Source organism: Talpa europaea (assembly GCF_964194135.1).
Source record: "Talpa europaea genome assembly, chromosome: 11".
NCBI classification, from domain to species: domain Eukaryota; kingdom Metazoa; phylum Chordata; class Mammalia; order Eulipotyphla; family Talpidae; genus Talpa; species Talpa europaea.
In genome coordinates, this window is record NC_140078.1 from 29,903,031 (window position 1) to 30,047,209 (window position 144,179).

The 144,179-nt window shown below is 41.2% G+C and overlaps 1 protein-coding gene across 1 annotated transcript; it reads left to right on the forward strand.

Moving 5' to 3' along the window:
* Positions 1-18,932: 18,932 nt before the first annotated feature.
* Positions 18,933-96,740, forward strand: ISM1 (isthmin 1; the record flags this gene model as incomplete). The annotated part of the gene is made up of 6 exons (XM_084247335.1): positions 18,933-19,229; positions 69,170-69,409; positions 79,798-80,062; positions 88,977-89,120; positions 93,055-93,144; positions 96,223-96,740. The coding sequence occupies exons 1-6, from the start codon at positions 19,092-19,094 to the stop codon at positions 96,738-96,740; spliced, it is 1,395 nt and encodes a 464-aa protein (XP_084103461.1). The 5' UTR covers positions 18,933-19,091.
* Positions 96,741-144,179: the final 47,439 nt, after the last annotated feature.

Sequence of the window (144,179 nt, forward strand, 5' to 3'; positions counted from 1 at the left end):
CTAAGGTTACCAAGTATACATGACAGTGTGCTAGGCTTTGGATATCCTCTGATGAAGCAACAAAGACATGGCCCCAGAGCACATGCCACTTACAGTCTAGTTGGAGAACCAGACAAAAGCTATAAATAAACAAATAATACATATTTGCAAATAATAAGAAATGCAATAAATGAAAAAGATAGATCTTTAGTGATGACAAATCTAAGATAAGGGACCTGTGTTCCATAACATGATTAAAGAAGACCTCTCTGAAGAGATGACATTTCAGTTAAAATCTAAGGGATGGGCAGCAGATAAGCTTTGGGGACAGAAAGGCAGGGAGATGACCTAGATAGCAGACCTGTTATAGAAAAATTGTGAGCCACAGGAGAATGAATATGTTCCAGAAACTGTCAGATTACCAGTGAGCCTGGTCTTTAGGAAGCCAGAGGGATGGCCTGAGGGGAGGTAGGGCAAACAGGCAAAGACTAGATCCTGCAGGATCTTATAGGCCGTGGCAAGGAACTTGCTTTTATTCTAAATGCAACACTGAATAGGTTTTAAAATGATAATGAGGGATGTTCAAAAAGTTGTGTTATATATACAAAATGGAATACTATTCAGTAATCAAAAAAGATAAACTTAAGCAATTCACAGCAACATGGATGGAGCTAGAAGGAATTATGCTCAGTGAAATAAGTCAGAAAGAAAAAGAAAAACATAAGATGGTTTCACTTATAGCAGGAATATAGGGGAACCAAATAAGACATTTGAAGGGGGGGAAATAATAACAAAACAAAACAAAACAAAAACAGACAGACAATTATAAACCAGAGACATCCTGCAGGGGAGGAGGCAGGAGAGGGATCAGAGGGAGGGAGGGAGGCACACAGGGGACTGTGGTGATGGTGCACGGGTGCATTGGTGAAGGAAACTCTATGGGGACTACACCTGAGGGGGTGGGGGGAAGCAAACATTGTTTAAAAATGAACAATGACATAAGAAATATGTATAAATAAAACATTAAAAAAATAAAATGGTAATGACATGACCTAATGTGCAAGCTTTAAAGATCATTCTAATAGATAAATCCTAGATATCTACTACACAGCATATTACCTATAGTTAAGAGTAATATATCGTAAATATTAAAGTTTGCTGAGTGGTTAAATATTGTGTGTTTTTTTTTTTTTTTTAAAGGAGGAGGTAGGAGAGGGAGAAAGAGGAGAAGGATATTAGGAAAAAACTTTGGAGATGGTGGATATGTTTCTGCCATAGGTTGCAGTGATGGTTTCACAAATGTATTCTTATGTTCAAACTCATCAAGGTATGTGCAATAAATAGATACAGTTATTTATGTTAATCATGACTTAATAAGGTGGTTCTTTAAAAGAATGTAAAGTGGGGCCTCCCTGGTGGCGCAAGGGGTTGGGGACAGCATTGTGGAGCAATCCACAGCCTCTGCAGCACGAGTTTGATCCCCAGCCGGCCAGGGGCAGCCCACATGGCGCAGCAGACCTCTTCTGACTCTCCTGCTGCTCCCCTCAGCAGTGTACTTGGGTCAATCTGCCTGTTCTGTTCCCCACTCTGTCTCTGGTGAATCCTCTCACCCCCCCCCCCCACAACTCTGGCCTATCCCCAGCTCTTGTATGCATAAATAAATAAATCTTTAAAAAAAAAAAAGAATGTAAAGAAAGTTAGTGTATTATGAAAATACATTCCCACTACTATGTGGGGAAAGAGTTTGGAGAGGGACAAAAGTGAAAATAAGGAGCAGACAATTACAGGAGTCTTGTTGAGTAAGGATGGAGGTGTGGCTGAGAGCTGGCACTGGGAATGAGAAATTGGTCAATTCAAATGTACTCTGAGGTAGAGACCCAGCAGGGCTCACTGATGGGTAGACTCTGGAGCACAGGGGAAAGAGAAAATGTGAGAATCCAGGTGGATAGTGATACTTTCTTTATGCCATTCTGTATTTTACCTGTGTTAGTAAACACCTTTAGACACTATCAACCAATTAAAATAGAAATAAATGTAACATCCAAGCCTCATAAGAATTCCTGACTTGCTACTCAAATGTTACCAAAAGTTAGTTCTCAAAATGCCCAGATGTACAGAAAGAAAATGAGAAGAGGATATATGGTGTCAGGTTTCCCTGATGTAATAACCTATGAAAGCTTCAAAATGAATAATGTAGGATGAACAGGTAAAAAATTATATGAACTCTCTTAGATGATTAATTTTTGAAGCTGCCCCTCCCTCCCTCACCACACAACTCCAGACTTAGCGCAGTCAGTAGTGGGCTGATAAATATTTACCAAACTACCTAGCTATGTGGTGAAAATAGTACATAAAAGCCTGCTTTTGCACAATAGTATATTTTGTATATCTGTTTCCAATTCTGTTTTCAGTGGTGTTATTTATGTTGGTAGATTGAAATAGCCATGGAGGGAATATGTATACCATAGACATTAGCAAATGTTAATTTGGTCCCCTCCTCCAACTATATCCACCAATATGCTACCACAGATATGAGTAAATTCAAGAGTACAGGTAATCATAAAATGGAAGATAATGAGGAATGATAAAACTTGAGTATTGCCTTTGCTTTTAAAATAATTTCTTTACTGTATATTTACATAATTTAATTCTTTTTTAAACTTACTGATTTGTTATTTTTAACTGAAGTAATATTTGGATACCCCCATCAGGTAATAACACCACAGTGCACTCACCGAAAGATCAGCCATAGTCCACCACCATAGTCTATTGTAATTTAATTCTTAATAATGATCACTTTTATTTTGTGTGTGTTTTTATTAAGGTAACACTGGTTTACATCATTGGTTGTAATTTAGAGGTACAGAGTCCCCCCCTTCAGGTGTTGTTATTGTACCAACCCAACACCACGACGCCAATCTACTCAATCATGGCCATTTTTAAAAGCAGCTCACAAAATTCCTACAACTGTAACATATACCACTCATAGGTCAGTATTTCATTTTCCAGCACACATATGATAGCACACAACAGGTATCACTGAATTTGTGCTGAATGAGCTTCACTGGCTTTCCCGAGCTAATGAAAATATCTGTCATCATTCATATACTAAAAAAGAGCTACTTTACCAGAATAGTCATAAATAAGCAATTAGTAAGCATTAGCTACATGTTCTACAACTGGGGGAATATAAGTGACATGTATTGAATGTTACTAAGTGCCATTCACTGTTCTAGATTCTTTATTAACTCAAGTAATCCATGCAACACCCCTATAAGTCGCTACCATTAACCCCCTTTTATGAGGAAAATTAGAGCACAGAAAGTGTTGGCAGATTGATAACATGATTTGAACCCTTTCTCTAAAGTTAAGATAAATAAATAAAAATAAACTAAAATCTCTCCTTCAGCAATTTCATGCAGACACATGGGCAGATGTATGTTTCCTGTGCAAACAGTCATCTTACAGATCAAATTTTCTTACCCTGTTCAAATACTGGAAGGATTTTACCTTTTACATCTCAATACACTTGAAAGAATGGTTTACTTAATAAAATGTGCATATAGGTTAGACAGATAAAAGAATTAAATTAAATGATTATATGAGAAGCAATTATTTGATTCAGTTAACATGATTACTACTTGCATTTTTAATTAGCAGTGATGTATTATACATTTTTATGGCCGTTAACTATTCTTCATGTCACAACTTGTAGAGATTTAGGTTATATAAATAGTTATATGCCTATAAAAATCAAAGCTCAATTAAATGGAAAACAAAAAAGTTAATTTGTACTGTCAAACCATATATTTTTTTAAAGATTTACTTATTTATGCATACAAGAACTGGGGTATAGGCCAGAGGTGCAGGGGTAGGGGTGTGAGAGGATTCACCAGAGACAGTAGGGAGCAGAACAGGTAGAGTGACTGAAATACACTGCTGAGGGGAGCAGCGGACCGGCCGGGAATCGAATTTGTGCTACAGAGGTTGTAGATAGCTTCACAGTGCTGTGCTTAACCCCTTGAGCCACCAAGGAGACCCCTCAAACCATCTTTTCAAACTTCAGTGTAGGGATGTTAGTGGGTGGGAAGCTAGGGCTGCAGACTATGAAATGTAAAACCTAAAAGAATAAGCTCACCTTTTGAAATTATTTCTAACCCAACTCTTCAAATCCATTTCAAAACCACCATAAATGTACCTCTCAGAGGAAAAAAAAATTGTTTTTATCCAAGTGCTTGTCACACTGGCTCACACCAATAACAACTTTGCAAATTAATTTCACATAAAGCTTAATCACCCCATAAGACTTTTCAGAATCTTCCTGAATATAATAACTCAAATAATATTACTCAAGCATCTATATGTTTAAAGACAGACTTCATTAGTCTTTTGATTACTGATTGGTTTTGGATTTCCATAGTTTTATTTTAACTGGAACTTAGTTCCAAGTCTCAAAAAACCTAATTGCTTTCACAACAGAATTCTCCACCTTTGAAGGGGAAGGAGTGACAGAGACTCTCCTCAGAGAACTGAATTGTTCTGCCTTGTCTGGGCCACTTTTACTCAATTATTTTATATCCACAGCTCACAATTATCCCCCACCATTTCCAGGATCCCTTGTTGGAGTTTTCAAGGGCCTATTCTGTCCACCTTCGTAATAGAATTCTTCCCCTGGGCATGGAAATATTCCTGGAGACTCCTTTAATAATTTTAATGGGGTGTTGTGCAAAAAGATATTTATTTCTTGTGGAGCAAAATGTGTAGGCAATGCCTTTCCAATGGTGGCTCATATTTTCTTCCCCATGAATTAACCTACTTTGGATTTGGTATGAAATAACTGGCAGCTGAAGGGTTTTGAGACAGAACAGGGCCCAAGGTATCAGTTTAGAAAGCAGTTGATGGGTAACTTCACCCATCCAGGGCCACCCCCACCAGTCCATTCTGACCAGGAGAAGCAGAAGATGGTGACAATGGAAGGATGAAGGCAAAGGAGCAGTCGCCATACATGGAGACACAGGACCTCACAGTGTTGGACACCCCCCACCAAGAGGAAGCCTCCAGGTGGGCCTTGCATCTATCAGCAGGGCCAAGACACTATGGCCTGTGCTGCATCTTTCCAAAGTGGACCAGTGTCTTGATTCCTGAATTTTCTTAAAAGTCTGTTAGTGAACTCTGGAAGCAGAAGTCAGATTAAAGGGCTCTTCTCAGTGAAATAAGCCAAAAGGAAAAAGAAAAATAATGGGTGGTTTCCCTTATAGGAGGACTATAGGGGAACCAAATAAGGGATCAGGGGAAAAAATAACAATAACAACAACAACAACAACAATAATAATAATAATAAACCAAAAATAGCAGGCAACTATAAATCAGAGACATTCTGCAAGGAAGAGGGAGATAGAGGGATCAAAATAGGGGGGAGAAGAGCATTCTCTTCTTTGAATTCAATTCTGTGAATTGGTAATGGGAACTTTACAGGGAATACACCTGAAAGGAGAAAGGATACAAGCACACACTGTACAAAAATGAACAATGATGTAATTGTATACATACATATACATATATATATATAATACAAATAAATGGCTCTTTTGCTTAAGCCCTTGGCTAGCTTTAATTGTTCTCGGGATACATTTAAATCTCTCCATAGGGACCAGGTAAGGGCCACCTCTTTAAGCCCTTTCCCTTGCTGCAGCCATGCAGACCTTATTTCTCTACTTTGGATGTCCAAGTCCTTTCCCACACCTCCAAGATTATTTTAGGTGGGAAATCTTTTGCCTGGAACTCTCTTCTAGTATGTTCCTCCTCAAATTCAGATCTCTGTTCAAAAGTCACCTCCTCAGACACTCCTTCCCTTAAGTTTTCTACCAGGGAGGACAGTGAGAAAGGAAGAGCCAAGCTAGGGAGTGTTAATGGGCAGGTACTACCATGGGCAACAGAAATTCAGTCACTCAGATCTTCTAAAAGACAATGTAGAAAAGACCAAGCAAGGAAATAGGGTGTTTGTCCTCCTATTCCAGTCTGTGCCTGGGCAGAGGGCAGCTCCCAGGGCACCTATAATGCTTCACCATCAGGACACACTCCTGTGGCCAGAGGACACCCTCACCCAGAGTCACAGGTAATCTAAGTGGCATCTATCTGCGGGACCAAGGCACTATGAGCCATTGGCGTTACCAATGTTTTCATGATCCCGAGAAAGGGCTACACACCTGGACAGCACTCCTGGAATATTGCCAATCTGAGACTTGGGCATCTCAGATTTGAGGATAAGCTCACTGTGTGTGCTCACTTGCATTGCACCTTCCCCCTCAGTTTCTTGGACTGTAAAATGGGAATTTGCACCACAGCAGTTTCCAAAGTGTGGCATGTGGACCACAAGTAGTACAGAAGATCAGTTTAGATAATAACTGATGGATGTGTTCCAATTTAAAGGTATGCAATTTTATTAGACAGGGTAACTTTAACCGCTAAAACAAATACCACTCAAAGTCTGAGTACTTTAACAAATTAAGAGCTGATTTCTCACTCATGGACAATCCAGTGCAGATTGGTGAACTCTCATCTTAAAATGAAGTTTCCTTCCCTCTACTGAGTTCTACCATTTTCAAAGACCCTGAAGTCTTAACCCATTTCTTTGCAGACAGCCTGCAGACAGGAAGAGAGAGAGGAGGTATGGGAGGTAGTGCACATTTCAGTGACCAAGTCTAAAAATGAGTCCATCTGATCTTACCTTTCTTGATCTAACCATTCTTGGCCAGAATTCAGTCATTGTGGCCCTACCTAGTTGGGAAATGTAATCTTTCTGTGTACCCAGGAAAATAAGAAGCAGAGTTTGAGAAATGGATTCATAGAGTGTTCACTGCCATAGTACGCATGTACATATAGGTACTGGTGCTGGTACAGATGCAGACATAGATATAAAAAATCGAACAACAACACATCCAACTTTTGAGTTCATACATACCATGTGGAGGAATGAGAACTCCTGGGGAGCAAAAAATTGGGGAATTGAGAATAAAACATATGCTCTATTTACACAATTTTATCTATTACCAAAATTATTCTAATATTAATTTCTCTGGTCACGCAGTTTCTTACTACAGTTAATTAAGTGAGGGATACTGACAATATGAAGACAAATTAACAAAGAATGACATGCTCCCTTCTACTGCTATCACAAGGCACTAATAAACTACTTTTGAATTCAGATTTAATTTATTCACTGTTGGCTTAATTGAAACTTATATGAAGTCCAAAAAGGAATATAAGATTTCCAGTCTTAACTCTCCAAAGGGTATTTATCTTTTGACAAATTTGAACACTACTGAAATAAAAAATTGTCTTTTATCTAGCTTATAGGAGTACTATGCCAGAAAAAAGGAGATAATAGAATTTTAGAAAAAAGTTATTCAGTTTGAATTTGCATTTTTAAACTAGTAAGACAGTTCTTCTTCGGAACATATAAAAATGTATTGAAATCTATCCTCAAAGATGTATCAAGAATATTTTTATTCTTCTGTTTACTAAGATACAACTTACATACAGTGAAAAGCAAAATTCTGAAGCGCACAGCTGAATTAATTTTTCTTATCTATATACAAGCATCCATATCAAAATATAGACACTACTAGTTCTTTGAACTACTATTCACCTTCATGCCCCAAGCCAGTGTATACCCCTTGTAGGGCATAATTCTGATCTCTCAACATGTTGAGTTAGTTGTGCCTATTCTTGAATTCCATATAATACAGAATGTTGTCTTTTGTATACATAATTTTGCATTAAGCATTGTATCTGTCAGAATCATGCATATTGTTACATGTAGCAGCCAGCCATTACTTCTTTTTCATTGATGATTAGTATTCCACTATGTGATATATCAACAATTATTTATTCATTCTAAAGTTGATACATATTTGGATTGCTTCCAGCTGTTTACTAACTACTAGGAATATAACACTGAATATTCTTACACATCTCATTTTTGTCAATGTAAATGTAACCATTCATTTTGTTGATTATATATCCCCTTAAAGGTATTATAATTAAGTAAATTTTGTATAATATGTGTCCAAAAATAGAGGTTAAGCTATGTAAATTATGATATATTTATACAAGATACATTCAAACATTCATTCATTTAATTGCTACAGCAATTATAAGTTTTCTTTTAGAAGATTTTTAATGACCATATGCAATATGGTTTCAATTATGTTTCTGAACTATGTAAAAATATCTTAAAAGGTATGCAGACTATGTACTTTTGTGTATGCAAATATATATATGCATTTGGGGTGTATATGTATGTATGTATATATAATCATGAAAGAATTATACCAGAAGGTTAGCAGGATAATCTTTAAGTAATAGAAATAAATATCATTTGAATTTCCCTTTTTTATAATTTTCCATATTTTAATGCTGAATATATTACTTTATAATTACAAAATTACTTAGTAAAAAAAATTAAAAGTAACAACAGAACTATGGTGATGGTTCACGGGTGATTTGGTATTGGAAATTTTATGGGGATTACACCTGAGGGGAGAAATCGAACATGATACAAAAATGAACAGTGATGTAAATAAATAAAATTAAAATAAAGTAACAATGGAAATTTTCATTCATAAGAACATAGTACAAACTACATGTTTGTAATGTTTTCTTTTATTAATTATATTTATTTAATCTAAAATCTCATCCCTTCCCATACCAGCTAATGAGCCAATATTAACACTGCCAGACCAAGCAGACATCCTCCTAGCAGCTCTGCCTGGACTATTCTAAGTACAGTTTCTCATCAGCAGTGTTATCTAACTCTATAAGAACCAGACAAAATAACCATTGCAAAACAAGAAGAGAAGGAAGAGCAAGAGAAAAGGAAGCTTCTGAGAGCTTAATTGAGATCGTGGACGTTCTAGATGGAGATCATAAATGGAATAATTACACATAAAGTGTCCAGAAAATGTCCGCACATTTATAATTGTGCATTGTGTTGCAAAATTGAGCCCTTCTATACTGAAATACAAGTCTACTATATTTTAAAATATGACCTAGCATTTCCTTTGTATTATTCAGCTTATATAGTCAACATTTTTATTTTAAATGTTGTATTTTTATTTTAAATGTTATCTTTAAGATTCTAACTGCTGTTTTATTCCATGTAATCTTCATAACCTCAAGTCTATATTCTCACATAAATTTGCCACTATCATCTGAAAGAATCTCAACCAAAGTCAAAATCAACGAAAGAAGGAATCAAAGAAACAGAAAATTCTGTCACACACTTATTTTCCTCTTAGAAAGTCTCTAAGGAGAGACTTCATCCAGGGAGCCGCAAACTAAGGCACACAGGCCACATCTGCCCCATTGTCTCTTTTTGTCTCGACCCTGGTTTTTACGTCATTAAATGGTTTTTACATCATTAAAAAGTGACACTTTAAATGGTTATAAAAGTACATGATGTACTTGATTTTTCTTATCCCACAAAGCTGAACATGAAAACTATCCTGTCCTAAGTAGAAAAACTTGTTGACCCCTGCTCCATCTAGTCCATCCATGATACTACAAACTTTTATCTACATACTGGAAAAGATAGGTCTTGTTTGTTTGCTTGCTTCATCTTCTTATATCATTTTTCTCCCCTTAGGTGTAGTCCCCCTAGTTCTCCCACCAAAATAGCACCTGTGAACCATCACTATATTCCCTTGTGTTCTTCCTTCCCCCTCCTTTGCTGTTTGCCTTGAATCTATGGTCAGCTTGCAAGTGTTGTTATTTTGCTGACTATTTGTTCAGTCATAAGTGAAACCATCTGATAGTTTTCTTTTTCCTTCTGACTTATTTCACTGAGCACAATCCCTTCCATTTCCATCCATGTTGCTGCAAATGGCATGAATTAATCCATTTTGATTGCTGAGTAGTATTCCTTTGCGTCTATGTACCACATCTTCTTGATGCATTCATCTATTTGGGAGCATTTAGGTTGTTTTCATATCTTAGTTATTGTGAGTAGCACCACAATAAACTTAAAAGTTCAGGTTTCCTTTCAAATTAGTGTTTTTGTGTCCTTTGAGTAGATTCCTTGAAGTGGAATTGCTGGATCACAGTTTCCTAAGCAGTTCTTGGGTATTTTCTTTCTCTTTCCTCATTTGCTAGATAAAGGTGAGAAAATAGGCTAGAACATTCACAGCCACTAAATAGTCCAGGCCCGGTAATCAAGGGAAGCTGCCCTTTGAATACTAAAGTATTGTGACAGAGCAAGAAATAAATTTTTAATGTCTTAAGATATTAAACCTTGGGGGGTCGGTTGTTATGGCAGCAAATGTTACTTTCCCTGACTAAAATATAATAAATATGTAATTTGTAATATTTCTTAAAATTTTTAATAATGTTATGCTTGATAGCATGATCATACCTTGTTTACACACACACACACACACACAAGTGTGAGAACAGCTTATCCTTCTATCTTGATGAGTAACCAAACATTCCTTTAAAGAATTATTTGTATTTTTCGTATCCCCAACAAATAAAATCTTTATTTCCAAACATTACTTTTTGTTTGTTGCATAAGGATAAAACTGAGCTACAGTTTCAGAAGCAAGTTGGACACCAGGTAAATAAAGGAAAATCCCAAACTTGGTAAATAACAACCACCACAAATTTGAGCTCCAAAAATGTGTAAACCATTCTTTCATGCTTATTCCTCCACAAGGCTACTTCTCATCTAACTTTCATCATCCTGTTTTGATGATGTTTAGATTCTCACCAACTGAGAATCTTCAGATTTCAGTTTAGACACATCTGGCTCACAAATGAGACACTACACCCTCAACCATTGTGAAATCCTCGCCACAAACATTGGTGATGAGATCTTGTGTTTATTAGTAAAGGTATAAGAACCAGTCAGTCCAAATCTATTTGGAGTGGAGACATCTCTGATGTGGCATCTTAGAGGTGTCAGTTTGGTCTCTCTCTGTGAGAGACTGTGGTCATTAAATTTGCTTCTAGATGCAAATTTGCTAGTTTTTGCTCTCTCAGATATAACCTCACCTGGAACTGTTGAAAATATTATTTCAACTTCTCTTTAGCAGTTTAAAAAAAAGAGCTAACATTTCCAACTTTTCTTCATTTGCTGAGCAAATTTTTTACCTCCCTAGGTATATCTGGGCTTTTATTTTTTAAAACAGTCATAAACTAAGACATTTATTATTTTTTAAATCACTAAAGGTGATTTTAACATCTTTAAATTTCCCTTTGTCTTATAACAAATCTAGCTGAGGGGGTGGAGTGAGGAGGAGAGAGAGAAAGCAAGAGAGAGAGAGAGAGAGATTGAAGCTGAACTGTAAAGAATGAATGGATAATGACTTTTGATTAGAGCAAACAGAAAAAAGTAACTAATTTATAAAGGAAAGTCAGTCTCTAACATGGTCACAGACCACTTTCCTGAGAGGACTGGACTGGGTAATGTTTACAAACAACTTTGAACCAAATTGAGTAAGTTTCCAGAAAATAGATAAATTCCTATTTTCTCTTTCCAACATATACAAAAAATATCAATATATCCAGCACAGCAACATGTTCTGAGTCAAGAACTTTTTCCATTACCTGACAAAAATGGCTCAAGATCTCTGCCTTTAGAAGAGCTTCTCCAAAAACTGGTAAATTGGCATTGTGGACCCCATGATGTGATGGACACTATCCAGCTAGTACCTTGCCAAGAGTGCATAATCTGAAATTAATCCAAAAGAAACAATCATGCAAGTATAAACTGATGGCTATTCTGCTAAATCAACTGGCCAAGACTTTTAAAAACTGCTAATGAAACAAAAGATCAAAACAAAAAAGGGTGGAGGAGAGATAGTGGCTGTTCAGACATAAAGGGACAGGATAATGAATACAATATGTAATAAATGATTCTCACCTCAATCTTGGATGGCTTCCATACTGTAGGACAATCAATATAATTTTAATATGGATTAGAAATTAGATATTATTGTTTTAATATTAAATAGCCAAAGCATAATAATGTTGTGATAATGAGCTCATTATTATAATTAGACCCGGCTCTCTTGGGTGGTTCTTGTGCTCTCCACTGGGTTTCCATATGTGTCTGTGATCAATGGCAGGTCAGCTGGGTGACTCTGATTCTGGGATAGGCTGATTGATGACTGTGGTGCCCTGGGCCTTGTCTCTCGTCTTCTACTTGGCTAGTTCTGCCTTACTCACATGGCAGTAGTAAAGTTGCAAGACAGACACAGAAAGAAAGGAACATGTAAGACTTCTCGAGGCCTAACCTAAAAACCAAGAAGACATCACTTCTGCTGCATTTTGTTTGTCAATGCCAACCACAAGGCCAACGAAGAGTCAAGGGGTGATGTCCTTGTGATGGAAGCTGCTAAGTCACATTACAAAGATCCTGAAAAAACTTGGACATTTGTACCACTGACCACAAGAATGTTGGCATTTAACCATATTTGCCACTTTTATATAGGTTTGAATTATTGGGGAGAGGGGTAGAAAGTGGGGAGAGAAGAAGGTAGCATAAGAAGCCAGATACCAGAGAATATACTACTAAAATACAGTTAAGGGGCTCCCTGGTGGCGCAAGGGGTTAAGACACAACACTATGAACCTATCCTCAGCCACTGCAGAATGAGTTCCATCCCTTGCCAGGGAGGTGACCCACATGGCGCAGCAGACCTCTTCTGACTCACCCTCTGCTCCCCTCAACTGCATATTTCAGTCAATCGCCTATTCTGTTCCCCACTCTGACTCTGGTGAATCCTCAGGTTCTTTGTATGTTTAGAGGCTCATAGGATGAACTGGAGAGAGTCACAAGCATTCTTCAGCCTTCACACATTTTGTGTGTGTTGCAGCATCGGGAAGAGGAATATGGCTGGAGGTTTGAGTGCCCCATGGGCAGGGCTGTTGCTTTAAGGGTGGAAAACCTGGGAGAGCCTCTGAGCTTCTAAGGGTGGTGTTTTTCTCACTTCAGAGCACTGTGATCCCTTTACAGTTCAAAGGACTCTAATGAAGGAGCACATTGGGCTTTTTGTTTGTTTGTGCTTCTTCAAGGGCTTAGAGTTTCCCTCTAAGGCTCCTTTCAGGTACACTATTCAACAGTTTTCTAAACGTCATATTCATTGAACAAATATTTATGGAGCATCTTCCTATGTGAATTCAGAAGTGAATGGCACAGACCAGTCTACCACCCTCTTAGACACAACATGGAGTCATTCACCTGCTAGACAGAGACCTGGACCTCACCTGTCCTACTTATGGGACTGACAGTTGAACTTCACAACAGCCCCAGAGTAGGCATTCTTTGCTCCAGTTTACAAATAAGGAATCTGAGACACTGAGGGGTAATGTAACTAATCCAAGAGCATACATGGCTAGTAGGTAGAATCTATTTGACTCTGCTTTGCTCTAAGTCCTTCATATATGGTACCTAAGAAAAGGTTTGCCAACCTCAGAACAGGGGCTGGCAAACTAAGCCAAGTGGTTCAGCTACCAGTTTTCACAGTTTTATTAAAATACATCCACACCTATTCATTCATGTGTTTTCTTTGATTGCTTTCCCACTGCAACAGCATAGCTGAGTAGTTTTCACAGAGAGCTATAGAACACAAAGACAAAAAAAAAATTGCTATAGAGTACTCTAAAGAAAAGATTTGCCACTCCTTCTTCTTGGAATATTATTCCCTATAATAGGGTACTGTAAGTTCCTGTACAAAAATTTTAGTGGCTTAACAGGTTTTAAAAAATAAAGTATAATTCTTAAGCATACAAGAGTTCCGTCAGGGTTCTGGGCAGAGGTAGAAGTGGAGTAAGTTCTCTGCTCCAGGGATTCAAACTAATCATCTCTCTAAGGTCATCTTGGATAGAGACATTCAGACATTCAGAAAAGGTGTCCCAAGCACAGATTTTTAAGGACTAGTTATGGAAGTGGCACACATTACTTCCATCTAATCCTACTGGCAAGGACACAATCACAAGGCTGTAGATACATAAGGATACTGGGAAATGTAGTTTACTGGTATGTCCAGGAAGGAAACAGGTTTTTGTGAACATTATAACAGACTCCACCATAATGTCTAAATGCTAATAATTTTTACACCCAGAAAAACATTCTGGTTTTGATTTCTCAAGTCTGTTTTAAAGCTCATGTAAAAGTATGTGTGTGTTACATGGCGCAGCAGACCTCTCTTGTCTCACTCACTGCTCCCCTCAGCAGTGTATTTCAGTCAATCCGCCAGTTCTACTCCCCACTCTGTCTCTAGTGAACCCTCTCATCCCCCTCACCTTGTGCCTGTACCCCAGTTCTTGTATGCATAAATAAATAAATCTTTTTAAAAAATGTGTGTTACAATGTTTTTAATTGTAACATACATTTACCTTTTGAGACACATAAGGGAATATGAATATGTCCAAGTGAAATGATAAGATGCCATGAATTTGCCTCAAAATCATTTGAGAGGAAGGAAGTGTATGAGAATATAGATGAGACAAGACTGACCATAAGCTTTGTTAGAAGCTGGGTTGACAAAATGAAGATTCGTTATTTTATATATATATATATATATATATATATATATATATATAAATCTCTCCTTTCTATTCTCCCCTCTCAAACAAAAGTATAGACAAGGAAAATATATGTACTCCATGAACAGCTGCCATTTTTTTTAATGAGATGTTAGGCCTAATTAGAATTTAAAGATGCTCAAGGCATCTTTAGAGCAGTAACTAACCCTTCCTTCCCTTAACAAGAACAAATATATATAATAATATATGACACATAAAATATATTAAATATTATGAAATATCATATACATTTGTATATAATATACATTCAATATATGTGTCATATATATAATATATAGTATAGGTTATATATATTATATTGTAAATCTCCCCATATGCAATATAAATCTCTTTATAATGTGCATATGCGATATATACTATGTATTATATAATAAATATCATATATAATTCAATAAATGTATAGTTATATAAATACATGTATTTTAAAATTTCCATAAATCTTTAAAAATACATGTATTTATATAACTATACATTTATTGAATTATATATGATATTTATAAATAAATAAATATTTTTTTAAAAAATTAAGTAAAAACAATAAAATTCTGACCATAATAAATCACAGAGTTCTCTTCATTTTTATTTACTTTACATGTTCTACCTTGTTACTAATTTCTCTTACTTTCTCCATACATTGCAGTCAAATAAGTTTGCCTGTAAAATAAGTGAACAGAACAAAAAAGAATCTAGGAGAGAAATGAGAGCATAGTGTAACCAAGAGACAGAAGAATTTACACTCATTGTAGTAATTAATATTCATTATAGGTAATTCTTTTACAGTAGGAAACTTTCTAAGGAAAGTTAAATTATTGGGTAGGGTCTAAATAAAAACCTCATCTGTTATATTCATTAATATAACAATTGAGCAACTTCTCTATGTAAGGCATCATAACCAGATTTAGAAATAAAATGACGGGGTAGGTGTCCCTGCCTGGAAGGTTGTACTTGTCAGGATATGTAATACTAGCTGCTATAACAAACATCCCAGACTCACAGTATCACTGTGTAAGGTTAAAAGCAGATATTTCTGGTTTAGTAATTCTCCTTGGAGTAGTAACTCACAAATTTGGGCTCTCTCCACCTTGGAATCCTTTTTATGGAGAAAGTAGAGAATAAGTATAAATGATCACTCGTGGCATTTTATTGGCAGACCTAGAAGTAACAGAGATCTTTGTAGCCCCACTTAGACCTGCTGCTGTGAACCCAGAAGAAAAGAACTGAACTCTGGGGAGGGAGAGGGACTGTGGTGTGGGTGAAATATATACTGTGGAATGTTCTATCACAAAGGTGATCTATGTCTGGGATACAGACATGCAAAGAGACACATTCTACTAGGAGATAGTAAGATTGATAACAAAGATATGAATAGGTGCTATGGGAACTCTGATGAAGGAAGTTAGAGTTTCTAAAACTTTCATCAGCTGTTGGTATGATTTCATAAATACACTTGAAAATTAATTTGTTTAGGCTGTTAAATTTGTGATTCTTTTTCCACAAACATTGTAAGTCTTGCTTATGACTTTAGTCACAGAGTATGGACATATATCAATACTAGTTGATACACGTGTGCTTACCAGAGTCATGTGCGCTCACTAGAACATAAACTCACCTGGAATTTGTATCTCACAGCGTGAAAGGATTTTAATAGGATTCATTCATACATTTGTTCAGCATTTTATAAAGACTTCTCTCCCTCAAATTCAATTTAAAAATTTTACAACATTTTACAAAGACTTTGATCTCCAAATCTCCCTTTACAAATTTACAAGAGTTTACACTCACTGCAAGGATTTCTTTCCAGCGTCTTTAGAAGTTATTTTTCCTTAGGATTCAAAAATGTTAATTTTAGACAAGAGGAAAGGCAGTTGAGGTTCACATGTGGGGACTATATGTGATGAAAATACAGGACACAGCAAGCCCCTGGATTCTAATTTAGACCAGGCTGCCTGAGGCAATTGGAAAGTCATTTGTCCCTGTGCACCCACATCATATTCCAGCGCTGCTGGATGGACAGCCTTAAACTTTCTCTGGTGCTAGGATTCTAGTTAGCCTTCATAATATATGTATTTCATCCAAGTGTTGATGCTCCCTCTCTCTCCCACTTTCTGAGTAATTTTAATTAGAAAACACACAGGAGGATCCTGGTGGGATCTCAAAGCTCCTAGGATGCCCTCTTTGATCTCCCATCTGAACCAGCCATGGTCTATTGTTTCAAATTCTTCCCCAGTGCTCCAGTTAACCATTATTGGCATTTTAGAGTGTGGATATTGCAGTAAGATGTCTGACAGCACCTAAAAATTCAAAGTAAGCACTCCTCTGAAACAGATCCTCTTTTTACACCCCCCCCCATTACTAAAAAGAAAAATACACTGTGTGCTCTATAAACAACGGCAAATTCATTAAGTTTGCTAGTTCTGGTTAAAAATAAAGACACCCAAAGAATCTTTAGAGAAGCAACTAGCCTTTCCTTCCCCTCACACAAATAAACCCAACCAGCTCACCAAACCTTAACCACTTCTAATTTAAATTGTACCAAATGCCACGGTGATCTGCGGAACTTTCGAATGATGAAAATGTTTCTTGTCTGATTAAGTCTCGGCTGCTGTGTCTTGCATGAAGGTATGAACTTGGAAGGTAGCTAATTTAAGTATCTTCAGTCTGTAGCAAGGAAGGAGCAGGAGCGCAGAACAGAACAGAAGAGGAGAGAACAGAGAGGGGAGCGAGGAGAGGGGCGTAGGCAAGAAAGGTTTATTTCATTTCAGTAACCAAGGGAGACCCCGGAGGACTGGAGTCTGGGAATCGGGATGAGCACGGCAATTAGTGACAGGGACGTGTGCGAACGCCTAGACCGAGTGCACCACTCACGGGAAGGGAAGGGCTGGGCCAGCGCGGGGGTGGAGGGAGGGAGGGAGCTGGGTGGGAGGCGGGGGAATCGCAGTATAAAAGGTCCCAGCCAAACAGCGCGTCCGCCACTCAGAGCCACTTTGGGAAGGCGGGAGTCGGAACAAGAACGCGAGGGGGAAACGAGAGATGCCACTGCAGTGATCTGAGCTCACCGCCCGCGCTCAGTCCGCTCTTGCGTCCGAAGTGAAGACCAGGAGCCCTCAGCTCGACCCACCAAGGCTTCCACTCGCCAGCTGCTCCTTTGCACGGCATGAGCGGCGCGCGGGAGCCGGAGGCTGCAGCGCGGTCATGAGGCGATGGCCCAGGAGCGGCGGCTGCGCGACGGCAGCCCCCAGGTGCCCTCCCGGCGCGGCGCCCCCGGGATGAGCCCCCGGACCCGCGACTGCTTAAGCTGAGATTCACGCTTAGTTACCCACCTACGCTCCGCGCGCCCGAGCGGAGGGCACTCGTCCGAGCGTGACACCTGCGAGCTCGACCCGACCCAAGCCCAGCGAAGCGGACTCGCCTTGCGCCGCAGGTCCCACCGGGAGTCTCCGCACGTGAGCGTATTTTGCGCTGGGAGCGGGCGATCCACAGCCCAGGACAAGTGTCAAGACTCTTCTGGAACGACACGTTATCGTCTCCCTCCATTCACACACTCACGCCTGCTCCAGACCAGGGCGCACAGTCCTAGACACCTGGCTTATCCGGAGCCCCCTCGGTTCTCCATGACAACTCCAACTCCACTTTGTCAATAAAGCTTCCCTAATTCGCCCGGGAACCCACACCCACCCACAGCCCCGAGCCTCAGTGCACACCCCGCTCTGCCCTCACCGACCACAGCGACCTCAGCAGCAGCGGCTCGTACTCGGCACACTCCGGCAAGCCGGCGCGGACTCCCGAGGGGCGCCCAGGTCACCTCCAAACAGTGACAACCCCCGTGTGCCCGGGAACCCCATCTGGAGCCGGTTCACCCCAGGATTCCACCGCGGGGCGGCGCGGCCCACGGCCCGGAGGAACTCGGGGGAGGCGGGGAGGTGGCTCGTCGGGTGAGTGGCTCCGGGCGGCAAGGGCGGGGGAGCCGAGCGTGGAGGTAACTCCGGGCTGCCACTGAAGCCCTCCTCCGCCCTCTCCTCCTCCTCCTTCTCTCCTCCTCCTGCTCCCCGCGCTCCTCTGGCGGCCGCTCCCGCTCCAGCTGCGGCGCCGCGGCCACATCTGGGGCGCCCATGTGCGCTCGGGGGCTTGGCTGCGCCCGCCCCGCCGCCGCCCCCGCAACCCCCTTCCCGCAGGGAGGTCCCCGGCCCGGTCCGGGTCCCGGGCAGCCCCCCGACCCCGACCCCGCCGCCGCCGCCGGGGAGCGCCGGGGTGTGCTCCGCAGCCGGCTTGGACGCCCCCGGCCCCGCGGTGGCTCCGCCGTGGTGCGGCGACGGCGGCGGCTCCTGCTCCCCAGGCCCGGCGCGCCCGGCCGCACCCAGCGCCAGCCCCGCGGGCTCCGGCAGCGGGGCCCCGGCGGGGGCAGAGGCGGGAGCCGCGCCGCCGGGCTCCCGGGCTCCGACTCCTCCTCCCCCGGCGCCACCGCCGCCGCCCGCCGCGCCGGGTCCTAAAGCCGCGCGTCTCAAGAGGATGGTGCGCCTGGCGGCCGAGCTGCTGCTGCTGCTGGGGCTGCTGCTGCTCACGCTCCACATCACCGTGCTGCGCGGCTCCGGAGCGGCGGACGAGGCGGACGCAGCCGCCGGCAAAGCCAACCGGACCCTGCTGCAGGTGAGTGCGCTGCGCTGCCGGAGAGGGGCGCGCGCGGCGGCCGGCCCCGGGCGGCGGGGTGTGGAGCGGGCGCGCCAGATGCTAGCGAGGAGGCGGGTCCCCGCCTCCCCGCCGTGGAGCAACTGTTTTGGCAGCAGTTTTGCTGGGGCAGCCCTTCAAAGGTAGAGACGAAGCCGGGGTCTGTGCCTGGAGGCTGAGCCCGGCTCCAGGATCTGGCAGACGTGCTCCTCCGGGGCGCTCAGAAATCAGGTATCTGAGGGTGCGAGGCTAGAGGTGGGAGAAGGAAGTGTGGCGTGTGTGTGTGTTTTCTTTGGGGTGCTGCCAGTCTTCGGTTGCCTTTTAGAGGCTGAGTAACATTGAGGGAGAAGGGGGTGGAAGGCGACTTTACAATAGGATGTGGTCCCCAAAGTTTAGAAGACAGACCATCCTGGACCCTTCGGAAGCAAGGTCAAGCGTCAGAAAATAACTTCCCAAGGAGGATGGGTAGACATCTCTTCCCACGTGTTTCCGGAGCCCCGGTGTCCCTCTGGGGTCTCTCCAGTCACCCCGGAGCTCGTTCACCGCGGAGGCTTTGAGTCCAGGCACCTGCCTTGTTTGGCGCAGGGTTATCTGTATTTTTAAAACTTATAGCAAAGTTCTGTGACCTTCACCAGAGGGATAGGATTCTGTTGATCTATCTCAGCTCCGAGGCAGAGGAAGAAATGCTAGTCGCGAGGGTATAGTGGGCGACAGACTCACGGTAGAGATTGACTGCGGCTGCCTTGGAAAGCGCCCTTCCTTGCGTTTAGAGGTGTGGCTGTAGGCTTGGAGCCTGGGTAGATGTCAGCAGGGATTTTCCCAGTAAGCAGCGGGGTTCTGTGATTCCTAAAACGCCTCCTTAAATTAGCCCCTCAAAATCTGTAACCTGCAATGTGGAGAGAAGCGTTGTTCATCTTCCCAAAGGACTTTACGATCTTTGACCCTGCTGATTCATGTTTCACATCTTTAGGTATGTTGTGGGAAAACTACTATTAAAAAGAGAAGAATTTACATTTAAATAGTTCCATAGTGCTTACTATGTGAGGCAATTTTATGTGCTTTGCAGAATTTAACTGATTTAATGAGATACTATACTGTTAATATGCCCCCTTTCAAACACAAAAACTGAGGTGCAGAGAGGTTAGGAAACTTGCGAAGGGTCACACATTGCAAACTATTGATTCATAATACCAAGTTTTCTCTCTGCCAAGGTGTCATAGATTCAAACACAAATTAAAAATCTTGTACACGAATACAAAACTCGGAATTGGAAAGAATACCCCTAGACCCCAAAGTCCTTTTAAATTTGGGACATTTATGAAAATGGCCTATCTTTTGGGGGTCCTCTCAATTTCTCCTGTGAGCAGACAGGTAGAGTGACAGAAGTTTTGTGTTTCCGAATTGAAGGTACCACCTTCTGTAGACTGTGGTGCATCTGCCAGTCTAACACTGTGGGAATAATTCTTAATATCTTCAAGATTTCTGGAAGTCATATTTTTTCATGATGCTTTCTTTCCTCGTGGACTCATGAAAAGCCATAAAAATGATGTTCTATGGAAAAGCAAATTTGGCAGATTTCTTTATGAGGTGTTTGCTATCATTAGAATAACCTGGGGTTGGCCTTTTTGGCCTGAACAGTAAGGTAATGAGAGAAGCAGCTGGTGGAAGTGGAAACTGCAAAGAGGAAGTGGATTAAATTCTCACAAGGGCCTTTGGATGAAGAGCTGCCCCAAGAGGGCAAAAGAAATGAGGATTCAAAAAGAGTAATGCTCCTAGGGGTATCTTGGATCCCAAGTAGTTACTAATCCACTAGCTTCAGTTTACCTTGTGATAATGTTGCCTTGTTCTGTCCATGCAGTATACTGATCCAGGCAGAATAATGAGTTTAACAGTTTAGTTTATATTTTGACTTTTTTTGGTAATTTGTTATTATAAAAGTTTTATATTCTGCTTGACTGAAGTTATCCTTTGGCCCTCTAACTCTATGAAGGCATTGCGTTTGAAATGAACAAGTTTGTACTGCCAAGGGAGGAGGTCTGAAAAGACATGTATTTGCCTCTTGTTTCCAGCCCCAGAAACTGGATTCACTAGTATCAGGCATTCTTGAAAACAAAACCAGGACCCTGTATTCTTTCTCTTTACTGGATGGTTTTTCACCCATCTTAAATTCTCTCTCAATCTGCTGACTCTATGATTACTTAAGCTGCTAAAATCATTCTTTGCAACTAGGAACCTAATCAATCCTTATATACATTATTTTCTTAGTATCTCTGCTTAAAACATTCTAGAATATGAAATTGACCGAAGAAGTACACCACAACTTAAAGTTGTAGTATATTTGGGGGGTCATTTAAAAAGTGATGCACCCTTATTTAAGATCTGCTGATTTTAACATGTCAAGGACATCCAATAAAATAATAGTAAGAATAAAGATAATTACTGTAGCTGAGATTTGTCAAGTGCCTTTTATATGTCAGGCAGTCTTCATAGCACTTCATATATATTAACATTTTAAATCTCCTTGAAAGTGCCCTGAATTATACACAGTCATTATCCCTGCAAAAAACAAAAAAACTGAATTAGTTAACTTGCAACTTCCAAGGGTCCGCAGGTAGAAGCTGCTTAATACTTTTTGTTAATTTATGGTGTTAAAAAAAATCTTTGAAGAAAATTTATATTCCAGTTCTTGGTAAAGTCATCATATCATGCTGGCTACAAGAGAGAAAAAGTCTAACAATTATAGTTTCAAGCACATATTCATGTCCTATTGTGTCAAATATGAATATATGTGTATATACATATACATATATACATTATACACACATATATATATATGAACATGATCTAACATATTTTTTATCAGTTTCAGCATACAGGAGGATATATCTTTTTTATTCCCCTTGCATTCAGTAAATAGCTTAACTTTTACTCAGTTCTTCAAGCAACGCTAACTTGTACTCAATACAAATGTGTTAATCTTTGTACTCTTAGGCTTTGTACTAAGGAATGTGAGATTCCTAACAAAGACCTATGGGATAGAAAGAATTTATATACCCATTTTACAGATGAGGAAATTGAAGCCCAGAATGAATTGACTAACTTGCCCAAGACCACACAGCTGTGGTGAGAGGGCCAGTATTCAGATCCAGGCAGGTTGATTGTGTAGTCCAAGCTCTTGTTCCAGTTCATCATCAAGTCTCTTCCAGCTTTGATTCAAGTCAGTAACTTTGACTCAACAACATTTTTTTTTTTGCTTGTTTCATGACTTATCTGACCGTTTTGAGGTACTATCTGCTGTTTTTACTGGACTTCTTCATAAATTATGGACAACTGTCCCACTTAGTTAATAGTACATAACAAACCATCCTAAAGCTTAGTGACTTAAAACAATCATCATTTCATTTTTTATTGAGATTCTATGTTAACAACATGCCCTGGGATCAGCTGGGTGATTCTTGTTCTGATCTTGTTCTTGTTCTGATCTTAGGGTTACTCATGTGGTTACAACCTGTTGGCTTGACGTGGGTTAATTGGTTCATGATGACCTCACTTGGTGTCTGATGGTTGCTGCTCTTTGTCACTTAGGCTCTCTCCACAGAGTCTTTCATCCTTGAGGGTCTGCACACAGGTCTATAAGGTGGACTCAAAGCAGCAAGAGAGTAAAGCAGAAATTGTAAGGCCTCTTGACCATTTTGCACAAAGTCACTTCCACCACATTCTATTGGACAAAGGAATTGCTTGGGCAGCTCAGATTCCTCCTTTATAGGAGAACCAGTAAAATAACATTGCAAAAGCTCATGTATACAGGATTGGGAGCAATTACTCCAGTCCTATCTTTGTAAAATATCCACCATGTTGACCTTTTATTTCATGTACTTTGTAAAAGTTTGACCAATCTTGTACTTGTCTTTTAACATTATTTTGGTCATGCAGAAACTTTGTATTTTAAATGTAATCAACTTTGGGTCTTTTCCCTTATGATTTGGTTTTCTTATTTAAGAAAGATTTCCTCAAGCAAAGATGGTCAAAACCATATTTTGTTCTAACACTTTCATTGACCATTTTTTGCTTAGAATTGCAGACTACTTTGCTTTCTATTACTATTATTATTATTTCCTACATCTTTGTTAATTTTTTGGACAGTATTTGATTTCTCCCCTTAGGTATAGTCCCTGTAGTTCTCCCTTCACCACAGCCCCTATGATCCATCACCATAGTTCCTTGTGTCCTTCCTTTCCCTTTTTTTGGCCCCTGACCCCTCAATTCTGTTGAAAATGATTATATATTTCATGCTTTCAATAGCTATATAATACTCCGTGGTATGTATATACCATATCTTGATACACTCATCCATCAATGGACAGTGAGGCTCCTTCCATATCATAACTATTGCAAATAATGCTTCTGTTAGCATTGTAGAATAGATAAGGGGGAGTTTATTAATACTTTCATCAAAAGTGGGGTTGCTGGATTGTACAGTATTTCTATGTTTATTGTTTAAGGTAAATCCAGATTACTTCCACAATGATGGACCATTTTACAATCCCACCAGTGGTGTAATAGGATTCTTTTTCTCCTCATCCTCTCTAACACATGTTGTTTGAAGTCTTTTAATACATGCCATTCTCACAGGTGTGAGATACTATCTCATTGTAGTTTTGAATCTGTATCTCTCTTATTAGAAGTGATGATGAGCATGCCTTTTGACCTTCTGGATATCCTCTTTGATAAATTATTCATATCTGCTTCCCATTTATTAATTTAATTATTTGTTCTTTAATGTTGAATTATATAATATGTTTATATATCTTAGCTATTAATTCCTTACCAGTTACCTTCTGTAAACATTTTTTTTTGTTCAATAAAGTGTCTCATTGTCTTGAATTTTCTTTCACTGCGTAGATTTTTAACTTAAGGCAATCTCAATTACTTATCTTTGTTTTTAATTTCCTTGCCACAGATGGGTTGAGTCCCCAAAAATATATTTATTGTTGGTATATTGGAACATATGGCCAATGTTTTCTTTCTTGTATTTTATTGTTGCAGTTCTTATATCTAAATCTTTAATCCATTAGAGTTTATTTGTGTGCATGGTGTTAGCAGGTAATCCAGCTTCATTTTTTTATGTGTGATTTTCCAATTTTTCCAACACTATATATTAAAGAGATTATCTTTTCCCCATTGTATGGTGATACCTGCTTTCATCATAGATTAGGTGATGGTATGTACATGAATTTACTTCTGGGTTTTTAATCCTGTCCCATTAATCAATGTTACCATTCTTAGGCCAATGCTATGTTTTCTTTTAAAGATTTATTTTTTATTTATTTAGGCATACAAGAACTGGGGTGTAGGCCAGAGGTGCAGGGGGTGAGAGGATTCATCAGAGACAGAGTGGGGAGCAAAACAGGTGGATCCACTGAAATTTACTGCTGAAGGGAGCAGGGAGCAAGACAGGAGAGTTCAGCTGGGTTAATCCCTGGCTGGGGATCTAACTCCTGTTGCAGTGGCTGGTGATAGCTTGATAGTGCTGAGACTTTAACCCCTGCACCTATACTGTTATAAATACTGTTGCTTTATAGTAGGATCATAGGAAATGTGATGCTTCCTTTTCCTTTTTTCTCATTGCTGCTTTTGCAATGTTTTATTCCCTTTTTTCTTGAATACATTTTTTGTTTAATATTAATATTGCTGCTCTTCCCTTATTTTTTCTTTTGATATTTGTGGTGATTTTTCCCCCAAGTTTTATTTTCAAATGTTTCTCTTCCTGTTTTGATTAAAATCTCTCTCTTTAATAACTAGTGGCTAATTTTTTTCCATGCAATACATAAATGAATTTAACTCATTTATATTTATTGTAATTACTGATAGAGTTCAAGGTTTTTTTCTTTTTGCTTTGTATTCTCAGTTTTCTGCTTTTTTTTCCCATTTTACCCACCCATCTCTGACCCTACAGCTATCTGTGTGACTTTGACATGAGTTAGCCTCTCTTGTCTAAATGTCCTCACCTGTAAAATAAATATATAATATCTACCTCCTAATGTTGCATTATAACACTGAATGCAAAGTGCTTTATTAAATGTTTTATGAGTATTTTATTTTGTTTGAGCTCCCTTACATTTTGAAAGTTTACATGTTCAGTTTCTGTTACTGTTAAACTTTTAACATATTTGAACTTAAATTTTTCTGTTATTCTACAAATACTATATAAATCAGTATTTATAACCTAGCCCACCATTGGAGTCTAACATGCCTTATCTTCCTCTTTTATAGTGCTCAAATTTTTATAACATCATCCAAATATTTAGCATTTGATTATCCCTCTTCCTTTATTACTTTCTCCCTTCTTTTTATTCTTTTTTTATTATATCCATATAAAGAGTCATTTATTAGCAGTTTTATTATGTTCTCAGTAGTTATTTTGACTTAACTATAAGGTTTGCTTATATACCTGCTGCTACTGATGCTGCTGTTACTCATGTCATATTTTTAGCCTTTATTTTACTGGAATATATATTTTTTATGTTATCTCAAAAAGGTATTATCAAAGGGAAAGGCTGAGATCCCAAGGTTTCAGCACATCTTTATTTGGTTTTTACACTTAAATGCTAATTTGGCTGTTGGCTATGTTCTATTTGTTTCCCCTCAGAATTCTGAAGATATAGTCTAATATTGTTATATCATTGCACATTTCAGTGAAAACTCTGATGCTATTTCTTTGGAGGTGATTTTTTTTAGAATGGAAGATTTTGGAATTTTTCTCTTTATCATAATATTTTGAAATTAAATCAGGTTGTATTCAGATTTAGGGTTTTAGTTGTTAGTGAACCCTTTCAATCTGAAGCCTCAAGTTTGTCTTTAGCTTGAGAAAATTTATTGGCAATTCCTTTGTTTGTTTCCAATATCCCTGTACTATCCTAGAACTCCTGTTAGAGTTCTAAACTAAATTGGAATTTAAACATATATCTTTCACATCTTTTAGTTTTTTTTCCTCTCATGTTTTCATCTTTTTGTGTTTTTTTCTAACATGTTTGTATCTTGGCACTCTCTTTCAGCTTTTGTAACCCCAGGGCTATCTTTTCTACTTTTTAATCAGTCTCTAGTCCTTACTTTCTTTTCTTAGATTCTATTGCCTCTTCTCTCTATTCTTTCTTGTCTTCATTTTTTAAAAGATTTTTTAATGAGTAATTAGCTTATAATAAATGAATGAATATTAAGTGTTCACTTCCAGTTTTGCCAACTATATATGCCTATGTAGCCACCATCAAAATTAGGAGATATAACATCCCCATCATCTCATTTGCACATTTATAAGCAATTCACTCCACATAGAGACAATCAATGTTTTCCTTCTATCTAAACAGATTAGTTATGCCTGTTTCACTTCTTCATGTAGATGGACTCGTACTATATGCAGTTTGGTGTGTGACAGCTTCTTTTGTTCAATGTAATGTTTTTGAGATTCATTTATGTCAGTGTGCATATTAGTAGATTTTTCTTTTTTATTGCTGAGTGGTAGTCCTTTGTAAGACTATCCTATGATTTATCCTTTTTCCTATCAATGGACATTTGGGTAATTTCCAGTGTTTTGTATATTATGAATACACCATGTTAACATTCTTTTATAAGCCTTTCTGAGGACATATGTTTTCATTTCTTGTGAGTAATTACCTAGTAGTGAAACTGACACAGCCTCTGTTCTTGATATTATTATGGGAATTCCCCTAGGGAAACCCTCTTTAGAGATCTTTATTTCACTTTCTCTATTATGTAATGCTTTTTACCTTCAGTTACCATTTGTTTTATCTCTACCAGAAATTATTTCTTCTTCTGTACGTAACTCCCTCTCAACTTTGCACTTCTGTTGTGAATTTATTTTTATATTTTGTCTGCCTTTTCAGTACAATTTTGACAAGGAAAAGAAGTAAATGAAAATACTTGGCCCATCACCTTTATCTGAAACACTAAAATTTTATTTCCTGTATACAAACCATAAAAAGTTTGATTATTTGTGCAACATCCACCTCCCACCCCCATTCAGTCTACTCGTCTTGTTCGAAAAGACATTGAGGCTTTGTCACCTTCAGAATTCATGAGCACTCTTAACTGAGTAAAGAAGAATCTATTTACATTTTTTAATGATTTATTTATTTATACAAGAACCAGGGTACAGGTCAGAAGTGTGGGAGGGTGAGAGAATTCACCAGAGCCAGAATGGGGAGCAGAACAGGCAGATAGACTGAAGACATTGCTGAGGGGAGCAGCGGGGCAGGCGCCATGTGGGGTTCTCCCTGGCCGGCGGGGAATCAAACCAGCACTGCAGAGGCTGTGGACAGCTTCACAGTTTGGGGCTCAACCGCTGTGCCACCTCTATTTACATTTTAAAGTCTACAAAGGAACAAATCCCACAACCATCTTCTATATTTCATACAAGTATCTTTTGAACATCCTTAATGTCAGAATATTCCTCCTCTGATAAGTCCTTTAAATCTTTTACACTACATCCTATTTCATGTTTACTTTTTCTTCCCAGTAATCATGAGCAGGTGACTGCCATGTTTTCATGAAGCATCTCATGCAGGATTTGAAAAATATTGTTTAATACTTCCTCTCTCTTCTCCAAGTCAATTATTTCAGTTTCTTTGATGTGTCATCATTGCTCTTACTATACAATGTTTTAGTGATTTCTGTGGCTCTTTTGTTTCTCTCTAATATTCTGAAAACATTTTCTGCAATCCTTGCCTTAGGATTTTATGTGTCATGAAGAAAAGGATGATGATGAATTCACTTTCTCCAGTAACAGCTAAGAGTAGATCTCTGTCTGTACTTATTGTCCAGAAGGTAGAATATTTAGGGTATGGGATAGGGGTGTCAGTTTAATGCACAGGATGATATACTTTGAGTTTAAAGAAATAGTGAGAGAGTATGTTACTAGGGAAAAAAACAAGTCTTATTTTGCATTTTATTTAAGCCTTAGCTGTACTTCCATAAGAACTTCATAACAAACTAGATACATAAAAGATAGCAAACTCATATATTTCTTTCTGTGGCCTAAGAGTCTAGAGGTTAGATGTATGCAATGCTAATAAAGCCAATATGCTAGTGCCCAGATTCCTCTTGGGACCAAACACTCTCTGCCCATTGTGTTTACTGGATTGAAACATAATCTTTCCCATTTCTGCCTTTTTTTTTCTCTCCCTTTACCAGAGCTTCCTAAGCTCATCTCTCAAATATACCATTGGCTCTTTGTCTCAGGGTTTACTTTTGGGGAAATGAAAATAAAACAAAGCACTGGTGATAGTGACCACTTCATTGGGTGGCAACCAGGTAGGAAGATACAGGTAGGTAGAGCTTATATGAACCATCAGTTACTTCTTGTAGTTAACAACAACAACAACAACAACAACAACAGAACCCTATTAGCTCCAGAAAGGAATGGACAACAAAAGAATCGAGCTATACTATGCCTTCCCAAAGCAGTTGGGGAGAAAGGAATCCCAAAATTATGAGAACTGGAAAGATCAGACCTAGGTACAGCCTACAAATTCCTGATGTTTATAGAGTTAAACGGTATTTTTTCCTGAGAGCCTGATCCAAGGGTTGTTTCCTATTTTATTTTAGGTAGGAGGATGAGAAACAATGGGAAGTCCTGAAAGGTGTGTGGGATTGTCATCTAATGCCTAAAAAGGCAGAGGCCAAGGTGCTTGGATAAATATAGTTTAGTATCAATTCCCCAAGTACAGACCAGCATGTGTCACTGTAAAGTTGTTTCTGTAAATTGAGTAGAAGTAAAAACAGTAGGTTAACTATCCCTTCTTCCTGTTGGTCTGACCCATGCACATTTTAATAAACTGAGTCACCTCACATAGAACACTGCTTCTGGGTCCATAGAAAAGAAGAGTGATCTTCAAGGTTGGCAATCTGGCCTGCTAGATTGGCAGTTTTGGACACACACCCCCAAGCCCCAGATGTTCAATCGCAGTGACCTGGAAAAAGGCGAATAGGATGTGAATGCAATAGTTCGCTTCCTGTTAAACACAACATCTCTCTTTTCAAAAATAACAAGAAGTAGATTCTACATGAAGGATGCAGTAATGCCACAATGGTGGAAATGGTGTCATAGCCCACCCAGGTGTTAACTTAATCCCACAGGTATCCAGATTCAATATTCATGTCAATACCAATGAAACAAAGAGAAAACATTCCCTGGCACCCATTCAATCCTTGGAGATAGTGATGGAGAGAGAGTAAGGGGAAATTGGCAGTCTATATGTATGTTTTTTTTAATATTGAGGCATAATTTACACAATGAACTGTACACATTTAAGTGAACAATCTTTGACACCCATAAAATCATTCACACCATTAAGATGTTGAATAAACTTATTTTCTCCAACAGTTTCCTAGAGCTCTTTTATGATTGCTCCCACATTCTACCGCAATCTCCAGGCCACTGCTGATCTGCTTTGTGTCACAATAGATTAGTTATTGCTTCTCCTTGATTTTTATATAAGTAGAACTACAACATGAAGACTAATATAAGACTTCTAGGTCACTTCTTTGCTCACCATAATAATTTGAAAATCACTCATGTTGTTTTGTGCATAAAGAGTTTGTTCCTTTTAGTGTCAATCAGTATTCTGTTGTATTATTTACTATGGTATATTATCCATTCATCTGCTGTAAGACATTTAGGTTGTTTTCAATATAAAAATATTGGAATAAAGGTGCTTTGAACATTCAGAACATGTGCTTTCTTTTCTCTTCTGTGAGTACTTTGGCTGGGTCATATAGTAGGTATATGTTTAGCTTATAAGGAAATTGTGACAGTCTTTTTAACATACTCACATAATGTGTTTAGAATTGTAATAACCTAGGGACACCACTGGAAAACATCAAATTTGAGTCCCACAATGATAGTTTCTAACAGTTAAAACAGGTGTGTGGTAAACAATATATTACAAAAAGCTAAAAGAAGGAGAGCAGATACTATTTGAAAGGAACTGTCTTATCTTTTCAAGATGCCCAAAGTACAAGTCTCATGAGGCTTATTTCCGCAGATGATGGTGGTGATTGTGGTCTTGATAATTTAGGAAAATTAGGTCTTGTACAAGAAAACAGGTTAGAGTCTCTGCTTCCTCTCCAAACTGCTGTCCAATGCCCCCTTCATTTTTGTCCCCATGTCCTACATAGTAGAAATTAAGAAAACCAGAAATAGATTTTGTATCTCCTGTGTAGGAACTCAGTCACATTGTGATTTAGAAATCTAGTACTGGTTTTGAGCCCAAAATTAATTAGAAGCCAGGAAATAGGAAGGGCAAAAATTAAAAAGGGAAAATTTCATTATTAAATGTTTTCAATTATTAGCCCTGGAAATGGCCTGACCTTGTGGCCACGCAAGACATTAGGAAAGTGCAGATCATGAGAAATCCATGCAGCATTTTCATGCAGGTCAAGGACTGTCTTTCCCTTACATCTAAGGTGGCACATCCACCACCTTGGTGCTCAACAGGTACAGTCATGGCCCAGAAATAATGAGGAGAAATTTGGGCTGACTTCTTGTCCTTGCACCCAGACTATGAGAGCTCATTATAAAATTAAAATTTCAGGCCCCACCCATAACTACTGAATGAACATCTACATTTTAACAAGGTCCCCAGGTTAATCATATGCACATTATAGTTTGAGGGAAGCTCTAGCCTTGATGTATGCTTTTCTTGCAATTTGCAGTCCCAAAAAGCACTCAGTATAGGTCAAGTTTAACTTAGCCATTGTCCAATATTGCTGTACCACAATAAGCATGGACTCTCATGCTCATGGGTTTGTTGGTCACATGGGTTCAGTAGATCTAGGCCAAGTTGACTCCAAGTTGCAGGGTGGTTCCATGTATCTGCCATTATCTGCAACCTACAGATTACCTGCCATGCATTTCTCTTGTCACAATGAAAAAACAAAAGGCAAAGTCAAGTCCAAATGGACAAATACTCTTTAACCTTTGCTTGGGTCATACCTTTTAACATCCCATCAATGAAAAGAAGGCACAAGACCCAACTGAGTGGCCAGAAGAATAGGCTTTGGATTAATTACACCTCCACTTCTGCTTCTCACTTACATACATACCGTTAGGCAAAAGTCTCACAGTTTTCTGCCTTCTGTGTCTTTTCAATAAAATGGGATAAAAGTTTAAGTGTGGGTGATGGTATTATAGAGTAGTATGTCCCTTCAATGAGACTTATCCCTTCAATGAGACTTATCTATCCTTATCTATGAATAGATACCCTAGTAAAATAATTCTACTAATTTTTGAAATTTGCCTTCATAATATCATGATGAGGAGGATGAGGATACAAAAACTAAATAAGCATTAGCATTTATTCTGTGCTGGCCACTGCTGTATGGACTTAGGATTTACTCCTTTAGCTCTCATAGTAGCCCATGGAAATTAACTCCACTTTGCAGAGAACTGAAGCAGAACAATGTCATGAAATTGAGGTTTAACATTTGATTGTGCTGAGCACCTCATATGGAGGGAAACATCACAGAACTGATGCAGTCCAGTTTGACTCCATGAGGCTGACACACGTTCTGCCTCATGTCCATCAGGGATGCTTCTAAAAAGGCTATTCGTGGCTTCTTTGAGAAGGCAAGGAAAAGGCAAGTGTGGCCATAGCAAAGAGAGGGCAACAGGCCATAGCAAAGAGAGGGCAACTGGCCTCCTTGTTAAACGGAGACTTCCTCACCACCCACACCCTATGCGAACACGTCCCAGGAAGGAGAAGCCTAGTGGTTGTGCCGCATGTTTCCAGGGGGACCCAACCATCACCTGGGGCTATGCTGTGGAGCTGCTGCCAGTATGGCTCCAGGTCAGAGTTGGGCCAAAGGAACCTGCCTCTGAGAATTGAGAGCTGAATAAAAGCTGGGGTTTGCTCCATCAGCATGGGGCTCCACCCACCGAAGTTGTTTCTGAGTCAAGATACACACGTCCCTCTCTTCTTCTTTCTCAATAGTCTCCCTTGTGTAGTTTCAATGCTTAAAAACCGTGTGCTCCATGGTGGGGATGGAACTGTGCCCACAAATATGTTATTCATCACTCCTAGAGTTTTAACAATTCAAGCCTGCAACCACTTTCGCCGAAGAAGGGGCACCCTTTCCTACCTTTCTTCCCAGACATAACAAGAAAAATACAACCTGCCTGGGGACAGGAGTTCCCTAAGTTCTAGGAACTGTATAATCTGCTTTTTAATTATTGTCACTGGCCAGAAGAATTTCTCCTTTCTGCCTAATCAGATTTTTCCTTTTCTCATTGTGACACCAACCCCATTTCTTCAAGGTCTTCTGAGCTTTTAAAATGTGCCACATAGTTGAGAATAATAATGTGACATTATTTTTTCAGTTATGGCATTACATTGATAAAGTCTAATCAGCTTGTGGCCCAGTCTCATTCCAGATCTTTTTCTGTTAATCTTCCCAAGTCCTTGGCTATTCTGTATCCCCAATGAACTTTGTCCTGTGTCTTGTTTTTGATAAGTTGTGCCTCATAATTCAGGTGTGTTCTACAGAACCCTCTTTCTCCTTTTCCCTTTGCACCCCAAATGTTGAATTGGGATCAGTTTCTTATTTTTTTAATTTAAAAATAATTTCACATTTGCTTATTTTTATTTTATGTCATTGTTCATTTTTGTAAGATATTTGATTTCTCCCCTTAGGTATAGTCCCCATAAATCTCCCAGCACCACATCACCCATGAACCATCACCATAATCCCGTGTGCTCTTCCCCCCACTGTTTTGACCCCATACCTCCCCCCTCCCCTGCTGTATGTCTCAGATCTATAATCTGCCTGCTAGTTGTGTCTTTTTTTCACTAAGCCTTTGTTCAATTTCCCTATATTCCTCCTATTAGTGAAATAATCCAATATTTTTCTTTTTCTTTCTGACTTATTTCATAACAGCATAATCCCTTCCAGCGCCATCCATGTTGCTATAAAATGGCATCAGTTTATCTTTTTTGATTCCTGAATAGTACTCCATTGTGTATATATACCACTTCTTGATCCATTCATCTGTTTGGGGGCATTTAGGTTGTCTCCATATCTTAGCAATTGTAATTAGTGCTGCAATAAACTTAAAAGTTCAGGTTTCCTTTTGAATTAGTGTTTTTGTGTCCTTTGGGTATATTCCTTGAAGTGGAATTGCTGCATCATAAGGTAGATACATTTTTATTGTTTTGAGGATCCTCCATACAACTTTCCATAGTGGCTGGACAAGTTTGCATTCCCACCGGCAGGAAGAGAAGGTTCCTTTTTTCTCCACACCCCACCAGCATTTGTTGTTGTTGCCAGTTTTGTTTTGTTTTGTTTTGTTTTGTTTTGTTTTGTTTTGTTTTGTTTTTAATATAGGACATTCTCACCAGTGTGAGGTGAGACCTCATTGTGGTTTTGATTTGTATTTCCCTGACTATAAGTGATGCTGAACATTTTCTCATATACCTCTTGGCCATTTGCATTGGGACCAGTTTCATTTCAATTTTCTTAATAGTTTATTGGCTTGATGATTGTCAAGAATTGAGCACTGACTGACTGACTGGATAGATAACTAAAATAGAAAGGGAAATTAACTTTTAAAAAAGCTAAGGCCACTAAAAATGTGAAATCATAATATGATCCCAGCAGAATGGCAAAATGAGTAGGTAAGTAACTAAAAATGCCAAGTGTTTGGTGAGAATGTAGAGTACCTAGGAAGATAAACTGATATAAACACATTGGAAAGTTGTTTTTCCAAAATAACTATTAAAACAGAATATATATTCACACCCTCTCAAACAGCATCCCATTCTGGGTATAAATACCAAGGAAATATATTCATCTATACACTCAAAGACCTGAGAATCTTCCTAGTGAAACATATCCCCAAGATTGGAGGGTAAGGAGTGAAAAAAACAGAACAAGCCACCCCTACTCCAAGTCTCCATGGAGAAACTGCATGGTCAGTGCTAGGAGGAGGGGAAGTGATTGATGGCCTGGTATTGGATCTGAAATGGATATTTTAAACCTGGCTGGCCTTTAAAAAATATAAACAACTGAGTGAGAACTTAGGGAACTCTGTGAGTGCAGGATAGAATTTTCTTAAAAATATGAATAAATATTTGCAAGCTTAAAATTGGAAGGAGAGCCTTGCAGCAGCAAGGGATGTAGCCTTGAGGTCAGGGACCCAATGATAAACTCAAATAATCTGGGAAGTGGCCCCTCCCAGGATTTAAATCCAGGATGATCTTTCCTTGGACTTTAGGAAAAGTAAAATTAAGCAGCTAGGTTTAAACTATTTCTCTCATTGTTTCCTTAATTCTTTAATAAATCTTGCTACAAGCTTGAAATAAGAGGGCCTGTGCCATAAGAAATAGAGGCGAGTAGATTGTCTCCACTTGTTTTGGAACATTGCATCAGAATATGACCTAGTCCCCAGGCCCCCACCAGCAGGGCCTTAGCTCAGAAAAGCCTGGTTAGTATATGTGCTGCCAAAGCGAGCACAGAAAAGCCTGGTCAGGACAAAGCAGCATGAAGAATAAGCAGTCGAGAGGACCCACCAAGAGTAGATGTAAAAAAAATTCTCCACTCTGCTCCCCACTCCTGTAAATACACTAGCACAGCAACTTTCAAATCCCTGTTCCAAGACCCACTGTTAAAATCACATTTTGCATCATGGCCTTATACACATGTACACACATAACTGATTAAGATTTCATGAATGAAGTCAAATGAAGTCTACTATGAAGTCAAATGAAGTCTACTGTGAACAGTAGAATGAGTAAGACACTAAGTGTACACACTAGGAATGAACAGCAACTACCCACAGTGTGCACAACTGCACAAATGTAATGTTAAATGAAAGAAGTCAGACATGAAAGAGAAGGTGCTGGATAATTACGTTTAAGTGAAGTTAGGTGAAGAAACTAAGCTATACTGTTAAACAGAGTAGGAGAAGAGGACACTAGCTACCCTCAACAAGGAAGTGACTAGGAAGGAGCAGCAGGGGCCATCTGGGAACTGGTAGTATCCTACCATCTGAGTTTTACTTATGCAGACATATTTGGCTATGAAATTCTACTATATAGTTATCAAAATACATTTTTCTGCATGCATATCATTCTTCAATTAAAAATAAAATGAAGACCACAGCAAGCAGTACAGTAGTGTAGACGAGATGGCCATTTTTTGCTGGGAAAGGAAAGGAGCAGTCCTGAAGCCTGCTGTCTACACTTCCTGATGTGCGCTACCCTGCAGACTAGTCTCCAAAATTTAATGAATGTGGACTAGCTTCAGTGTTATGAGGATCCTCCTCTGCCTCCATGGCCCAGTGCTATTGTTACAACATCAAAGACCAACTGCTGGCTAAGATACCATCCATATGAAAAGAGTGACCAGCAAATTTACTGCTTGACTTCATTCCCTTTAAATGGAACTGGCCTCATGGTCCTCTTTCAAAGTTCAATTGTGGACATATATCTTCTTTATAGGACATCACGTATAATAAAGAGAAGCAATAACTTAAAATAAAAAAGGAATACCTTTGACAGAGCTGTGAGATGAACATTCCATCACTGTGGTTACATGTGCCCAAACACCAGAAGTCCAGCCATTGATCTGAGTACCTTCTATTAGACATGATGACTTTTTCGGACTAATTGAGTTATGTTTTTATGCTCTCACCCTTTCCCTGGGTTCTGCAAGGTCTTGGGAAAGTCATTAATGAGAAGCCATCTACTTCACACTAGAGGACCACCTGGCTGAAATCAAGCAAGATGGCAAAGTTCATATCCCATTACTCATTAACATATGTGGAGCTGCCTGCCCTTCCATAGAGCGAACATTTATTAAGGACTGCATCTTAACTAAATGCCTGGATCAATTACATGCAGTCCCCCAATATCCACATTGCCACACTCCTTCACATACCCCTCGCATGCAAATCTTAATATATATAAAGATAGTCGAACTGGGTAAGGAAAGAATGGAGTTGTTTTATGTCTACCAGAAAATTAAGAGCATTAGTATGTCTTTAAGAGAAAAAACAGTTCTACAACATGCAAGTCAAATTACTTACAACATAAAGAATGGCTTTAACTTAATTTGGAGGCTGACCAGGTGTTGGAGAAAGAGGTACCTACAATCAAAAGTACCAGTGTTCTAAAAACTGAACAATACATAATGACCTGTTTGATATTCAAACACTTATTATAACTGTGAATCAGTTCACAAGGGATAAAATATTTTAAAGTGTGGCCAAGTCACCTGGCTTGTAGCTTCTACTTCTGTTTCATCCATTACTCTTGAAAGGTTCAGCACTTCACACTTGACTGGAAAAAGGCCACTATTGAATAGATTATTTCCTTTCTGCTCCCTTCACTACCTTTTGGAGACAGCTGTGATTTTCCTGCTAAGATTTTGATGGAGGTAAAACACGCAAGTCGAAAGACATTATGAAATGAGATAAATCTGGGGAATTAGCACTGACTGGATGAAACTGGAAATGTTTGGAGAGACTGAAATACCACGGAGAGTGACTCTAAGTATGGACAGCACGTGGAATTCACAAGAGCCAGACTCTTCAAAGGTACCTGTGGCAGACAGCTTTTCTGTTCCAAGTTCTCCATGCTGGCCTTGTTCCCTTGAAGTACAGTCCAGTGCAGCTCCCATGCTTACAGTGGTTCTTTACAGCTTATTCTCCAAGCCCAGGCCCAGTGCTAAGCTCTGGGGTAACCCAAAAATGAACATTGATGTCCTCGACCTTACATTTGCTCAGAAATGGAGAGAAGGGGGGATAAATGGAGAGTGGGTCCATGCAGACCCAGGAAACTCAATTACAGAATGGCCTGGCCCCAAACAAGGGAAAAGTTGTGTGCCTTGGGGCCTAGAAGAGCAGGATTCCCACCTTCCTAATGTGAACAAAGGATTCAGATGTGAGCAAAGAGGGAAACAAACTTCAAAGAGCTGGCCACTAATTAAGGAGGCTGCGTCTTTTCTCTGGATCTCTGAATGGTTGCTCCAAGTTGTTCAAACCATTAACTCAATTTACTTTACTTGAAGGGCTTCTGTATGTGTCTGTTGTTCCCTTGGGTTGGAGTTTGTCATGCTGCTTAAGATGCGATGTAAGCAGAAGTGCTGTGGAAACCTGCCAGTGAGATGCAGCCTTCCTGGATGGCAGCAGCTGTCTTTAACACAGACACCCTTGAAGAGAAAAACTGGGCACCCGCAAAACCCAAGTGTTCAGCCTGGAGCAACATCAGGAGGCCATCTGCAGTCTCCCACTTGAGATTTGAGAAAGGTTTTTACTTGGCTATATTTTATCTTAAGCCAGATGCTGGCAGAAGGATGGCTTTAACCATGCCCTTGCATGGTTCTGTGTCTTGGTCTTAGCAATCTAAATGGGGCGCCTTTTGTGTTACCAGGATATATTCCCATGGGACAGGTAGGGGTCAATGTCTGTGTACAGAGCTGAACCAGGGCTTGATCTAAGCCCTGTAACCTCCCCTCAACTTCAAAATATCACTCTGCTTAGACGGCAGGTTGCAAATACTCAAGTCTGAGAATTGTGTTACTGGCAAGAAACTAGAACATGAAGTCCCAACACTTCATTTCACAGATGAGGAACCCCAAATCCAGAGAAAGGAAAGGATTTGCCCAAAGCCATTATATTATTCAGGTTAGTTGGCATGCAGGCCAGTCCTCTCTCACAAAGTCACACAGCCCCTCCTTCCGAACAATTTGAAGAATGTTCATGGTTCTGCTTTTCCACAGACAATTAGAACAAATGTGAATCTAAAGTGTCTAGACTCTGTGATGTTGCAGTTGCTATTAGGTTATTAGAGAAGTTAAAAAGAAACTGAGTGAATTAAATTCTCTTTTATTTCAGAAACAGTCACCTTGCAGTCAGATAAATGAAATAATGTTCATATAAGTATGAAGTATGGCCTGACCACAGATTAATCATTCCATGAGTCCCTTCTTTCACTTACTCACTAGTTGCATAGTGAAAGTCTGTTTTCATAGGTTCTGCTAGATTTCAATATGTATCAATATGGAATAACCTTATGTTCTAGAAGGGGAGATTGAAAATAAGGCATGAATAATTACCTTGATTTGTAGTAGGTGGTAGCATAATCAAACGGGGTGCAAAGAGAGGGAATACCTGGAAATACCAACTAAAAAAAGTATGACCAAGGAAGGACCTGGTTGAAAAGCTACCCTTAAATTCCCAGTTGGGGAATAAGAATGGGTCAAATTGTGAACAACGAGGAGAGTGTATCAGGCAGAAGGAATCAAAAAATCAAAGCCTTGAGTTAGGAAGGTAATTGACTTGACTAAGGAACATGAAAGAAACTGGAGAACAGCATATAAGGGCAAAAGTAATACATGAGGGCCTCCCCTGGTGGTGCAGTGGTTGAGCACTGGGCTGCAAACCTGCCCACAGCCTCTGCAGCACCGGTTCGACACCCAGCCACTGGCGAGGGTCCCACCTGGCATGACAGATCTCTCCTGCCATACCCGCTGCTCCCCTCAGCAGTGTACTTAGTCAGTTTGCCTGTTCTGCTCCCCTCTCTGGCTCTGGTGAATTCTCTCACCCTCGCGCGCTTCTGACTGTACGCAGTGCTTGTATAAATAAAAAAATAAATCTTTTAAAAAAAAAGTAATACATGAACTTATAGAATAGGTCATAATAAAGAACCTCCCTTTTCTGTGATCAGAGTCTTTAAAGAGATTTTAAATGACGACACTGTCGGTTTTGTGGAGAATGAGAGTTAAGGGAACAGACATTATCATAATAAAATAATCCAGGCAATAGGTGAAGGAACTCCAGCCAGGGAGCAGAGGAATGGACAGATGTAAAGCAAAGTTCTAAGACAGAGTAGACAGGATGTGCTATGGCTCAAGTTTAAGAACCGGGAAGTTAGAAATTAAATGTAACTTCCAGTTTTATGAAGTGGGGCCATAGAAATGCATGGATGTATATCGATCATATGGAATTTGAAGTGCAGATGATGAGCAGGTAAATATCCAAATGGACTGGGAACTCAGAGTAAGAACATGTCCATGTCCATGTCCATGACCGTGGCCAAAGCAGTAGGAGGAAACCAAGGATTGTGGTGTCAACGGAAACCCAGAAAGAGAGTTTCCTTAAGGAAAAAAAATCTTAGGAAAGAAGCATTAAGGCAATTGAGGGACAGTAAAGAAAAAAGGCTGGTGCCAGTGAGGAGATAAGCAGCTAGGAAGGTCATTTGCATAGTTTTTGAAGTCACCCAAAAGGATAAGGAGGTAGATGGTGAAGAAAACTGAGCTAGAAGTTTAAATGTTCAATGATGAGTGAGAATAACTAGAAACTCCATATAGCAGTTGGAACATACTTCATCCTGAAAGGATCAGGTTATTTTTGTTTGGGGTGTGTGTGTGTGTGTGTGTGTGTGTGTGTGTGTGTGTGTCTTTTAGGAGGCCAAAAGGATATTCTGAAAAGAGGTTGAAAATTAAAGGAGATTGCTTATCATGGAGTGAAAGTCCAGAAGGTCTAATAGAGGGGTTCAGAAGGGTGGACACAGACAAAATGAGTCCAGTTAAGAGATGGTCAGAGTGGTGTGGGGTTGGGCTGCAGAAGGTTTCTCTGTGGCAGCTGGAGAAGCCATGATGGGAATAGTCTTGAGCTTCTCTTGAATGGAAGCAATACCATTTGTTCAAAGTCATGGGGGCCTCTGGGCTCTCGTTTCAGTGATTATCTAGGTTGGTATAAAGGTATCAGATGAAGGGTAGGGGTTACTTAGGTCTCACCCGGTGCCTGTGGTCATAGCTTGAGGCTTCTGCTGCCTTGGTGTTCATGTATGGATTGATAAAGCTGGTAGTCAGACAGTCTTCACCTGATTTTATTTACTTTTGTCAAGCATTTGCATAGAGCTTACAGTGAGCCAAGCACTTCTCTAAGTATTTGGCTAATGTTAACATAGTCAATCATTAAAACAATGCACTGGGAGGTAGTACTACTATTATCCTCTTTTTACACAATAAGGTTAAGTAACTTGTCTGAGTCACACATTTACTAGAGTTAGGGACAGGATTGGAACTTTGGCTGTCTAGATTCCAGAGTACAGGTTTTCAATCCCTAGGACCACAGTGATTTAGGGTAGAAGTTCCTATTCCATTGTCCAAAAGAGCTCTTGCCTTGAGAATCAGAAGACAAATTTGAGTCATGACTCTGCCACTTTCTGGCTGTGAACTTGTGTACACCACTTAACTTCTGTCACCCTCAGATTTCTTTTTTTTTTTTTTGATAATAAATTTTATTGTTATATTCCCCATACAATTGCAGCCCCCCCATTCTGACCCCAATCCCTCCCCTCCCGCCCCCGCCCCCCTAAAAGTGTCTCTGGTTCATAGTTTTTTGTTGATTTTGATTTTCACTTTCTTATAGTTATTCATTTTCCTGGTCCCTTATTTAAGTTTTCTAGATTCCTGCTATGAGTGAGACCATCCGGTATTTTTCTTTTTCTTTTTTGGCTTATTTCGCTGAGCATGATCCCTTCCAGCACCATCCATGTTGCTGCAAATTGCATGTGTTTATCTTTTTTGAATGCTGAGTAATATTCCATGGTATATATGTACCACATCTTCTTGATCCAGTCATCTATTTTTGGGCATTTGGGTGGTTTCCAAAGCTTAGCTATTGTAAACAGTGCTGCTATAAACATAGGGGTGCAGGTGTTGTTTGGAATTGATGTTTCTGTGTCCTTTGGGTAAATACCTAGGAGTGGAATTGCTGGATCATATGGAAGCTCTATGTTTAGTAGGTCCAGAAATCTCCACACAGCTTTCCACAGTGGTTGGACCAGTTTGCACTCCCACCAACAGTGCAGAAGAGTTCCTTTTTCTCCACACCCTCGCCAACATTTGTTGTTGCTAGTTTTTTTAATATGTGCCATTCTCACTGGTGTAAGATGGTATCTCATGGTAGTTTTGATTTGCATTTCCCTGATGACAAGTGATGTTGAACATTTTTTCATATGCCTGTTGGCCATTTGCATTTCCTCTTCAGAGAAGTTTCTTTTTAGCTCTTCTGCCCATTTTTTGACTGGATTATTTTCTTTGTTGTTGTTGAGTCTCATCAGCTCTTTGCAGATTTTTGTGATCAGTCCTTTATCATTAGTGTTGTGTGCAAAAATGTTCTCCCAGTTGGTGGGGTTTCTCTTTGTTTTTGTTATTGTCTCTTTTGCTGTGCAGAAGCTCTTTAATTTGATGTAGTCCCAGCTGTTTATCTTTGCCTTCACTATCACTGCTTTGGGTGATGTGTCTGTAAAGGTGTCTTTGATGTGCAAATCACGTAGTGTTTAGCCTATATTTCCTTCTATATATTTTATGGTTTCAGGTCTTATGTCTAGTTCTTTAATCCATTTTGAGTTGATTTTGTGTATGGTGTGAGGTAGTGGTCAAGCTTCATTCTTTTGCATGTAGCGACCCAGTTTTCCCAGCACCATTTATTGAACAAACTTTCTTTGCTCCAATGCATATTCTTTGCTCCTTTGTCAAAGATTAGTTGACCATAAATCTGTGGGTTTATTTCTGGATTTTCTATTCGATTCCATTGGTCTGTATGTCTGTTCTTGTTCCAATACCATGCAGTTTTGATGATTATGGCTTTGTAGTATAGTTTGAAGTCTGGGAGTGTGATGCCTCCATTCCCTTCTTTTTTTTTCAGGAGAGCTTTGGCTATTCGGGGTTTTTTGTGATTCCATATGAATTTCATCAATAATTGTTCTATTTCTTTGAAGAATGACATTGAAGTTTTGATTGGAATAGCATTGAATCTGTATATTGCTTTTGGAAGGATGGCCATTTTAATAATGTTTATTTTTCCAATCCATGAGCAGGGGATGTCTCTCCATTTCTTTGTGTCTTCTTCTATTTCTTTTAACAGTGTTTTATAGTTTTCTTTGTATAGGTCCTTTACCTCTTTTGTTAGATTTATTCCCAAATATTTGATTTTTTTTGTTTCAATAACAAAAGGGATGGTTTTTTTGATTTCTTCTTCTTCAGATTTATTGTTTGTGTATAGGAAGGCTACTGACTTTTGCGTGTTGATTTTGTATCCTGCCACTTTACTGAACTGATTGATGAGTTGAATTAGCTTTTCTGTGGAGTTTTGGGGTTCTCTATGTATAATATCATATCATCTGCAAATAGTGATAGTTTGACTTCTTCTTTTCCTATTTGGATTCCTTGGATGTCTTTCTCTTGTCTTATTGCCCTGGCTAGGACTTCCAGTATTATATTGAAAAGCAGTGGTGAGAGTGGACATCCTTGTCTTGTTCCAGATCTTAATGGAATTGCTTTCAGCTTTTCACCATTGAGAATGATACTGGCTGTTGGCTTGTCATAGATGGCCTTTATGATATTGAGGTATGTTCCTTGTATCCCAAGAATTTCAAGGGCTTTTATCATGAATGGGTGTTGCACTTTGTCGAAAGCTTTCTCAGCATCTATTGATATTATCATATGGTTTTTATATTTCTTTTTGTTGATGTGTTGGATAACGTTGATTGATTTTCGGATGTTAAACCATCCTTGTGTCCCTGGAATGAATCCTACTTGGTCGTTCACCCTCAGATTTCTTAGTGGTCAGTTCGATGCAGTCATTCAGGGACCCAGGCTGATGGGGTTTCTGATATTTTAACGTTTCCAGGTCAGAAGGGACACATAACTTCTGCTTGCATTGATCATGCCTTGATAGTCTATCACTGGGAAATAGATTCCTTTGCTGGGAGTTACCTCTACTCTTGAGCAGGGGCACATACTCTCAGTGGACAGTCAGCCTTCTGTCTTACTACCCAATGTGACTTTCTGTTTTCAAAACTCTGTGTACACTTCTGTGTACCACCATTGGATCTTTGTTGGCTTTCTGTCTCATCGCTAGGTATTTTATTGCATGACCAATAACTGACCCTGATGCCATGTAACCCATCACTTCTCAGAATATAAGACATGAGTCAAGAAAAGATGTAATCTTTCCCCAGTACCAAAACACAAGGAAGAAATTAAGCATGCCCAGAATTTCAAGCCATAGTCATCAATGTAAGCATCTATTTGTACTGTGAATATTTATCCAATATGAATCAGCAAAACATAGTTTGGTTAGTATTCATAGTATTTGGTATGAAATACTAATTTGGTAGATTCATAGTATTTCTGTCGTTAGAGGAGCAGGTACAGATTCCCTGAGATAGATATTTGAAGGAAAGATGAACTGAATTTCTCACTTACCTAGTTGATGTTTGCATGAATGAAAGTGCAATAAGCCTCAAATCTCATGGTAATTGCAGAAGAGAATGAGTGTCCCTCTGTTACCACAGCTGCCATGGAGGAGGTGCTGATCCACCTGCAAGGGGAGAGCAGTTTCAAAGGTAACACTTACAGACAAACCCAAACAATACGCTTTTATCTTCTTCACTCACAGACAAGCAAGGTAAACTCAAGCAGAGAGAAAATTTTGCCTCAGCCTTGAACTAAATGCAGCGGTCTGCTTGTACTTTCAAAGACCTTATGAAAAGGCCACAAGAGCTGGAGACTAGATTCAGAGCAGTGCATCTCTGAGTGGCTGGCAGGGGATCAGTTACCTGCCACCATGACTACAAACCTTACCTTGGATTGACTTAAGCCTTCCCTTGACTCCTAGGAGGAGTCAAGTTCACATACTGAAGCTCTCTTTTCCACTACTCTGGAAGGTGTTTTCTGGAAAACCCAGCCTTAGCTAGTAAACATAGAGTGGGGTTAGTTATCGGGACATTACATGCTCCTCAGTCCTACAAGTTTTGTGGAAAGGCAGTTTTATAAATTGTTTTTCTCACAGCAAGAAGACTGGTGAAAAGAATTTAATTATAAGTAATCACGTTTCACATAAAACATGCTAAAAAGGTTCAGAGACACTTTTAAGGGGGCGGGGGCGGGAGGGGAGAGATTGGGGTCAGAATGGGGGGCTGCAATTGTATGCGGAATATAACAATAAAATTTATAAAAAAAAAAAAACCCAAGGAGCACAAGACACACCCAGAAAAGGGGACTTCCCCAAACCAGCAGCTGGTTTCTGGATGTTAAGACAGTTTACCTAAATAGGACAAGCAATACCCCAAAGACCCCCAAATGCTCTCCCTTACCACTCCTTGTGGCCTGGGCCCATTAGAAGTGGGAGTGACTTAGAGTCTGCTGCCTGGACCAGTAAACCAACACCCCAGGAGCACCTGGGCAGTATACCCCAGGATGGGATGGAGTGAAGAGGTCCTGCACCCCATTTAAGACTAGAGCCTCCACAAATCCCTCACAGTTGTTCTTACAGGAACTCTGTTTGCCCAGGCACCTATCCTTGGGGGTCCTTTTATTCTGTCTCCAAATAAACTTTGTGTTTACTTCTTCTAAAAAAAAAAAAAAAAAACATGCTAAAAAGGTTTAGCATGGAGGTTTATGCCGCAGTTCACGGCATGGTATTAGCTTTGCTAAATCCCTCCATAATTCAAACATAAATAGAGAGATAATGTGGTTTCTTAAAATTCCCTTCACCAAGTTTCTTGTTAATTATCATTGGAGTATTTGGGTGGCGCTAATGCATTTGCTGAATGGCTCATTTCATATTGAGAGGCCACTTCCCCTTCCTAGGCTTCTGAAAACCAATGAAAAATCAGAAGAGAGCAAGATATACAGAAAGGAAAGGTGTGTTTCACCTACGTGTCAAATTCAGAGGCATCTGCCTTGCCTGCTGTGTATGGCTTTCATTTCCTGTCGGTTTTCTATTGGAATGCCCCCCTGAGTGGCTTGAAATTGAAAATCAAGTCATGTTTCTTTAATCAGCTCAAGGAAACAGTGAAAGAAAGGGGTGGCAAAGAGGTTTCTTTTTATGAAAAGTTTCTAAAATCAACAAAGCATAGGGAAAAAGAGTCCTGGGTCATGAGTCTGGGATTTTAATCTCAGAAAACATTTGTGCCCCGCCATCTCCATGTTAGTTAAGTATCATCCTCCTTGTAGAAGTTTCTTGTTTCAAAATTTAGCTACTTAAGAAACAGATATGTATTATCTTAGAATTTCTTTGGGTCAGGAATTCAAGTGCAACTTAACTAGGCACCTCCAGTCCTGGGTCTTTCACAAGGTGCAATTAAGTTTATCCAACTCAACCAAATGTCTTCTCGAGGTGTGGCTGAACCAGGGCTGGCTCCCAGGCTCACTGGCTTGATTATTGACTAGACTGACAGCCAGAGGGCACCCTCTGCGCCTCCCCAGGTCGGGGGTCTCTCCTGGGGGCAATTTAAATAGGGCAGCTGCTTCATCAGAGCAAAGTGAATAAAGCCAGAAAGAGTGTGAATAAGACAAAACAGTCTTTTGTAAACTAATCATAGTGACATCCCACTTATGTCATGTCTTCTTTGTTAGAAGCAAATTATTTATTGTGTCTCAAACACAAACAGGGGATTGCACAAAAAAATGAATTTCAGGAGATTTCAGGGACCCTGGAAAGTCATTTCAGAAACTGCCTACTATAGTCCCCTCCACACCCACACAGGCTCTTGCCCATTCTTGTTGGTCCTGATGCTGACAATTACATTCCCTCTCTGGTGTGGTCACTTCATCCTTACTTTCTCAGGTCCCCTAGCCTCAATTCTGCTTTTTCTCTTCTCCACTCATTCAGATAATATTGCTCAGAGCAATCATTTTAAAAATTGTTGCATCCCCTGCTTAAGCCCTTCCAATGGTCCTTCCATTCCTGGCCTTAGAACAGGTATCAAGGAACTGCATATCTGGAATTAATCAACTTTCCTTGCCCTTTGCTTTGTAGACTGCATTTGCAGCCAAATTGGACTCTTGCTAGTCCTTACGGGTGCCCTCCCCATGCTCTTTTGCTTCTCTGCTCATCATCATAATGCTTTCTTCCCTCTTTTCAGTTTCAAACATTCTGGACAAACCATAAAAGTTTTCCTGTCAACTGTCAAGGTGGAATGGAATCAGTTCTGAATCCTCATAGTACTGTACATCCGTTAAGTGAACCATCATAATACTTTACATTCATTAAGTGATTACATTCTTCCTTATATGTAATTGTCTGGGGGTATGAAATGTCCCTGATCCCCACTCTGCTCACGACACTATAGTAAGGGTCTGGATAGCAGGAATTGTGGCTTATTTCTTTGTTACACCCCACACCCCAGAGTGTAGTCCCTTGTATTTCACACTTGTTTAGTAAAGTCTGGCATGTCATTTGGGAAAGTATTGTGATTTCCCAAAAGTCTTCACTGCACTTGGGAGATAAGGTGGTTATTTTATTTATTTTTATTTTATTTTATTTTGTAGTTGAGGAAACTGAGACCCAGAAAGTTAGCCTGCTTGCTGCCAGTGGAAAATGGCAGAGCCTAGTTAAATCCCAAGTTCAAGATGGGGTCCTGTCTCCCAACACCTTGGCCTACAAGAAGGAAGTAACTAGTTTGGGCTTCTCTATTCCGAACTGTTTTTCATTTAAATATAAAACTACCTAACTTGACCTGATTTTTAATGGAGTAATTTGTAGAAATAAATCGTAATAGATATCCTACTCTTTAATTTTATTTTTAACCATTGTCCAGGGCAAAAAGAGAGCAGGACAGAGATTTTTAAAAATAAATAAAAGCGCATCTGGGGCACAGTACCTCAGTCTGCAATTTCTTGTTCCTTTTATGAATTAACCTTCTCAACCTACCCCCCCCAAAAAAAAACCACCAGTATCAGGAAATAACTGTGTTTTTAAACATCACCTTGTCCCTGATCTGTATCTGACCACATCATGAAGCTATCATGGAGCTTGTAGCCTGCTAGGCCAAGAGGCTTCTAGTGACCTGGATAACTCTTCTGGATCCTTAGCTAGAACCACAGACATTTATATTTGGAAAGTGGAGTGTGGGTGTGTGTGTGTGTGTGTGTGTGTGTGTGTGTGTGTGTGTGTGTAGGAGGAGGAGGAGACGAGAAAGATAAATAGAAAGAGAAAGAGAAGGTACGTCTTAAAAGGGAGACTTAGGTGTAAGGGATAATAACTATGTCTCAAAACTAACTGTCCAGACCCCTGTCAGCAATATTCTGAATTCATAATGACTTTTGGCCAAGTCATGTTTGCACCTGGGAACTGTGAGAAGTATTGAAAGCTTTATAAAGGAGATGAAACTTGACCACGACAGGAAGTAACTTACATCCCCAGAGGCTCAGATGTATTGACATAACGTTGGGGTAGGAAAGAATTATGGTTTTCAAAAAGAAGCTGGATCTTGGTTTCTCTTTTATCTCAGTTTGCTGTGTGTGCCCTGGAATAAAATCTTCTAACCACAGTGCACAAGTGACATTCATGCAACAGGCGTGGTCTAAATCCTTTGCTTTTGTGGGTCTAATGCTAAGGGAAGTCAGAATTTCCTCTGTGACTTGTTCATCATGTGTCAGTATTGTGGTTTCCAAATACTGTATGAACCTGATTTTCCAAGTTCCAGGTGGGCTGTGGATGATGGCAATAACCAAAAGAGCTGAGGGAATTAGAAACACTGGGTTGCTGAGACCATGGCTGCATGGTTTTAGTACATTTCTTTGTGTATAAACTATCAGAAACCTTTATTCCATAGTATTTCTTTAATCAGTCCTCCTTAAAAATGTTTTTCACTGCTTCACTTAAATTAGGGGACCAGCAGCCAGTGATTATCCAGAATTAGAGTATGAATGGTATAGCTGGTGTATAAACTGATTTAGAGGGGCCATGATCTACTGGAAAATTTGATGTAATTTTGACAAGGTGGCAGACCATTCAACTCAGCAGTGAGATGTCTGCACTCCATTGAAAGCTCTTTTTATGCAACATTTTGCCTAACATACTGCCTCCGGGTTAATCTCAGGAGGATCTCCGGGTGAGTGAAAGCACACTTCATCATTTCCCTGCAGGTGACTTCGTAATAAATGAAACAATTAAACTTCACCTCTTGAGCCGGGCCCCACAACATTCATTTCTACCAGTGTTTTTCTGTTTCCTGAGGAGCTGCAGTCATTTTCTTTCCCCTTTCAGCCTCCTTCTCCCTGCTTCTTCACCCCAATTTCAGTTGGAATGATAACTTCAGAGATGTCCTATGGTGGCTTCTGATCCCTCGTTTTCTTATTTTGCAGTCCCAGCCATTGGGAGGAGGGGGAGCAAAAACAATGCAATGAGTATATTTTTGTCTACAAAACACATCACTGGCTTTGAATTGAACATGGAGATGCAAACGGAAGACAGGGTAAAAGTATATGATATAAGGAAGACAGTTGATGAACGTGAACACGGTAGAAGGGGCTGTTATTTCTTATGCTGCTTGTATAGGAGAGAAAACTTTATATTTGGGTGAGAGTGGCTAAATACCATGGGCCAAATTTTGGTCTCCGGTAGCGTGTGGTCAGCCCATAAGCCCTGGAAAGAATCTGGCTTTTGCCTTTATCCAAATATTAGTCATTGCTGGGTAGATTTCTCTAGGATGCTTTTTGAAAAGATAAATAAAATAAGGACACAAAGATCTGGATGAAAGGCCAAGTCTCATAGGGAATAGGCCTTCTAAAACTCTTCCCCACACTGAGAGGTGACAAAACAGGCGAGAATGGTGAACCTGCCCATTTCACAGATGCACCAGGCAGTGCTTGAGTCGGTGTGGCCAATCCAGCCCAAGCACTTCCCACCTCCAGTCTCTGGTTCTGCCCACTGCTGCCACCACCAGATGTAAAGCAAGAGCAGGCCAGCTTGACCATCTCTGTGTCCTGAGTGAATGGACGGAGCAGGACCACACGGAGTTCATTCTTCTCTAGCAAAGCAGTGATGTGTTCCAGGCAAAAACTCAATCTGGGATGTTTTGGCCCAAAGGAAACATTTACAACCAAATTATACACCTCGGAAAATAAATGAGCTTTCATTTTGGAAGAAAACCCTGCCAGGCTCTTTATTATTTGCACCACAATCATAAAGTTGGTTTTAATCTCTGTAGTGGAATGCCGCTGGGTTGGCCAACTGGCAGCCTCTGGTGGTTTGAGTGGGGACCACTTCACCCTTAAGAATGCACAATGGGAAGCAGGGGGAAGTACTTCTCTCTCCTGAAACTTTTTTCTCAGGATCCATCATTTTTTGGATTTTGGTTGTTTCTTGGTTTTTTGTTGTTGTTGTTGTTGTTTTTTGCTTGTTCCTTGCAATTTCAAAGCAGATGCTTTTTTTCTTTCTCTTTTCTTTTATTCTCATTTTTGAAAATTCCTGGGACCTTCCAGAAAAAAAGAAAGACTTAATGTAATGTTTCCTTTCTAAATTGATGAAAATCCAGGAGTAGGTCCAAGAGTCTATAATGAATTTCCATTGATCACTTGAAGGGGAATTTGATATAAAAGCTCAGAGAGAAAAGCGAGAAAGGATTTACCAAGCAAGTTCTCTTTTTCTACCTTAACAAAGAAATTGGGTGATTTAAACCTGCTGGGAATCTACTCCCAGGACTCACGCCATGAAATGACCTGGTGGCTATGGTAGCCAAGAGGCTTAGGGTTTCTGGAGTGGCCTGGGTTTTGAATATTTTATACCATTATCAGATTAGATGCTGGGTAATGTGTCCTAAATTAGTGGCCAGAATAAAGAGGGAATAAAGAGGTAGCTAGAAATCTTCCCTGGAAAGAGTCAGAGAGAAAAAGCTTACAGAGAATTTTGCACTTATTTTGAAGATGTTGGAATGAAATCCTTGTGAGCACCTGGAGTTTCTGAAAGCAGAGCAGGAGCCCCTAAAGGTTGAGCGATGGGCAATTCTTAAGTAAACACAGTAAAGAACCCTAAGTGGTTGCCAAAATTTGCTACATGTGATTAAGATCCCTAGGGGCCTTTTAAATATTGTACAGATGCCTATGACCTAGGCTGCAGGAGATGAGCATGATTTGGGAACCCCTGTTGGAAACTATATGCCTCATGAAGGCAAGGCCTGTATCTGTCTCCTTACCACTATTTTCCCAAAGCTTGGAACTGAGCAACTGGCTCTCAATGATTATATGTGGAATGAGCAAATGACTAAGGTTCCTGAAACCCCAAAACAAAATCCAGCTACTGGGATTTTGAAATCAGCACTTACATATTTTGGGTGGTTTAGGGGGGAGTGTGGCTTAAGTTTTAGATCTTTCTTGCCCCATCTGTTAGAGCCTATGTGTCTCCCTACTTAAAACTTACTGGGAATGATTTTATAAGCTTTTCACAAATCAATTTTAATATTTATAACGTGGTGACCTCATAACTTGGATTACTGATTGCTTTGTGTTTTCTGAAAGTCAGGCATTTATATGTGAGCTATTCTGCAAGTTGCATTTCCCTGTACCCCCCAATAATATCTTAATTATTCATATGGGTCAGTCCTTTGCCAGCAATGTGGGGGGCAGTCTTTCTCCCACGGATGAAGGGACAGCACTTGTTCTCTTGTTGTGACACTGGACGTATCTACTTCCCACTCCTTGCCTCCATCCCACCTCACCCCCTCCCACAGACACCAAATTCTGGCAGTGGATAAGTCAGCTTTGATTGTAAAAATGTTTATGGAGACTGTCAGTTCTTAACCTTAAAACTGAACCATGCTGTTTGTATTTTTTCCAAGTGATGGAGAGTGTGAAGGACTAATGAAAATGGAGCGTGAAGAGATCAAACATGCGTCATGAAATCTTTGTTCAAAACCTGGAAAGGCAGAAATTCCACTTGCGGTGGGAGGCAGGAATTCCAGGGAACAGAAGCTCCCATTAGTTGGGCTGAAGACCTGAGATCATGATCTGGCATGAGAAAAAGTGGGGTGCGAGAGAGTGAGGGAACCAGCAGTGGCATGCAGGAGGGAGGGATCACAGGATGCTTGCTTTCTCTTTTGAAAAGCTCGAAACTATTTCCCTTGGTCAGAGAGACAGCAGATCCACTTACAACAAAGTCTATCTTCTGATCTTCTTGAGCCTGCTCTCGAAAGTCAGGATTTTGAAAGAAACCATTCATGAATTTGGATAACATGCCATTTTGGAGAACTTGCTGCTTACTGTGTGCCTTTTCTGTAGATCACCGGGGAGGGTGAACCTTTGGAACTCTTAGTGATTGAATACCAGGGCTTTAGTGTAAAATATGTTTGGCTCTATTTAAAAACCAGACTTTTCTGTCTGCAGAGGTGAAGGAGACAGTCAAGCTGGAACAAACAAATGGCATTCTCATAGGGTGAGGTATAAATTTTCTGAGGAAAGCAAACCTCTGGTTGTACATGAGTCTTTCCAACCAGGGTTTATGCGGCTTATTTCAAGAAAGCCTTTTCTTGGGTTGGATTCTGAACAGCAGTAAATCCCATCTCCAGAGCCTTCAGACACACAAGTGTGAATGTGTCCATCAGGCTTCTGTTTTCTCGCAGATCTTCCTGGAGCAATAAGGAACAAGTGGGAAGAAGAGTTAGTGAATAAGTGCATTTTCGGTTTTTTCATCCTTTGCTGTAAGGCAATTGGGTTGTAGTGGGGACTGCTGGGATTATGCTGGGAATAGATTTTGCTTCATCTATTTTATACACGAGTCATTGTTTGTGTCTCCTAAAAAACTGTGAGTCTGATGTTGAACAGTCTGAGATTTATCCTTGCTGATGGGTTGACTGGAGATGAGGGTTAGGGGTGCAGGGGGTGTACCAGGAAGCTCTTAGGTTTAAAGAGCAGCTTTCTTCAAACTATGGGAATAGTCACTTGGCACTTGGGGCACCTTAAACAAACTTTCTCCAGCTTTCTCTTCTGTCTTCCTCTTTCTTCCCACTTCCCTCATCTATGATTTCTCTTGTCTTTTAGGCCTGCCCAAGGGCCATCTCTCAGATCTTGTTTAATTTTCAGCAGGTCTTCTAAGCTAGAAATGTTTATCCTAGCCATAGCCAGTCAAGATGCACACCCCACCCTGCCCCCCCCCCCGGGGTTCTGTGGGGCTTATTTAGAGAGAAGCACACAATAAGGAGGAATCAGCAGGAAACACTTTGCTGCCCCATTTGGACCACTTGTTACCTAATCAAGAGTTTTGAGGCCAGGATATATTCATGCCTTGTGGTGGGGGTGGGGGGAAGCAGGAAGAGAGTCAAATCCTATAGTTCACCCTCCACCTTCAGGGTTTTATGTTTCATTCCAGGTGTTAGTCTATAATGTCACCTGACTCAGCAGCAGCTTCCTTCACTCAAGGAGGTGAGGTGAGTTTCCCTGTCCATCCTGCGATACCTTAATTATTCAGAGATGGGTCTACCCTGTTCCTGGCCAGCAGTGCCAGGAGGGTGAGGAGCTTGTCCTTCCTCACAGTGTCTTCTCCGTGGGGGATCCCTGAGGAGCAGGTGAGCTCAGAGGACCCTCCCAGACCAGACTGGACATCTTGGACTCTTTTACTCTTTGCTTGATTACATTCCCTGAGGTCAAAGTACAACAATAGTCTTAGAGCACTTCATTTCCAGGCGGTCTTTCCCTTTCTTTAAGGGACCCTCAGAGTCATGGACCTCTCAGCCACTATTCTGCATCTTCTCTGGCTTAGCCAAGATTGAGCCAAGATTGAGCTTACAGAGAATTTTGCACTGATGCTGAGAAACAGCATCAGAATCACTGGGAGGGTGCGTTAAAACACCAGCTGCTGGGCCTCCCCAGGATAGATTCTGCAGGTAGAGATGGGACCTGAGAATTAGAAAATGTAATGCATTTCAAAATAATACTGATGCTACTAATCTGGGGACCCCACTAGGAAAACTAGGTTAAAGTGATGGCTCAGCACAATTAACAGCTTTATTTGAGTTTGTTTAGGAAGAATGGGATCCATAGGATACCTTAACATAAATGAAAAATTAAAACAGAACTTAAAATTAAAACACACCTATATAGTCATCTAAATATGTGTATATATTATGTAATGATAAACACATTTTGTAAACAAATATACACAACTTTATATTATCTATGTATACATGAGTATATGTATATATATGTATATTATATGTTTATTTAGATAGATGTAAAATCATTTCATTTGTATTTGACATTGAAAAGAAGCAAGCAGATTCAGAAAATACTCAGAATCACAGTTGCAGTCAAGAGAACAAAGTACCTGGCCACCCCCCTATGCCTCATCTCCTTCTGAGTCTCCTTCCTGCCCCTACTTCCTGAATTCCTACTGACCCTTGTTGCTGTACCAGGACTGATCCCTGGAGCACTTTCTGGATGTGGAATCGGTCACGACAGGTACCTTCAGTGCAGCCTCTGCATTTTCTCTCTGTGCAAAGGGAAGAGCCAGGCACTGGTCATAGCTTTGCTCAGTAGATAAATGTGCCCTGGCATGTTTTGCCAGGATGTGGGGCTACTACACAAGTGGAGACCAAACCAGGAAACTGGGTCAGAGAGAACTTTGTCCACCCAACTTCTCATCCCCCAACATCTCAGGCCCCAAATATGGATTCGAAGATATGGGTGAGTCAACTGTGCCCGTGGCTCCTGGCCTTTGAATTCTTCTTTTCTCTTTCATTACATCTAGTCTTTCATCCATTCATTTATGCAGGGAGAATTTAGTGCAATTCTGCTATTTGTCAGGCTCTGGACTAAGCTCCAGTGATAGAGGTAGCAGAATAGACACAATTCCTGCTTCAAGCAGCTGACTCCTTAGTGGGGGTAGCAACAAAGAAGAAAATCCATAAATGCAGTCATTTCGGTCTGTGCTAACCACTGGAGAGGAAATAAGCAGAGTGGTGGAGGTGAACTGTTGGTCGGGAGAGACTACTTATATATAAGATGAGCTTTGTGGAGGTGATATATAAGCTGAGATTTGAAAGCAGAGAGGGTGATGATGGTAGCCTTCACTAGGCTGTTAGCAGAGGAATTTCAGAAATGGACAAAGCATTGTATTATTTATTTAACAATACTGTTTTTATCAGATAAGAATGAACTTGAGCAAATTAACATGACTAATTTAATTTATCCTTTGTGTGGTTGAATATTCAGTATGTGCCTTTATTAGCCATAAATTGAACAAAAAATAATAAAGCCTAATAATGAAATGAACATAATAAAATGTGTATACAGATATAATAAAAAGGAGTGTATAAGAAGTGATGCAAATAAGGAGAGATTAATGCCACTGAAGACCAAGGAAGATGTCAGAGAAAGCATTTTAAAGGACACATAGAAAAAAAAATAAAATAAAGACACGAAGGAGTTTTCTGTGTTCACAGAGAAGTAAAGGTTTTTCAGGTAAAGAAAACAGAAAGAGGTATGATACTCCAGGTCCAACAGCACCACTCCTCTGTATTGAGTTACTTGGTCCTCCTTTGGACAGACAGCATCCTTTCCTGCAGTCTGAATTTCACCCCATACTTGTCCCTCAACAGACTCATTTGTACCATGTACAGATTTCTCAATGCATATAGCAGCCCTGAATGAAACCACGGGGAGTCAATTATGTCTGTTCATTCATCCATTCAGTGAGGGCAACACAGCAGTGTCTCCAAAGCAGGCTGTTCAAGAGGAGAGTCCCAGACAGTGTCAGGGACCCTGTATTCTGGATTGGAGCCAGCTACCTCTCATGTGCCACCCCCTCTGCAGTGATCCCCTGGACCATGTTCTGTAAAAATAGGGAGTTGAATCCTAAGTCCCCCCTTCCAAGCAGGTGTGGTATGATCAGTCTCAGATCTAGCTGACGCAGATCTGTATTTTAATAGGAGATTGAGCATATGAAAATAGTTTTAAAACTTCAAAGACTAAAGAACAGTCTATTCCCTACCCCTCCCTAAAATGGATCTTTTTGAGCGGACTGCTAAGCAGTCATCTAAGTCTTCTTTCTGCACCCTGCCCGCTCTCTGTGCACTGGGGCGATTGGAACATGTATTAATATTCCTCCCTGTGGCTTAAGCCAACCCAAGCTGCCTTGTCCTGTCTCCACTGATGACATCAACACCTGTAGCCCCTGTCAGTCGACAGGGATCACAGTGATGCCATGCCCTATATGTACCCTTTATGAACTGGGAGGCTTTGGTAATACTGTCAACTTCAGTTTTCTCATCTATTCAGCGGAGGTGATGATAATTGCAACCACCTGCTGGGGAGCTTTGGGAGGCGTTAAGATGATGTGTGAAGAGCACTTGGACAGGGCTAATGCAGAGGAGACACAAAAGATGGTGGAGATGGAGGTGTGGCTATGATTCAGGAAGATAGGAGCTAAGTCTGAGGGAAAATATTAAAGAGAAAGGATAACAATGTAAGAGAGTACTTGGAAAGGCTTAAGAGAGATGGCAAGAGCAAAGAGAAGAAAAAATGAGTTTTTAAACCACAATGATGCTCCCATTTTACAGATGAGAAGACCAAACCCAGGGAAGTATTTCTCCAGGGTGGAGTCCCTCTTTTCTCAAATACCATATTTTCCCACACCCTTTATTATTCTGAAAATAAGTCTTTAGGAATTATCTATGACCTTATCAGTTGCCACTTCCCTCTTTTCCATTTTCTCTTGTGTTTTGGTCTTTTGATGTAAGTTCCATGTATAAGTAACATGCACACAAAAGGAGCAAAGTTCATGTGTGCACAACTCAATGCATTTTCACAAAGTGAGCATTCAACTCCCAGACCAAAAAAGAGAACATGGAGCCCTACTATGGGCTCCCTTCCATACTTTGGCCCTGTGGTCATCACCAGCCTTGCTCTTAACCTCGTGGGTTAGTTTTACCTACTTTTGAACTTTACAAAAATACAATAACGAGTTTTACATGCTTTTGGATCTGGCTTCTGTTGTTCAGCATTACATCTGTGAAATTCACCCCTGTTGTTGGGTGTGGTTTCCTCATTTTCCTTGCTGTATTGTGTTTCATTCTGTGACTGCTGACCATTTGCATTTTGTTTCCACATTTTACTGCTGATGGTCATCAGGACCCCAGACACTTTCAGAGTCACCCCAAATGTTTAGCAGGTCTGAGGAAAAATACAAGATCTCCAGGGCCTCCCTGGTGGCACAGGCGGTTGAGCACCGCACTGTGAAGCTGTCTGGAGCCTCTGCAGTGAGGGTTCGATCCTGGCTGGCGCACAGACCTCTCCTGCCACCTGCTGCTCCCCTCAGCATTGTATTTCATCAGTCTGCCTGTTCTGCTCCCCACTCTGTCTCTGGTGAAACCTCTCACTCTCCCATGCATCTGGCCTGTACCCCAGTTCTTTTCTAAATAAAATAAAATCTAAATAAAATAAAATCTTTAAAAAAAAAAAGAATACAAGATCTCCAAATGTTAATATCCAGAGCAATATGACTTTAGGGTCTGGCTCTTTGTGACCTGTTTCCTCTGGCCCCTGCCTCATCTGTCCCACTGAATGACCCCACAGTGTTTGCCTGCAGCACTAAGTATCATTTTTTTCCTGCCCAGACACCATCCACTTTATTTCCTCCTCCATATAGCAACTGTTTTGGTTGACCAGACGTACCTCACTGAGTGAAGCCACCAGATTATACAGCTGAACAGTAGTAGGCTGAGCTGGTATCTAGATGTGAGCTTTCCTTAGAAAGTGAGGCTAGGACTCCCCCAACAAAACAAAGTGGTAGAGCAGAGTTGAGGAATAAATGAATAGCATGTGGCAGACTAGAGTCCTGGAGTGAGTTCTTCTGATCCAGTAATCCTGGATGGAGCCTGCCATTGGGGAAGGACAGGGACTCTAAGGTGGCTATAGACTCTCTAACTCTAGACAACTCCAGGGAATAAATTCACACTACCCAGCACAATGGGAGGAAATAGTGCTGTGACATTTATTAGCCAAGGGCCCTAAGCTGTTCTCTTAGATTTAGCATCGTGATTGCATGGTTTCTCCCACACCTGTTCTGTGCAGCTGATATCTTCTAGATCTATTTTTCATGGTTCTCCATTCTAAGTTATGGCTTGAATGCTACATCTACATGCATTACATCAGTGCACTCCCTTGCTCTGGGGCTTCTGTTTGGATTTGGTCTGTAAACATGGCAGGAGATCTGAGAAAGAAGAGAAGGAAGTTGCAGTATTTAGTAAACCCTGTTTCCTCCCTCCATGCATGGGTGCATGCCCGCACATACACACACTTCCCTCCCTTTGGGTAACAGTAACCTCTCCCTTTCCATGCCTTTTCAGGCCTGGGGTGGAATATCTCCCCAGGTTTACTGGCGATGGATCCTGATGCTTCTTTGGTGGTTTCCGGCCTCATTGCTAAGACATTTGTAAACTTCTTTTATTAATCTCTCCTCTCTCACTGAGTACCTCAGTGCCATTCATTTCCTGCCCATATTCAGTCTGATACACCCTAGGAACATGTGTATACTGGAGAGAGTAGTAAACATGTAAGAATGAATGCTCTTGTACCCTCTTTCACGGCCAACCCCAAAAGAAAGCCTCTGGAAACTTGTTCTCTTTCTTGAACTGCTGCTAATTGAATGAATTCTAGTGGGAGAATTATTTTTGTGAGAAGAAAGTCAAGAGGTACTTTGTTTCTCTATGGTCATAGTAGGAAATTGTATAAAGACAGAGAGCAATAAAATGGTTGAAGGCCGGGTGGGTGCCCTCTGCCACCTGGCACTTAACCTTCTGGCCTCTCCCTCAGGACCTCTCATAAAAGGAAATCCTAGAGATGTCCTGCTCACCAACCACAGGTTTCTGGAGTTGGTTCAGATTGCTAGTGCCTTGGGCCACTGTCCAGTCAGGGCATCAAGAAAAAATTAAAGAACATAATATGATCATGACACAGATATAAGAGATACTGAGCTAAAGAATCACAATTAGGAGTCCTGATAATTTTTGCATTGAAAAGTTCTATTCCTAGAGGGCTTCTTTTGTTCTACCTTGCATTTTATATGTGTGCTGGTCTCTGAAGTCTGGGATGCCAAACCCTATTTAAACACAATTTTCACAATGTTAGTTACATGATTTTTATACAAATATTAAATAAATATATGGTAAGTATTTATTTAACTATTTAATGAGGGATCTAAGAAGATGTTAATGCTAGTTCAGTGTAATGAATATTTATAAAATTAGTTGGGAAATCATGAGAAAATAAATTTGTAAGTTAGAAACAAAAACTGGTTAATGTCCATTAGGGCAATAAAACAGAGTAAACTTTGTGGGGTTTTTTTTTGTTTGTTTATTAAAGATTTATTTATTTATACATACAAGAACTGGGGTATAAGCCAAAGGTGCGGGAAGTGAGAGGATTCACCAGAGAGAGTGGTGAACAGAACAGGCAGATCTACTGAAATACACTGCTGAGGGGAGCAGCAAGCGAGGCAGGAGAGGTCTGCTGTACCATGTGGGTTTGACTCTGGCTGGCCAGGGATCGAACTCATGCTGCAGTGGCTGGGATAGCTTGATAGCGTTGTCTTTAAGCTCTGTGCCACCAGGGAGGCCCCAGAACAGAGTAAACTTTGAGTTAATGTTTCTATTGAGCAAAAAAAAAAAAAAAATACTGTATTTCGGCAGGATGAAAATCTACAAGTTAGCTTGTAGTTTTTAGTCTGGGCCCTAATCAACAGTAAATAATAGGTGGAACAAAGGCACAGTCTCCTAGAGAATTAAATAATTCTGATAGGCCTGTCATATCACACTCCAGTGCGTGTTCAAGATTCTGTTCTAGGTAAAAGGGGTATAGCACTGAACAAGATGAACAAGGAAACTGCTCTTCTGGAATTTATAGGGTAGGAGGGGAAAATAAGTACATAAGTATACAAACACATGCTTGCTGTTCTATAAATTCAAATAAAATAGGCTATGGGCTAGTGACCTGGGGTTATGTGGGTTCATCGGGGTGATCAGAGAAAACCCCTCCGGGAAGGTGGCTTGAGCTTAAGCCCTAACTAATGAGGGGAAGCCAGCTTAAAGAGTGATCTGTATATCAGCGAGAGAAAAGAAAACTGCCAAGACTTTGAGGTAAGACATCTGTTTGATATATTTGAAGAACAGAAAAACTGCAGTGGTGGGCCATAGGGCAGTGGTAGAGGATAAGGGACAGATGCAGGCAGGAACCAATAAACTTGCAATTATCCTTTTTGCTTTATTTCCAAGTTTGGCATCATTTGTTTTAACAAGCCATGTATATTAAAGTGTCTCACTCCTACAGCACTGGCACAAAATAGATGCCCAGTAAGTGTTTGTTGAGTGAATCCATGAATAAAACAAACACCCCAGCCATTTATAGAGAAAGGTTAGCCAAACTAAGTCAAGGGCCCACAGTCATATCAGCTGCCAGTTTTCCAAGCAGGAATCTAACTGTTTCCCTGGAGGAGAACAGAACAACTGTCCAAATAAGAACAATCTGTACAGGCAGGTGGCAAAAGGAACCAGCCTGATGGTGTACAGCTTTCTCTTCACCCCAGGCCATAGTTGTTGGTCTATGATAGCTCTATAATTGTTTTATAGTGTCAGTAGGGGTTCCCTAATAAATGAGAATTACAAGTTTCTGGCAGCCCACAGAGCTGTACAGGTGCATCATGAAAGTGTAAAGGAGAACTGTTAAGTCTCAGTACCAAATCTTTGAAAATCTGGCCATGGCGCTGTTAACAAAGTAGCACATGTAAATCACAGAAAGAGTAGGCAGGGGTTACTTTTCAACAGATTTTATCCAGCTTTCAGTAAGTAGGTAAAAGTATGGGAGAAAGAGGATGTTCTAATCACTGAAGAGAGTATTTGCATTTTATGCATTTAGTACCATCAGACCTTTTTATTGAATCTTTCCAACTCTCAATTTGATTTTTTTTTTTCATGGTTGGAATATATTTTCTCCAATACAAGCGTCTCTTGAGATTCCATTCCTAGGCTATCAGAACTCAATGGACTTCACCTTTTTACACAATAAATAACAGGTTCTGCTATTATTTTGCTTTTGCTGTGTAACAGACCACTCTGGATATATTCACCTAAGAAATCCATCTTAATTAAAATAATAAATTTATTTGATTCAGTCACTCAAAACCACAAGCATTTATTCTTTCTCATGATTCTGTGGCTCAACATTTATTTTTTTTCATGAATCTGGGACTGCATGGTCTAGGATGGTCTCCTTTTGAGTGACTAGTTACTGGCTGGCTGATTTGTCTGGGATAAATTGTTTCTTTTCCAAGCATCTCTCGCCATCCCACAGGCTAGCTCAGTCCTTTTCACACAGCAGTCTCAGAATTCCAGACAGCAGCAAAAACAGCCAGGCCCCAATGCCCAAACACTTTGCTTACAGTTGTCCCATTGGCCCAAATAAGTGACACTGTCAAGTTCAAAGACAGTGTACAGTAAACTACCCAAGACATGGATATTTAGAGCAAGAATTTGTGGACAGTTTTATGAACCAATCTAACCTTATAGAACCTGGCAGTACTGGGACCTAAACCTAGACCTTCCACCTCTCTTTCAAGGCCCCTTCTATAACACCAAGAGCCTTTTTCCAGGATTCTGAGGTTGAAGGCCCATTCCCCATCAAACCTGTTTTAGAGGTACTTCAAACACCTCCAAGTACTAGGAGATACTTGTATTAGGTTTCAATGAGGGGTTTTGACTTTGGCTGTTGAAAGAAATCCATCTTAATTAAAATAATAAATTGAGCAAGGGTTCTCAGGCCATGCCACCTCCAGCCAGATTTTGAAATCTGCTGTCTCGTGCTCTTCAACTTGTCTTCCTGATTCTTCCTTCAGACAACAGGATACTAGCTCCGACCTGGTGTTTGTGTCCCCCTTTTTATGTGGGGAGACACAGAATCACTACATGGGATGTTCACCTCCTGGGTCTTCTTGTCCTGCTCCACACCTTCCCTGCCTGATTAAAGATGGAATTTACAGAGTAGGGTTACTTAGGCATGACAATAATTCGGTGACCTTTCAAATAGGGTCCTGGAAAATGGACCCTTGGATAATTAGTTGCCACTCTGTTTTATTTGCCAACAATGGAGAAAGCACAAATTGAAAAATCCCCAATAATCCATACACATTAAATATTTGCTCAAAGTTTGACTTAAGCTGAGTCACACATGGCTGAAGAGCAGGGATCGTTGCCCCCTGGTGGCCACACTTGGCCTGTTCTTTATAGCCCTGAGCAATTTAGTCTTGCCTCAAATTCAGTTATCTCCTCAGCAGACACAGCCTTCCCTAACCTTAGTCCAAAGGAGGGTTGTCTCACACCCAAAGAGATTCCTAGTGTCCCTTGCAGACAAAACTACCATTCTCTTGGAGAAAGGCTCCAGAAAAATATAACTTCTCCATTTCCTACATTTGCAGAGTTGTTTTAGATGATGAGTGGAGGTTTCTTTGGCTGAGTCGGGCTTTCAGTTCTTATACTTGTCTTCTTACATATTTTCTTAGACTCAAAAGAATAATTAGCGCTTCATTTCTGTTCATTCTTGAACCTAACAGGACATAAAGGAAATGGGTCCTAGATAGTTCCCACTGTTTTCTTTGCCAGCAGTGGAGAAAGCACAAGTTGAAAATTCATGAATAATCCATGTTTTCAAAATCAAAGTTGTTTATTGAAAGATCAAAGATGAGTCAGTAAGGTGTTAACTTTCAAGAAACTTCAATTAAGAAAGAAACATGGGTGGGTGGCCTCTCTCTACCCAAGTGCAATGAGTTGACCACACTTCATTTCTTCTAAAGCTTCACCTGAGATCTTAAGTGAGATCCCAACCCTCAAGTAAACATCCTCATGATACATTCGGCCGCCATAATGCAAGATTCCTCAGCTATTAGTCAGACTTTCAGTAGAAGGCTCCATTCCCAAGCATGAGCCAAAACTCTTAAATTCTTGAAACATGTGTGACTGTGTGACTAGCTGCCAGGGTTGTCTTCAGAGCCCTTCCTACAATGAAGCACATTTCTGGCCATATTCCCATCTGCCAGGAGTGGTTCCTACAGGGACTTGGCATTTTTATGCTCACTACAAAAAGAGCCATAGCTTTTCACTCCGTTCCTGCTGCCTGAAGGGGATGACTACCATCACCCACAGGGGAGGGAGAGCAGGAGGTGGGCAACCTTTTAATCTGTGTATTCGCCGGTTCTCCCTGGTGCTTTCCTGTTGCTTCCTTGGAAACTTCTGAGAACATGCCTCCACTCCCCCCTTCCTGCCACTCCCATGATGAAGGTCTTCTTGCTCTTGCTGTCTTCTTGAGCTCTGAGAACAAGAGCGCCTCCTTGAGAAAGCCTATTTTGCAATCTGAAACTCATTTCGTTCAATCTCCTGGCTCTCTCTTCCAAGGAGCACTCTCTCCGCAATCATGTGTAAAGATAATCAGTATGCCCTTTTATTTTTTTTTTATCTCCCCAAAGAGGGAAACTTTTGCTCTTCCCTTTGAAATACCACCAGTGGCATTCTTGAACTTATTTTTAGATGTGTGGAAGTGTTCCAGACAAAAATCGATGCCCAGCACAGATAAAGCCTTGAGTGTGTTTACCGTGGGTAGAAGAAAACGGAGCATTTTAATGTGAAGGAGCATGGCCATATGCCTGGGTGCAGTATGGCTTTCTTTAATCTGGAAAAAGGAAATAAGCATTGTTGATAATAATATGCAGATGTCCAGCCCCAAATGAGGACATATTGCTAATTAGCTATATTGTTAGTATGTTTTAAGGAGAGAGGCTGCAGTGACGTTAATTATAATCTCTGTTGTTTGTTGTTCAAAGTCTATGAGACCAAAAGCATTGCTAATAATATCTTCTTTAATATCTTCAGTAGAAGATTCCTGGATTTTTTTTTCCCCTTAGAATCCCACATAAAAGTCACTTTAGGGGTAATGAGGCCTGTAGCCTGAGCCTAATTAAAACAAAATCTAAGTAGGCCCATAGCCATCATTATCATCAACTAGTACTTATTGGGTGCCCCCTGAGCTTGTAGAATTGGAGGGTGTGGGGTTGAAAGATTGCAGATATGGCCTGTCCTTTGCCCTCCAGAAATTTGCCATCCCGTCTGCCTCCAAGAAGTCTGCCTGGTTGTGTTAATCTGGGAGTAGTTACCATAGCCTTTTTTTTTTTGAAAGAAAGGCACCCAAACTGTCCTAGTCAGCCACAATTTGTTATTCATTTGGGCCTCTTCTGGGGGCCTGGTAGGAATCCTGATTTTCATTTATCATCCTTTGGTGAATGTTTGTGGAATAGGGCAGGTGGCTATATGCAGAGGTCAACCCATTGCCCATTTCCATACACTGGTCATCCCCTTCAAGCCGATCACTCTATGTTGCCCTGTCACTTGTTTCTCCAAAAGAACCCACCCTTTGCTTGCCAAACCTGCTGGGGAACATTGACCATTGTGACCACTTTGAATCTGATGTGCTATGGCAATCCATCCTGGTCATAAGGAGGCCCAAAATTTTGATAGAATCTCCAGGCATGCATGACTGGAGGCAGTGAGTGAGCATCCTGGGTCTCGGGCCGGTGATATACCAGGAGAAAGGACACAAGTGATGAAGGGCTTGTCGTCCTAGCTATTGTACCCAGTGTGCAGATGAGAAATTTTTTTCTTCTCAGTTCATCCTGGAAAGCTAGGCAGCAGAGTGACCCCAGTCCCAAGACTCTATCCATCCTTGGTGTCCAGGCCCTGTCAGGCCATTTTCTTCCCCAGGACAGCAGTGTCCCCTAGCCCACTTCCCTTCTGCTGTTCTCATCACCTATTTTACCTGCTTAACTTTCATCTGCTTTTTTGATCTCAGCTTAAACATTGTTTCCTCAGGAAAACTTTTCTGTCCTCCTACCACCAATGCTCAAAGGAAGGAGTCCTAGAGGTGTACCTCAAAGGATAACGGTAGTTTCTCTGGCTTTCTCTCTTTTGTTGAGAGAAAGACAAATTTTGTCTTTGATTTTTAATTGAAGTAGCTTTGTTTTATGACCTTATGTAGGTTTCAGGTATACAACATTATCATTCAACATATGTATACTACATTATGATTATTAAAAAAGTTTACATAGTTTCCACCTGCCACCATACAATAGATTGCCTTAACCCAGTTTATATAACCCCTTCCTCATACCCCCAGTAACCATTTTATTCTTAAAATTTAAGAGTTTGTTTTGTCTACTTCTGCATATGAATAAAGTTATGTGATATTTGTCCTCTGCCTGATTTATTTCACTTAGCAACAATTTCTTTTTTGTGCTCAACATTTCTCATCTTCATGCAATGGGGGGCTCTACAAGCTGACTCCTGTGTTCTTTTAAGAGGACACTGTTAATCACTGAAAACTTCCTTGCTTTCTGGTGCAGTAAAATATCCCAAATTCACCTGCCCTGCCTACCCTCGGGAATCAGCGATTTGTTCAGGAAGCTCTGGTTCCTTTCAGTGAAGGAAAATCCCTTCAAATTTAATAATAGCATTTTAGGACAAATTAAAGGAACTATTACATTGCACAGTGGCTATGAGATTAAAGAAATGTAATACCTAGGTGCTAACACAATGAGAAGATTCTGTAAATATATGAAGAATATAGATGGCAGATCCAGGAAAAGGGATTATGAGAGTGAGCAGCGGAGCTGAACATCTGTAGCCTGCCATTGAGAAGTTCACTGTGATGATTCTTCAAATGCCCTGTCGGTACCTCCATCAGCTGGGGATTATGTTCAGTTGCAGAGAGCAGAAAAACCACTTTGAGTCACTTAGCTAGAGGGAAACCTCTTTATGGGCAGGCGCAGCTCTAACATTAGGGAACGATATTGATGCTGCAGCATTGTCAGTGTTAAATTAATGTTCACGATCATGGTAAAAGAAGTTCAAAGGTCACCATTCCACATCTCATGAGGGATATACAAAGCAAAAAGGGACCCAGACCCTTGCACCTTTCCAGTCTGCCTACTCTAGAATATAGTTGTTATCCTTTTGCTTGCCAGCTGCCTCAGTTCACTACAAGAAACAGTTTCCACATTACAGGCAGACAGTGGAAGACAGAAAGGCAAAAAGTAAACCGAATCTGTCCCTACTCAGCAATTCCATCCAGCACCTTCCACTTTCATCCATTGTGCAGAACTGAGTCACATAGCTAAGTCTCAGCGTTATCACTGTTCCAGCCTGAGTTTTATCCCCAGCAAGGGAGCTAACCCACATGGCACAGCAGACCTCTCCTGTCTCCCCACAGATTCCCTTAGCAGTATTTTTCAGTAGATCTGCCTGTTCTATTCCCCACTCTGTCTCAGTGAATCATCTCATCCCCTGCACATCTGGCCTACACCCCAGTTCTTCTATGCAAAAATAAAAAAGAAATTTAAAAAAAAAGAAATAATTTCCCAAACATAAGCAGGCCCCCTTATGTCACATGACTTTAGGTAAAATAAATCCTGCTGCCCCTCGGAAAGAGTGGTGACTTTCCTTTTCTTCAATTCCTGGACCATTCCAAGCTGATGGCTTCAGGGAAAATTTTTGCCTTTCTGAAGAAAACGCAAATTATTTATTTTTTTAAAGATTTATTTATTTATGCATACAAGAACTGGGGTGGAGGCCAGACATGCGGGGGGTGAGAGGATTCACCAGAGACAGTGACAGAGTGTAGAGAAGAACAGTTGGATGTACTGAAATACACTGCTGAGGGGAGCTGCGGGCGAGGCAGGAGAAGTCTGCTGTGCCATGTGGGTTTGATCCTGGCCAGCCAGGGATCGAACTTGTGCTGCAGTGACTGGTGATAGCTTGATAGTGCTGTGTTTAACCCTGCACCACCAAGGAGGCAAAAAACACAAACTATTTTAATCTTCATTTTGAAATGCAAAGTGAGACTTCCTGAGATGCTTCACTCCACTAGAATAATTGAAATCAGGACACTCAACAGTGAGCTTGGTGATAGATGAAGTGATGCCCATCCACCAAGACACCAACAGGGCCTCAGCAGAGAGAGCAGGAGATGTGCTGTATCCACTTGAGAAAGGATGGAGACAAGACTTTTCCTGCATCATTAGAAGATCGCTACCTCCTACCCCCTGCCCTGGTCTTAGAATCTATATTACAACATATAGGCTACTGCCAGATATTATTATAGATGAATAAACTGGAGCATCATTTTCTGTGAGTCATTCTAAGCCACCCATCCTTGATCCTAGAACTTCCTGATTTTGAACAGTTTGGGGACATACAATTGCTGAGACCCTGATTACCAGATAAATGCATTGGATCAAGATGCAAGAGTAATTCAGATATTCACAGGTCATGATCAGCATTCTTTATTACTGCCCAACTGCTAAATATTTTTAAAACACTGAGTTTATAAGGGGTGGCCGGGGGTGGAGTGGGGAAGATTGGAGAAAGACAAAGAAATGCCACAATTGTGTGCATAACTCAAGCCAAAGTATACTTTAGCCCCAGTCTATTCCCGGCAGAGGCACTTGTGGTCTGAACTGTCCAGCCAATTACCCTGACTCTACTCCTGTCTTTTCATGTGCACACACAAGCCAACCTGAGTTCCCTTGACCATCCTGCCTGGAGGGTATAGGCTCTTCTTATTAATTGCTCTGTTTGACATGGAGGATCATTGTACCACAGGCAGTTTGAGGGGTTTCATGGTTGTGGCTAAGCCAGGGTCACCCTGTGGTGGTGTATTTCCTACCAGGAAACATTCCAGAGTCAGACCAACAAACCAGTCAGGTTCGGTCCTTGTTTTTTTAGTCATCTAAGCAAAATGCCAAACAGCAACAAAAAATGCATTTCCACCTCTTCTTCTAAAATAGAAGTTTTAGGAGTAGAAAGAGCTCCATTTGCTACAGTGAAGTTAGGACTTGATTTGCAGGGGGTTTGTCAAGCAATTGGCAAGCAAATCCTAAACCCCTTCTGAAACTTACACTGTTTTAGGTTTGGGGATCTAGGGAGAAAAGTTACAAAACAATTGCATTCAATTACCCTCCCTAGGGCTGTTATAGTCTTATGTTGAGAAAAGTCTGTCTCCGTCTCTCTCCTCTCCTCTTCCCTCTCTTTCTCTCTCTACTTGACTCAATCTCAGCATAATACATTGGCCTACATTGCATTGAGCAATGCCTGGGAATGCCAGGGCAACTCCCACCCCAATGATGTGCCAGGACAGAAAATCTATGGCAGAGAGGTGAGCAGAAAGGTGAACAAAAACACTGCCCCTGGCCACCACTCCTGAGCAGAGAGGGAGGGCAAGCAAAAAATGATGAAGAGCATCCTGCCCGCCCTTCTGTAACTGTAGATATGCTGTCCAATCCCAGTCTTGCTCTGAACCCCTGGAGCATTCACGAAGGTAGTCTCTGTGTCAGTGAGTTTATTCCTAACCCCATTTCTGTTGAGGTATAAAAAATACAGAATCTGGGCCTCCCTGGTGGTGCAGTGGGTTGAGCGCAGCTCTGTGAATCTGTCCGCAGCCTCTGCAGCGCTGGTTTAATTCCCAGCCGGCCATGGAGATACCCACATGGTGCGGCAGACCTCTCCTGTCTCGCCTGCTGCTCCCCTCAGCAGTGCTTTGGGTCCATCTGCCTGTTCTGCTCCCTGCTCTGTCTCTGGTGAATCCTCTCACCCTCCCATGACTCTGTCCTGTACCCCAGCTCTTGTATAAATAAAAAAAAAAAACTTAAAAAAAAGAAAATACAGAACCCATTGGCTCAGGTCAGCTCTTTATTGGCTGCATGAGTTTCATCCTCAGGCCATTCTTGACCTTAGGCTATCAAAGTCAGGAGATGTAACCCTCTGGCTGGGTCAAAGGCACTGTGGTGGGGGGTGAGGAGTGTGTGTGGAGACAGTGTTCTGGAATATACACTCCAAAACTCCCTAAACATGCCCAGGAAAACAAGAACATTAACCACCGACCCAAACACTGGTGAGATTCCATCTCCACATCCCCCTCCACCAGTAAACATGAATTGGCATTCCTGGCAGGATGGCGGAAACCTCCAATGAGGGGTCCAGGGAGATAAAGGAGAAGAAGTCCAACTACTATAGTCTTCAATCACTAGAAAAAGTTTCCCCAAATGCCAACTAAATAGACATTTTACAGTAACTGTGGAAAACAACAGACTTGCACTTTTCTTTTCAGAATAAAACATTAAATTTAGAATGCCTTTGTGCCTCTTTTTCTTTGGCTAGCCCCATGTCTTCATCCTTACCCCAGCTGCTCTTTCTGCCTTCATTCCATACCAGCTTCACTGGCTGCCTTTCTGTTTGCAAATGAATGAAGTTCATCTTCATTTCAGGACTGCTTCATTTGCTAGTCTCACTGCTCGAATACCCTTCCCCAGGTTTCTGTAGGCTTCCTCCTCCTCCTCTTCAGGGGCCTCATATCAAATGTCCCCTCCTCAGGGAAGCTCTCCCTAGCTACCTATGTAATGTCATCCCCAGTCACGTGCCATCATTTTCCTCTTTCTATTCTTCTTAGTGGTCAGCACTTTGATCTCAAAGAATAGGGCACATGCCTGTTTTGTTCATGAGTGTATCTCTTATGTCTAGAATGCAATTGGCATTTGTTGGATGGATGGATGGATGGATGGATGGATGGATGGATGGATGGATGGCTAAATGACTAACATAACTGATTTGAGTCAAGAATTTTATCTATTTTGGTCAGATCTTTTGATACATGTCCCACACCAAAGAAACAAACTCTGGACACAAGGGCTATAACTAAAGCCATAGTGGTTACTCAGTTGAAGCTATGAGAAGGAAATCATAATTTGATTTCAGTTCTAAATGAGCACCTATTCACCTTTTCACTTTTCTGTTGATGTGCTTTGGTATCTAACGAATAGTCCATAGAATTCTAGGGAGTGTTCTGATGATTTGGTTGTTCAAGATGAGGAACTGAACCATGAGAAATGAAAATGAGTTGGCAATACTGTCTTGGCCTAATTCCAGCTGCTGCAATTATACTTCCTTCTGAATTTAATGATTGTTAAGAATGGCATTTTTAAATCACATATCTCCTATTTATTTGTTTGGTTGCTTATTTGTTTGTTTGTTTAGAATAATCTCAACGTGGAAAGTGATTCAGCATCAGAAACCAGCTTTCCTCTCTCCAAAGAAGCACCAGGGGAGCATCTGGACCACCAGGCCGCACACCAGCCCTTCCCCGGACAACGATTTCGGCAAGAAGCTGGACACCCTTCATTGCAAAGAGATGGCCCCAGATCCTTTCTCCTAGACCTACCAAACTTTCCAGATCTTTCCAAAGCTGATATCAATGGCCAGAATCCAAATATCCAGGTAATGCTTAGAAGTTGAAAGATAGAAAAAAGTGAAATTGTTCATCTCTTTCTTTGCTGATCTGATCCAAGGCAACTGTGCCTTACCTCATTTTTCTTCTTAACTCCTGAATGAATCCTGTCTATGGTCATGTGTTTTGTCTAAGGATACTGTTGTATTTCATCTCTGTAACACCCTGTTGCTTATTGTAAGATGTATCGTGATTCTGTGAGCCACTAATAAAGGAAAACAATTAAAATATGATACACTAATGAGGAGCTATATATCTGGTTTCAGAGATGCTGAAATGTAAGAACAAACAAGAAGTGAAATAATATACCATGAAACTGATGATATATGGCAGCTATAGGAAGCAGCCAGTCCAAGATGGAGTAGACGAGGCAAATCATGGTATGAATTCAAAGGTACTTAGGAAGGCGCTTGCTCTCAAAGCCTCTCTAGCTTGCCGTGGACACCAGAAATTCCTTCAGGAGGTGACAACTGTTGTAGAGCAACCCCGATACAAAACGGGGTGCATGACTGTGGGTCCTCACCTGCGCGCTTAAAAGGACTTATCAATGCTCTACTGCAGGCACACGCGAAAGGTTAATAAAGGCTTATTTACAAGGGAAGGGGAAATGAGGAAATATACAGCTCAGGGAGAAAAGTGGGAGACAAAGTTTTAAATGAGTCCTACCCGATCCGCCGATCGGGAATCCCAAAATGGCACACTGAGAGCTGGCCACGAGCCAGGAGGCGAGCGAAAGCGAGCCAGCCCAAGGCCCATGTGTTTGGTTTTTATATCCAACCTGGCTGCCCAACTCCACCCTCGGGTCCCAGCCACCCTCCCTTTGGTGGTGATGGGATTTGTCTTTCCCAATGTCCTGATGGCTTTAGTCTGGAGTGGGGGTGGGGTCCACTAAGCCTGTATGGGATTAGCTCAGGACATCCTTTCCCCCTAACAACAACACTTCATTTGCTCTAAATGGTTAATAGAAAAAAATGTGATCAGAGGAAGGAAGGGGAGAACTGAAACTCTTAGGGAAAAGATGAATCCTGAGAGATGAACACTGAGATGGGAGGGGGTGTAGCTGATGGAAACAGGGGTTAAGGGAAAGGGAGCTTGAGATGACAATAACACACTTATCTACACTGAAATAGCACAGTATTTTTCAAAGCAAATGTAGTGAGATTGGACTTTCTTACACCCTCCTGAAGGAGATGAAGCACAATTCCCCAGTACTATCAATAATGCAACAGGTACTCAGGAAGAGTTTGCCCAGTTCACATGGCTAGTGAACAGTAGTTGTGAGGCTCAAATTCAGGCTCTCAGGTTTCTATGAATATTTACCCTCCCAATCCACATTTCAGAAACAAATTCCTAATTTTGATTTCTGTATTCATTCCCTGCCCACCCTGTTTCTTCCAGAGGTTGTCTGGATGATGACAGAGGGATGTTCACCCTTCAGGGGCAGCCTAGCCCCTTTGTAGTCATTTGCCTGCTTCCACACTCTTTAAGCTTTGTTGTCAATTCTTTTCATTTGCAGAGGGGCAGCTGTTCCTTATTCTTCCTCTCTATATCAAATTCCAATTAGTTTACATGACAGAAAGTTCCTGAATGTAATCTCAGAACAACTGATCCTTCATTAACATTCTCTCTCTCTCTCCCCCTGCTACTGATCCTTCATTCTCTCTCTCTCTTTCCCTCTCTATACACACACACACACACAAACACACACACTGCATGGCGCCATCTTAGATCAGATTTCCACAACCACAGTTGTTCTGCTTCTAACACTAGTGTCATGGTGGCTGGTGAATGTCACTGAGAACACAATTCAATTAGAATACATTGACTAGCCCTGATCTTGTGTAAAATGTATGTTTGATTCTGGGAGATTAAGAAAGGTAAGACTTTTTCTCTCAGGGATGTGACATAGATGTGAAGACCCCAGCTACCAAAGACAATATCAGAGATTCATGAAGTCAGAGGAAGAAAAAACATTGTGTTTCACAGTGGTTTTATATGAATAGATGGAAGATCTAGGGCAGAGCAGGGTGGATGGTACAGAAGTGAAACATATTTTGGGTCACTCTGAGAACTCGTGTCCAGCAGTCACTGCATATACCCCAGTTCATATTTCTGATGAATCTTGTATTATCCTAAGTGGTTAATTAGAAAACAGACCCTTTACTCCTCTACCCTCAGCCCAGGAACTCATCACATGGCTTTCCCAAAAAAAGAACAAAGGACCCACTGAGGGGAGGGGCAGATTGGCAAAAATTCACAGACATATTCTTACAGTTGCTCAACAGTGTTGCCATCATGCCTTCATCTGCAGAAGTGATTTTTCCTTGTCATAGATTTTATAATTTTTTTATAGAGGCATGTTTTATTTATTTATTTGTTTGTCTGTTTTGTTTATACATGCACTGGGTACAGTCAGAAGCACAGGAGGGTGAGAGAATTCACCAGAGCCAGAGCAGGGAGCAGAGCAGGCAGAAGGACCGAAGTACACTGCTGAGGGGAGCAGCGGGCGGCAGGAGAGGTCTGCGCGCCATGTGGGACCCTCCTCCTGTGGCCAGGAAGCAGCCGGGGATCGAACCGGCGCCGCAGAGGCTGCGGGCAGCTTCGCAACCCAGCGCTCAACCGCTGTGCCACCGGGGAGGCCCGATTTTATAATTTCAGGATGAAACTGCCCTTATCCAATGGCGCTTAAACTATGCCCAAGAAAAGTTTAAGTTCTGTAAGTCTCACACACTTATTTTGAGATAAAAAGAGGGTGAGAAATGTCACTGCAAGACTTTATGTTGAGGATCAAGCTTAGTGTACAGCATTTGAGAATCACTCATATAAAGTTATCAAACTTGCCTCAGTGCAGGGGAATGGAAGGATACAGGGGAGAATGAAAACATACTGAGTACTTGGGACTCCACCTATAAACCAAATTTTGAGAATTTTGAGAATTTCTCAGGATCCTCCTCCTTTCTTCTAAATGACACCATTCATCAGAAAATCCCCAGGCCAATCCTGCCCCTCTTGGGACTTTTTATTTTTTAATTTAAATATTTTATTTTATATAATTCTTACATCTTTTCATAATGTATGCATTTTCATTTTGGTTATATTCCCCACACAATTGCACCTCCCCCCTTATTTTGACTCTAGTCCTTCCTTTCCCCTCTTCTCCCTCCTCCCCTGCCTACATAGTGTGTCTCTGGTTTATAGTTGCTTGTTGATTTTGATTTTTACTTTGTATTGATTAGTCTTTTTCCTGGTCTCTTATTTAGGTTTTCTAAATTCCTGCTATGAGTGAGACCAGCCGGTATTTTTCTTTTTCTTTCTGACTTATTTCGCTGAGCATGATCCCTTCTTATTTCCTAAATATCAGGGAAGAACAGTGGTACAAAGGCAGCTAGGATCCTCAGAATTGGAAACCCCAGATTCGTTTTCCAAAAAGAACAGGGCAGCTGCAAAGTGCTGCACTCACACAATGGGTTTGTGCATAAGGAGCTCAGCAGAGCAGCCAAGGCTGTGATATGTTTTTCATCATAAGAAGCTGTGTTGTGTAGCCAGATTGGAAGTAAAGAATGCTTCAGAACCATTTTGTCTGGCTTCCTGAGGGTGAGGGAGCTGTTGGAGTTTGAAGTTGTGAAAAAGATATGAGGGAGCAGAGAATAAGTGGAAGGGGAGTTGTAAGAAGGCCCCAGCTGAGATTCTCTCTGGTAAAGTCTCTGAGACATTTTTAAAATGCAGCTTCCCCAAGTGAGGTCACAAGGTCTGCTACAGAGATGGCACAAGTGCAAAATGATCTGCCCTTGTCCCCGCTGAAGCCCTGAGCCACATATTTACATAGACTATTACAGTGAAGAGTAACACTCTGTGTTTTCACTTTGTCTTACCCTTGTCCCAGTGCAGGAACATGTTCATCTCCAGTGCTGCGTCCAAAAGGAAGTCTTTGAGCCCGGGGTGGGAGGAAGGACGAGGTCACTCCTGCAAAATGCCCACATTTTATTGAGTTACTCTTTGTACAACAAAGATCACCATCATTCCAAAAAGTGTAGCCTTTACCTATCAGAGGTATTAGAAAAATGGGTTGACACTATGGAAAGTTGTGTGGAGATTCCTCAACCTGCTAAAGATGGAGCTTCCACATGATCCAGCAATTCCACTCCTAGGTATTTACCCAAAGGACACAGAAACATTAATTCCAAAGGGCACCTGCCACCCTGTGTTTATAGCAGCACTGTTTACAATAGCTAAGCTTTGGAAACAACCCAAATGCCCAAAAATAGATGACTGGATCAAGAAGATGTGGTACATATACACCATGGAATATTACTCAGCATTCAAAAAAAGATAAACACATGCCATTTGCAGCAACATGAATGGAGCTGAAAGGGATCATGCTCAGCAAAATAAGTCAGAAAGAAAAAGAAAAATACCAGATGGTCTCACTCATAGCAGGAATCTAGAAAACCTAAATAATGGACCAGTAAAAAGAATAACTATAAGAAAGAAAAAAGCAAAATCAACAAACAACTATGAACCAGAGACACACTGGGGGTGGCAGGGAAAGGAGGGGTTGGGGTTGGGGTCAAAATAAGGGGGTTGCAATTGTATGGGGAATATAAAAATAAAAATAAATAAATAAATAAAAAGAAAAGAAAAATGGGTTGAAACTATTGACGCGCCAATCCGATACCATTAAAGTTAAAAACCAAGTAAGACTCTAGCAACACCTATTTTTGCCCACTCCCTCTTTGGGTCATTCCATTTCTGCTTTGTCCAATCCTTGCGTTGAATGTCCATCCTCCAGGCAGTACGGAGGAGTTGGACAACTTATGTTCTATTGATCTGATGACTTGCTGTCCACAGAGAAAAGAAAATTGAGCTGTATTTTAACCTTCTCTTTCTGAAAGACCACAAAAGGATAGTGTTAGTCACTCAGAATGATGTTCAAAAAAAGAAGTAAGCAGCTGCTATCCCTGGAAACCCCAGCCCTCGGTCTACATGTCTGTTAGTGTACACACCCATTGCACACACACATCATGCATACACACATACACATATGTGCACACACAGTGCTAGTCACTGCAGCCCCACTCACCACTGCACTTGGATAAACTGGCTCCCCAGTGACCCTTTAAACGATAAGGTTCTTTCCAAAGATGGGGGGGAGCTTCCATGTGGCAGTTCTCACCCCTTCTTAGAATGCTGCTTTTTTGTTGATTTCCATTGGTTTGACATGGGCCTATTCAGCCAAGCAGTCAGCCCTGCTGGTCTCCCTGGCCATGTCTAGCATCTTCTCTCCCTGGGGAGCAGTGAGGACAGATGAAGTGTGCCTCAATGGGATGGATTCTGCTGCCTGGGTCCCTGTCCTTGTCTCCCCACTCCCTTGACTATCTACCCCTTGTCTCCATCTAGTTACTCTAACTAAAACTGGAGAACTGAACAGATACCCCTCCCTCTAGACCCTCCTCTTCAACCCCTGCAGTGTCTGGAAGTGTTTCACACTCCAGGGTTGGGTCGTTTTGTCAAACAGCCCACACCTTTCCAAAGTGGCAATGCTGAGGCTTCGCATGGGTCCACATCCTTCTTGGACCTCCTGAATTTTCAGAAGGAAAATCCTTCAAAAAGCCCTGCGGTTTTAAGCGTTTTTTAACCCCCTCCCCCCAAGCCAGGTGGCCCCTGTCCCAAGTGCATCAGGCTCTCCTTTGTAAGAGTGGCTCCAGGCTGTGGAAGTGAGTGGGAAAAAAACAGCAATGTGCAAAATAGAAAGAAATAGCCTCAAACTCTTGAACCAAATCTCCATATTAAATTTAAAACAATACTAGAAGTTGGGTTTTGTTTTTCAAAAAATCATTCAGGAAAGAAAGTAAATCCCCCAGGACAAGTTAAACTTGAACTTTAGTATCTATCCTTGGCTGGGTTTTTGGTCTGCAGCTGATGGCCAGATAGCAAAGACAAAAATTTCTAAAATAAACTCATTATTAGGCTTACTGCATCAATTCATTACCACAGTAGCTATTCACAACCAAATATTTCTCTTTTCTGGATCAAGCTGAGATTAGTATTCATTTCAACCAATATACTTATTTCTTTTCTTCCATTGAGGGAGACTTAAAAATAGTCATCTAAAGACCTTTTTTCCCTGCATAGACTTATTTGCATGGCCATAGGCCTCTTGAGTACCACAAGATACAATCAGATGAGTTGGCCAGGGCTACAAATGCTGTGTGTGCTTCTACTTATGATTTTCACTCCTTTTTCTGTAAATCTTCTGGAATGGCAGGTCTTTCTGAATAAGAACTAAGAAATGTCTATGTCCAAGATATGAACCCCACACCCATGGGCCTGTATTGGTCAGCTTTTCATGGGACCCTGCTATCCAGAACCTGAGATGCAACTGTACCGACTTATTTTTGGGATCTAGAGCCACCATTCAGTCAACCAGGCTTGGCCTCTGTGGCTTCATGCAGGTTACTTGACCTTCCTATGCTTCTGTTTCCTTGTCTATAAGTACCTATGACTATTGTATTGCTACACCAATGTAGGATTGTTAAGAGGATCCAATGAGATCATCCAAGTAAAGTGCTTAGAACTGATATATGGTAAGCTTTCCTAAACTGGTAGATGTTGGTTGACAATGGGGATGAAGAGGGCTGAGAATAGGTGTATAAAATAATTCGGAATCAGAAGACCCAGTTCTGAAACAAGCTCTACATCTTCCTTGGTATTTACCTAGGGAACCTGAATTCTCCAATACAGTTTCTGTGCTTGAAGTTTGGGTATAGCTGGTGTAGAGTAAGCAATAATATTTGGATAAGCACACTACACGAGTCTCAAAGCATTTAACACAACTAACTCAACTGGGGTTGCTAGAGTTGTTTTTAGGGCATTGGTCTGAGAGGAGGGAATTATATGTCATCCTAGACCATTTTATGTTCTTTCTGTGGTAATTGTGAAGGAGTCTGGGGCCTAATCTTTCACTGGAGACTGTTTTCCTATCCCCGGATGGTCAGTGTTCCTAAAGAAATCACCTCTCAAGGCTCACTTTCCACTCTGGGAAATACAAATCTATGCCTGCCTAGTCCCCACAGCTCACAAAACATAGAAGGCCAATACACTAGAAAATTCTAGCAGATTCTTTTGAATTTCGAGTGTCAAGACTTCTGGGTACTCAGTGTCCTTACTCTTTTATCAGTTAGATTAAGAATTGTGTTAGTTTTCCTATAGAAAGTGCTTTTTAGAACAAGAGTAAAGATTTTGTTTCTAATAAATGTTTTATTGTCAAGAGGAGGGGAAAAAGCTGATAATATTGCATAGGATCCCCATTTCCTGCCTTGGACAGAATTTCCAAAATTGGTGTCTATTATGTATTCTCTTTCTTGGGAACTGGTGATAGATATTTTGCCAGAAGTTGGACTTGGGTTATTTGAAAGCAATCTCTTTCTTTTATTGTCATGATTATGGTATGGAAGAGTCCAGAAGAAACAAATGTTGAAGATACATAATTTATGTTTATTAAGGAAAAGAAAGCATGATAAGATCTAGGATCTTTATCAGCTCGGAAATCTGCTGGGCTCACTCCCACACCTTCAACTCATCACATTGTTTATTATTCAAGACATCTTTATAAACAGATTCTCTGAGGGTAGGGAACATGTAAATAGAATGAAAGCAACAGGAAATATAAAACTAATCCCCGCCATTCAAGAAGTCATTGCTCATTAAGTCTTTTTAATTGAATGACTATGAAATTTCAGGTTCCAGATTAGATTTCTCCTTTTGATATTAAAAGAAGTATGAGGTTTCCATTATTAACTGTAGGGAAGGGCGGATCCTAAGGATTGTGTGTTTTTTGCGTTTTTGTTTTTAATTCAGTTGGGGCAATGGCTAGAAATTAAAGGAGAAAAAGAAACCTCTAAGCTGTTGAGATTTAGTCATTGATAGAGTTTTTGGAGTAAATTCGCATTTCGTTACTCATTGCCTGGCCAGGCAATAAATCTATTTTGTTTGGATCAGAGTATAAGTTTGAAAAAAAATCGTATTGACGGTAATAGCTTAAAACATAAAATTGTTTTTATTCCCAGCTTGAAGAAATTGCAGGGCATGTTTTGTTTAGGCAATCCCTTGACTCCAGCCTGAATACAAATGGAATACCAAAACTGTTGGGCATGTTCCCCCTTATCTCCTACCCAGAGACTGATTTCATTACCATAATTGCAGGCTTGCCTGGCTCTTGGCAGCTTCTCTCCTCCAAGACCCTTAATAGCCTTGCAGAGATTGTTGCGGCTCAGTTGTTCTGTCTGCAGGCAGAGAGGAACAGCACCGCGCAGAAGGATTATGTCTCCAAAGACTCAGCATTGCCCTGTCATTGCTCAGCTTAGATTTACACTGCTCTGTCCAGTCACTGTGATTCTCCAGCAACCGTTCTTTCTAGCACACTGTGGTGATACAAGACATAAGACGCATTTCCTCTCTATTCTTCCCTTTTTTTTTCTTTTGAGGATGACTGGAAGCTCCATGCTCATTTATAAATATACAAGGGTAACTTAACAGACAGGGGTGAAGGTGTGGTATAGAAGAAAGTCAATAGTGCCCTTCCAGGCAACTTCCCCCAGTGGGGAAGATATACTTGACCTGCTGCAGCCTGAGTATGCTCTAGAACTGAGTGTCTCACACTTGACTTTGTGTCTGAGCCACATAAGGTCACTTAGCCCAAACCCACTGTACATTGGGCAACTTCCTTTGAATGTCAAAGTAAGCAGAATTCAGAGTTCACGAATCCTAATACATAAGGAAGGGGCTGTTTATCTCTGGGTTGGGCACACCCTGGTTCAATTTGGCAAAGCATCCCAGCAACTCTCTCAGATGTCGAGTTAGGGCAAAACTGGAAATGCATCTGCCCAGTACATCTTGCGCTGATTACTCGGAGCGCATGTTTCTGATTCATTTGCACATAACTCATCCAGGGGGTGTTGCAAGAGCTATGTGATGGCCAAAGGAACCCAGTGAGTCTTTTATGGTATTTTTTAAAACAAGTTTCTCTATGTTGATTGTCTCTGAGAGCCAAGAAGCTGTATTCTTCCAGCCCTGTGACTTCCAAACTAGACTCTGTAAATCCAAGAGCAAGTTCTGACCTTGTCTCAGGTCTTTCTACTCTGACCCTGAGGATAGGTTGAAGAGTTGGCACATGAGGTCTGGGCTATGGGATGAATGCAAATTGCACCTCTGAAGGCCTGGATCTTGGGGAGTTTGTGTGCATAACTCCATACAACCTGTGACATGCAGTCCCCACCAGCACCTGTGACTTCCTTGCTGCCATGGCCCCATGATGGGATAGTCCCTTTGTTGCCTTTTGAGGGGTTGTGTGGCCATTTGGTTAGAGCTTGGCCTTTGAAGTCAGATACCCATGTTTGACAGTTATTGACTGTGTATCACTAGACAAATTGTTAACTGCTCAGTGTGCCAGTTTTCCCAGTCTGTAAAAAGTATCTGTGGTAGTCTAGTACCCACTCCAAAATTTAATAGCTTGAAGCAACCACCGTCAGATTGTCATAGTGCTGAGGTTCAGGTATTGAGCACAGGAGAGCTCATTTCTTCTCTACATGGTGTTGCCTGGGGTGACTCAACTGGGGCTGGAGGATTCCCAGTGGGCCCATGTGATTGGCTGAAACTGCTCGGTCCTCATCTATGCAGCCTCTCTCTTCATTTGGCCTCTGTGTATGCAGCAGTCTAGGCTAGGATATCTTACACAGAGGTCAGACTAGTCCATGAAAATTAAGAGAAACTGCAAGAACTCATAAGACTTATCACAGTGTTATTTCTACCATAGTCTAGTGACAAAGTAAATCACAAAGCTAGCCCAGATAGAAGGGAAGGAGAAATAAATTTCACCTCCTGTGTAATACACACATACACAAGGACAGAAATGAATTGCCAGGGACATCTTTGCAGATAATCAATGACAGCAGTTGTTATAATGTTGTTATGAAGACTACATAAATGAATATGTGGAACATTTAGAAGACAGCCTGGGACAGGTTTGGTATCAGCAAATGATCAGTTTTACTCTAGTGTCACTTCAGAAGCATATATATTACATGTTTACACCTTGAATGAAAGACTTCTCAACAATGTAGTCACCAGTAAATCAAGGCCATTCATTATGAATTGTCTCTTATAACACAGTTGGATCCTCCCAACCCAAATCCCATGTCCACCAGTAAGTTCACTGCTCACCCCTGGATGTTTTCCATTCTGCATCATCATGAGTGTCAGCTTTCCTTTGAGAGAGATGCGTTCATCCTTTCCTTCTGCTCTACCAAACTTTCTTCTAAGGGCCACCCAGTTTGGAGGCTGTTGACTCCTCATTGACCCTGGCCTGTTCTGAATTCTTCAGGTCACCATAGAGGTGGTGGATGGCCCTGACTCTGAAGCAGATAAAGATCAGCATCCGGAGAATAAACACAGCTGGTCAGTCCCATCCCCCGACTGGCGGGCCTGGTGGCAGAGGTCCTTCTCCTTGGCGAGGGCCAACAGCGGGGACCAGGACTACAAATACGACAGTACCTCTGATGACAGCAACTTCCTCAACCCCCCCAGGGGATGGGACCATCCAGCCCCAGGTCACCGAACTTTTGAAACCAAAGAGCAGCCAGAATATGGTGAGTTTACCACCCAGTAATATAAAATTGGTGGGGAGACTAAATGACAATGATGAGGCCTAAAAGATATGGAGCCAAGCAAAACCCAGTTTATAGTATGTGGCTTTTGGTCTTCTAGGAGGCAGGCCTCATAAAAACTGTTCTACAGAAGTCCTAAGGAGGTACCAGTAGCCACATTTTTCTGGAAAGACTATAATTTTAAAATCATACCAATTATCCTAGGATAGAATTTTTTCTTTTTTGATTAGGGTTCTTTGAGTTTCTGCCTTTCCCCCCAAATTTTTATATTTTTTTACTAAAAATGAAGAAATCACCAAATTTACCCTCATATATTTTAGACTGTAAACTTTTACAGTGAAAATCAATTTAATAAAAGAGATGTGTCTATCTAGTTGCTTCATTTGACCAGGCAACTATGTTTTATTTGACACTGGTGGTGAAATGGCCCTTGGGAATCCACATGAACATCTATTTCCCAGGCTGTCAAAGGCCACCCCACCAACAAATTTCAAGACCCCAAGTTGGGACTCTTAGCTTCACAGTTTTTTGGGGTGGTTTTTTTTTTTTTTTTGTAGAATAAAATGATCTAACAAACAACTTCCAAATGCAGTGACTTAAAATAATAAAAGTCCATTTCTCGCTTGAGTTATTCAATCATTCAGAAACCCAGTACTTCCATTTTGGAGTTCCAACTCCAGTAGACCAACTACTAGGGTCTAAGAGTACTCCACCCAGTGTTCTCCATCTAACTGGAAGCCAAGGAAAGAGGGGGGCCTAGAAAAGACATGCATCCTCTTAACCCCCAAGGCCTGGAAATGGTACATATCACACATGCTCAAACTCTATTGGCAAGACCCAGTCACATGGCCCCACGCAGACATAGGGAGGCTGAAAATGTGTTTTTTGTGTCCAAAAAGAAAAAAAAAAGCTTTGGCAAGCATCTGGCTAGCCTCTATGGGGAATCAGGCATGTGCCCTATGTTATAAGAACATTTGCTGTCTTACAAATGCTTCCATCAGGGAGTTGTTCATGTGGCTTCACCATCAGCAGACTTGGGAACAAATACTAGATGACAAGGTTGATTGAAATGTGCTATTTGCACTCTCACCCAAAAATCCTGATTTTCTGCAAACTAATAGATGATTCTAGGCAACGGCCAAAGCAGCAAGACAGTTTTGTTTCTAGCCACATGGTTTAGTTGTTTAACAAACATTTATTAAGAGCTAGAAATTCAAAAATAACAGTCCTCCCCTAATGAGGATCTTAGTTATTTATGGACACGGGAGAAAAATTAGCTAACAGAATAGAGATACACATCAAATGTTAGAGAACAGAAAAAAGCTATCAGACCCCTTCCAGCCAGAAGGCTTGTGAAACCTTCCCCTTTTCTAGGGGAAATCCAATTATTGTGTTTTCCAAGAATAAGAACTGGGAATAGTAATCAACATTTATATAGCATTCACCCTGCATCAGTCCTCTTCCTGGCATCTCACATATATTAGTTCACTCAGCCAGCTCTGAGACACAGACTTCATTTTACAAATGAGAAAACTGAAGCGTGGGAAATTGAGCAACTTGACCTGAAGGTTCAAGATGTAGGATTTATCCCAGTAATCTGGGTCCAGAGTCTGTCTTCTTAACTACTATGCTATTCTGCCTCTCTGAGGGGGAAAAAAGCACCCCCTGTTGGGATAGTAGAGTGGACCCAGCAATGGACACTTAGATTAGAGGGTTAAGAGTGGGAGGAGGGGTCTAATTCTGTTCAACAAGAGAAACACAAAGGATCCCCAGGTGTCAGCCTGCCTTTGCACAGACTGCAGCTTGGCCTATTTGCCCCCTCCACAGCAGAACATTGTTTCTAAGAGTGGGGTTCGGACCCTTGATATCAGAATATCAGGATCCTTGTTTGCATGTTCTCAAAATGCAAGTCTTGGACCCCAGCCCCTTCCCTGTATCCAGTAGTCTTCAAAGTGTGGTCCCCAAACCAGCTGCATCAGCATCATCTGGAATCATGTTAGGAATGCAATTTCCAGGCCCCCACACCAGGCCTACTGAATCAGATGGGTCCCCAAAACCTATGTTTGAAGAATCCCTTCAGGGGGCTCTGGTGCATTGAGTACCACTATTCAAGACAATGATTCTCAGCCTTGGTTGCTAATTATACTAACCTGGAAAAATGTGTTTAAATCTTAATGCCCAGGCTTTTCTCTAGACTGGTAAATTGTGATCTCTGGGGGTGGGGCCCAAGCATCAGCATTTTTCAAACCTCCAAGGTAACTCCAAAGCGCAGACCAGGTAGGGGGATGCTGCTGTCCATGTACTGAATCAGAATAGCTATTAGTGTAACCTGGAGTTAGTCTCTATGTGCTTTTTTGTTTCTTTTTTAACAGAGATCATCAGGTGATTCTGATGCTTACTGAAGTTTAAAGAACACAGTGTTGAGAAACAACTTTCTCATCTAAAGCTTTTACAGAGTACACTCTGCTGAATTCATGAACATTAAGAATGTCCTTCCATTTTGGCCTTGAGGATAGAATTTGCTTCTACTGGAGCAGTTACTATGACTTTTCAAACCCTCACCCCCTCCTTCTAGACCAGAACACCTGGGAAATCCCTGCATCTGGATTTTACGGCATCCCTGGGTCATAGAGAAACTCCCATCTTTTAAGATTTTGGAGACTGTCTTAGGAACTTCCCCATCATTAGATCAGATATCAGGGCTGCCTTTATAAAGAAAATATTGTCCCTATAATGCTTCTAAAGCAGTGCTTCTCAGATTTTTAAAAAAGATTTATTTATTTATGCATACAAGAACTGGGGTACAGGCCAGAGGTGTGGGAGGGTGAGAGGATTCACCAGAGACAGAGTGGGGAGCAGAACAGGCAGATTGACTGAAATACACTGCTGAGGGGAGCAACGGGCAAGCCAGGAGAGGTCTGCTGCGCTATGTGGGTAACTCCCTGGCTTGGGATCGAACTCGTGCTACAGTGGCTATGGACAGCTTCATAGGTTATGTCCCAACCCCGTGCACCAAAGGGAGGCCTGCTTCTCAGACTTTACTATGCACACAAATAATGTGGGGGTCTTATAAAACTGTAACTTCTGATGCAGCAGATGTAGGAAATGGGCAGAGCCAAGGTGAAGCTGACATTGATGGCCAGCAGACCACACCTTGAGTAGCTGCACCCTAAGCATATTGTAGAGACTGGGCAGCATTTGCCAAATGAATACATAAGCGCTGCTTCTCAGATGATTTACAAGGAGCATGTGATTTCCAGAAATCCATACTCTATCAGATGTGCGGAGTTCTCTTTTTATTTCAATCAAATAACAGTGGAGCAATTTCTAAATATTTATCCTGATGTTGGGTGCTATGAAGGATACAGGCAGAGAACACTTAGCCAAGGAAGGTGAGACTCACGCACTAGCAAATAATGCAAGCCACTTTGCCTGAGTGCTTGCTGTCTTACCTGAAACAGACAAAATTTACAAGTTCCAGAAACTTGTCTTCATAAAGAATTTTGATCTCAGATTTCTGTGGGTAGGATTTTTAATAAGAACTTAAATGTTGATGGCCAGGATATTTTTTTTTAATCCTTGATGAAATAAAAATATTATAATGGAATCTTTAGACTAAATTATAAAATACACAATAGAAGATAGACCTAATTTGCTATTGTAGGAATATATAATGTGATCATGAGTCAGCTCAAATTTGGACTATATATCTGAGAGACATTTTTATGAAATGTGTTTTAAATACTTTCTATGTAGATTCTTTTTAAAAAAAGATTTGTTTATTATTTATGCATAGAAGAACAGGGTGAACAGGGTGTAGGATAGAGGTTCAGAGGGTGAGAGCATTTGCCAGAGACAAAGTGGGGAGCAGAACAGGTGGATCTATTGAAATACACTGCTAAGGGGAGCAGTGGGCGAGACAGGAGAGGTTTGCTGCACCATATGTGGGTTAGCTCCCTGGCCAGGGATTGAATTCAGGCTGCAGGGGTGATAGCTCTGAGACTTAACCTCTATACCACCAGGGAGGCCCTATGTAGATTCTTAAGGTATCACCCAGGGCAAGGAGAGAGTCAAAGCAAATACTTTTCTGTTAAATAGTAGTACACCATTCCCAAAATTCTTAATAATCCATATAATGAAATCAGATGGACACTGCTTATTGTAAGTTGGGTTGGGACTCAGTTATTTGCGATTCTCTATGTCCTTAGTCATGGTTCTGAGTTAATAGAAGATTTCAGTGTGATTTTTTTCAAGGTTATGTCTTTTTTTTTTTTTTAAGAGGCATGTATTATTTACTTATTTATTTGTTTGTTTGTTTGTTTATACATGCACTGGGTACAGTCAGAAGCGCGGGAGGGTGAGAGAATTCACCAGAGCCAGAGCGGGGAGCAGAGCAGGCAGAAGGACTGAAGTACACTGCTGAGGGGAGCAGCGGGCGGCAGGAGAGGTCTGCACGCCATGTGGGACCCTCCTCCGGTGGCCAGGGAGCAACCGGGTATCGAACTGGCGCCACAGAGGCCACGGGCAGCTTCGCAACCCAGCGCTCAACTGCTGCGCCACCGGGGAGGCTCTCAAGGTTATGTCTTTTTAATGTTAGATTTGGGGGCACATAAGTGGTTGTCTTAATAAAAAAGAAGCCAACATGAATAAGAATCCAAGCCACTGGAACACAAGAATATAGGCCAGGGTACAAAAGGAACAGAAAATCTAATCCCAGTTCTGTTAATTCTGAGCTGTGTGCCATTAGGGAGGTACCTTAACCTCTCAGCCTCAGTTTCCCAATCCATAAAAGGAGGATGTTTTTAGCTATCTTGTAGAATTATTATAGGAGTTAGTATGTGCTTAGACAGAGCAACTCATTAAAATGGGCCCTCAGCAATTGGCTACCACTATCATCTAGGATTAGTGGTGGAGGCTTGCAGTGGCCAGGTCAAGGCTCAAATCATTTCAGTTGCCCAAACATTGTAACTGGTCACAGGACCCCAGTACCCTGAAACTGTATAATGACTACTCTAAATTTTCAAATGACCTCCTTGAAACCCAGCTGTCAGCCTACTGCTCTAAATTGTTTTCTTTCCTCACTGCACTCTTTGATGTCACAGGGGCTATGAAAGCCCCATATAAATGTTCACAGGGACTGTTGTCTACTGTCTTTTTTGTCGTCTTTGCAATTACTGCCACTCACATTCATTTTCTGCTCTGAGCAATGGTCCTTGGTTAGAAGCAAAGGAGAACAGACTTGTCTTATTATAGCGGAAATGAACACTGCCCTCACAGCTTTGTCTCACAGTCAGAAATTCCTCTTCTGTGCTTTGAACACATTAAACAAATAGAAATCCACGAGAGGAAGGTCTTTGCTGAGCCGTTCGTCTGGACCACGTGCTGCAGGGGCTTCAGGGTGATGAGCTGTCATCTACACTTTCCCCTGGCAGGTTGTTTCATTTCATTCCAAGCCCAATAGAAATGATTCACCATGTGGCTATGTAACTATTCTGTGCCTAACTTCAGGGGACCATATTAAAAAATATGTTTGGAAAATACATGGTTTTGTGAACATTTAAAATAAAGACATGGAAAAAGCCACTTCCTGGGATAATAAATCTTTCATGGTTTCAGAGTTGGCTGGTCATCTAGAAAGCATATTTTAGGGAGAATTTTACAGTACATTTGTAAGTTAGCTTTTACTGCTTAAGAAACCTCCTCTAAAATGTAGTGGCTTAAAAGAACAAACGTATTCTCTCTCTCTCATCTGCAGGTTGTCTGGACTAATTTAACTAAAGCTATATGATCTAGGATGGCTTTGCTTATAATAATGGGGTCCCAGGGAACTCCCTGGTGGCACAAGGGGTTCAGCACAGTGCTGTGAAGCTATCTTCAGCCTCTACAGCATGAGTTCAATCCCCAGCCAGGGAGCTACCCACATGGTGCAGCAGACCTCTCCTGTCTTGCCCACTGCTCCCCACAGCAGTGTTTTTCAGTGGATCTACCTGTTCTGCTCCCTACTCTGTCTCTGGTGAATCCTCTCACACCCCCTGCCCCCGACACACACACCTCTGGCCTGTACCCCAGCTCATGTATGCATAGATTAATAAATCTTTAAAAAAATAAATAATGGGGTCCCAGCTGGACCATTGTAGGTGCTGAGAAAGCTAGGGTCTCTCTCCACCTACCCCTTAGCCCTGCAGGAGTCTAGCCCTGGACTCTTCACATTGTGGTAGAAGGCGTCACCTTCAGCACCGTGAGGGCTAGTGCTAATAGGCAAGCACTTTTATATCTTTGTTTACCTATTTTTTGCTATTTTCCCAATGGTCAAAGCAAGTCACATGATCTGCTAGGTTGGTGTGAGAGATGAGTAACTAAAAGAGTCGATATACGGAGAGGAAGTATGGAAGTCACTTTTCACATAATCTGACAGTATTAATATTTAATAATTTAAATCCCCAAAATTACTTCAGTTTCAAGATTCCAATATTTGCCTTGTGATGCATTAAACTGTAAAATGTCCAAGTTCAAGGAAGTTATTTCCCAAAATCAGCTGCCCATAATACTGCATTAGAAAGAAAAGATTGCAAGAGATTTCTAGATATGGTTGCAGCCCCACTGCTTGGGCTGAACCATGCAGGACACCGCTGGGTATCACTGATTCTGTACCACACATCTCTACCTGTATGACTTACAAAGCTTTCCGTAACTGAGCAACTACCCCTTTTTATGAATTTAAAGACATTATAATTTTTAGTTGTGACTTTCTGTTGTTGTGATGAGCTCTAGCAAAACCTACCTCAGTGGAATGTGATTGAGTGTGTTCACCTGTGTGACACCCCACTGTACCCGGGTGCTCCCGCTGACAAGAGTGGATGATGTGGTTGTTCAGGAACATCTCTCGTGCTCTCAGGAGATTTCCAAGAGATATCAACTGCAAAGGTCTCTGAGGAGAGCCAAGGCCCCTACCTCAGCAGTTTTTTCCCCCAGAAAGCCACGTGTCCCTTCAGTTCTATGTGTTGATGCCCAGTAACACATGGAAGAGAAGAAGAAAGCTAACACTGGGGAAGCAGGCCCAGCTCCCTCACACAAGGCAGGATTTTCAAACATCTGCTTGGCTGTGTGATTGGAAAACCATTCCTTAGAAAAAAAATCAAAGTTCGGAAAAAATCTTCTTTTGGAGGGAGAAGAAATGGATGGGGTTTTAGGGGGTAGGCGAGGTGTGAGCAAATTCTCTGCTCTGGGTTAGGAAGGAGGGCACAAGCATGAAATCTTCCCAGACTGCTTAACGGACTGAGGAGATCCAGCACCCTATGTTGGCCTGCGGAACATTTAAAGTGAGTGCCATGTAAACACAGCCTGGAGGCTGGCACTGGGCCCACAGCTCAGGTAGAAACATGTGTGGACGACATTCTTGCTGGGCCTACGTAATAACAATCACCACCACAACCTGTTATGAAAGGAGAGGACCCCTTCCTTGTAATGCACATGCCTTTAGCTCTGCGCTTGGCATCAGTAGAGGCCCCAAGGCTGCAGGAAGATTTGGACAAGCCAGGAGAAAGTATTACAGAGTGTAGATGCTGCAGAGTTGTGCTCAGAGATCTGGGGCTTAGCACTAGAGCCCAGACTTTCCTTTCTGTTACCCTTATTACCTAGAATAAGTCACTCAATCACTCAGGACTTCATTTCTTTACTTCTAAAGAAAGGAAGTTATCTGAGGCATCCAGAAGAAGACAGGGAGGGACAGTGAGAGGAAGAGGGGTGAGAACAGTGTTTGAGGAGAGCACAATGCACTATGGTGGAGGACTATGAATACTTTCGTGGTAAGAAAGCTACGGTTTCTCCTCAAAAGAGAAATCCTATATAAACCAAAATAATAATAATAATAATAATAATAATAATAATAATAAGGATGTAAAACAATGGTACATCTTTAAAAAAATTTAAAAATATATACTTTTTTAAAAAGAAAAGAATTTAATCCAGATAAATACACCAACTTCCATCATAGCTCTCACACTCCCAGTCGCCCCAATCTTGTTTCTTTCTCCATTTCTCATACTAATTATTGACTTCTAATATACTCTATAATTTGCTCATTTTTTTGTGTGTATTGATTATTGTCTGACTCTTTTCACTAAAGCACTAGTTGCATCAGAACAGGAATCTTTGAGAGTTTTATTTAATGACATTTCCCACATTTATAAAGTTATGTCTGGCATATAATAGGGATTCCATAAATATGCAATGGGTTGATGTTGAGTGATGACCTCAAAGGACCACTCCTAGCTTGACCATTATGTGCTGATTATCTTCACTTACATAACCCTCCCCAACGGAAAGGTTATTATTTCTCATTCTGTGGCTCAGAAATTCAGGTAATTCCTCTACTTCCAATGAGATTTGCTGCATTCTGCAGTGCACTGAGAAGAGCTAAAAAGTTCAAGATGGCATTATTCATATACCCAGTGTCTGGGTGAGCCTTCCTGTGGCTCCTCTCTTTTTATGTGATGTCCCATAGTTCACAGGTTTAGTCTCAGCTTCTCTCACAGAGACTGAATTCTCTAGAGTTAAAGTTGGCAGCTGCCAGACCTTCTAAGGCCAAAGTCTGCCCAGATTTTGAATGTATGTACAGAGATGGAAGGTACTCTGGCATCTCTAACTGAGAGAAGATCCCATCTTCTGCAAATGTGTGCATTTTTAACAAGAACTTAGTGGTCACCTTTATGGGTCAGGTCCTGGGTATGTGTTGATCACCAAGAGTCCTTCAGAGTCCCTGCCTTATAAAAGCTAACCCCATAGGCATCTGGTCCCCTCAACAGTGTCAGCAATGGAAGAGGACAACTGGGCAGCTGTTTGATCAAAGGGATTTGGGGACTCTGGGTTGGTGACCATCTCCCTGGCTCCCTTGCAGATTCCACAGATGGTGAAGGAGACTGGAGTATCTGGTCTGTCTGCAGTGTTACCTGTGGGAACGGCAACCAAAAAAGGACCAGGTCTTGTGGCTACGCCTGCACTGCCACGGAATCTAGGACATGTGACCGTCCAAACTGCCCAGGTGTGTTTATGAAGGGATGCAGCTCCAAGCTCAAGGGATATCTTGTCATTTAAGAACTTACAGAAATTGACTTTATAAAAGACAACCATTTCCTTATTAAGAATTCTGACCAAACTGAGACAAGCGATATATAATAAGCTGAGTGGGTGAAAAGATGGACTTTTTTTTTCACTCTTATGCGCAATTGCAGTAGCTATGACCTAGAAGACAATGCCACAGTGTACTTATTTAATTCAAAGGAAGGACTCGGGTTAACTTGGGCCTTTGATGTGGGATTTGTTGTGTCTTGAAGAGACACATGAGGACAGACACTGATGATCTGATAAGAAAGTCGGGTGAAGCTTTGACAAACATCTACAGACAAACCATGCAGTGAGCCCTGAAGGTAATGCCTGAGAGTAGCTGAAGGCTCTCATGGAGAAACTGGGCTAACTTGGCAGTTAATTGTTGCTTTAACTCCATTGTTAGTGTTTTAAAAGCTAAACTAATTGCAAACTTAGTAGTGAAAAATAATCATGACTGTCTGTAGCAGTCATTGTCAAACCACAGCCTATTTTTTGCACACCCACACATTTTTAAAGGGTTATTAAGAAGAGGATAAGGAAGGGGGAGGAAGATTGTGCACCCAAAACCATATATGACCCACAGAGACTAAAATATATACTCTGTGACAGTTTACAGAAAAATTTACCAATAGAACAGGAGGTCTATAGTTTTACATTTATTATATGGATTTCCCATTGCCAGGTAGAATGCCAAACTAAAATATGTTCGCTCTTCCAAGAAACCACACATTCTAAATGGCTTCATCTGAAAGAAATTCAGAGACAAAAAATTTGATCTCTGCACCCCAGACTTCCTTTACCTACCCTTAGAAACTGTTCTCAAGTCAGACAGCTGAGATTTGGAGCAAAAAAAGTGGCAGAGAAAAGGGGTTTCTGCTGAGAGAAGGGAAGGAAACTGGGCACGTGTGAGTTAGAAAGGGAGCATATGTAGAAAATGTGGCTGAGATGTGAGGTGTGTGTTGTGCAGCATTATACACGATAGCCAAGAGTTGGAAAAAAACAACCTAAGTGCCCATCAACAGATGACTGGACAAAGATGATGTCCAAATGAAATCCTAGCATTTGCAAAGGCATGCATGAAAAGACAAACACCATGTGATTTGACTTATGTATGAAGAAACAAAACACATGAATGTACTAAATAAAACAAAAACAAACTTACACAACAGGAACAAAATAGTGATTATAGACAGGAAGAGAAGGAGGATGATAAATCAGGCGAAATTCGTCATCTATATGGTGATGGATGGAAACTAGAATTCTGGTAATGAGCATAATGTAGTGTATACAGGTGTTGATACCTTAAACCTATATGATGTTATAAATCAATGTTACTTCAATTAAAAAAAACTCATGATATTTCAGTGTCTCTACAAGTACTATAAAGTTTCAACTTGGAGAAAATGCTAAGGTAGGTTATAGAAAAATGACAGCGCTTAGCTATTTCATTTCACTTCCCAGTAATGAACATGTGAGACTCTCACCTATTTTATGATTATTTTCTTTTTTTTTTATTTATACAAGAGCCGGGGTACAGTCCAGATGTGCGGGAGGGTGAGAGGATTCACCAGAGACAGAGCGGGGAATAGAACAGGCAGACTGACCGAAGTACACTGCTGAGGGGAGCAGAGGGTGAGACAGAAGAGGTCTGCTCACCATGTGGGTTGCTTCAAGGCCTGCGGGAATGGAACCAGCACTGCAGAGGCTGCAGACAGCTTCACAGCACTGCGCTCAACTGACTGAGCCACCAGGGAGGCCCTATGATTATTTTCTAACTATAAATTGATGGTAGGTTTACCCAGGTGATAATTTTTCTTTTTCTCTCAGTAGAGGTAAAAATTCAAGAGAAAATGTTTAAAACATTTCACTTGATGTTCTACTTAATAAATTAATAAAATAATAAAGAAAAAAAGTGGGAGGGGTTGTTCTGGTTCCTTGTCAGCTATGCAGATGGATTTCAAAAAATTATAGCAATTATCAGATGTTTCTTCTGACCTTCCCCAAGCTCATCATAATGAAGCTAAGTTTGCAATCTGGTATGATGGAATTTGAATGGGGTAGAAATTAATAATAATAATAATAATAATAAAAATAAGAGAAAGAGAAAAGAAAGAAAACTATAAGAAGGAAAATATAAAGAAAATGAAGAAGAAAATAATGATGAAGACAAAGCAAAAGAGAATGTGACTACTGTGAAAATAAAGATGATGTAAATATGTAAATTAACAATAAAGATCATGAGAAATAAGAAATTTTTTGAGCATTTAAGTATCAAAATTTTTCTAAGGTCTTTATATATGTTATTTAATGTAACACTTATAATAGCCTGATACAATAACTATCTGTTCTTTTATCCACTTTACAGCTGTGGAAACTGAGGCAGGAGTTAATTTTCCTAGAACTCAAACAGGCAGAAAGTGACCAATCTGGAATTTGAATCTGATTGTCTGATTAGACAGTTCATGCTCTTAACCACTGAACTATGCCACCGTCACTAGGAGGAAGGGTATCAGGCTCAGCCACACTTAGATACAAACAGCCTTTAGTATGAGGATCTGGGTCTTACCTGCTGTTTTAATCTCCCACAGCTGGCATCCAGATCCAGGGCTCTCAGCTGGCAAGACGACAGACTTAGTCATCTTGTTAGGGGACAGCTATTCCCTGTCACCATGTTGACTATTTCCTTCTCACCAGTCCTGCTCATACACTTTGTGTGCTTCTGAGCTTAGCCTCCTTCCATCCTTTCTGCTTTTCTGTTCCTGAATCTTGCAGCTTTTCAGAGCTCCTTGGAACATGAAGGATTTCCTTTTGCAGGACCTCCTGCCTATTTGGTCTATTGATTCTCAGGCTTACTGGAAAGAGTCATGGGGCAGCAGTCTCCCTGACCTGGCAGTGATTAAACTGTAAAAGTTTGTCCCTTAAGTCAATCCTACAAATAAGTTTAAGGGCGCTCACATAAAATCAGAAAGAACCCCTTAAAAGGAAGCAAGTCACGCCTAACAGGGCAGCCAAGGTTCTCCAACGAATAGTCCAAGTTCCACCACCCCTGCCTCTCCTCACTGCCTTAGCTTGCACAGGATTCCTGTTTGTACAGGAAGCCTGGGTGGGGGTGGTAGTTTGGGGAGCCAGAAAGATTGAGGCCACCTGGGTTCAGTTCCTCAGAGCAAGTAACGACAAGCCCAACTTAATCTTTTTGTGGCATCATCAGCAATGCTGAAAGTTCTAGAATATGCGATGTCTGATCTCTAATTGTAAAATATTGCAGCCTCAAAATGAGCTAGACAAATCTCCCTGGGAAAAATATCAGCAAACATTTACCATGACTATTCAAAGTGCTTTCTTTACACATAATTCATTTAATCCATTCAACCCTGAAGGTGCATCATTTAGCTCTCCCCATTTTACAGATACAAAAACTGTTTATCACATGAATAAGTGACTTGCCCAAGGTCACACTAGTAATGGTTTGAAGGAGAGTCATTCCCTAAGGCAGGTATTATCCAGACAAGATACTAACCACTACCCTATACCACCTCTAGTTTGTCACCCTGATACACCAGACAGATACCATGCAGGCATGTGTCCCCTATTGCCCAAAACCCTATTTGGGGGCCTAATAAACGAGTTCCTTAGGACCCACTCCGGCACATTTAGATCCGATTTCATGCTGCAAATGGTACCTGGTGTTTTAATATATTTTATGCTCAACTATGTAGCTTTTTACTGTTTCCTCTGCTGGCAAGTTTCTGCCCTTGCGTAGTAATGAATACAAAAAGGCTTTGTTCGAGTGTATTTGTTGTTGTAATTGGGGGTGGGGAGTGACTTTTTCCTTATAACTAGGGAAAAAATGACCTCCTGTCTGTGTTTAGGCATTGAAGACACCTTCAGGACAGCTGCCACGGAAGTGAGTCTGCTTGCGGGAAGTGAGGAGTTCAATGCCACCAAACTATTTGAAGTTGGTGAGAAGGTTTTTTCGTTTTTATCCAAATATTGATTTAGTGTTTTGAAGATTCCTTTTGCTATTGCAAGGCCATCTCTGGATTAACTTAAAGGTTTCATTTTCCTCTTATGGCGTCCAATTCTCCCAGCATGTTCCTTGCTCACTGAATATACTCCAAGAGAGCAGTTCCGTGTCTCCTGCACCAGACAGAGCTGAGAAGTCCTTCTCTAGCTGTCCTCTAGCTACAGTCTCCATGGCCACAGTAAGGCTAGGACCACTCCTCCCTAACACAGAATCAGTCCAGAGGAAGAGGCAAGACCCATGAAACATTATAGCCCTCACTGAGTGTCCAAAATGACAGCAAGAAATGATGTCCTCAGTTCTCCAGCAGAGGGAGGGAGGGAACTTTCTCAATGTTATCCCTGCCCTGCACCACCACATGAATTTTCTGTAAACTTTTGCTATACCCTGCCATTCACTTGCTAGAAAATTCTAGAACAAATTCAATAAATGGGAAACAAACAAAATTAAGTGACAACTAAGATATAAGGTGGAAGCTTTCTTTTGAAAAAATAGGTTCATATACCTCTGGATATAATTAAATATTATAGAAAAATAAGACTTCTGCCCCATTTCTTTTTGTGACGCCCAAAATTCTTTCTTAGCCTCTTCACTTCTGCCCTGCTTCCTCAACCAAACTGGAGATAGCTTGGAAATTCTTTGGTATCCAGGTATTCCACCACAGTTCATATAAACTGCCTGTAGCAGGAGCCTTCTGCAAACACAAAGCATTTGACCCAAAAACAAATTTAAAAAGACGAAACATGGGAATTTTATAAATGTAAAGGCCAACAAACAGCAAAGTCAGTCCTTCACAGCAAAGAGCTTCTCAGACCTCCTGTATCACACGCCACAGGCAGGCGGCCATTTGACCTTTCGCAAAGGATGGGTCCAGATGCACAAAGCCACACCTGAGAGGCAGCTATGGATACAAAGGGAGGAGTAAGAATGATGAATCAGTTGGGTGCCAGGCAGGAAAAATACGTGGCACATGCAAATCGGGTAATTGAAGGGCAGTTGAGGAACTGTTTGCAAAGGTATGAGTAGCATGAATGTAAACCAAGAGGGGAGTGTAGAAAAACCCGAGGCTGGAAAGAGTGGGGAACTCTTACCACCCAATTCCATGTAGGGAACAGATGAAGTAGTGATTATGAGAACCTACCAGGTAGCAGCAAAGAGGGCTATCTGACAGCAATCCTGGCTCTCAGAAGGCTATAGCACATTCATAACAGGGAGGGGGGAGTAAAGAGGACAAATACCCTCATCACACTCCTTTCCCTTCCTCTGGTCTGGCCAGTCCTCCTTTTGGCCCAACCTAACTAGATGTCAGGGCTCAAGGAGCCTGTTAATTCAGTTCTCACAGAAAAATCTTCCAGGGCAAGGAAAATTATGGAATGAGGATATAGAAGGACAAACAGAAGATGCCCAGCAGAGATGGGAAAAGCGTGACTTGTGCAAGATCAAGTTTCTTTATCCGCACTATGTCAGTTTTCTGATCTGTAAAATAGCAGGAGGTATAATGCCAACCTGGTAGAAATATTGTAAAGTTAACTGAGTTAATATTTGTATTTGTTCACACTTAACACAATGTAAGCTTGATGCAAAGTCAATCAATGTCCTGTAGGTACATGAATTAAGATGACTTTCCACCCTAGAGAAAATACAAAGCCATTTTTCTGGAGTCTCACTGAACTTTGTTGATAAAGACCAGTTTTTTTCTATTTAACTTTGGTTTGAATGATTAATGTGTACCTGGAGCGCCTTCCCATGGTCTGTCTCCACCTCTGTTAGTATGGTCTGTCAGTTCAGGTCCTCCAAGGAGCATTTATCAGGTAGAATTAGAATTTCAAGAGATTTTTGGAGGAGGCGATAGGGGAGATATCAAGAATAGGCAGGAAGTGGGCCTCCCCTGGTGGCGCAGCGGTTGAGTGCTGGGCTGCGAAGCTGCCCGCAGCCTCTGCAGCGCCAGTTCGAGGGTACCACATGGCGCGCAGACCTCTCCTGCTGCCCGCTGCTCCCCTCAGCAGTGTACTTCAATCAGTCTGCCTGTTCTGTTCCCCGCTCTGGCTCTGGTGAATTCTCTCACCCTCCCGCGCTTCTGACTGTACCCAGTGCTTGTATAAATAAATAAATAAATCTTAAAAAAAAAAAAAAAAAGAATAGGCAGGAAGAACTTTCAGACTGAGATGCAGAAAGAGACGGAAGGAGAACTGGGAAGCAAATACCTCAGTGCAAGTCTGATAAAGTCTTGAGTCATGCTAAGGGGGCATCCCAAGCCTTTGTCTGTTGGAGGAGTCCCAAAATGGTACCCATAATACTCAGTCATTTTCTGAGAGTAGCACAGCCTGAGTGTGACCTTGAGTGAACACCTGAGCAGATCCAAAGCTGCTATAGCTGGAGACTACCATTCTGCGAAGTCCTCATTATGGGTTTTCTTGTAGGAGCTCTGAGCGGGGCACCTATGCAGTGGCTGCCATGCAGCTCTGCGTGTCTCAGGACCAGTCACACACTTGCACTGATAGAAATGACATTGCATTGAACACCCATGGGACCACTTATTCCTTTGCCTCCTTTGAGTCACTCCACAAAGCATCACGGTAGGCTTCCTTAAATATGCCTCATCTTACCCACTGCAATTTATTGAGGCAGATACTGTGGGTGACCAGCCCACGTCCCCTCTACCCACACACACCAAGTCTGCATAGCCCAGCCTGACCTCCAGTTGGCAGCACTACAGTTCTTGCCTGAGAGCTTTTTCTGATTCCCTTTTCCTGGTGGCATGCAGGTAGTCATTGCAAAGCTATGTGCGCTCCACTATGTTTTTGAAAAATTTTTCAAATATAAAGTGGGCAGGGTAGGAAGTTGCCTTTAATTCAGCATTGAACCAAGTTCCCAAATTCAAGAGAGGTGAGCATGGACACCTGGTGGCTAAAGGGAAGCCAGTGGGGTTAGATTGACTCTGGGAGGGGGAGTTGTCTTACATCACCCTCTGCCCTTTTTGCATTTGGTTAGAGGGTTTCTCTGTGGCCTTTTTCAGACACTGACAGCTGTGAGCGGTGGATGAGCTGCAAAAGCGAGTTCTTAAAGAAGTACATGCACAAGGTGATCAATGACCTACCCAGTTGCCCATGCTCCTACCCCACGGAGGTGGCCTACAGCACAGCAGACATCTTTGACCGCATCAAGCGTAAGGACTTCCGCTGGAAGGATGCCAGTGGGCCCAAGGAGAAACTGGAGATCTACAAACCCACAGCCCGGTACTGCATTCGCTCCATGCTGTCCCTGGAAAGCACTACTCTGGCTGCCCAGCACTGTTGCTATGGCGACAACATGCAGCTCATCACCAGGGGTAAAGGAGCGGGGACGCCCAACCTCATCAGCACAGAGTTCTCAGCAGAGCTTCACTACAAAGTGGACGTCCTGCCCTGGATTATCTGCAAGGGCGACTGGAGCAGGTATAATGAGGCCCGGCCTCCCAACAATGGACAGAAGTGCACCGAAAGTCCCTCAGATGAAGATTACATCAAGCAGTTCCAAGAAGCCAGGGAGTATTAACTAGGGGCCACCTCTAGTATCTGTGACACTAGGCACTGCACTGATCTGCCACCTGAGGCAGAGTCCCTCTTCTCCACATTATGTATATTTGTATATACCATATGATTATTTTCATAAATTACACTAGGGCTGTGTGTCAGGTCCAGGTGACCTTCATCTGAAGCCACCCTTGCCACCTACAATGCCCAGAGGCCTCAGAAGTCTTCAAAGGGATCATGTCAACAGGAGGATGAGGACAGAGAAATGGAAGATCCTGGAATTATAGTGGGTGGGATTCAATTCACATCTGGATCTGGTGTTTCCTAGAGAAGCAAAGGGGGAAAGAGACTGAAGCTGTAAACGTTATAAGCAATTTTTATATATAACTTATTTAATATGAATGTGACTTAAGCATAACCTTTTCTCTGGAGTTGTCATGATGAAACTATTTAATCACTTCTGTGAGAGTTCACCAAGGGGCTTAGGGAAGTGGAAGAGAAAGGGAATGTAAAGATTTCTTTAAAAATAAATAGTTCAATGGAAATCTATCAAAATAAGAAAATGCACACCTTAAACCAAATGTTATTTAGTCATGGGGCATCTTGCTGAACACTCAGCTTCTGAAATGCCCTTGCTTCATACTGGGTAGGGGAAAGGGAAAATGAATGTTTTAGGGGCAAATCTGAAGCCTGGTTTTAAATAGACTTTCAGATAATTGCCATTATTGGTATAATGCTATGATTCTACTAAAAGGCCCCAGGGTGGCAGAATTTCTGCTCACAACTTAGTGGGTTCAGAAAGCTGCAGAAAGGGTAGATATGAAAACAGGGAATAGCACTTTTCCAAAGAAAAATGCAAAACAAATAAGATAGGTACATGAACCTCATTTCATCTATTTTATTATAGTGCCATCTTAATAATTTTTTCTCCACTGATACATTCTCAGTAAATAAATATAAAAAAGGGAGAGGGACTCAAGTCTAGGAAATCCTAATTTTTTATGTTTTAAGAAGGAAAAAGACTACATTATTTTTGTAAAGTATTTATTGAGTCATTGAGTCAGAGCATCGAGCAATTGTAATATGACCTGGTTTTGTAGGGTGGAACTTAGGATAAATAAAGTGTTGGTTCTTATGCAGTCTTTACTTGCAAACTCCAGGAAGAGAATATATAATAAAATCATAATAAAATGTGTTACCTGAAGAAAATGTGTTACCTGCAAATATTTATGATACAAATACCATAAAAGCCCTGGCAAAGCTGGGTTTCAAGGCAGGGGAAAGGAACATTCAAACCATATGGTTATAAAGGGCTCATTGATTGACATTATGGTGGAATAAGTCATAGCATTTTTGGTACCAAGGGTGTCACACCAATCCCCAAGAGGCTAAAGTTCATTAACATATGTAACTTTTTGCCCACACAAAGCAAAGAAAGAGCTAAGAAAGCCGGAGTAAAGGTGATGAAAGTGCAGGCAAAATTCTGCAATTATAATAAACAAAACAATTCATCATGCAAATTATTACTTTTCCAGATGAGAAAACCAAAACTCAGAAAAAAAATCACATCGAACACACCTTTCATTTCTTAACCCAGTGCTCTTTCTAATATATTAAAATGTTGCTGACCTTAAATCATACCTGATGTCTTTGGTATTCCTGGCCCCACCTTAATAAAATCTTGCTCTTTTGGAAAAACTCTTATCTGTCATTTACATCTTAGATTAAATTAGCCATGTGTTGCCCACTCTCACGATGCTTATCTTTCAGGAGACTTATTCGCATCTGAAGGAATTTTAGACAACTGAATTGGCAGGGATTGAATCAATAAGTTTGTATATCAGGGAAACTTGAGATTTGGATTGTAAAAATAGAAAGAGATGTTTCGAATAATGTAAAGAGAATTGGTTGCAGTGGATTATATTACCTTTGTGGTGGTAGTTCCTTGTGAAGACATAGATTCAAGCAGAGGCTTAGATAAAGCACATGAGAGGTCTAACTGAACGATAAAACAAAAGTATGCAGAAATAATGCCTTCTGATAAATTTTCTATTAAAATAGATTTGCAGGGCCTCCTCGGTGGCGCAACGGGCTGGGCACCGCGCTGTCTGCAGCCTCTGCAGTGCGGGTTCGATTCCTGGCCAGCCAGGGAGAATCCCACATGGCACAGCAGACCTCTCCTGTCTCACTCGCTGCTCTGCTCAGCAGTGTTTTTCAGTCAATCTGCCTGTTCTGCTCCCCGCTTTGTCTCTGGTGAATCCTCTCACCTTCCCGTGCCTTTGGCTTGTACCTCGGCTCTTGTACAAAAATAAAGAAATCTTAAAAAAATAAAATAAAATAGAATTGCAAAGTGCAATGAGAAAATAGAGGCAGGAATTAGGGAAGCACTTGTTGGGCCTAATGAAGGAGGGGTATTTCATAAAACAGTGAAGAGGAAAAAGAAAATAAGGAAACAGTATGAACAAAGTCAGGAAACCAGGAAAGAGCCCGATGCATACTGAAAACTTCTAACTTTAGAGTTCATGGGCAAAAAGACAAAAAGTTATGAGGATGAATTATGGAACCATATCAAAATTGATTTTGTTAAGGATTTTGCATGGAAGATCAAAGGAACAGAACTCTTTCATACTACAGTGAGAATGACTGATATGAGGAATGTTTTCAATGAACTTCTTATCACCTTGCTGACCTGATGAACTGATGGTTGGAAGGAGGCTTGAATCAAAAGCCCGCGAGTGGCCCTGGGCTCTTTGTCTGCTGCTCTTAGTCTCTATGTATATAATCAGGACAGTGCCACATCTCTGGATATTTGATGAACTATAATCTGCTTCAATCAAGATAAATTACTTTTCAATGCCAAAGCTTCAGGGGATTTATGAATGATCCTCAGGAATACAGACATCTCTACTCAGGTTATCTAATAAAACAAGGAGACATTATCTCATTCAATACAGGGCCCCAAGCCAGTTCCAGGCCAACACCCAGTAATTTTTTCATGAGAAGTGGATCATGTGCTCAAGGGTCAAGACTTAACCCACAGCAAAGGTTATCTGTGGCCTCACCAGCAGCACCTCTCAGAATCTGTTCTCCAAATGCTTCTCAGCAAATGTTTTGTTCCTTTCCTTCTCCCTGGAAAGAGAGCCCTTTTTATATTAATCCACTGTGTTTCTGGGGTGCCATACCTGGGCAATCCAACAGTGGCAAACAGAGATGTTTAAGGCCCTCTAGTGGCTGCTCGTAGGAAGGGTAAAGGGAGTTCCAAGTTTCATCCCCAGTTCAGGTGTCCCCCATCATGACTCTCTCACTTGTTTCTCTCTTTATATCTCAGTGTCCAAGAGGGTAGATTTTACCCCTGAACGGGGTAAGGATCAAGAATAAATACTGTACCCACCACTCTTTCCTGAGTGCATGCTCTGTGCCTTTGTGCTGATTAGTTCACTATGGGAAGCAGGCATATTGCATCCATGGTATAGGTGATGGGAAGAAAGCCCAACAAGATTAGATAACTTTCCTGAAGTCATAACACTGTTCCATACATGGCACATCTGGTTGTAGCCAGTTTGTCTAATTACCATACCCAAATTCTTAACTCAAACCCTTTGTTGTACTCTCTTCCTAACTCTTCTCAACACCCACAAGATTAGGTTTCTTTACTCCAGCTAATTACTCTGCCTTTTCTCAAATTGTTCAAATCTGACAAATATTCCTGCATCAACCATTATGGTAATTCCCATTAGTGATAGAGGATGTGGCTTTATCTCTATGCAGTCTGCCTAGTTTTCTCATGTTCTGTAAGAGCATTTTTGATCCTGTACCTGAGCTCTTGCTCAGATTGGGTGAATAACAAAACTGAACATTTTTAAAGATAATCTGCTCCATGAGTTAGAACAAAGACTAGACTGTTTTCCCCAATGTACACCAATGCCATGATAATTGTTGCTTATTGAGGAGACCTCACTGGCAGGTGCTATGCTTCATGCTTTCCTACACCCCAGTTCCTACACCCTCATACTGTGTCTGAGCAATGTGCACAGATCATCAGAGTTTGAGGGTTGAGTCAGAGTGCCTGAATTCTGATCCTAGCTCCCTCTTGACTTGACTGCTGGATACCCCTAGATAAGTTAATCAGTCTCTTTACATTCCAATTTCCACATATAGCTGTTGTGATAATGAAATAAGATATATGAAGTTCTTAGCACAGGGCCTATCATATACCATGTGCAACGAAAATTGGGCATCAGAGTTTACTCATTGGACAAATACTGAGAATGTACAAGTTGTCAGATATTATTCCAGCTGCCAGAGATACATCATTGTATATTTCTCTTCTTATTGGTATATAGACAGCTGATAAATAAGTACTTGCTCTGACATAATGGTAAGTAGTATAAAGAAAAATTGATTATTTGGCCAAACATGTATGTTGCATTAAGATAGTAGTTGCTATAATAGATAATCCACAAATCACAGCTGCTTATCACAATCAAAGTATACAGTCACACAAAAAAGAATGAAATAGATGAGAATAAGCTTAATGGAGGAAGTGAAGGACCTATTAATTGGAAACTCTAAGACTGTTAAAGGAAATAAAAGAAGACACAAGAAAATGAAAACACATCCCATGCACATGCATTGAAAGAATAAACATTACTAAAATGGCCATATTACTTAAAGCAACTTACAGATGCAATGCAATACCTATCAAAATCCCATGATTTTTTTTAAGAAAATCAAACAATTATAATATGTGTGTGGTACCACAAAAGGCCCTGAATAACTATAGCAATCCTGAGAGGAAAGAGAAAATGGGGAGCTATCACTCTTGACTTAAAACTATAAATAACACAGCACAGTAATCAAAGTATTCAATAGCATGGTATTGGAACAAAAATAGAAACCCAGAACAATGAAAAAGAATAGAAATCTCAAATATAGACAGCCAGTCTTAGACAAAGGAGTATGACTATGCAATGGAGAAAAGAAGCCTCTTAACAAGTAATATTGGGGAAATTTGGGTAGTCTTGTGCAAAATAAATTGAATCTAGATCCACATTTAACACCACACTCAAAATTTAACTCAAAATGGATTAAAGACTTAACTATAAGATCTGAAACCATAACATACTTAAAAGAAAACATAGGGGATACACTACCACAAAGATGTATTTGGGGACCCAACTCCAATGGCAAGGGGGGGAAAAGCAAAAATAAACAAGTGGGACTACATCAAAACTAAAAATCTTTTGAACCTCAAAAGAAACCATGGCAAAAACAAAAGGGCAGCCTACAGACTGGGAGAAGATATTTACACATCACACATCTGACAAGGGGCTAATTTCCAAAATATACAAAGTACTTATACAATCCAACAACAAAAAATCAGACAACTCAATTAAAGATGGACAAAAGACATAAATAGATATTTTTCTAAAGAAGACATCCAGATGTCCTGCAGACACATGAAAAATTGTTTACCATCACTTATTATAAGGAAAATGCAAATCAAAACCACAATGAATTATAACATCACCCCTGGGAGATGGCCTATATCAAAAAGAATGGAAACAACAAATGTTTGCAAGGATGTGAAGAAAAAGGAATTCTCATCCTCTGTGAGTGGGAATGCAAGTTGGTACAGCCTCAGGGAAAACAGTGTGTAGATTTTTTTAAGAGAGAAAAAAATGGAAATCCCACATGTGCCAGCAATATCTCTACTAGGTATTTTCCCAAATAATATGAAAAGATTTACACACTCTTATGTTCATAGCTGCACAGAACACAATTGTGAAGTCATGGAATCAATCTAAGTGTCCTTCAACAAATGACTGGATAAAGAAATTGTGGAATATATATACAATGGAATACTACTGAGCTATTAAAAAGATGAAATCATGGGTTATTTTTTTTTTTGAGACAAAATAGATGGACCTTGAGATAATTATGTTACATGAAATAAGTCAGAAAGTGAAAGAGAGGTGTTAGATAGTTTTACTTATCTGTGCAATATAAATAACCAAAAACATATACTGGCAAAATACAGCAAAAACAAATTTCTGACTTTCTGAAAAATGCAATGGTTGCCAGAGGGAACAAGGAGAGGAAGGCAGGGATAGGGGAAGGAAGGGATTAGGGCATTGGCATGGGAGTTTTGGTGAAGGATAAGTGAAGCACGTGCACATAAAGAGGAGTAAAAATATAATCCTAAAGTTATATGGAGATATAAACAACTGACAAATTTAATTTTTAAAAAAATCTAAAGAGTATGTTTCTGGTCAAGTGGTTCAGAGATGACCCAAGGATCCATTATTTTGACTCTGTCCTACTCCAGGCATGACTCTCTGGGATGCCCTAGATGCTCTATATAGGAGTAAAAAACAAGAAAAATATGCTTTCCGGGTTTTGTAGGTCAACCAGGAAGTACTGTATGTCACTTCCACCCAGTCTCCATATTTCCGATACATACCACACTCTTCTGTAAGGGATACTGAGAGATAGATCCACTTAACGTCTTAGGAAGCAGAAAGAGGATACTTAAGGACCCAGCCAGTCTCTGCCACACAGATAGACCGACCAGCTACCCAATTTACACATGATAGGAAGGAAGGACAGCTTATGGAAAGGACTCTGGATGAACCCAAAATACATGATCAAAAGGGGCGATTTCTCTCACTGTATCACTTTCATCCAAATTGTTCTAGAATGTTAAGCTGGACCTCAGTTTACTGTCTATAAATTAGGATAAGACCACTTCTCCTACCTACTCATGGGAAGATGCTTTTGATGTCTTACACAACCCCTTGGCATTTTCCATATCCATGCAAGCCCAGCCCAATGTTCAACTGGCAGCACCTGCAAATCTTTGTCTGACAACTTTCTCTAGCCACTGGGACCTACTCAGCTTGCATAGAAGCAAACTGAAGTGTCAGATAGTTTAACTGTAACCCCCCAGGAATACTTAACAGCTGACTGACATGTTTTATACCATTCCCAGAGCTCCCAGTGGTACCTACTTCCTATCACTCACAGTGATCACCTTCTTACTAACCCATCATTTATTGGTCTCCTTCCCACCCCTGTCTTTCTCTCCCATTTCCTCCAGTTGCTTGCTAGAATCATTGCTCGACTTTCTTTCAAAATCTGTTTCTGAGCAAGGATCCCAAACCAAAACATCATTTCATGCTTTAATACTTAAATAAGTATTAAATAAGTAATAAAATATTAATACTTAATACATTAAATAAGTACTATTCAAATATTAGCATGTTGTTAGTGCCACCATGTTCCAGTGGAGATGAGGTTTTGCTGTTGGTGACTGATCTACCAAAAAGAAAAGTCAGAAGGAAAAAGAAAAATATCGGATGGTTTCACTTATAGCAGGATTATAGGGGAACCAAATAAGAAATCAGGGGAAAAATATTAACAATACAAAACACAACAAAACAAAAACAAACACAATTGTAAATCAGAGACATCCTGCAGAGGAGGAGGAGGGAGAGGGATTCAGAGGAAGGGAGGGAGGAGCACAGGGGACTGGGGTGATGATGCACGGGTGCCTTGGGGAAGGAAATTCTATGGGGACTACACCAGAGGGATGGGGGGGAGCAAATATTGTTTAAAAATGAACAATGATGTAAAAAATACAAATAAATAAAAATCAAAGGGCAAAAAAAAAAAAGAAAGAAAAAAAGAGAAAAGTCAGCCTCATTTGGCCACAGATAGGAACTCAACTAGATTTCAATACCACTGAGTTTTTACAAAAGAAAACAAAACTGGGCCTCCCCGGTGGCTCAGCGGTTGAGCACTGGGTTGCAAGGCTGCCTGCAGCCTCTGCAGCACCGGTTCGATCCCTGGTCGCTGGACGAGGGTCCCACATGGCGCACAGACCTCTCCTGCCGCCCGCTGCTCCCCTCAGCAGTGTCCTTCGGTCCCTCTGCCTGCTCTGCTCCCCGCTCTGGCTCTGGTGAATTCTCTCACCCTCCCGCGCTTCTGACTATACCCAGTGCTTGTATGAATAAACAAACAAACAAACAAACAAACAAACAAATAAATAAATAAATCTTTAAAAAAAAGAAAAAAGAAAACAAAACCCATGTTTTACGATAAGAATCAACAAGCTAGATAAAATTCTGCTTCTTGCTGACTGCAGACCAGTCCCACTATGAGGACCACACTTTTTGAGTAACATTGCTCTGATTAACTGAGTGACGGTGATTCAAACCCCCATGAACAGTGATGTTGCCCTCATCTCCAAAGAGTCAAGAAAAGCTTCCCAAGGAAGTGTGTGTGGGGAGAGGATGGGAAGGGGTTCTCTTTTTCTCATCCATTTACAATTTCCAATGGAAAAATGTGTGGGTCGTCACCATTATGCTTGCATGATTTCATACAAATTAAAGGCTTGCCTCGGTAATTACTGGGTGGGTATGTACAGAAACATACATCCATGTGTACAGATCCGGAATACAGTAGTGTAAATTAAGGCAGAACGCTTATAGTAGGTTGCTTTTCTGAGGTTTAGCATTGGCTTATTGAATGGGATTAGAAGAAGTGGGATGTTTTCTGGGATCGGAAGGTTAAAAGTTTTCAATAACAAATATCTGAGACTAGAAACTCTTTGTTGAGCACTTCTAGAAGAGCAAAGCTTAGGTGCAGTTTTTTGGTTTTTTTTTTTTAAGATCTCCATGTAGAGATTTGGAAAGCCAACATACAAGACCAGGTCCTTGCCTGTAATGGTAAAAATAACATCATCCTCAACCATTTTAGCAGCAGGAGAATTGCCGGGGGACTGCATTAAGACAGCTGCAATAGCAAAACTGGGTAGGAGTTTTATGACTTTGCTAATTTTCTATCTGTTCTGGGAGTAATAAATGTGCCCTTATAGATATTCATGACTGCCCTCAAAATGCAAAAAAAAAAAAAACTTTAAATGGCACAGAAAAGCCTTTCATTCTTTAGGCATGTAATTCATGGATGATTTTCAAAATGTCATGTTTGAATTGGGAAAGTAACATTTCTTGAATTAATCAGCCAATTGCTTCAAGAACATGACTCAAAGGATATAAAAATTTCAAGCCTGACTTTTATAAAAGAAAAAGAATTTTTTTCTGTGTAGCTAAGTTTATTTTTCACAAAGGTCATGGCTAAATCTTAGGTTTATTTGCCATAGAAGAGAACAGTTTAAATGAATGCACCTTTAGTGGAAGGGAATGGTAGTAGACCTTAACAAGCACCACTTTAAAATTTTATAACACTTGAATACAATTTTGCTTTGTCTTGTTGTGCCTCCTTTGGCCTCCCCTATACATTACTTTTTTCCCAATTTATACAAAATGTATTATTACTTTGTTCAGGATTACAAGATACAAGGTCAACAACAACCCAAGAAGCACAAAATAGAGAGAAAAGGGCCATGCTGATGAATGTTACCAGCTTGTCTTTGGGGGTTATATATACATGACTTTCTTTAAGACTTAGGAGAGTTCAGCTTATGAAGAAGAAAAGCAAAAAAAAATTTAAAAAGCTAGAATCTCCCAAGATGAAATTCCCTTTGGGGCTGCTAAAGTAATCCACTGTCCCTATTGTTAACATAACTAATATAACTAAAGCAAAATTTTTATAAAGGGAGATGGGAAACTCACACCACTGATCCACAGGTGCCTAAGGAATCTTCAAAACCCCCTTCAGGTATGGTTGGATCCAGTCTAGCCAAGACCAGGAAGAGATTTCCAATAGCCTCACCCCTCACAACCATGTAACCAAGATTCCTCCAACCAAAAAAGAGTGAATTATTCTGCACCAATGTCTCAGGAGTGTAGAACTTTCCATCATGAATATTTCAGGTTCCTTGATGAGGGGCTGAACTAGGTGGAAGCCAAGCTCACCTGCTGCATATCACAGGGGAAAAAAGTATTCTTGAGTGCTCCTTCCTGCCATTACATAATATTACAAAGAATAAATAGGGAGGAAACAGGAATCCAATGCTGGGAAGTTAAAATCACCAGCAGCAAATACAGAAAACTGAAACTTGAGATTAAATTGTAAACTCACTCTCTGTTCCTCTGCTCTGCTATTTCTATACTGCATTGCCCTGATTACCTTCCCCAATACTCCTTTCTCCCAGCTCCTCTGCCACTCAATTGGCCATTTTGCAGCTAAATTGCCATTTTAGGGGGGGATCAATCTTTTCTTAATAATACTCTTTAAACATGCTATTGAAGTATAAAATGTATTCAGGAAAAAAGCACAAATATCACCGTGCATGGCTCAAATAATCTTCATGAAGTAAACACTCCTATATAACATCCACCTATGACCAAGGGTCAGCAAAGATAACACAAGTCTCATGAAAGGCTCCATGGGGATGATTATATCAGAGGACTATAATACAATGGGGTAGATGTTGTGGGGCCACTTGATTAATTATGACTGTTGTAATTAATAAGACAGTAGCCACATTTTATCTAGGAAAACAAGTCTAAAAATACAAAGTGTGAGCAAGATGGTGAGAAAATGCTCAATGCACTGTTTGTGGGAATGTAAGTTGGAGAATAATGTGATCATACCTGGCAAATGTGAAGTTATCTAGTAGCAGAATTTACCAATTTCATTCTAGAGGACTTTTTTATATTCAACACAATCCGAAATTGGAAACAACTTAAAGTGTCCACTAACAGTGAACAGAACAAATAAACCATGTTAAATTCATAAGATAGAATGCTCCCCAGCTGTTAAAATAAATGGTCTAGAGTTATACATATTGTCACAGATGTGCCATAAAAATATATTATGTGAAAGAGAACATTGCAAGTGGATAATGTAAAGCATTATACAATTTCATTAACTTAAAGACCCACAAAACAATACTCTATTATGTCTGGACACTGAGATAGGTAATAAAAGTACTAAATTATGCATGGGAAATCTAACTGCCAACTTCAAGATAAACAGTTGCTCCTGGGAGTGACTGTCAGGGAATGGATGAAGAAGGGGAGAAACTTTAGAGGTAATATTTTATTTCATATATATGTGTATATATACTATTTCATGTAGGTATATGTGTAATATATGCCAAAATATTAATACTGATAAATCTGAGCATTGGGTAATGCACAATTATTACATTATATCCTGTGTGTGTGATATACTTTAAGGTAAGTACTGAAAGTAAGCAAAATTAAAAAGGAAAAATAAATGTCATGAGATTAGATAGTATCCTACAAGATCATGATTCCAGTGCCCCTTAGTACAGGTGACTCCACACACAGGAGGATGAGCTGATGCATGTGCTAACACCAGTAACAGAAAGTTAGGATATTTGTACATACTGGCTTTCAAGCAATCTCTCTTCCCATTTAATTATTCCAGAAGAAGCACTCAATACCTCTCCCTGATTTCTCCTTTCCTCTGGGTCATGCAGAGTCTGGGGTAAACAGAGCACTGGACTGGAAACCTGGTGCCAAATCCAGCATTTTTTAGACTGAAGACCTCAAGCCAGTCCCACTATCTTGTTGAGAGATATTTCCCAATCACTCCCCACTGTCCTACCCACAATCCTGCAGGAGGAACCAAGAGACCCCATAATAATGTCAACTCTTGCACCACTGGCTCCCACTTCAGACTGAAATGCTTGCTACTGAGCATCTGCTCTGTGCTAGACACCAGACTGGGAAGTCATCTCACTTGATCATCTTAAAAGTATCAAGGGGGGCCTCCCTGGAGGTGCAAGGGGTTAAGTTGCAGCACTATGAAGCTATCAGAGCCTCTGCAGCATGAGTTTGATCCCTGGCCAGGGAGGTGACCCACATGGCACAGGCAACCTCTCCTGTCTGGCCCTCTGCTCCCCTCAGCAGTGTATTTCAGTCAATTCACCTGTTTGTTCCCCACTCTGTCTCTGGTGAATCCGCTCCCTCCCACCTCCACGTACCTCTGGCCTACCTGTACCTCAGCTCTTGTATGCATAAATAAATAAATCTTTTTAAAAAAAAAAAAAGTATCAAATGTGAGGATCCCAAGACTCAGAGAGTGGAAAGACTTGCCCATGAGTACACAGGAGATACATATTCAAACCTGGGTAGGTCTGGCTCCAAATCAGTATTTCTTTCATTGTTTTTGCTTCAAATGTGGAGAAGGTATCTTTGCCCTCTGTCCTACCCCACCGCACCTGAGTGGGGTTTGAAAGAGTTTTCCTTCTCAACCTGTATACATATTAGATTCAAGCAGGTCCCGCACAGTCCTTCTTTGACCAGTTTTACCACAATGACTCAGCATTCAAATCTATCCACAGATTTCTTCCACAGCCTCTCTCCCATAAAGCCAAATTACAGAAAAACAAACAGGGTAAGAACAATGAGACTGGGCAACTTCTGGCTTCTATTGGTTTGACCAGATGTGAACCCAGCACACCAGGTGTTTCTGCTTTTAGTCAGAAACTGGGAGTTATAGAAGACAGAGCTCAGACACACCAGAGTCCTCTGATCCACATCATGTTTGGGTCTCTTAGAGGTCAAGGGTTGAAGAATGAGCCTCACTTAATCCTAACAGGGAACAATCACTCAGAGAACAGGAGAAGAGAGATGAAAAGGCAAAACAGAGACTTGGGGAAAAAAAAAATCCCAGACTATCTCATTTATTTGTCAAAAAAAGAAAAAAGGAAAGAATTTGGTTTTCAAAGTTCTGAGGTTGCTATGATGCTTGAAGATATAAAATGGTTAAGTTTGGGCTACAAGAAAACTATTAATGCAAGTGAACCCCCTCCCAACCATAAACACACACACGCACTCACACACACTCAACACACACACACACACACAAGACTTGAGAGAGACCCACATGGTATCCTGTCATTTCTGGGGCTACGACCCCAGCTGGGCATCTGGCACATAGAATGGCTGGAATCTCATTAAAGGAAGGGGACTCTGTCACCAGAATGGGTCCCCAGAGACTATGCAGTGCTCTTCCAGTGAGCAAAAAGGAGTCCAAAATCCTGGTGACACATGGGGGTAAGAAAACAGGCAGTTTGGAAAGAGTCACCCAATATCAGGGACTAGAGAATCTATCCACCCTGCTTTGAAGAGGTCACCATAGACTCCAAATCAAATCCTAAGGGACAGCAGGTGGAACTGAGAGAAAGAGGTCCTGTGCTTTCCTTCCTGTGGGAAGTGACCAATAACTCAAACCATTCACCCCACTAATCAGGCCCCCCCATTCCCATCCCCAGCACTTCTGAGGGTTTAGGGACCTTAGAGAAATAGAGAGTGGTCTCCTTTTCCAGAAGTAAGATAAGCCCATAAAAAAGAGAGTAGCCTGTGTCTCAAGCCAAAACACTTCCCAAAAATCCAAGAGAACTCAGATTTCATCAGCTGACTTCTGCGTGGCACGTTAGCTTTGTGTTTGAGGAAGCACTTTAACATTAAAAGCATTGGCTCCCTTCTGTGTTTGCAAACCCAAGGGTAAAATTTAGAAAGACTGGGCACCAGTTGGGCTTAAAGGTACAAACTAAAGAACTTAACTCTGAAAGAGAACGGAAGTATAGTGAACAGATATGAAAAAGCTTTAGAAAGATTCAGGGTCTCCACGGTGGCACAGCAGGTTGAGCACTGCGCTGTGAAGCTGTCCGCAGCCTCTGCAGCGCCGGTTCAATTCCCAGCTGGCCAGGGAGAGTCCCACATGGCGTGGCAGACCTCTCCAGTCACACCCGCTGCTCCTCCTGTTCTGCTCCCCGCTTTCTGGTGAATCCTCTCACCCTCCCACGTCTCTAGCCTGTACCCCAGCTCTTATATAAAAAAATAGATAAATCTAGTTAAATAAAAAAGAAACGAGTCTTTAAAAAAAAAAAAGAAAGATTCAAACCACACCAGATATTATTTAAGAAGAATGTTATATCAAACAAGGTAACCATGGCTTAAATAAGATAGAAGTTTGTTACTTGTTTGTGAAAAATAAGTTTAGAGGAAAATTAGAACTAGGTAGGTCTGGGATCCACGTTCCTACAACCTCTGATCTCATTGTTCCACATTTCTCTTTAAGCAATTTCTTTTTTTTAAATATTTATTTATTTATGCATATAAGAACTGGGGTGTAGGCTAGAGGTGTGGGGAGCAGAACAGGCAGATCTACTGAAATACACTGCTGAGGGGAGCAGCGGCCAAAGGCAGGAGAGGTCTGCTGTGCCATGTGGGTTGCTCCCTGGCCAGAGATTGCACTCGTACTGCAGTGGCTGCAGATAGCTTCATAGTGCTAAGACTTAATCCCTTGTGCCATCAGAGAGGCCCCATTTTTTCAAGTAATTTCTATTTCATAGTACAAGATGGCTGCTCAAGTTCCAGTTATCATTTTCATATTCCAGCCAGCATAAAAGAAAAGCAAACAGGAAGTGAAAATAACTTTTCAGATGTTTCAGTGGACACTTATCTTTATATCCCATTGACCAGAACTCAGTCATTGACCATAATTAATTGCTAAAGATGATGAGGAATATTTTTATCTGGGGCAGCCATGTATTCCAGCTAACAATCTACGACCCCCCACACACATAATGTGTGTGTATGTACACACACACACAGGCACACACACACACATATATACTGGAAAGAAAATTATTCATATAGTTTAGGCCACAATGGAAGAAATCCTGACTATAACAGCTGTAGTCAAAATTCTATGTCAAGTGTAGCCAGACTAGCTCAGGTACCCACTTTCAGCAAGCCTCAGAGCGCAGGTCCTTTTCTCTGAGTGAGAGTGTTGCTTGGAGTAAGAAGAGGAACCGTCTGTTCCCAAAAGTCACAGAACCCCGGGCCCATAGCACCTAAAATCCTTAGTCGCATTACAGTTTGAACAAGATCTTTGGTCTCTTGTTTGAAGCCTCAGATTGAATGCAATTACTTGGTACACTTTAGTCGCAATTACTTGGTACACTTTAGTCGCAATTACATCCCTGGTAAGCAATCACCTCTCAAAATGCTTGTGAAACTAATGAATGAATTTTAACATTCAATCGCCTTCCAAAGAATGTGTGCCTATTTGAGTGATAGAGCAGTACAGTCTAATTCTTGGGCTAGCCTGCATGGGTGTGAATCCTTAATCAACCATCTGTTAGCTGTGTGACCTTGAACAAGTTACTTAACTTCTCTGTGCCTTCAACTCCTTGTTTGTGAACTATGGTGAGCAAATGGTACTGTTGCCCATAGGGTTGTCATGAAGATTTAATGAGTTGACATATGGTTATGTGTGTATGTATCACTTAGAACATTGATCAAAAAAAAAAAAAAACCACACAATTATAATAGCACAAGTACCCTTCTTTGAAAAATCTCATTTTTTAAATATCTTGATGAGATTTTCCTTTCCTTTCAGAACAAAGTCAGAAAGCCATGGCCTGGTCTACATGATTTTCTTTCTTTTGTCAAGAAAAATAATTCTTTAATTATTGAAAGGTCACAGCTGGGCTGAAATGATTTTCATTTTAGCAACTCTTTGGGTTCAAATATTTCTGAAAATTTCTGAAAACTGTCCCCCTTCCAAGAGCAAGTCAGTTTATCATCAGAGGCAGTTTGTGGGGCATCCAGACAACTCTCAGGTGTTAGATCTCAGTTAAGCAGCCACAGGTTGCTCTAAAAGAAGAGACCGCTCGAACACCCCTCCACCCCCATAGACCTCACACCCCGATGAAACCAGTGCAGGGACTGACTGTATTTCTCTCTCCAAACCCTCCACCTGCCAACTGTCTTGCTTCCCAGCCTCCCAGAAGCTGACCATGCAGCAGAGACCCATTCCCTTTGATGCCCAGGGCCAGACGAGGTCCATATGAGGCTCTCAAACAAAGCTTTCACTTTGTTTCTAAACAACTTAAGAAGAAATAAAGTAAGGAGAAGTGCCCTGTTTTCTTCAGCTCCTTTTCCTGCTCAAACAGGAAAAAAAAAAAACAAAAACAAAAAACAAGACCCAGGGAGGAACCCAGTGAGACAGAAAGAAACAGACTTTGGGAAGGAGACAGGAGCAGGACAAGGAATGGCTGCAAAGTTTAGATTACTTCCTAAAGGATGGTGGGGGCGGAGTAGGGTGAGGGTGGATACGTGATCTTTATCTAATCAGACAGTCTACCCGGGAAGTCCCTGAGATCAAAGCAAGGGGCTTTTTTATTTAGCCCTGTGTCAACTTAAAAACAGTCCTGGCAAAGCCACAGATCTGGACAAGCTCACACCTCTCCCCACCCCCACCGTCCTGACCTGTCTCTCTTCATCTGAACCCTTTTAACGTTCCATTTGGAATAAAACCCTGGGATGAAAAGAGTCCCTGGGATTACTGTAGAAGAGACAACATTTGACAGAACAAGGCAGGAAAAACGTGGTGAAGCCAGGAGTCTTTCTTGGTTTCTATGAACAACTGGTGGATCACCCACCATTATCTTAGAATCAAAGGACCTAATAGTACAGGGCCACTTTTATAAGCATGTACTCAACCTGCCAGGGATTGTGTCAGGACAATGAAGAGAAAAAACAGTCACTATGAGGGAGCGATTTACCATGACATGAGATAGAGGTGCAGAGAACAGAGCTACACTCCCAAATACTCCTTGTTCCAAAGGATGAGATGGTGAGCAGGGAAGGGGTCCAGGTATGTTCATGAAAAGTAGGAGACACAGGGGCTGAACTCTTGAAGCAAAGACAGGTGCTAAGAAGACTGTTTTCTGGTTCAAAGGGTGGGAAGTAACTTCTTAGAAACACAAAGGCTCAAGAGATACAAGACAGAAAACTTGGAATTGTTACAGGGTAGGGTGAGGGATACCCCAGAATTCCCAAAGCTGCCAGCTCTAAATAGGTTCTGTCATTTGCTACATCAAGACAAAACATACTCCTTTGCATAAGAACTTCAATGGAAAGGGATGTTAACACAATTAGTGTGCAATGAAGAGAAGAAAAAGAGCAAGAATATAGTTACCAAATCATGTACCCAAAGTTATCCATCACCCGTGGGTAAAAACCCAGCCAAATAGGGTTGGCACAAAGCAAGGCCGCTGAGGCCCAAAAGCCTTCCACAAGTCTAAGACACCTTTTGGTGGGGACCCACAGGAAAGGGGCAGAAGGGGCCAGGCAAGTCTGGAAGGAAAGGAGCAAATCAAAATCAAGATAAAGGCTGCCAATGTTAACCTGGGTCTCTCACCCACATCTCTGTTGTTGCTTTCAAGTGTCTCCTTCCGAGTCCCCCTGGGACAAGTTCAAGGCCAAAAAGCAAGCATGGCTTCTTCACATGTCTCTCTGGTCCATGTCTCCTCCAGGCCTTGTGGACCCCCTTGCTTCCAAGTCTTCTAGCTTCTTCTCCTTGCTCAGCTCCACCCTTCCTGAGGGTTGGGCAGGGAACCTGGAACCTCCCCTTTCCCTGGAGATTACTTTGTTAACAATATCACTCTACAGGGCCTCCCTGGTGGCCCAAGGGTTTAAGCACCACACTATGAAGAAATTCACAGCCTCTGCAACACAAGTTTAATCCCCGACTGGCCAGGGAGAAATCCACATGGCACGTCAGAACTCTCCTGTCTCTCCCACTGCTCCCCTCAGCAGCGTATTTCATCAGTCTGCCTGTTCTGCTCCCCACTCTGTCTCTGGTGAATCCTCTCACCCCCCCCCCCCCGCATCTCTGGCCTGTGCCCCCAGCTCTTGTATGCATAATCTTAAAAAAAAAAAAAATCACTCCACAAAGGTAGAAAAATCTTTCCAGATAAGAGTATTGAATCAGTGTCCCCCACTATGTGTCACCATAGAAAAAGCTCAGCACCATTTCTTACTCCATGCAGCTAATAACCTTGTATGCTTTTCTTCCAAAAACATAGATGGCTACCTCAATACAGTACAATTCATAAGAAGTTAAGGTTTCCTTGTCTCCTGGTTCATTAAGCATTAAATTACATATTATCTTATTTAATCTTAATAATTAATGTGTATATATTATATATATAACTATATAACCTATAAATAACTATAAATATATAAATATATTTTTATATAGCTATATAAAAATATAACTAATAACTATATAAATAACTTTAATCTGCATAACTAATACTTTACATCTTTAACTTGGTGAACTGGGTTCGTCAATTTGGACCTTATTTTTCTTATGCATGCTGTGGACTGCTCCTGGAGTTGATTTTAATAATCAACCTTAATAACCAAGAAATTTGGAAAGAATATTGATCATACACCTTGGAAGAAAATCTTGTTCTTCAACCCCAACAATTTGAAAAGTAGGGTTCCTTATGGGACAATAGACAAATCTTTTTGTGTCCTCTTTTCCAATATTTTTAGTAACCAAACTGATGAGCAATGCCTCATTTCTGGTGAGTCTTTCAGGATTCTTATACAGTCCATCACTTTTAGGATGCGCCTTTCTCTCAGAAATATTACCTGGTTTCCTTCCAATAAACATAACTTGCAATAAAAAAGTAACCATCTGTGGGATCTAGCGATGAAATCAGCTTTAAAATTGATAAATATCAGGTGGCACAAGGGGTTAAGATGCAGCATTGTGAAGCGATTGGTAGCCACTGAAGCACAAGTTTGCTCCCCAGCTGGGGAGCTACCCACATGGAGCAGCAGACCTCTCCTGACTCGCCCGCTGCTCCCTTCAGCAGTGTGTTTCAGTCAGTCTGCCTGTTCAGTTACCCACTCTGTCTCTGGTGAATTCTCTCACCCCACACCTCTAGCCTGTATCCTAATTCTTATTGCTTAAATGAATAAAAATCTTTAAAAAAAATAAAATTGATAAATATCAGCTTTAATAACTCGATAATATTTGTGAGTCCCTTTACAAAACATGTCCCATGGCTCTCTGATATTCACAGCCCCAACTTACAGGTGAGGAATTCCAAGGTGAGAGCACTTAAGAGACTCACTTAAAAATACACAGGACAGGGCCTCCCCTCGTGGCACAGCGGTTGAGCGCTGGCTTGCGAGGCTGCCCGAAGCCTCTGCAGCGCCAGCTCCATCCCCGACCCTCTGGCGAGGGTCCCACAAAAGCAAAACAAAAAACAAAAATACACGGGACATTGCAGGGAATCTTGTTATCTGTAAGACATAATTAAATGTGAGATGACTTTTTCAAATACAACTTCTAGCCTCAAGGCTTATGAAGCCTCAAAATGATGAATGTGACCCAAAACCATAGAATGAGGATCCTACCCACATTTTTAGCAGGAGTGTCAAATTTAGTCATAAACCCTATGTGTTTCTGAAAACCGACGCGGCGAAGAGGTATAGGGTTCAGAGAAAGGGGTCCTTGGGTTACCTCTGAGAAAATTTTCGGTAGTTTCCCTTTCAGCATGGTAAGGCAAGTTTACCTAGGAGACGAGGATATTCGTGCAGACACAGGCAGGTGCAGGTTACATTTTAAAAGGACAGGTTTATTACGAACAGGAGAAAGAAAAAGAGAGACACCTGCATAGTCACAGGTGGGCAGGAGAGCTCTGCTGCTGCTGCTTTGCAAAGGGAAAATGTTTGTGAACAGAAACACCTGCACAGTCACAGGCAAGCAAAACAGCTGGGTTTTGCCAGTGCAGAAATTGCCCCGATATAATGTTTTTCTTTTGGATAGGGGCTCATTCTTTTTTTTTTTTAAGATTTATTTATTTATACAAGAACTGGGGTACAAGCCAGAGTGCAGGAGGGTGAGCGGATTCACCAGAGACAGAGTGGGGAGCAGAACAGGCAGACTGACTGACATACACTGCTGAGGAGAGCTGGGGGTGAGACGGGAGAGGTCTGCCGCACCATGTGGGGGAAGGAACCCACACAGCAAACTTCGCAGCACTGCACTCAACCCGCTGCGCCACCGGGGAGGCCCTAGGCGCTCATTCTTTCGTGGAATTGTTATGCATTGTAAAATTAATTACTTTTAGGTGTGACTAGGTTGATTGGTAAGGACTGTTGATTCTCTACAAAGATCTTAATCTCCATATCCCCACCTCTGGTCTGCGCCTCCAGATACTTGCTACAGCCCAGGGAACCTAAAGATATTTCATTTCTGTAGCTGAATTAACACCTATGTTAATCATTTCTATCTCTACCTCCAGTTTCTGGTCTTGCCTCCATTTTAAATGTTCTACTCTTAACCGCCATCAAAACCTAGTTTAAAACTAGAACTAGTTTTAATCATGATCAGATAAGCACCTTTTGAAAAACTAAACTCAGTTTCAGTTGTTTTTAATTATGCTCAAATCATGATCATCTATTAAAGAAGATTGTGCTGCAAAAACTAGAAGGGCTGTTCAGCCATCTATAAAATAGATAGTTGAAAGTTGTCTTTATATTTTCAATTTTCCAGGCATTAATCTCTTCTAGGGTTAATACCTAGTAATATCTATCCTTTCCCACTAACAATATGACAAAAATGGCATTCAACACCTCTGAGAAGAAATTGACTAAACACATTGATAAGTTTAAAGCTAGATGCCCGCTTAGAAACAACTTAGTTTGCATTTCTTAATTTCCAGACTAGAAAATAAAAGCACAGTGGCACCAAAGAGACTTACTCATGCTCATGCAGCTGAAGAAAAACACGAGAACTCCTAGCTCTGATGACCACATGTTAACACCATTTGGTCAGAAAAATAGTTTCTTTCCTACTCTTTCTTCTCTTGTGGGTCAGTTACTTCTTTCTTACTGTGCAAAAGAAACAAATTAGGATGCTTCTCTTTTATTTTATACCAAGGGTTCTGTTGATATATCATTTAATAAGGTTAAAATCTAAGCCTGCACCTCTTGCCCAGCAGGAAGGTTTGGGAGATTTGAACAGATAAAGGGCATTGATAAGGTTGCTATGGGAACCAGGCCATAAGACCAACCACTTTGACGCTGAATTCGGAAACAGGGCTAGGACACATTCTGTGTCAAAAGGTCAGTACCAAAGACCAGACATCCCAGCACTAACTGCCCCAAACTTACTTCCTTGTCATGAAAAGCCCATGAAACTGTTTATAAAGGCGAGCCCCCAATCCTTTTTCCCATGCAGACCTCGCCCATCTCATCAGCTGCTCCTCTTAGCAGTGTATTTCGATAAATCTGCCTTTCCTGTTCTCCATTCTGTCTCTGGTGAATTCTTTCAAACCCTCTCCACCCACTGCCTCACCCTGATCTCCCCACAACAGGTTCCAGCCAGAAATCTTCTGGATGCAAGAAAGAGAGTACCTTTCCCCCTAACTGACCACCAGGGGGTGCCCACAGGATAGCCGGACAAATGGGGGTGACTCTGGAGAGTCCCTTCACATGGAAAACACATATGATGCCACAACTGACAGTGTTACAGAGCAAGGAGAGGGGCACCCCAGGCCCCACAAACCTGCCTGCTCTAAATAGGTTCTGCCATCCACTGCATCAACACAAAACATATGAGACTTTAATGAAAAGGAAATTTAACACAATTAGAAAACAATACAGGAAATGCAAAGAATATCATTTCTAAATCAAGCACCCAAAGTTACCCGTCCCCTCGTGGGTAAAAGTCCACCTAAGCAGGATTGGCCCAGAGCAAGGCCCCAAAGCCTGCCACAAGTCTAACGTATCTTCCAGTGGGGACCCACAGAAAAGGATCAGAAACAACCAGACAAGTCTGCAAGGAAAAGAGCAAAATCAAGACAAAAACTGCCATTATCATCTCCCCACCGTCATTCATACACATCTGTGTCACCCAGTCCACGACCAAAAGGCAAGCGCAGTTTCTTTACCTGTCTCTTGGCTCCATGTGCCTCCTCCAGGTCTCCTTCTGGCTCTCCATCATGCTTCCCTCTTTCCTCACTCTCCTCTGCAGCTTCTTCTCTCCCTCCTCAGCTCCACCCTTCTTTTGGGTGGGGCAGGGAACCTGGATCATCCCCCCTTCCTGGGGACCACCCTGTTACAAGACAATTACCTTTTGTTCTTCGCAGGGGGTTAGAGGTCTTAGGTCCCTTCTGAAAAGCAAGGTTGTACACCTGTACTGGGAAAGAAAATCTGTGCACATGCAAATCTTTTCCCCGAGGCATATTTATTTAGGGCTCTTTGCTTGCTTGCATGCACCTCTGATACCTGTTTCCAAAAGTAATAGGTTTCTCAAACAAGGTAGATGAGCACTGTGTCTAGATGTCACGAGAGGACTCACACTTCTGCTCTAGGAAAGGTAATGAGGTGGATTATAAATCAATCCTCTGGGGCCTCCCTGGTGGCGCAAGGGGTTAAGTACCACGTTACGAGGCAATCCACAGCCTCTGAAGCACAAGTTCGATCCCCGGCCAGCGAGCAACCCACACGGTGAGGCATACCTCTCCTGTCTCACCCGCTGCTCCCCTCAGCAGTGTATTTCATCGGTCTGCCTGTTCTGCTCCCCACTCTGTCTCTGGTGAATCCTCTCACCCCCTGCATCTTAAGCCTGTACCCCAGCTCTTGTATGCATAAATAAATAAATCTTTATTTAAAAAAACAAAAATAAATCAATCCTCTGCAAGCTGTGTCCTAACACAGTCATCTGGATGTTCCCAAAGACTTAACCACAGACAAGACCCCTCCTTCAGAAGATAAGACCCTTTTTAGGAGAAAACCAGATTCAGAATTATCAACTCTTTGAAGAATTCCAACTGCATCAAACAACTGAAAACAGGGTGATAAATATTCACTTCTAATTCCTATCTGACCATTTGGAGACTGTTTCATCAATTTGCATGTGATTTTTTTTCTTTTTTTTTTATTTATTTATACAAGAACCGGGGTACAGGCCAGATGTACGGGAGGGTGAGAGGATTCACCAGAGACAGAGCAGGGAACAGAACAGGCAGACTGATGAAAGACACTGCTGAGGGGAGCAGCGGGCAAGACAGGAGAGGTCTGCGCGCCATGTGGGGCACTCGTGGGCCGGCCAGGATTGAACTGGTGCTGCAGAGTCTGCGGACAGCTTCACAGTGCGGCGCTCAACTGCCTGCGCCACCAGGGGAGGCCCTGATTTTTTTTTTTGTTTTCTAATGCATGGCATCAACCACGTGTAGAGCTAATTACTCAAAGAAAATTTAAAGTGAAGAGTATTTAACACTCACCTTGAAAGAAAGCCTTATTTTTTAATATCAGTGGTTGAAACGGAGGGTGCTTTATGCTTTAAAGAACACTTTCATCAATCCCCCAAAATCTCTCTCTTACTGTCTCTTATAGTCACATCCTCCACCTCCACCCTCCAAACTCCTATAAATCTCTGATCACAATAGCTTGTCTCATAAATAAATTTAGAAGTGTTACCTCTTCCTCTGTAATCTGGAGGAGATTGTGTAGGATTGGTGCTATGTCCTCTATAAATGTGAAGCAATCAGAGCTTGGAGTTTTCTTTTGTGGGAGCTTTTAAACTATGTATTCAGTTTCTAATAGTTATAGGACTATTCAAGTATCCATTTTATTTTCAGTAGTTTGGTAGTCTGGGGTGTTCAAGGAATTTCCTCATTTTGTGACAGTGTAATCCCCACAGAAAAGGAAGGTTCCAGGTTGAAGGGTGGAGCTTAGCAGCAAGGGGAAGCTAAAAAGTACAGAGAAAGAAGGCTGAAGGAAGATGACCTGGAGGAGGCACGTGGAGTACAGCCATATGTGAAGAAGCCACACTTACTTCTCAGCCTTGGACTTGCACCAGGGACTTGGGGGACATGGAGGGGAGACTTGAGACATGGGTGAGACCTGTGGGGAGGCTAAGGATGGCAGCCCTTATCTTAACTTGCAACTTGATTTTTCTCTTTTCCTTGCATGGCCCCTCTGCCCCTTTCCTATGCGCCCCCCCGCCCCCCGCCAGAAGGTGCCTTAGACTGTGGCAAATTTGGGGGCCTCAGTGGTCCCACTTTGGGCCAAACCTGTTTGGCTGGGCATTTACCCACGAGGGAATGTGCATCTCTGGGTGTTTTTGGAGAACACTGTATTCTTTCTCTTCTCTCTATTGCACACTCATTTCATTAAAGTTCTTATCTATTGAAGGTCTTATGCACTAAGAGCATTTTTGTCTTTCTACAATGGCTGGAAGAACCCATTTAGAGCATGCAGGTTGGGGATTCATGGGTGCGCCTCAATCTGCCTGCTAACAATTTTATCTAGATTGTAAAATTTATATGTATTAAATACATAATATTTCTTTATTTTTTAATAAATATGGGGTCTTTATAATATCCCCCCATTTATTACTGATATTGGTAATATTTGTCTTCTCTCTTTTTTTCCTTTGTTCATCTGGCTAAAATTTATAAATTTTATTGATCTTTCCAAAGAACTAGTTCTCACTGTAATGGACTTTATTATTTTTCTGTTTCTACTTTCATCAATTTCTGCTCATATCTGTATCATTTCCTCACTATCACCAAAATCACACAATTTGATTTCATAGTTTATCCATGCACATGTATTTTGTTCTTACCAGAACAGTGCAAAAAATGTTCAAAACTAAGTCAAACAATTTAATTTACTTCTTTATACATTCATATCTTTTTTTTAAGATTTATTTTTATTTATTTATACAAGCACGGGGTACAGTCAGAAGCGCAGGAGGGTGAGAGAATTCACCAGAGCCAGAGTGGGGAGCACAGCAGGCAGAAGGACTGAAGTACACTGCTGAGGGGAGCAGCAGGCGGCAGGAGAGGTCTGCGCGCCATGCCGGACCCGGGGAGCAGCCGGGGATCGAACCGGCGCCACAGAGGCTGCGGGCAGCTTTGCAACCCAGCATTCAACCGCTGCGCCACCGGGGAGGCCCTATACATTCACATCTTAGCAATAGTCTATTTTGGGTTTACTGATACATAAGAAAAACCTGAAACGAAGGGGAGCTATAGGTCATGCTAGGGTTCTCATATAGATTAGCATAAATGGTTAGTAATGTAACATATGGGAAGGTTTCTTGATCATTCATGTTTCCTACCATGCCATGTAGTTCCTACCCACTATTTCTGCATTCAAATAAGCTCTGTTTTGAATGGGAAATGTGACTGCCAGTGCATGTTACAGACATACAAGGTGTTAGTTTTTCTGAATCTCAGGCATCCTGGGTCTGCTGGAATTCTGTTCCAAAGGGGGCCTACCCTGGTGGCACAGGGGTTAAAGATAGCAGTATCAAACTACTGCAGCCACTGCAGCATGAGTTCGATCCCTGGCCAGGGAGCTAACCCTTATGGTGCAGCAGACCTCTCTTGTCTTATGCGCTGCTCCCCTCAGCAGTGTACTTCAGTAGGTCTGCCTATTCTGCTCCCTACTCTCTCTGGGGAATCCTCTTACTCCCTGCACCTCTGGCTTACACCCCACTTCTTTTTTTTAAAGATTTATATATTTATGCATACAAGAACTGGGGTACAGGCCAGAGGCATGGGGGGTGAGAGGATTCACCAGAGACAGAGTGGGGAACAGTACAGACAGATTGACTGAAATACACTGCTGAGGGGAACAGCAGGCAAGTCAGGAGAGGTCTGCTGCATCATCTGGGTAGCTCCCTGGCCAGGGATCAAACTCATGCTGCAGTGGCTGCAGATAGCATCATAGGTTGCATCTTAACCCCTTGTACCACCAGGGAGGCCCTGCCCCGGTTCTTGTATGAATAAATAAATAAATCGTTTTTAAAAAATCCTTTGCTGGTAGACAAGCACAAACACCATGTGTAAATAGGCAGCTACAAACAGCAGACACATATACTGTATGTATCTTTTCTGCTCACATACATGCTCCATTGGCCTGTCAGACTTCACTTAAAACAACACAGATTAAAAGATAAAGTTATTAAGAATGTCAAAATAGCAGTAACAGAGGTTTCAACCAAGTAGGGAGTCCTGTTGAACCTGGGCCCTGTGCAATGACCCAAGTCATATACTCATGAAGCTGACCTGGCATTTAGAAGTAGAAATTGTGAATAAGGTGATTCTGCATTTTGAAATATTTGTTTTATGTTCTACCCACACTTGACCTCCTGGGAAATCTGAAGAATCCAGCATAACATTTTGAGATCATTAACCACTTGACAGGGGAGGAAAGAGAAATTTAAAGCAAATGTGTCAGGAGTCACACATAATCAAAGATCAATCCAAAGTGAAGATAAAAGCAGTTTGGAAATTACAACACGAGACAATAGCAAGATAGGATTTAATCCCAAACATTTTGGGATCAGGTCAGACACATCAAGCTTGTCTCCAAATAAAAATTAAAATAAAAATTTCACATTTTTTCCATCTGCCCCACAACCCCCTTACACAGCCTCTTAAAAATGATATAGTTGATGTTTCATATGTTAGCTCTAATGTTCAAATTTAAATAACTTAGTAGCATAAGATTATTTTCCACATGAAAATTAATGCCTCATTTTTCTATCAACAAGAAATAAGTGTTATGATAAATTAAAAATATATGCCCTTTACACATGTGTAAATTTATTTTTGCTTCATTTTATTATTTTTGAAATATTTTTAAAAATTATCATATATTCACCTTTTTTTTAAACAGAATATATAAATTCAATTTGATATTTTCTGGAGGACTAAAGATTATAATATCAAAGATTAGTTGACCATAAATCTGTGGGTTTATTTCTGGATTTTCTATTCGATTCCATTGGTCTGTATGTCTGTTCTTGTTCCAATACCATGCAGTTTTGATGATTATGGCTTTGTAGTATAGTTTGAAGTCTGGGAGTCTGATGCCTCCATTCCCTTCTTTTTTTTTCAGGAGAGCTTTGGCTATTCGGGGTTTTTTGTGATTCCATATGAATTTCATCAATAATTGTTCTATTTCTTTGAAGAATGACATTGAAATTTTGATTGGAATAGCATTGAATCTGTATATTGCTTTTGGAAGGATGGCCATTTTAATAATGTTTATTCTTCCAATCCATGAGCAGGGGATGTCTCTCCATTTCTTTGTGTCTTCTTCTATTTCTTTTAACAGTGTTTTATAGTTTTCTTTGTATAGGTCCTTTACCTCTTTTGTTAGATTTATTCCCAAATATTTGATTTTTTTTGTTTCAATAACAAAAGGGATGGTCTTTTTGATTTCTTCTTCTTCAGATTTATTGTTTGTGTATAGGAAGGCTACTGACTTTTGCGTGTTGATTTTGTATCCTGCCACTTTACTGAACTGATTGATGAGTTGAATTAGCTTTTCTGTGGAGTTTTTGGGGTTCTCTATATATAATATCATATCGTCTGCAAATAGTGATAGTTTGACTTCTTCTTTTCCTATTTGGATTCCTTGGATGTCTTTCTCTTGTCTTATTGCCCTGGCTAGGACTTCCAGTATTATATTGAAAAGCAATGGTGAGAGTGGACATCCTTGTCTTGTTCCAGATCTTAATGGAATTGCTTTCAGCTTTTCACCATTGAGAATGATACTGGCTGTTGGCTTGTCATAGATGGCCTTTATGATGTTGAGGTATGTTCCTTGTATCCCAAGAATTTCAAGGGCTTTTATCATGAATGGGTGTTGCACTTTGTCGAAAGCTTTCTCAGCATCTATTGATATTATCATATGGTTTTTATATTTCTTTTTGTTGATGTGTTGGATAACGTTGATTGATTTTCGGATGTTAAACCATCCTTGTGCCCCTGGAATGAATCCAACTTGGTCGTGGTGAATTATCTTATGGATACATTGTTGGATTCTGATAGCTAAAATTTTATTGAGGATTTTTGCATCAGTGTTCATTAGGGAGATTGGCCTGTAGTTTTCCTTTTTTGTGTTGTCCTTGTTCGGTTTTGGTATTAGTGTAATGTTGGCTTCATAATAGTGAAGGCAAAGATAAACAGCTGGGACTACATCAAATTAAAGAGCTTTTGCACAGCAAAAGAGACAATAACAAAAACAAAGAGAAACCCTACCAACTGGGAGAACATTTTTGCACCCAACACTAATGATAAAGGACTGATCACAAAAATCTGCAAAGAGCTGATGAGACTCAACAACAACAAAGAAAATAATCCAGTCAAAAAATGGGCAGAAGAGCTTAAAAGAAACTTCTCTGAAGAGGAAATGCAAATGGCCAACAGGCATATGAAAAAATGTTCAACATCACTTGTCATCAGGGAAATGCAAATCAAAACTACCATGAGATACCATCTTACACCAGTGAGAATGGCACATATTAAAAAAACTAGCAACAACAAATGTTGGCGAGGGTGTGGAGAAAAAGGAACTCTTCTGCACTGTTGGTGGGAGTGCAAACTGGTCCAACCACTGTGGAAAGCTGTGTGGAGATTTCTGGACCTACTAAACATAGAGCTTCCATATGATCCAGCAATTCCACTCCTAGGTATTTACCCAAAGGACACAGAAACATCAATTCCAAAGAACACCTGCACCCCTATGTTTATAGCAGCACTGTTGACAATAGCTAAGCTTTGGAAACAACCCAAATGCCCAAAAATAGATGACTGGATCAAGAAGATGTGGTACATATATACCATGGAATATTACTCAGCATTCAAAAAAGATAAACACATGCAATTTGCAGCAACATGGATGGCGCTGGAAGGGATCATGCTCAGCGAAATAAGCCAAAAAGAAAAAGAAAAATACCGGATGGTCTCACTCATAGCAGGAATCTAGAAAACTTAAATAAGGGACCAGGAAAATGAATAACTATAAGATAGTGAAAATCAAAATCAACAAAAAACTATGAACCAGAGACACTTTTAGGGGGGAGGGAGGGGAGGGATTGGGGTCAGAATGGGGGGGCTGCAATTGTATGGGGAATATAACAATAAAATTTATTTAAAAAAGAAAAAAAATAAAAAATAAAAAATAAAAAAAAAAGATTATAATATCAAGCAATTGTACTTTCAATTGGATTCAACCAACATTTATTCAGGAGCATTCATGGGCAAAGCATTATGCCAAGAGAGATGACTGTCTTAGTCATTCTGGGCTGGTATAACAAATATATCAGAGTCTGAGTTACTTACGAAGAGAAATTCTCACTCTTCTAAAAATTGGAAGTCTGCGATCAGAGTGTTGGCATGATTGGGTTCTTGGTAAATGTCTCTTCCTGATTTATCTTCTCCCTTATCTTCACATGGTTTAAAAAGAGATAACTTGCTCTCTGACCTCTTATGGGGATAACAATCCAATTCATGAGGGCTCACTGGGGTGACCTAATTACTTCCCAAAGCCCCACCTCTGTGTATCATCACACTGGGATTAGCAATTCAACATATGAATTGTGGGGTATGTGGGGGGGGAATTCATTCAGCCCATTGCAAAAGCCCCTGTTGTTTAATGATTGCAATCCCATTGGAAAACTTAGACAAAAGTCTAAGTTCAAAGTTCCTCTCAAAGTAAGACAAGGACTATTATATGAATCTAAACAAGTTTCTAGGAAACACAGAAGGGAAGGGGGAGAGAGACCATCATGGGAATTCAAAAGAGGTTTGAAGGATGACTTGTGATGACCATATGAAAGTGCATGTGATTACAAGAAATTTAAAGCTCTAAAATAGAAATTCATGAATGTGAAATAGAGCAGGGTGTTTCACTGGAACCAGAGGTCATGTGTTTGACACTAGATGGAACAAAGAGAGTAGTAACTGTGATAGGGTGGTACCCAAGAAAGGGGGAGGTTCCAGGTTTCCTGCCCTACCCAAGGGAAAGTGGAGCTGAGTAGGGAGAGAAGAGGCTGCAGAGGAGACTGTAGAAAAAAGGAAGCAGGATGGAGAGCAAGAAGGAGACCTGGAGGAGGCACATGGAGCCGAGAGGCACATGAAGAAACTACACTTGCCTTTTGGTTGTGGACTGGGTAACACAGATGTGGATGAGAGACCCACGGGGAGGTGACAATGATGTTTTTTGTCTTGATTTTGATTTTGCTCTTTTCCTCCCAAACTTGTTTAGTTGTTTTGGATACTTTCTGTGGGTCTCCACTGAAAGGTGCTTTGGACTTGTGGCAGGCTTTGGGAACTTGCTCTGGGCCAATCCTGCTTGGGTGGACATTTACCCATGAGGGGATGGGTGCTTGATTTAGAAACTACATTCTTTACCTTTTCTGTATTGTTTCCTGATAATGTTAAATTTCCTTCCCATTAAAGTCTCATATGTTTTGTGTTGATGCGGCAGATGGCAAAACCCATTTAGAGTAGGCAGGTTTGCGGGATCTGGGCTGCCCCTCTCTCTGCCCTGTAACACATTTGGCGCCCAACGTGATTTGGGACAGAGCCATCCGTGGTTAGTCAGCCCCATGGGGAAAGTGGGCTTCCCTATGGCACTGGCTACCATAAGCGCAGATGTGATTTTTGGTTTTAGTGTGTTTGTTTCATAAGTAAATTTGCTGTTGAAAAACTGGCTTGGGTTTGTGAAGATTCTTTGTGTCTGTGTGTAATTTGTTGTCACTTGCTAAGAGATTCAATTTTGTGGAAATTGTTCCATGCAGCAGTTTTTCTCAAAAGATAAATTAGTACGTTGGACCATATGGCCAGGTCAAAGATGGCGTCTGAGGCCACTTGGCAGGCTCTTGTAAAACTCAGAGGTTCTTGTTGCTAGGACTTTGGACCTTTTTTCTTTTTGTGATATCTGCTGTCTCATTAGCATTTCTAAGGGCAATAATGATTGTTTAATGATAATGTTGCTTTGACTTTGCTTTGACTTCTGACTACTTCCTGACCTCTGCCTGAGGGGTTTTGCAAGCCAACTGTGGAGCAGTGGTGTTTAAATTAACAAATATATGGCTGGGTGTTAAGGAAAGAGTAGCCTAAGCAGTAACTGGTAATTGCTGGTAGCCTTGATGGATTCTTTGAGATAACTTGAATTTTTACAAAGTCGGATCAGAAAAATTGAAAAGATTTTGTCTGAGTCTGACAGGATTTGCTGCTGTGAATTTTGTCTACACAATTTGTTTTGGGCATTTGAATTCTGGATTTAATTGCTGGTGTAAGACAAGATTCTAAGTTTCTGCTTCCTACTGAGCAAGGCCTGTTGTGCAAAGCACTCTTTATGATGCATCATGTAACTGTACCAGGTTTTCATGTCTGTGTTGTTGCTGTCCTTCCTTAGTGTGGGGAAGGTGTAATCTGTGTTTTGATGTTGAATCTGCTCTTTCAGCTTCTGTCCCAGAGTGGCTAACAAAAGTAAGGAGATGACTCCTTTTAATTGAAAATTAATTGCTGATATTTTGGTTTTGCTTTTTCAGGTTCTGTTCCAGGAAACCCAAGTATTGCCTGCTTAGTGGCTAACAAGAGATGACTCCTTTTGCTTAAAAATTAACTGCTGATTTTGCTTTTTCAGCTGCTGTACAGGATACCCCAGGATTGGCTTCTAATAAAAAGTCTTGAACACTGAAAGCCCTAAAGAGATAAACAAGGTCATGTAACTCTTGTGATTAATAAAACTTGTTCTTCCTATTTCCAAAGCCTTAGGTTTCCTATTTCCAAAGCCTTAGGTTTGTAGGATGACAACTGGACCCTGTGATTTCTGCCTTCAACACTCCACATTTTTTTTGGACTTTGCATTTTACTGAACCTTTGGAGTTAAACTGCAGTTACATAAGATATTCCACATGGCATAACTAAAAAAAACTGTCTATATGTTGTACGTCTATGTCTTTCCCTTGTGTCTTGGTCTTGGCCTCTAGAGGTTGAAAAAAATTGGTATACATGGTGCCTATAGACCTTGGGGAAAAAAAAAAGAGCCTCCAGTTATGAGAAAAAAACTAAAGGTTATGATTTGATTGTCAACATTGTACTACTGAACTAAGCCGTGCCTTCGTAGACATTGAATATTATTGTTGCTGTTATTTTCTGATGTTTATGGCAAAGTTTCCCAGAAATCTAAGTTCAAGTAAAAATTTGGTAGCCTGTCTTTGGTTGATCTAAGGAAATTTTGTGGAACCTGAGTAGAGCTCCTGAGACACTCCGCAAAGTTTCTCCCTTTCCTCCTGGGAAAGGCATTAGATGAAATTGTCCTATTTGGTTCACCTTGTAAAGTAAAACTAGAAGGGAAGCATTGCCACTTGGGAAAATGGTAAAACTTTGACATGTACAAAAATGTTAACATTGGTTTTCTAAAACGTGTATAAAACCTTATAGTACCTGATATGCATGTAAATTGTCAGGGGTGATTGTCGCCTTGTAACATTGTATACTTTGTTTATCTACAGAAAATGTTTCTGTAAAATATAAGGGGGAAGGGCCTCAACAGATTCCTATAGGTGGAACTTTTGATGGGTTTAAAAAAAAATTTTACTACAAAGGAGTGAATAGACTGTTGGAGATACACCTGATTTTTACTAAGTTTTGACATAATATTGGAAATTTTGTTCTGATTCAACAAAGTTTTCTTGTTTTGACTGACCAGGACCTGCAGCAATGTTAATTATTTTTTTTTTTCTTTTTTCAGCAGAGCTAACTTGTGTTTGCATTTTCTTTTCCCTTGATACCAACACAGTATAAAAATAGTGGTAGTAATTTTTACTACTCATGTCAGTGTCTATTTTTGCATAACTTCCATAAATTTGTCTGCTTAAAACAAACAATTGGAGATGAGTTTCATTGTGTGGCTTTGAATGGCGTTCTTCCAGGAAGTTGAAATAGAGCTGAACCAAGAAAAAGAGAACCTGTTGCTTTGTTCGTAGGGTTCCAGAGAATTCCAAAGAAGGTGAGGAAGCTTGTCTCCATTGGCAGGACTGGACGACCTGGCAAACGAAAATGTCCTGGTACCCTCAAGAAGAGAAAAGCCCGGGTGGAGTCTGGCGAGACCAACTCTGTTCTTGAAGCTTACATGTACCGGATGTCAAGAGTTCGCTCTGATCCTATATTGAGTATTCCAACAAAGCCAGCTGAAATTGCTGTTTAGTTATTCTGCCCTGAGATTTTATGCAAAAATAGGTAATATGGTTTAAAAGTAGATTTAGTTTGCAAACTTTTGCTATGCTGATCAAAAAATTTGGGATCAAGGGCCTCTCCGGTGGCGCAGCAGTTGAGCGCTGGGTTGTGAAGCTGCCCGCAGCCTCTGCAGCGCCGGTTCGATCCCCAGCTGCTCCCCAGCCACCGGAGGAGGGTCCCACATGGCGCGCAGACTTCTCCTGCCGCCCGCTGCTCCCCTCAGCAGTGTACTTCGGTCCTTCTACCTGCTCTGCTCCCCGCTCTGGCTCTGGTGAATTCTCTCACCCTCCTGCACTTCTGACTGTACACAGTGCTTGTATAAACAAATAAATCCTTAAAAAAAATTGGGATCAAGGTTGAGATAATTTGTTTTTTACATAAGTTGAACCAATTTTAAGATTTTTTTTCCCCTGTAATTTTGATATATTTGCTGTCTTGTTTTGGCTAATGCCTCCAGATGTTTTTATTTTTCTTTTGGCTTGGATAATGGACTATTTTCCAGTAGTGGAAAACTGTCATACTGGACATTCATGGACAATGCTGCTGACTAATTGTTGCTTCTCTTACACACATTGTGACCCTGAAAAAAGACTGTCTCCTAAGACTACACCCTGAGATCTGTGCCACCATAGATATCATGGAATAAAAATTGAAAGGGGGGATTGTAACAGGGTGGTCCCCAGGAAAAGGGGAGTTTCCAGGTTTCCCGCCCCACTCAAGGGAGGGTGGAGCTAAGCAGGGAGAGAAGAAGCTGCAGAGGAGACTGAGGAAGGAAGGAAGCAGGATGGAACCAGAAGGAGACCTGGAGGAGGCACATGGAGCTGAGAGACAAGTGAAGAAACTGCGCTTGTCTTTTGGTTGTGGACTGGGTGACACAGATGTGGGTGAGTGACCGTGGGGAGGTGACAATGGCGGTTTTTGTCTTGATTTTGATTTTGCTCTTTTCCTTCCAGACTTGTCTGGTGTTTCTGATGCTTTTCTGTGGGTCCCCACTGGAAGATGCATTAGATTTGTGACAGGCTTTGGGGCCTTGCTCTGGGCCAGTCCTGCTTTGGGGGACTTTTACCCACGAGGGGACGGATAACTTTGGGTGCTTGATTTAGAAACTAGATTCTTTACTTTTTCTGTATTGTTTCCTGATTGTATTAAAGTTCCTTCCCATTAAAGTCTCATATGTTTTGTGTTGATGCGGCAGATGGCAGAACCCATTTAGAGTAGGCAGGTTTGCGGGGTCTGGGGTGCCCCTCTCCCTGCCCTGTAACATAACCGTCAACAGAAGTGGAGAGAAATGCATTTTAAATGTATGGACTATTTTGTACCTATATAAATTGTACTATTATGTGTTTTTTAGTTTGTTATCATGAGTTTTCTGTCACATTTGGTCTGTCAGCTACTCTTGAGATTATCACGACTCTACCCACATTTTTGCTAAAATTCTGCCTCTAATCTACTAAAAGTTAGAAGACTAAATGACCAAGATGACTCAAATTTTATTTAAGCAAACACAGGCTATGAGAAATAGATGGCATTTATTATTTCTCTAAATTATTTATTATTCAATTAATAAATTAGATTTTGCCTAAGAGCAAAGTGCTTGGGTTTCAACTCAAAAACAGATTAAGATTTCTAAGGAAAACTTCTAGTTAAAATAGGGGAATTGACCATGACTACCTTTTCTTATAAATCTCATTAAAATGACAGTCAAGGCATTTTTAAAAACAAATTAATAGACTACGTCAAAGAGAATGAGATAATTTGTCTCAAATGATTTTGGCAAATTTTTGGAAGGTGAGAAATAGATGGAGTATGGTGTCCTTGGCTGAATGAAGAAAGGAAAAGTCAGTCGCTTGCAGACAAGTGGGAACAGAGCTGCTTCACCTTGATGACTCTTGAATTATTCAATGTTTATAAGCAATGAAAATTCTTACACGAAGGTGAGAGATAAACTCACTGTGGGAAAAAGCATTACCTGGACATCTGCCTATAGCGTGGTCAAGCCCATTAATTCTCCTCTCCTATTGTGTAAATCTAAGCAAGAACCCTTCCTTTGCTTTCTGGCAGAAACTTGGGAGTTTATTCTTTGGGGTAACTGGGCTTAGGAAGCAAGTCCAAGAGATGCAGAGATGAGCCGGGGCGTAGTGACAATCTACATATCATACTGTGGCCTCCTGGATCTCCTTTCCCAGCCTACTTCAAACTCACACTGGCTGGAGATTCAGGTTCCCCTCTGGATTTCCCGGGGCAGGGGGGGAAACCTGTTGAATGAGTTTGGGAGTTCTTCAATGCATCAGTGATTCTCTTCCTCTTTTCCCTGTGGTGATGTACAGAGAAATGTCCCATCCATGATCTTAGTACCCCCAATCACAGTGCCACACTTTTGAATAAAGACTGAGAGATTTATTCTTCCAGATACCACATGCACATGCTCGGCAAACCATTTCTCTGACTCTTTGACACCAACTGGACGTCCAATTCACTTCGGACACTGTCTACCTAGAATTACTGTCAGGCCCCAAAGTTAAAGGGCTCAGTCCCACAAGACAGCCCCACAGCAGATGCTGTAGGGTAAATGGTTTTCAGGCTTTTCTCCCCTCCCTCATTAGGATTGCCCTGCCTCATGGGCACCTGCAGTTGTTACATTGTTGTAAGCTGTCTTCTTTACTTCTGGGAGCCATGGGAGGAGTATTAGGATAGTCACTGAGGGAAGCAGAACCAGGAGAGAAGCAGGAGAAGAGGCAGCAGTGATAAGGGGAGAAAGAAGGCCAGAGAAGCCCAGAGTGAAGACTTGCTGGGGGTTTGGAGGCCTTCTGGTCTCCTGGCCCCCCGGCATTCCTGCCTGCCATGTGTCTGCCACACTACATGTAAAGCTCAATAAAAGCCTGAGAAAGCCACCGAGGGCTCCAGGATTCCTCTTGGAGGAATCCAGGATTACCCTCCTATCTGCTTGGATCCTAGAAACCTGCTCAGTGGCCCTTCCTGCCTCTACGATGATAATCACTTGTCTTGGGCCACCTGTATTTCAGACTGATCAGCTATAAATTGGAAGTTCCTACATGCCCTCCTCACCCACCTGGCATGGATTTTTAGCTGCCAAGGTCCTCACACTCCCCACCAGAGACCACTGCTTCTCTCTACCCCTCTGGCTCTGCTACAAGTGCAGGAAGATCAAAGCTAGGCACACCCACCCCACACGCTAAGTTGCCAGTTAGGACTCTGGGTAGCTATGATGGCCTACACTTACCACACAAGTATCCCCATGCCCAAGTTTAACATTAAAACGGTAAATAAAAAATACCATGAGAGGTTGAGAAAGAGCAAGGTCACAATAAAAGGAAAAAAGTATTGTTTTGCTTTTGAGGAAAAAGTCCCCATATTTTTCATTGTGCACTGGACATCAATAATTATGTACCCAGCCCTGGTTTCAATTGAGAGACTGCTTGCAAGACCTACTTTTTATACCTCAAAAACCCCAATGTGAATGTCGCCAAAAATAAAAAGAACAGATATTCCTAACATTGCTTGTTTTTTTTCTAAATAAAGTCAGGATGGTTCCAATGTGATCCCTGGATCCCTCAGTTGGAAATTCCTGGCCCCAAATCCTCTTTTCTGAGCCACAACCTGCCTACTGGATTAGGGAGCTGACACCAGACCTTGGACTCATATCCACAGGCAATTTCTGACCAAAAATGGCAGCGTTAGACAAATCTAGATGCCACTAAGAGAATTCATGAGTGAATTCAGGCATTTTGTGGAATTTTTGCCCTATGAATAGAGGCACCTGTATTTGAACAATTTCTTGGGATCTTCTAAGTTCAAGTTTAGGCTTAAATCTTAGGGAGGATATATAACCCTGAATATAGCTGCCAAGAATGAGGAGAATTTCCTTCTCTGGGGAGTTTAAAGAACAGGAATACTGCTGCTCATCTGGAAGGGCACAATTGGCCAGGGGGAAAGGGGCTGGGGTAGGGGTCTCCCCAGAGACTTAGACAGTTTAGACTCCTCCCACATCCTGAATCTCTGATTTTCATTTTCTTAGATACCCAGGTCATTGCCAGCAGTAAGAATAGTTCACACTAGACCTAGCTTTTTGCAGTTAGTATGGCTGTCTGCTTCACACAGGTCCACTTTCCCCCAAGTGCTTAATTTCCCCCAAAATCTTGTTCCTTGCTGCCACCCCTGGAACCTCAGGCCTCACTGGTGTGTGACCTAACAACTGCCCTTTCCATGAGGATTTGTATTATAAATTGCCATTTAAAAGGCCTCTGATACATCTTCCTCACAAATTTCTATCATGGTTTTCAGACAGAAACTGGCGTGTACACGTGGGGCGGCCTTGGATCTCATCAGACAGGTTCTATTAACTTCGTAGCCAGGTGGTAACCATATTATTTTTGCTTCTTGGTAACTTTTGTGCAGCACAATTACCTTTGACAGCTCTTGAGTGGGACAGCAATTTTCAGCAAATGTTTTCAGTAACCAGAGGCCGGAGGAAAAGAAAAGTGAGGGCCTCAGTGAAGTTCTGAGTGGGGCTCTGACAGCTCTTCAGCACCTCTGGGCTGTTACAAGCAGGAACTTTGCGGAATTTGGAAAAGTGGAACTTAATGAAAGAGAACTGAGAAAGGCCAAAGGTTTCTACTGTATTTTTTTTCTTTTTCTTTTTTTTTTTTTTTAGAAATTTTTTTTTTTTAAATGGAGCTACCATACGATCTGGCAATTCCACTACTAGGGATCTACCCAAAGGACACAAAAACAGTGATTCAAAAGAGCACCTGTACACCTATGTTTGTTGCAGCACTATTTACAATAGGTAAAACCTGGAAACAACCCAAATGCCCAAAAATAGATGACTGGATCAAGATGTGGTACATATACACAATGGAATATTATTTAGCAATCAAAAAAGATAAACTCATGCCATTTGCAGCAACATGGATGGAGCTAGAAGGAATTATGCTCAGTGAAATAAGCCAGAAGGAAAAAGAAAAATATCAGACGGTTTCACTTATAACAGGAATATAGGGGAACAAAATAAGACATCAGTATAAAAAAAATAATAACAGTACAAAACACAACAAAGCAAAAACAGACAATTATAAACCAGAGACATCCTGCAGGGGAGGAGGAGGGAGAGGGATCAGAGGGAGGGAAGGAGGAGCACAGGGGACTGAGGTGATGGTGCACGGGTGCATTGGGGAAGGCAATTCTATGGGGACTCAATCTGAGGGTGTGGAGGGAAGCAAATATTGTCAAAAAATTTTTTAAATGATAAATGTTAAAATAAAAGAAATTGATAAATGTTAAAATAAAAGAAGAAAAGAAAAGAAAAGAAAATGATAACTTAAAATAAAAGAAATAAAGAAATTTTTTTAACTTTCATTTGTTTATTTTTTCTTTGATGTTTTTTTACATCATTTTTCATTTTTGCAGAATGTATGCATTTCATCTTGGTTATCATCCCCATACAATTCCCACCCCCTCTTATTTTGACCCTAATCCCTCCTCCCCCCACCCCCTCATAGTGTGTCTCTGGTTTATAGTTGCTTGTTGATCTTGATGCAACATGGATGGAGCTGGAAGGGATCATGCTCAGCGAAATAACCCAGAAAGAAAAAGAAAAATACTGGATGGTCTCGCTTATAGCAGGAATTTAGAAAACCTAAATAAGGTTTCTACTGTATTTTATTTTATTTTATTTTATTTTATTTTATTTATTTATTTATTGTGGGACCCTTGCCAGGGGTCAGGGAACGAACCAGCGCTGCAGAAGCTGCAGGCAGGCTCGTAGCCCAGCGCTCAACTGCTGAGCCACCGGAGGCCCTCTACTGTATTTTAAAACGAATTTGCCTTTAGAAGGGATAAAATGTTCTACTGTGATTAAGTTCTTCTGAGCTCTAGAATACAGAGGTTTTCTTCCAACGGGGTTTCATTCTAATGCTGTTTTGTCCTTCCCTGTGTGGGTTCCACTGCAAAGAGTGTTGCTCTCTCTTCTTGGACTTGCCTGTAAATTTAGTTGCCTCAGTATTCCTCAAAGTCAGTCAAGAAAGGTGTGGCACAATTCATCTGCCACATATCCATTTCTAGTTCCAAAAAAAAAGATCCTAAATCATCACAGATGGGCTGTTCGAAATCTAGACTTATAAAGTGAGAATATAAAAGTAAATTTCTCCTCCACTCTCCCTCCCTCCATGAGCCTCTCTCTCTCTCTCTCTCTCTCTCTCACATACACACACACACACACACACATATGCACACACACACATGCACACACACACAGTCTGTAGACATACATCACAAGAAAATAAAAAAGCCATTTGATCTCCAAATCATCAGGTATTAAAATAAGTGATTACCCACATTGATAAACCTGTGTGATTCAGGGCTGTTGGGGTTGAACATGAGGTCATGTGGCCACGATCACGTCCCAAAGAATGTACTCTGACATTCCACTGGCCTGGTGCAGAACAAATCTTCCCTTCCACACACCCAGGAGAAGAGCATATCCTTTGCTCTGATTTCATTAGCAATGTTTTACAGGCAAGTTTTCTTTTCATCTCCAATAACTAGATACATGATATCATCAACTTTAAATCAAGCCACATTTCCCTAAAACTGGTCTCACTGGCCAGGACAACATCAGTTAATCTGGAACATGTTGCAGATTGCAACATCTCCTGGTGCCATAATCTGTCACCTTCTTTATTTGTTTACCAACCACTTTGTCAATAACAGTTGATGATTTTTCCCCTGGATTCAGAGAACAAAATTTTGATTATAAACTTTTTCTGCAGACCTCATTCATATCAAAGCCTGACATTTGGCCATTACTGCTTTTGAACTTACTTCCATATGTCTCAAGACTGTTCTTTGTTATGTGACCTTTGGTGGAAATAGACAGCACTTCAAAAAGTGACCTGCATAGGGTATTGAATAGAAGAACTCAATTAAACAGGGTCCTTGTACCCCTAATGTCAAAAGTGGAAATTTGTCAATCTTTAAAAAGAGTTGAATATTAATCTGCTGGATTTGGAAGATGAGAGGGGACACAAAAGGCAGGTAAAATGTGTGTGATCACTATTCTCTGGCCATGCTCGAGATGAAAACAGTAGATCAAAGACTTTTATTTGATTATTTTGAAAATAATAGCTCTTAATCAGTTTCTTCCTTATTATACAACATAAAATATATCTATTACAAAAATATCAGGAAGCAGAAACAAGCAAAAAATTAAAAAAAATGGAATACTCAAATTTCTACTGTGAGATCACTATTAGTCAGTTAAGCCAGCAGACGGCCAAGTATTTTCTTACATCTAAATAAGGTTAAGGTCATCCAGCTTCCTTTGCATCTCAGGTAGTTAGACGACATATTTCTAACCAATGAAACCTAAATAGAAGGGGATTCCTAAGGGGATTTCTGGGAAAAGCCTAGATTCTCCCATCTTCTGTCCTTGATGGAGCTGTCGCTGCTACTTTGTGACCATGAATAGCATATGAGCCACACTCTTGAAGGTGGCAGACTGGATTCCTGGCATCATTGAGCACTTTCACCAATGGCAGCACTCACCCACTGCCTGACTTCTTATCAAGTGAGAAAATAGCTGCCTACTTATTTAAGCCATTCTTAATTGCATTTTGTCTGCAGTATTCTTTTTTTTATTTTTATTACAAATATAACAGTTTGTCTGCAGTACTCTTAACTGATTGATATACCCAATCGCCAAGAAAAAAAACTCCACTCTACTAGAATACACCAGACAAAAACCCAAGACTTTTCAAACTTGCCATTTAAATCAACTTCAGCAATAACTTCCCTCTTTGTAATAGCGGATGTCCCTGTAGCACCTTAGCTTTCACTATTTCATTCCTCTTGTCCCCATTTTGAAAGTAAGAAAACCATGACTATAGTTAACAATAGATCTTAGAAGTTCTTATCACAAGAAAAAGCATTTTACCTTCAGAAGGTGATAGACATTAGCTAGACTTATTGTGGTCATCATTTTGCATATACTTAGATGTGGTATCTGCCTTTGTGTTTCAGGGTCACTAACACATTAATAGCTGGGTTCTGGTGAATTGTTTCACAGTTTAGTTCCTGAATGTTGCTGAGCCTGAACCTTAGTTTGTAGAGCCATATGCTATATTGATCATCTTTTTTTCTGTGTAACAACAACAAAAATACCCCAAGACCTATAGGTTTCAAATACAACCATTCTATTTTCTCATCATTCTGTGGGTCAGGAATTTGAGCAGCGCACAGCAGGCATAACTCACCTCTGTTCCATGATTTCTGGAGCTGAAAATCAAATATCTTGCAAGGCAAGCTGTCTAGGACCTTATATTTCTGTCCTTGGTTCTGGCTATCGGTCAGGTTCCTTGGATGTCTCCTATCTGAATGGTCAGTAGCCTATCTGAATGGTCAGTTTGATCCTCCTTACAACACGGTAGTGTCAGGGCTCCAGGAGGGAGCTTCCTGAAAAGACATGCTCCAGTGGACAAACAGTCATCAAGCTTCTGCTAGGTTCCTTTGACTAAAGCTCATCATATAGCCAACCCCTAATCAGTGTTAGTGTGGACAACAGGGCATGTAAATATCAAAACACATTGTTCATTGTGGGGGATCACTAATGTAGTACTCTAGTCTAAGTCAAGTAGAGAGAGAAGGTGCTCAGGAACCAAGGGCGTATGTAATCATCAAAGATGACAACCTCAGGCTATTGCCTGGAAGTTTAATTTTGAGAAGGATAGGGGCAATGACCTAAAGAGCTGAAATAATAATATCATTGCCTTGTGGCAAGCTCAGGGGAAAATACTTTATAAATATTATTCCTTACACATTTCAATTATGCCAGTGTCATCCCATTTTGTAAATGAGGAAACAGAAGTTCAGAGAAATTAAGCCACATGCTTAATTAAGATGACAGATCTTGGGAGGGGTGGAGTCTGGATTTGAGCCCTGATCTATCAGACTAAGGCAGGGGCCTAACCCACCAGGCACTCTGTCTGACTATGGCACACATTTTACATTTTCAAATATTGTGAACACCCATTATGTGGATTTGGGGAGAAGAAGGGGACTCTACAGAACACTAGGCAGGTGAGAAGACCCCAAGTCTGAGTATCAATGTACCTCTGTCTTTGTGACCCCAAGCAACTTACCTGTCTTGTTTGGACTTCACCTGTAAAATTAAAGCTGATGATAGATTAAAGGAGATGATGCACAGGTGAAAAAGATGAGCAAACAACTATGACAACCAACTCGTCTGATGTCTCTTACCTCTCACTCTTCTTCCCACCCTCCTCCTGATGATGAAATTTTGCCAGGTAACAAATCACTTGAAAACTTGGTGACCTTAAACCAACCACCATTTATTATTTTACAGAACTCTATGAATGTGTCAGGTGGTTGTCATCTGGGCTGGTTCGGCTAACCCCTCCATGGGTCTGTGATCAAATAAGGGTCAGCTGACAATTGGCTGTTCTAGAATGGCCATCGTCATGTCCAAGGGTTGGGTGGTTGTCAGTCATGCAATAGGGTGACTAGCCACACCTCTTCCAGCAGGCATGTTTGGGTTTTCTCACAAGGTAGCATGCAACGTCCTTTAAGGCTCAGGCACAGAACTGGCATATGCTTTACTGCTACCACATTCTATAGTCAAAACAAGTCACAGCAAGCTGAGACTCATCCGGTAAGAAATAAACTTTACTCCCTGAGGAGATCGGTTATGAAGTTAGGAAGATTTGGTGGCCATTTTAGCAATCAACTTCAATGCTCAGCCAGCTTTCCAGAACTGCAGATGTGTGCTCACCTTCCCTAATTTCTTTGCCCCAAAACCCAGACAGAGTTTGTTTTTCCAGTGGGGCACAGATTGCAGGTCTGGATGGGTTGTTTGTTATTTTGTTTGTTTTGACTTTTAGCTATTTCCAGGATGTTTCTTTCAGAGAGGAGAATGGCTCAGTTCTGTCTGCCATGTGTATAATAAGATGAGCTGTGACTGAGCATTGCTTTCTGGTCAGAAGCCCTGGAGCCTGCTGGAGACAGTCCACAGAGACTATGACAAGCCCTCAGGGCACTGAAAGCCTGAGATAAAAGGACAGTCTTCCTCTGAGGGTCTTGCAGCTGTCCAGAAGCCAGGGTCATGCACGACAAGTGTGTTCACCCCGCCAGCTAATCAGAGACATTCCCAGGCTCATGAATGAGCAGAACCCCCAATCCTCGGATGAGAATATCTGGCTCACACTTTCCCTGCTTTCAAGTTGGAGATTGCACAAGCAATGTGAAAGTCTGCAGAGGACATTGGAATGTCCCCTTTGATGAAATCACACACAGGGACTCTTTGGCTGAGTACCCAAAGGGGTCGCATGCTCCCAACAGGCTGCCCACTGATGGCATCGGCATGTTGGGAGGTGGGTGCTGCCCATTTCAGGTCACGTCTCACCATCTGGGGTCTGGACGAGGAGAAACTAAAGGACGTAGCCAGCAGAGATGCAGGAAGGAATGTCTCAGGAAGAATGAAAATATGCTCTCATGCACTTTTTTGGCAGAGCCTCTGAGAATGGAACCTTCTCCTGAGGAAATATTGCAACACAGCCGAGATGCTCAGGGGTCAGGAAAGGGTCCCAGCCAGTGGGGGTAAATGTCCCTTCACTGGCCTCTCTTACCTCAGACAAAATCCTGCTTGATGGCATTTCTGCGTGAGTGGGCAAAATGAGCAACTCCACTTCCAATCCTCTCCGCCCACACGCAGGTATTAAATGAGGTCCGGCAGGAGGCCAGTCTCAGATGTGCCTGGAGGCTAGCGTGGGGAAGCCAGAATCTCCACCAAAATAAACTGTGGCTGCTCACCCACCATTCTCCTGGGAGAGCAGAGGCTGAGCAGAGCCTGAGGGAGGCACAGTTTGGCTCTTGGAAAATGACCCCGTTAGGCTTCATTCCTTAGGTACTCATTTTCTGGCTCTGGAGACAATGCTAATTCAGTTCTCACCCACGTGAAAGTTTCCAAATCCAAAAGCCAAAGAAACTCCCCAAACCCTACCTGGACCAGGGGACAAACAAAAGAAATCCATCTACTCCCTTCTATACCTTCCTCCCTGCTGGCTCCAGCACCATTGCCTGGAGGCAGCATATTTGGGCCAAGCAACTGTGGTTCCTGCCTTACTTTTTTGGAAAATCCTCCTGATGGCTCACCTCTATCCTGAGAGGTAGGACTCTTAGCAGTCAGAATTTCCTAATCCCCTGGCTTCAGTGAAGTGCGCTTCCACCTCCACACTCATCTCACACTTTTCTTTTACCTGTGACTCCTCCTTGCTGAGCAGCTACTCCAGCAGATAATTGCAGCCATCACCAGGAATAAAGCCATCAGGGACCCCAACAGAGTCTATTCCTGCTGAATTCTGAGCCTGGAAGGATTCCCAAGACTACCTGGGCAACCGCATTTCTGAGAACCCTCACTAGCACAAGCAGAACCTTTCCACTGGTTCTCCTTGTGCACTGGCTTCTGCACACTTTCACATGGCTCCCTGCCAAGGAAAGTTCTCACTTTCAGCTCTGTTACCTGTGGATGTCCATACTCCTCACTTTCCTCAATTTCCTGCCCTCGACTGAGTCCTTTCTTTCTTGTTTTTTTAAAAGATATATTTATTTATGCATGCAAGAACTGGGTACAGGCCGGAGGTGTGGAGCATGAGAGGATTCACCAGAGACAGAGTGGGGAGCAGAACAGGCAGATTGACTGAAATACACTGCTGAGGGGAGCAGCAGACTAGATAGAAAAGGTCTGCTGTGCCATGTGGGTAGCTCCCTGGCCGGGATTGAACTTGTGCTGCAGAGGCTGCAGATAGCTTCATAGGTTGCGCCTTAACCCCTTGCACCACCAGGGAGGACCCCTTTTCCTTGTGTTTTAAAGAGTATTTACTTGTCTGGCAGTCAATGGACTTTTTGGTTGTGTGACAATAGCAAGAATTTCATCCACAAGAAACATGACTTTGAAGGCCCAGAGGTACCTTTGGTCTTGATCTCCAGACTCTGGGGGACAGGTCTTGGGGATGACCTTAAGGTTACACACACATACACACACACACACACAGAGGCCTAAACTAGAACCCTCATTCCAAAGTTTCCTTCAAAACAACATTTACAATCAGACTTTTCAGATCTTGATAGAAGGGTGCAACTAATTTGAGTAAATGAAGGCAAAGGGAAAGGCTGGGTGTCTACATAATGGACTGGGAAGCGGGAAAGAAGTACTGGAGGAAGAAATCTCATTTGAAGTCAGAGATACTTGGGGTTATCTGAAAGATCTGCCAGGGGATCTGTGTGTCCTGGAAAGGTTTTCTGGAATGACAACTTTATTTTCTCAGTGATCTCTTGGCTACACTTGGAAATATCTAATCTCTTGGGAAGAAAATGTGAGGTTAGCCCGTGGGGTCTATACCAAGTATGAGGTCCAGTTCTCCAGCATCCTTTTTTTTACCTCCTGTCTCTTCCATGTGCACATACCCTCTCCCACCATGTCGGTTCTATGTTCACTCTATTCTGGGGCCACTCCAGGGCTAACATGATTCATGGGCAGGAGACAGCCAGAGCGGCCTCCAAGATTTCTTTGTCTTGACACATAGTAGAGACCCCCTGTCTTCCAGGACTCTATTGCACTCTATTCCAGGTAAGGAGATCAGGTCTCACACTGGTAAATGTGTCTAATTCAACTTTCCCCACCCACTCCTATCCACACACCACCGCCCCAGGCTGCTCACACACGTTTCCCAGGCTGGATGCCTGGAAACTAACCTGCCCTGATTCAACATTTGAAAGACTAGTGAGAATTTCAGTTGTTTCCTATCCTTTTTTATTATTATTACAAGGAGAGTATATTTATATTACAGAAAATTTAAAAACCAGAATCAAAAATTTTTAACAATAATAATCAGGACAGAGGCATTTTGTTGGTCGGTTTGTCCCTTCACTTTAGTTGTTCCTTCTGACCTATATGACCTTGGGCACACTGGAATCCACAGTGGCAGGACAGGACCCATTGAGCTATTTGCCAAGCAATAGTGAAGGGCTGACACTGCACTCAGTCTTTCCCCAGGAGCGCCACAGGATGCCAGGAGAAAAATGAGTGACCTCCCTGAGTTGAACACTCAATGATGTATCCGATGTCATGGATCTGGCCCTGCTCCCTGGCAGGTTTCTGTTTTGTAAGAGGTAGGTCTAGCACGTACCTTTCCCCGGTTGAGTGATGCAAGGCTGGTGCCTTACAGAACAGAGTCATTAGTGTCTCTGGAGGATGGACCTTGGCCGTGGATTCAGAGTGGGTGGAACACTGAGCATTTGTTAGTCAAGCCAACCCCATCAGTTCAACTGCTTCCCCAAACCCAGTGGGTTTTCCTAAGTTTGCCAGAGGTTGGAAGAGGCAGCTGAGGATGTTGCAAGACCCCAGAGGACTAACCCCCACAGTCTTCTCAACGCTTCGCCGGTCTCTTCCCATGAAAACACTCCGTTCCCTCCCAAACCGTAAAAAACGAATGAAGAGCAAGACTGTTTGATCAAAACACTGGCTAAGAGAAATCTTGGAGGCAGCTCAAGGGCTACTACCCATTAGACAGGGGCCATGCTTCCAAACACAAATATTAACCTTGGCAATCTGGTTGTCTCCTGCCTCACAGCTTAGACGGCTCTTTTTAGGGCCATGTTTAAATTGGGGAAGAGAAAGATGAAGAAAAAAGATACAAAATCTCCTGGAACAAGGTGAGCTTTTCATTTCCAGAGAGAATTTAACTGGTACTAACTTTTAAAATCCACCCTGGTGAAAGGTTACTTTTCTAGGAACTTCTAGAGCAGAAGGGATTATATGGGTGCATCCCAGCAGCTTTTCCTTATGGGGTCCTCAAACTGGAAATTGGAAAATAAAAATGACAATACCTGGGTTGGCAAAGATTGCAAAAGCACTCAAATTATCACTAGTCCCCACAAGTCAAGACTGGAAGCCCTGGGAGTTAGCTTCATAAGGCCAAAAGATCCATGCTGTACCAGAGTGTTTATGTTCTTACATGAGACGGTCAGCACATGTGACTACAGAGGAGAAAGAAGAAAATGGGCTCTGGAAAGAGCAAAGTTTATTACAGTCACAGGTCCTGGAGACACAGCAGGCCATGCAGGGTCATGTGGGAAGGGCAGCAGAGTGGGTAAAGGCATGGAAGACAGGAGTGAAGGGAGCCCTTAGCCGCTGGGCTTTCTGCAGGAAAGGCAAGGCAGGTCGGACAGTTTAGGGTTGAGGAGTTTGAATAATCTTGGCAGGTTTGGGGCTTTAGTGTCCTAGCACCTGACCTAGGGACTGTTAAGAAATAGGGATTATTTTTAAAAAAATTAAAAAATAAAAAAAAAAAAAAGAAATAGGGATTATTGCCTGCTGGGGGACATAGGCCAGATAGAGTAAATAGATCAACTTGTTAGCAGATCAAGAGCATATTCCTGACTTGTTCCTTTGATATCTCAGATTTGGCTAATCCAGGGAGGTGCAGTTAAAGATTTTCCTAAGATGGCAAAACATCATAATATACAGAAAATTAAAAATATTTACAATAGGGCCTCCTTGGTGGCACAAGGGGATAAGACGCAGCCTATGAAGCTGTCTGCAGCCTCTGCAGCATGAGT